Source organism: Erythrolamprus reginae, chromosome 3, assembly GCF_031021105.1.
Source record: "Erythrolamprus reginae isolate rEryReg1 chromosome 3, rEryReg1.hap1, whole genome shotgun sequence".
Taxonomy (NCBI): Eukaryota; Metazoa; Chordata; class Lepidosauria; order Squamata; family Dipsadidae; genus Erythrolamprus; species Erythrolamprus reginae.
The window spans coordinates 184,361,517-184,505,695 of NC_091952.1; the positions used below are offsets into that span (position 1 = coordinate 184,361,517).

General features: G+C 39.7%; 4 protein-coding genes across 10 annotated transcripts; 2 read left to right on the plus strand and 2 right to left on the minus strand.

The window, feature by feature from the left end:
• Nucleotides 1-619: 619 nt before the first annotated feature.
• On the plus strand, nt 620-25,601 carry MRS2 (magnesium transporter MRS2). 3 transcript variants are annotated; one of them, XM_070747366.1, is made up of 11 exons: nt 620-1,063; nt 8,914-9,020; nt 11,060-11,096; nt 11,338-11,450; nt 13,114-13,287; nt 16,233-16,363; nt 17,280-17,396; nt 20,101-20,253; nt 23,026-23,143; nt 23,710-23,823; nt 24,945-25,601. In XM_070747366.1, exons 1-11 carry the CDS (start codon nt 847-849, stop codon nt 25,053-25,055), a joined length of 1,392 nt encoding a protein of 463 aa, XP_070603467.1. In that variant the 5' UTR covers nt 620-846; the 3' UTR covers nt 25,056-25,601. The 3 variants fall into 3 exon arrangements, with proteins under 3 accessions (XP_070603467.1, XP_070603468.1, XP_070603469.1); XM_070747367.1 differs by having other exon boundaries at nt 778-1,063; nt 8,947-9,020; XM_070747368.1 differs by lacking the exon at nt 620-1,063 and adding an exon at nt 8,363-8,543 and having other exon boundaries at nt 8,947-9,020.
• Nucleotides 25,602-28,581: 2,980 nt separating this feature from the next.
• GPLD1 (glycosylphosphatidylinositol specific phospholipase D1) lies at nt 28,582-76,974 on the minus strand. Of its 5 annotated transcripts, XM_070747370.1 has the most exons (27): nt 76,928-76,974; nt 69,266-69,404; nt 67,970-68,131; nt 65,100-65,155; nt 62,792-62,870; nt 61,481-61,578; nt 59,954-60,064; nt 58,780-58,828; nt 57,970-58,024; nt 55,952-56,059; nt 53,256-53,283; nt 53,026-53,165; nt 52,546-52,611; nt 51,343-51,463; nt 49,264-49,403; nt 47,721-47,907; nt 46,608-46,718; nt 44,478-44,552; nt 42,831-42,987; nt 41,224-41,365; nt 38,235-38,337; nt 37,191-37,284; nt 34,626-34,802; nt 32,911-33,071; nt 32,311-32,337; nt 30,185-30,235; nt 28,582-29,205 (listed from the first exon to the last, which is right to left on the minus strand). In XM_070747370.1, the coding sequence occupies exons 3-27, from the start codon at nt 68,061-68,063 to the stop codon at nt 29,128-29,130; spliced, it is 2,508 nt and encodes an 835-aa protein (XP_070603471.1). In that variant the 5' UTR covers nt 68,064-68,131; nt 69,266-69,404; nt 76,928-76,974; the 3' UTR covers nt 28,582-29,127. The 5 variants fall into 5 exon arrangements, with proteins under 5 accessions (XP_070603471.1, XP_070603470.1, XP_070603475.1 ...); XM_070747369.1 differs by lacking the exons at nt 67,970-68,131; nt 69,266-69,404; nt 76,928-76,974 and having other exon boundaries at nt 65,100-65,303; XM_070747374.1 differs by lacking the exons at nt 34,626-34,802; nt 67,970-68,131; nt 69,266-69,404; nt 76,928-76,974 and having other exon boundaries at nt 65,100-65,305.
• On the plus strand, nt 75,280-97,258 carry ALDH5A1 (aldehyde dehydrogenase 5 family member A1). The gene is made up of 10 exons (XM_070747375.1): nt 75,280-75,726; nt 77,792-77,875; nt 83,506-83,676; nt 85,579-85,695; nt 86,416-86,559; nt 89,840-89,983; nt 93,259-93,417; nt 93,551-93,720; nt 94,421-94,479; nt 96,083-97,258. Exons 1-10 carry the CDS (start codon nt 75,376-75,378, stop codon nt 96,289-96,291), a joined length of 1,608 nt encoding a protein of 535 aa, XP_070603476.1. The 5' UTR covers nt 75,280-75,375; the 3' UTR covers nt 96,292-97,258.
• A 3,381-nt stretch (nt 97,259-100,639) lies between these two features.
• On the minus strand, nt 100,640-138,117 carry KIAA0319 (KIAA0319 ortholog). Its single transcript, XM_070749123.1, has 19 exons — nt 138,063-138,117; nt 134,564-135,300; nt 130,752-130,944; nt 127,507-127,604; nt 124,612-124,699; nt 121,006-121,098; nt 118,851-118,983; nt 116,419-116,647; nt 112,773-112,896; nt 111,691-111,823; nt 109,521-109,669; nt 109,048-109,199; nt 107,792-107,930; nt 106,940-107,099; nt 105,235-105,377; nt 104,985-105,107; nt 104,509-104,599; nt 103,434-103,525; nt 100,640-101,210 (listed from the first exon to the last, which is right to left on the minus strand). Exons 1-19 carry the CDS (start codon nt 138,115-138,117, stop codon nt 101,032-101,034), a joined length of 3,111 nt encoding a protein of 1,036 aa, XP_070605224.1. The 3' UTR covers nt 100,640-101,031.
• Nucleotides 138,118-144,179: the final 6,062 nt, after the last annotated feature.

Consider the following 144,179-nt stretch of genomic DNA (forward strand, 5'->3'; position numbering starts at 1 on the left):
CACCATTGTTGCAGCATTTGCAGCTCTGTCTTTGCAGAGTGCTTGCTTCGCTTCTGTTATGAATGTTGTTCTGGCCTCAGATGTCTTGACGGATCTGCTCAAGAGAAGGGAACACTTAAACAACACAATATAACTCCAAGTGAATCAAACTTCTGTGAAATTAAACTGTCCACTTAGGAAGCAACACTGATTGACAATTTCAATTTGTTGTCAGCACATTTAACCTTGTACAGAACAATGTACACAGTATTCAATGAGCATATTTCATTCATTCAGAACTAGGATGTGTTGAGTGTGCCCTTTATTTTTTTGAGCAGTATATAATTTATTCAAGGTTTCAAAATTACGCATGTTATGTTTTTACATAACGTATATAAAAATACTATCAATTATAATATTTATAAATAAAATATAAATAAAAATATTTTATTTATTTAAAAATTTAAAAAAAACTTTTAATAAAAAAAAGAAATGTTGAGATACCCAGTTTGGGTAGGTTAATAATTAGCAATCGGCAAGTCCACGGGGAGGGGGACCTTTTTTCTTTTTTCCGTTTATTCTTAACGCGTCCCACCACCACCCCAAAAAATTATTCCGCTCAGCCTTAAATGACGATGTATTCAACATCCGGCCGTGCCTCAACTTTTATTTACATGCTCAAAGCGCTGCGTTTATCTCGCGTTTGCGGTATTCCCGGTTTCTCATTGTCTCCAGCCGCCGCAGGCCGAAGCGGACGGGCTCCTCCTCCGGAGTGGAGCGGAGCTGCAACTCCGCCCCGTCTACGTCGGTCGGTGGCGGAAGCTGCGCGTTTTGGAGGCGCAAAAGGCCTCGGAGCGGGCGGCAGCCATGGAATGCGTCCGCCTTTTGAGGCACCGGCTGCGGCCTGGCGTGCACTGTTTCTTTGGCAGGCGGCTTTGCTGCAGCTGCAGCCGCCGCCGCTACGGTCCGTTCCTGGGAGGGAGCTCGTGGGGCTTGCCAAACGCCGCGGGTGGGGCGCCGCTGGGGTGCGGATCCGAAAAATGCCGGCGGCGCAGAAGTGGCGGACAGACCTTACTTTACGCATGTAAGTCGCGCGCCCGCGGGCGTCATTGTGTTCGTCTGCGCGGCCTTTGTGGGAATAAATCACAACGGGTTTATTGGCCAGAGGAGAGGCACAGTGGCCCGGCCTAGGTCCTGTACACTCCAGCAGAAATCTCTGCACCCGGGTAGGAATAACGATTTGAACCGTTGGAGATCCTCAAAGTGGTACAAAGTTCCCCAGCGAGGATTTAAAAAAAAAAAAAAAGTTCTACAACTTTGAACGTAAGAAGAGCCATGCTGAATCAGGCCGAAGCCCATGGAGTCCAGCATTCTGTGTCACACAAGTGGCCCACCAATTGTCCATGGGGATCTTGAGTAGAAAGAGAAGGCAAAACCCTCCCTTTCCCTTGACCCCCAATACATTTATTTATTATTGATTTATTGATTTTGTCCAATACACAATGAGGGTTTTAGTGGGTATACACATAGTAAAATACATGTTGAAGGTTATAGAGGAGATATCTAAGAAAGAATAGAAGAGAAGTTATAGGAATAGAACATATCAATGAAATAATAGAAGAAGAGATATACGGTAGGAATAGAAGAAAGGTATAGGAGATATAGGAGAGCAATAGGACAGGGGACGGAAGGCACTCTAGTGCAGAGGTCCCCAACCTTTTTTGCACCAGGGACCGGCTTTAAGCTAGACCAGTTTTCCATGGCCCGGTGGGGGGGGGGGGGGGGAGCTAGCTGTCAGCGGCGCCGTAAAAGGGGCGATCAAGAGAGGAATGGGTGAATGAATGGACGGTGGGAAGGAAGGAAAGAGGGAAGGGACAGGAACAGAAGAAGGGTGCAAAGGAAGCAAGGAAAGGTGTGAAAGGGGAGAGTAAGAGAGGAAGGAGTGAAAGAAGGGAATGAGGGAGGAAAGAAGGGAGGAAGGAAAAGGAAAGCAAGAAATGGAGGGAGGAAAGGAAGGAAGGAAAGAAAGAAAGAAGGGGGAAGGGACAGGAACAGAGGAAGGAAGCAAGGAAACTTATGAAAGGGGAGAGTAAGGGAAGAAGGTAGGAAGGAGAAAGAAAAGAAGAAATAGAGGAAGGGAAGGTAAAAGAGAGAAAGAAAAAGCAAGAAAGAAAGCAAGAAAGAGAAAGAAAGAAAGAAAGGCAACTTCAAAGAAAGGCTCACTGAGCATCTCTCACTCTCTCTCTCTTTCTATCCCTCTTTCTTTCTTTCTCTTCCTTTCTCTCTCTCCTCTTCCTTTATCTCCTCTCTCTCTCCCTCTCTCTTTCTCTCCCCCCTCTCTCCCCTTTCCCTCTCTCTTTCTCTCTCTCCCTCTCTTGCTATCTCTCCCCCCTTTCCCTCTCTCTTTCTCTCTCTCCCTCTCTTGCTATCTCTCCCCCCTCTCCCTCTCTCTTTCTCCCTCTCCCTCTCTTTCTCTCTCTCTCCCCCTCTTTCTCTCTCTTCTTCTCACTTTCTCTCTCTTGTTTTATTTCTGTCTCTTTTGCTTTCTCTCTCTCTCACTCTTTCTTGTTTTCTTTCTCACACTCTTTCTCTCTCTTGTTCTCTCTCTTGCTATCCCTTTCTCCCCCCTTTCTCTCACTCTCTCTTTCTCACTTTCTCTCTATCTTGCTGTCTGTTGCTATCACTCACTCTCGTTCTCCGTTCTTCTCAGCGGTGACGCGCGCACGCCCTGCCCGCCTCACCTTTGCGAGAGCACTTTCGCCCCGGGCTCTCAGCAAGGGGGTTTGCAGGAGAGGTGGGGCCGGCGAAGGTGATATTCAATGTCGGGGGCGCACAGGCAGTTGCACGCGCTCCCTATCTCCCTGCTAGCCCACTCGGAATATTCAAAATAAGAAAAGCCTTCGCCGGCAAAGGTTTTTCTTATTTTGAATACTCTGAGTGGGCTAGCAGGGAGATAGGGAGCGCGTGCAACCGCCCGTGCGCCCCCGACATTGAAGACCTCCGCTGAGAAAAGCCTTTGCCGGCATTTCCTCTCGGCGTCAAGGAGGCGCAGCGGCGGGCGGAGAGAGGGAAGGGGGGGCAGCGGCGTCCCTCCTGGACTTGGCGGGCCGCCCGACCCTCCCCACCTCCTGCAAACGCGGCGGGCGGCGGGGGGAGAGCGAGGAGCCGGTTCCGGCGGGGCGCGGGGCTTGGCTGGCTGGCAGGGGGAGCGCCGCTGGTGGTGCGGAAAGGCCAAGGGGGCCCTGGCGCCGCGGACCGGCTGAAAACCCCCAACGGCCCGGTGCCGGTCCACGGACCGGCGGTTGGGGATCTCTGCTCTAGTGCACTTGTACTCGCCTCTTGCTGACCTCTTAGGAATCTGGATTGGTCAACCGTGGATAATCCAAGGGTAAAGTGTTGGGGGTTTGGGGATGACACTGGAGTCCAGTAATGAGTTCCATGCTTCCACAACTCGGTTACTGAAGTCATATTTTTTACAGTCAAGTTTGGAGCGGTTAATATTAAGTTTAAATCTGTTGTGTGCTCTTGTGTTGTTGTGGTGGAGCTGAAGTAGTCGCCGACAGGCAGGACATTGCAGCATATGATCTTGTGGGCAATACTTAGATCTTGTTTAAGGCGTCTTAATTCTGGTACTCAAGAGAATCCTGCCTGCCTCAAGCAGCATAGAGGTGGCACATGGACATCCGTTTCAATAACCACCGATACACTTGGCATCCATGAATCTGTCTAATCCTGCCTTGAAGCTATCAGGGCTGACAGCTGTCACGACCTCTTCTGGAAGTGAATTCCATAAACCGACGACCCTCTGGGTGAAGAAATATTTCCCTTTATTTGTCCTTACTTTCTTACCTAAGAGCTTTAGGGAGTGCCCCCTGGTCCTAGTATTGTGTAATAGGGAAAATAATTTTTCTCTATCCACCTTTTCTATCCCATGCATGATTTTATACACTTCGATCAAGTCACCCCTTAAACGCCGTCCTTCAAGGCTGAGGAGAGCAAGGCATTGCAACCTGGTTTCATAAGGGAGGTGCTCTTCATTCCCTTCATACTTGTTGCCCTTTTTTGCACCTTTTCCAGTTCCATTATATCCTTAAGGTGAGGTGACCAGAACTGTACACAGTACTCCAATAAATTGCATCTTTGAGGCGTTGGATTCCCCCACACACAGAGAGAGAGAGAGAGATTTACCAACCCTGAAACTTCCTTCTACTCAGGAAAAAGAAAAGGTTTACTGAGTATTGTACAGGTAGTGTTCAATTTAAAACCACAATTGAACCAAAAATGTATGTTGTTAAGTGATACATTTGTTAAGCGAGTTTTGCCCCATTTTACAACCTTTCTTTGCCAGGTTTGTTAAGTGAATCACTGAAGGTGATCAGTTAGTAACCTGGTTGTGAAGTGAATCTGGCTTCTCTGTTGACTTTGCTTGCCAAAAGGTTGTTTGTTTGTTTGTTTGTTTGTTTGTTTGTTTGTTTGTTTGTTTGTTTGTTTGGATTTATATGCCGCCCAACTCCGGAAGGACTCTGGACGATTCACATCCAAATACAAATAAAATGCACTGTTCAAAAAAATAAAGGGAACACTTAAACAACACAATATAACTCCAAGTGAATCAAACTTCTGTGAAATCAAACTGTCCACGTAGGAAGCAACACTGATTGACAATCAGTTTCACATGCTGTTGTGCACATTCAACTTTGTACAGAACAAAGTATTCAATGAGCATATTTCATTCATTCAGATCTAGGATGTGTTATTTGAGTGTTTCCTTTATTTTTTTGAGCAGTATATAACATAAAAACTCCTAAAAACAGTTTGAAACAGTCTAAAACCAACAGTCAAGCAATTAAAATAGTTAAGAAAAACCATGCATACTCCAGGCCTGCCGGAAAAGCCAGGTCTATATGGCTTTTCAAAGGCCAGTAGGGTGGGGATAGTCCGGATCTCAGGAGATAGCTGGTTCCAAAGAGCCAGAGCAGGCACAGAGAAGGCCCTCCCCAGTGGGCCCACCAGCTGACACTGTTTAGCTGACAGGACCTGGAGAAGACTGACCCTGTGGGCCCTGATCGGTTGCTGGGAAGTATGAGTAGGAGCTGGTCTCGAATATAGTGATCATATGACCTTGAGACATAGCAATAGTCATAAATAGGAACCAGTTGTCAGGCATCTGAATTTTGATAAGGTGATCATGGGACTGCTACAAAGGTTGTAACTGAAAAACTCAGTTCCGTTATAACTTTGAATGGTCACTAAATGAATTATTGTAAACTGCAGTGCGTATTTTGAGCAGCTGAATGGATTGTCAGTCCTTTCAGATTTAGAGTTTGGATCAATTTGAGTCCCTAATAGTTCTTGAGTGATGGTGTGGCATAATGTGATGAATGAAACTTAAACAATGGGGGTTTTCAACCATTGCTAAGCTAAGTATGTTGAAAGTATACAACAGTTCATTTAGTGACCAAAGTTGCAATGGCAGTGAAAAAAGACCTATGACCATTTTTTCAGTTATGATCATTGAAGCATCCCCGTGGTCATGTGATTGAAATTTGGATGCTTTGGAACTGCTTCATTTATAACAGTTGCAGTGTCTCAAGGTCATGTGATCTTCTTTTACAACCTTCTGATAAGCAAAGTCTCCGGAGAGGGGGGTCATACAAATCCAATAAATAAAGTCAATGGGCAAACCAAATTCACTTAACAACTGTCTTACTAACTTATCAACTGAGTGATTTACTTAACTGATTCAAGAAAGATCGTAAAATGGGGCAAAACTCTTAACAAAAGTCTCAACCACAAAAGTGTTGGGCTCAATTGTGGTCATATGTCAAGGACTACCTGTACGTATTTGGCTTAATTTATAATGTAATGATAAACATTTTCCTGGTTGCAAAGTGTGGGCTGATATGGAGCTAATCCCAAGTACATCTGCAACTAATATCTGGATGATTTTTATTAATGAGAACAGAAAGCACCAGGAACAGCTTGTTTTAACTTGACACATGAAGTGGCCTTCAAGTCTCATAATTCAAGCTCTTCCAATTATTATTTTTTAACTACCTAAGGAAATTCCATTGAGTGTGCATCATTTTCAAGATATGTCCAGTGCCTTTTTTTTTTTTTTTTTTTGCAATGTTGTTATTGGCCCTGGAGGAGGCATGGAAGATAAAGAAACTTGTGTTTTTCCATTGCAGAGTTCATAACAGCCTGGATACAGAAAAACCAAAAAGATCATTTCTACCTAATGCTGCTATTCTACTCAGAATCTAACAAGAAAATGCATGTTGTATGTGTATCCAGCTGTTTCGAACTGAGACGTTTCGGATTAATTGTGTCTTATATACTTTATGTGAAAGTACTTCTTTGGAATGCCTTTCTTATCCTGTCTAAATATTTTCCAAGAGATATATTGGATTGTCTTTTTTCACTTGTTGTGAGCCGCCCCGAGTTTTCGGAGAGGGGCGGCATACAAATCCAAATAATAAATAAATAATAAAAATAAATATTGTTATTTTACTTTTAGTACCAGTCATATTTTGAGCATGCAGAACAAATTGTGTAATTTTTAGGAATTTATGATACTCCTATAATATAACTACAACCCATTTGCTTTACAAAACCAAATAAATTAAGCAAGAATGGATGGTTACCAACAACATTCAAAGTAAATAGTTAAACATCCCAATAGAAGAGATTAGATGTTACTCTGGGTCTATGAAGATTCTCAGTCAAACCAGTTGTGGTTATCCTAAAAGTGTTTTACACTCTATTCAGACCTCAATTACCTCCTGAAAAAACACCTTTTGGATGTTACTCAGGCTTGAACTGTGGGTGCCATGGTGCTCTCTGAGTTTGGTAATGTACAGATGATGGTATGTAGTTGTGTAATGAATCATTTGCAAGCAAACAGCTAAACTCAGAGAGCCATGTATTGTTCTAATGTTAATTTAAAAGTCAGGTTGAATCCCTTAGCACATAAATATTACTGTAATAACATACTAAATTTATATACCACCTGCTTCCCAGCAACTCTAGATAGTTTACGGTTAAAAACATATAAGAACAAAAATCAACACACAAAAACAACACAAAGCAAAAGAACAATGACAAAGAAAACAAATCAAGAGAGGTATACAAAAAAATTGATGACAGAGACATTAATCAGCCTAGCCAAAGACCTGGGCAAAGAGCCAGGTCTTTGGTGGTCTTTGAAATAACAGTAGAGAGCCATTTGGGGTGGAATTTCATTCCAGAGTGCAAGTGCTACTACAGAAATGTTTCCAGAATCTAGACAGATGGCATTGTTTAATCGGTGGAATGCAGAGTGCCCCAATCCTAACAGATCAAGCAAGCTGTACAAAACCAGTGGGATATTCTATAACTCGCACTGTTTCTTTACTTCTTTACTTCCGATTAAGTCCAGAGAACTTAGAACTAAGGAGAAATTTCCTGACAGTTAGAACAATTGATCAGTGGAACAGCTTTGCCTCTAGAAGTTGTGAATGCTCCAACACTGGACGTTTTTGAGAAGATGTTGGACAACCATTTGTCTGAAGTAATGTAGGGTTTCCTGCCTAAGCAGGGGGTTGGACTAGAAGACCTCCAAGGTCCCTTCCAACTCTGTTGTTTGTTCTTGTTGTTATTATTTAAATGCAACCAAATGGAGGCTCTAATTTGACCTTAAAATGAGTATCAGGATAAAAGGTGGCAAGCAAAATACCATTTCTCTCTTCCTCCCTTCTGAGATGACATTTTGAATTAAAATTGCCACCACAGGCTGAATATTACTGCAAACATTTTTCAGCATGCTATATCATCAAAATAATCCATGTTGTACAGAAAATGCAAATGAAAAAGAGCCCAATTGTAGCTAGCCAGAGGCCAATCATGTCTTTTTGGGAACAGAAGGGGCTCAGTTCCCATCATCTCATTGCTAACCGAAGACCGAAACAGGTTTGAGTCATGGACATAATTTAGCGTCCCACACCCCAAATACACACCTTGTTTCGGCATTATCTTAAGAAAAACTAACATGTAAAATCTGGAGTTTATCAGACATTACCTTGGAAAGAAGGAAGTGTTTACAGTGATTAGAACAGGACAGTAGAGTCAAGATTCAGATTGAACACACCAGTTCATTTTAATGCTGACTTAAGGATGAGTAAACTCTTCAGCTTTTAATGCAGAAAGACCTATCATCCATGTTCAGTAGAAATTATGTGTCTGTATATAAATTATTACGATTTCTCAAAGCATTCCTTTGGCTTAAAGCATTACAAATTTGCTGTAATATCGGGAGCTCATTTTCTTAACTTTGTCTCAATCTCTGGACAGTTTGAGGGCAATTTTGAAGATGAATACCTTGAAGAGAATGAGATTTTTGCACTCTCGAATTAATTTGTTTATTTATTGGATTTATATGCCGCCCCTCTCCGAGGACAATTATTTCTTGTCTTCCGCTGTCTCCTGGAAGAATTCATTAGAAATCACCAAACTTTTGCTTTCTGAGAGCATCTTAATCTACTTTGTCAACAAGACCTTTGGAAGTTTTGATCACTAATAGATTTGTAAGTTAAAGTGCTAATACTATACAATTGCTGATTGTGCCAAAAATAGATTATCTGTATTCTGTGACATAGCCTGCCTGGGTTTGGGGAGCTAAGTAGGGTGGGTCTGGTTAGTGCTTGGATGGGAGATATTCAGGGATTATCATGGATGTAGCCTAAAGTTAGAATTTGAACAACATCTAAGAAGACCAAGTCCACCACTTCTATCTTGTTGCCAATAAAACTAGTGTACTTTATTCCTCTTGTCTATAAGGAATTGAGCTGGGGGAAGATTACATTTTATTCTCTGACATTTTTCCCCAAGGTGGATGGTATTTATTGCTGAAAAACTGTCCTGCTGATTCTTCAAGTAGCTACTCATTATTATTAGTGTTTCTCCTCTGCTTCTCTCTATTCACTTTAGATGCTCCTTCTCAGCACTACAATACAGAGGTGGCTCAGGCTACTTTAGCCAGTGTGGCACCAGTGTTTTCAGTGGTAAGTATTCCTCTGCAAGACCATGATGTAGAAAGCCCAGATGAAGGACGACTTACGCTATATAGAGGCAGGGTGGGGGATGCTGTAGGAATAGAGATGGAAAGTGACCGATGAAATGCAGGGTTCGTTTACAACATTGGGTTGCAGGCAGGATAGAAAAAGAAAATATTGCAAAAGTTGGAAGGGCTAAAATAATAAATCTGGCATTGGGGCAGAGAGGAGAAAGTATGTGCCTGTATTTATCAATTGTCAATAAATGAATTAAGAGACAGATCTAAACACAATTTATTTCCTAGTCATGAAATTTGGGGTAATCTCTGCTGGCTACGGATAATGGGAGCTGAAGTCCAATCCCTTGAGTAGTTTCATTTTTAGAATTAAATATCAGGCCGAAGTCATCATTTTGCGTTAGAGGCTTTGGCCTGCCACAAGTAGAATAGTACTGTAGGAATTGGGGATGGGGTGGTTGCATGAGAGGGAAAAATTCTAGCCACAACAAATTGTGGCTAGTATATGTGAGACGCCCCAAGTCCTCGGAGAGGGGCAGCATACAAATCCAATTAATAAATAAATAATAAATAAATTATTCCCAGAGATTCAAGGTCATCCTTTGTTCAGCACCGGCCAGAAGTACAGGAGAGGATCGTAGACATTGAGAGAATCGGGGTGGTTCATGTGATGAACTTTTGGGTGTGGGGACGAGTGGTAGATAACTGTAGGAAAAGTTAGTATTGGGTTGATTACAGTTCATAACCAACATGGCTCTGTTAATAAATTAGAACTTGATAGAAGGCCAAGGTTTGGACTCTGGTTTATTTCTCGGATGCTAATTGGAACGCTGGCACTAAGCTGCAATAAAACTTTCACACAATTGACTTATTCTCATACTGTTAACCATTATGCTAGTTTTGGTTTGGACGTCTTAGTTTATAAAATAATGTCCACATTTACCATTCTAACCCATAGCAGAAAACTGTATTTTTCAAACATTCTTCATTACATGAATTGTAAAATTCATTTTATTTATTCATTTTACAATTATTGCTCTATTTCTGAATACAGTGGTACCTCGGTTCTCAAACGCCTCGGTTTTCATACATTTCGGATTTCAAACAAAATTTTCTGCAAAAATTTGCTTTGGTATCCAAACAAAAATTCGGATACTAACAGAAAATTTTGTTTACTATCCGAAATGTAAGATCTGAGGGGACGAGGTCAGAGGGAATGGGAGTCAGAATCCCGACACACCCCTCCTGGCCGCCCTCTTAACAGCCTCCCAGTCTCTACCTTGTAACTGCTCCAAGCTGCAGGAAGGGTAGGGCTGGCTGCAATACCGGCAGCTTCGGGGGGCTCCTTTCCTCAGCGGTTCAGTTCAGTACCTCCAGGCAGCTGCACCAACTTTTTCCTTCCCGGCGGTGGCGGCTCCGGCGGCTTCCCTACGAGGAGGAGCAGCGTCAGGAACGTCATGTGATGAAGGTAAGCCGCCGGAGCCGTCGCTGCCGGGAAGGAAAAAGTTGGTGCAGCTGCCTGGAGGTACCGAACTGAACCGCTGAGGAAAGGAGCCCCCCAAAACTGCCGGTATTGCAGCCAGCCCTACCCTTCCTGCAGCTTGGAGCAGTTACAAGGTAGAGACTAGGAGGCTGTTAAGAGGGCGGCCAGGAGGGGCGTGTCGGGATTCCGACTCCCATTCCCTCTCACCCCGTCCCCTCAGATCCTTATCCCATAGGAAATAGAGGAAATACTGTAGATTTAATTGGTTCCCAGCAAGTCAATGGGCTGGGAACCAATTAAATCCATTTCCATTATTTCCTATGGGATAAATTAATTCGGTTCTCAACCAAATCGGTTCTCAACCACACTTCTGGAACGGATTGTGGTCGAGAACCGAGGTACCACTGTATATAAAATTAAATAGAAATCTATCTTAATTATATGTGATACTTATGAATAGTGGAAATACTACCCATATTAGATAGGTCAAATTTTATTTAATTTCAGAAAGTGCTATTGTTTAAAAATTTCCCGTTTCTTCCTTTTAGATGAAATTTGATAAAGAAGGCAATGTTACCTCCTATGGTATGTACAGTTATTTTTTACTTATAAATTCAAGAATAATATTTTATAGCCATGTTAAAAATTTTAAATAGATAATTGCAGCATTAATAGTTTTTGGCAGTTTATCATCAATTGTTAATACTTTCTGTTAAACTTCAGATGATTATTGTATTTGTTGAAGTGAATACTTTGAGAAATTATCTGCTTGTCTCAAGTGGTCTACATTTTCATTTCATATTTCTCTACTTTCTTTTTGGGGCAGAAAGAAAGAAAACAGAATTATTTCAAGAACTAAGCCTTCAAGCACGAGATCTACGGTTTCAACATCAAGTAAATATAACACCCAGGAACAACAAAATTATTATGAGAATGGAGGTAAGAAAAATATATGAAAACAGCTTTTAGTTATTTGGAAAACTTCTGAAATTTTTACGCATGGCAAATAGAAGTAACGTATTTATTTTCCTTTATATTTACTGATAAGTAAAACATTGCTTACTTGTGTTTGTGTGTTTATGTTTATTAGATTTGTATGCCACCCCTCTCCGTAGACTCGGGGCGGCTCACAACACAATAAAAACAGTTTATAACAAATCTAATAATTTACAATTTAAGATATTTTAAAAACCCCATTATTAAACAGACATACATACAAGCATACCATACATAAATTGTATAGGCCCAGGGGAGATATTTCAGTTCCCCCATGCCTGACGACAAAGGTGGGTTTTAAGGAGTTTACGAAAGGCAAGGAGGGTAGGGGCAGTTCTAATATCTGGGGGGAGCTGGTTCCAGAGAGTCGGGGCCGCCACAGAGAAGGCTCTTCCCCTGGGGCCCGCCAACCGACATTGTTTAGTTGATGGGACCCGGAAAAGGCCCATTCTGTGGGACCTAATCGGTCGCTGGGATTCGTGCGGCAGGAGGCGGTCTCGGAGATATTCTGGTCCAATGCCATGAAGGGCTTTAAAGGTCATAACCAACACTTTGAATTGTGACTGGAAATTGATCGGCAACCAATGCAGACTGCTGAGTGTTGGAGTAACATGGGCATACCTAGGGAAGCCCATGACTGCTCTCGCAGCTGCATTCTGCACGATCTTCCTTCTCCCCAAAGTCTTCCAAAACACCTTGCATATAATCAGTAACAGGAGTTTTTGCCTTTTAGTTTGTGCAGTGCAAGTGTTTAAGAAAAGATTGGATTGGGACTGGGGTAGGCAAAGTTGGCTCTTCCATGACATGTGGACTTCAACTCCCAGAATTCCTGAGCTAGCATGATTAGCTCAGGAATTCTGGGAGCTGAAGTCCACAAGTCATAGAAGATCCAACTTTGCCTACCCCTGGATTGGGAGATGAGATGAGATGAAGCAAACTCAGGAGCCAATTCTTAAAGTTGAATTGTACCACTTAAAATGGCAAAACGTGATGGGAGAGGAAGAGCGCAGTAGAGATGAGCCGATAGATCGTTTCAAAGAAACTGAGGCTCATAATTTTATTTTATCAAGGAGCCTGGTAGAAAATCTTGAGACAGTCTTTTTTTGCTTAATCTACTTCAGAGAGTATGTGATGGGGAGAACTCCGGAGGGGGGGAGATGGAATCGGTACAATAAAAAATAGTAACTAAAGTTGAATGAGCAAAACTCACAAAAAGTAGAAACAAAATAAAAATAGGAGATAGCTTGAAGTTCAGGACCGTGGCAATAAAGAAAAAAACACACAAGTCATATAAAGCACCACCACTGAAACAGCCCAGAATGACACCTATTTGCTTTGGAGGAAACCCTTTCGAAATCTGGGGAGTCTGAGTAATCAATCACACATAGCCGAGAACAACCTAAGTCTGCGGAGAGGGGCGACATACAAATCTAATAAATTATTATTATTATTATTTATTATTATTATTATTATTATTATTATTATTATTATTATTATTTATTATATGTTAGACAAGTCTGTTCGGGAATGTAGTTAGACAGTATTAGTGTAACAACTGAAGAAAGTATTGAGTGTTGGCTAATTCTCTTCTCTTGATTTTTTTTAGTTTTTGAAGGCCGTGGTCACACCAGAGTATCTTCTAATCCTAGACTATCGCAATACAAACCTGGAAAAATGGCTGTTCCAAGAACTGGCATCTCAGCTAGCTGGAGAAGGTCAACTAGTTACATATTCTTTGCCTTTTGAATTCAGAGCTATAGAAGCCATGCTGCAGTATTGGGTGAGCATGCTTATGCTGTGCAGAGAGTGATTGTTGCGACCTTTCCCAGCTGGAGCCTCTCTAGACATGGTAAACTCCAAATTCCCAAGAGATCCGAGACTTTTAAGTCCAACATATATGGAGTACATTGAGTTGAGAACATTATAATCAGTGAAGGGCCGCTCTTCTTACCTGTTATCGGAGCTCCTTCAGAGGCCATGGCAGGCGCGTGCACACCCAACAGTTGCAAACGCGCCCATCAGCGCAAGATTCGGCTTCTGTGCAAAATTTCAGCTATTTTTGCCTATATTTTTGCTTCCGCGCATGCGCAGAAGCAACAAATTGGCGAAAATAGCCCAAATCTCACTCTCTCTCGTGTCCTCGCATGAGATTTGGCTGGCTGCTCATGCGCAGAAGCCAAATCTCACGCTGATGGGCGTGTGTGCAACCGATGGGTGTGACGCGCCTGCGTCGAGGGGGTGCATCGGGGGAATGCAGCTGCGCACACATCCGGGATTTTCCTACCGGAGCTGTGTACCTGGAAGCATCGGCTGCTACCCGTCAGTGATTATAATCATTTGTTTACATTAAAGTTTTTTGTTTTTATTACCATACATCATCTCATTTCTCATTTCATTCTTTTACAAAATCTTTACAAATATATTCTGTATTTATCTTATTGCTTTATTAGTTCAAGTTTGCTTTTTCGCCATCTTTCTATTTCATACAGTCCTGCCTTCTTTCTTCCCTTTCCTCTTTCTAAACCTACTTCTCCCTCTCTCCTTCTCTTTCCTACTTCTCTCCCTACCTTCTCTCCTAACTCTCTTCTCTCTTGTCTTTCCTCCTCTCTCTTTCTTCTAACTCCTCTCATCATTTGTTGAAGGAGGCAGATAAATATAGATGGTCCTTGACTTACGACCACAAAACCCCCCAAAGTTTCCATTGCTAAGTGAGACAGTTAAGTGAATTTTGCCCCATTTTTTGACCTTTCTATACACAATTGTTAAATGAATCACTGCAGTTGCTTAAGTTAGGAACACGATTTGTATGCCGCCCCGAGTCTTCGGAGAGGGACGACATACAAATCTAATAAATATGATATATATAAAGTGAATCTGGCTTCCCCATTGATTCGGCTTGTCAGAAAGTTATAAAAAGTGATCACACAAGCAACCATCATACAAGTCAGTTGCTAAGCATCCAAATTTTGATTTTGTGATCACAGGGATGCTGCAATGATCTTAAGTGTGAAAAACAGTTGTCAGTCACTTTTTTCAGCACTGTCATATTTTCAAATGGTCACTAAATGAATAGTTATAACTTGAGGACTACTTGTATGAGATGCTAAAAGGCAGTCCTTTTCTATAAGTTACTTCAAATGGCCATCCTTATTCTTCTTTGTGTGTGTGTATGAGCCACCATGGTGCAGTGGTTACCATGCAGTACTGTAGGCTACTCCTGCTGATTGCCAGTTGCCTGCAATTTGTCAGTTCAGATCTCACCAGCTCAAGGTTGACTCAGCCTTCCGTCCTTCCGAGGTAGGTAAAATGAGGACCCAGATTGTTGCGGCTAATATGTTGGCTCTATAAACACCTTAGAAAGGGCTGTAACAAAGCACTGTAAAGCGGTATGTAAGTCTAAGCGCTATTGCTATTGCTATTGCTACTTAAAATTGTGTTTCTGAGCTAGTTTCATGAAAACATCTGTAATTAATGTAAAGAAATACACTATACACACACTGCTCAAAAAAATAAATAAAGGGAACACTCAGATAACACATCCTAGATCTGAATGAATGAAATATTATGTTCTGTACAAAGTTGAATGTGCACAACAGCATGTGAAATTGATTGTCAATCAGTGATGCTTCCTAAGTGGGCAGTTTGATTTCACAGAAGTTTGATTTATTTGGAGTTATATTGTGTTCCCCCTTGCATTCCTGGACATAAGCTGTTTCAACTCCTACCCTCAAAAAGTCGCTATAGAGCACTGCACACCAAGACAACTAGACACAAGAATAGTTTTTCCTCAAACGCCATCACTCCGCTAAACAAATAATTCCATCAACACTGTCTATACCAGTGTTTCCCAAGCTTGGCAACTTGAAGATATTTGGACTTCAAGTCCCAGAATTCTCCAGCCAGCAAATGCTGGCTGGGGAATTCTGGAAGTTGAAGTCCAAATATCTTCGAGTTGCCAAGGTTGGGGAAACACTGATCTATACTACTATTATTACTAGTTTTTTCTCATAATTCCTAGCACCCATTTCCTCTCACTAATGACTGTATGACTCTAACTTGTAGCTTGTATCCTTAAGATTTTTATTAATATTGATTGTTTCCTGATTGCTTATTTAATCCCTGTGACAGTCATTAAGTGTTGTATCTCATGATTCTTGACAAATGTATATTTTCTTTTATGTAGACTGAGAACATATGCACCAAAGACAAATTTCTTGTGTGTGCAATCACACTTGACCGATAAAGAATCTATTCTAAATTGTGATTTCCCTGCAAGGAAAGTGAAAAGGGCTGACTGAGTCTTCGGAGAGGGGTGGCATACAAATTAATTAATTAATTAATTAATTAATATAAACAAATTAATGAATGAATGAATGAAGATATTCTAGATTTTTTTTAAAATCCCTTATTTTATGCAGTGTAAATTTGATATATACCACAGTTATTACATACATATCCAATACAATGTCATAATAACATTAAACATTATTTAAATCAGTAGTAATGAGGAATAATAAAAGACCTCACCCTGCATCACCATATAATGATAAGGTTGGTATAGGTTTATTTCTAGTGGAAGGGTATTCTGCATATATTTCCGCTTGCATTGACAACTTTTGTTATGAATTCAAGATTATGTGTCTGTTTTGCTGGACTCAAGGACTTTTTAGAAGGCATTCTAAAAGAATTATTTTAATTCTTATGAAGGATCATGTTGTTATCTAGATCGGCTACCTGAATGGCAAATTTAGCCATCTGCAGCCTCAGATTCTTGAAACTCTGAATGCTTTAGTGGATCCTAAGCTTTTGTCCCTGGATAGGAGTAAAGTCCATATCTTACTGCAAAATGGAAAAAGGTAAGCAACTCTACCTTCACTCTCTTCAATTACCTTGTTTTTGTAAGTTGCAGTAAGCCAGTTTCTTGAATTATATAACAACTACACTACTTATTACAACAAATTGCTTAAATCAAATATTAGGCAGGGGGTAAAAGCACTGCAGATTGTTATCTTGAATGCTGAATTGATTTGTTCAGTTCTACTTGATGCAGTTAATATCTTTTTTGATTTAACAGTTTGACATCCCATGGTTGTGGGAATAAGACAGTGTAAATTATTACTGAAACAGATGAGTTGTTTGAGCTTAGTCTAAAAATAAACTACCCAAATTTCTGTTTTAATTTTTATATTACTAATCTATAAGCATGACCAAGAGAAATGTTTTGCTGCCTTTAAAAACTAAAAATTAACAATAGCAGACAATCAGATAATAGTCATTTTTAAAATTAAATAGAGCAATTTGATTAAGTGCTGCATTAATGTAATTTTAAAAATATTAATCTAATAGTTGTATAGCTATCGTAGCTATTATCGCATAGCCTTTTCTGTTACATTAGAGAGGTGACCAGATTCTTACAAATCCCAACTGACCTATAAAGACAAAGATAAAGTAGCAATTTCATTACCTATTAAATGAAATATATTTTTGTATCTGTTAAACCAGGTGACATATTCTTATTTCAATGGCTTCATATAACACGAAGCTGCTGTAAATGTTTATGGATAGTGAACATTTCTTTAAGCATAAATGATCCACATTATTGCTCAGCTGTGAAGAGATTTCAAGAATGACTTGTACTTTGGATTTTGACTTGACCCAGAAATAAGTCTTAACAGCAGGCTCATGTGTACAAACAGATCTTCAGAGAAATATTTGTTAATTTGAGAAATATGGCATGTTTTGCTATAGGTTTCTTACGCTTTTATTTTTCAGTTTGTCCGAATTAGAAACTGACCTTAAAGTTTTCAAAGAGGTGATATTGGAAATCCTAGATGACAAAGAAGTCATGGAAGAACTATGTCTGACTAAATGGACAGATCCAGAAGTATTGTAAGTATGTTGTTTTGGATGGTCCATATTTCATTTCAAACATTTGATCAAGTTTCCAAATACCTTATTTTCCACTGCACAAACAACTGCAGATTAAACGCTGTTTTATCAGAAACCAATTGACAATTGCCTGACAATTACTTTGCTACTATTTAATGACTTGTGACCTTGAAAATAATGTGGTTTCTGTAAAATATGAAGGCTGACAAATGCATTTCATTGGGCTCGTCAAAATCTGTTTGATTAACTATAGTACTTAGCAATAGAATTCTGTCACATGGTGTATTAGGTTTGGTTGCATTATTTTAAAAAAACATTTAACTGATTTTCTTGAGTACAAATGGAATATTAAAAAAACGTAAGACCCTGAATACCATTCAGATAATTCATCCCAGACTCTGTAATTAAAAAGGCTGAATGCTGTAAAACTAGCAAGTCATAAAACAAAAAAGGTTCAAGAAAAATGAAGTAAAAAATTAAAAGATGAGAAAATATAAGGGCAATAAAATCAAATAATATAGTAGTGACAAATACTCAACCTTTCGTAACTCTAATAGACATCCATATATCTTACAGTTGCAAAACTGCAATAAATAAAAATGAAAGGTCCAGCAATTAATGAAAGTATAAAATAATATTAACCAGAATATAGCCAAATTAAGATGGAATCAAAGTCAGATTAGTTTTAAAGGATAGGAGCCAACTGGAGATGCACCTGAAGCCATTCGAAAGAACTGATGCAGCTTCAGAAAAGCAGTTCTGTTGAGTTTTGCCCCCCACAGTTTGCTAAAGTAAGAGAACTGCTAATAAATTCTCCCAATGAGATCAAAATGGCTGGGCCACTTCCATTGGGAAAAAATGAGATCCAGCAGATAACCCGCAACTGAGGAAACCTCTAGGGCATTGATGGCTAACCTTTTTCTTGCATGCTGAAATTATGTCCCGTCCGTCCGTCCCCCCCCCGAGCTCCCCTGCGCATTTTTGTGTGACCACCGCACTCCCCCATAAATGAGCACATGACTACCCCCCTCCCCATTTTGGGCCTAGCAGGCCTTCCTGCAGCCTCCTGGGATCAAAAATGGGCTGCGGTAGGGACACTGCACCCCTCCATACCCTGTTTTTGGCCGAGCAAGCCTCCCTACAGCGTTCTGGGATCAAAAACAGGCTGCGCGGGGGCACCACACACATCCTGCACTCTTCCTGTGCATGTGCATACGACCTCCCCTTCTCCCCGTGTATATGCATGCCTTATACATGTGCCCTGTTTGCGGCAGATACCTGAAAATCAGCTGGCCAGCAGGAGGCACGTACAAGCACGATGGAGCTGAGCTGGGCAACGGCTCACATGCCCTCCGAGAGAACTCTGTGTGCCATCTGTAGTACACGTGCTGTAGATTCGCCATCATGGTTCTAGGGCTGGGAGGTTAATTCCAGGACTTTAAACCCTGCACCAAGAAGCCTGTTAGAAACCAGTGCAGAGCCAACAGTACTGGTGTAACAAGCTCCCACCAATGAATATCAGTGAGGACATGAATTGCTGTGCTCAGGATGAGCTGCAGACTTCAAACAAACTTCAAAGGTAGTCCCATGCAGAACGAGTTGTAGAAGTCTAAGTCGGGTTGATAAGGATATGAGTCATTGTAACAAAACATAATGCTTTTATTGCCATTAAAACCACCATTTTCATATAAAAACCAGAGTTTTACAGAAAAATCCTGGGTGTTTTACCATCCATTAAAAATTATCATTCACATCAATTTGTTCAAAACACATAAATGGAATAAATACAACAAATGCTTCTTCCTTTTTGTATTTATCCCTGATTTGTAAGCCGTCCTGAGTCTATGGAGAAGGGCAGCCTAGAAATCGAAATAATAAATAAAATAATAAATAAATAAATACTTGGAAAATGTGTTCAAGCCATAAAGCTATATTCATTTTACACATTCTTCTCCATCATCTCATAGGGTATTTTCAACCTTTTCTTAATATCCTCTTTTATTTGAGCTGTACAATAGGAGATAATCATTCGTACATAACAGGATTTTCTCAATATCAAAGTAAGAAAGAAGTCGGAGTTTTGTTTTGCCTGATTAGCTACTTTCTCACCACTACACAGGATATTAGATTTATTCCAATGTAGTACTGTTATCCATAATGTTTACCACATAATTGTACCATTTCAATGCTTCTTATTAAAGATATGTTGATCCATTTGTTTTCTGAGTAAAGATAATGTATAATCCTTAAAAAGGCCCACGGTAAATTTGATTACAGGCCTGTATTCCACATGGATTATTGATAAGGCCAGTTTGAAAATGCCACTTTAAAAATATTTTGACATATAAAACCCACAGAATATGATCCGTTGGGTAAACAAGTTAATCAGGAGTTTGTTAGATTTTGCTACAATAAATCTGTAGTGTTTCATTGCCTGGATAGAAAAATATTTTTTCTGCCATAAGTGGAAGCCTCAATTTGAATATGCTTAGAGGCAGATGAATGACAGTGTTGCAGATCCAATGTATGATTCATCCTAATTGCAAAATATTCTAAATATTACATTCACAGTAGATGTCATTCAAGTGACAGTGATTTTAAACAGTTAAAAAGCACTAAATAGAATGTGAATTTTCATTTACTATTTTATTGCCTTGTACTATCTCAATGGCTTTGCAATGGGTCTTATGGTTATTGTTCACAGTGAAGCAAGTCTGTCTGGAATTGACCATGTGGAGGAGATGGAACTGCTATTGGAAAATTACTACAGGCAGGCAGAAAATCTTATGAATGAAACCCGGGAACTTAAAATACTGATTGATGATTCTGAAAGTATTATCTTTATCAACCTAGGCAGGTTAGTTGTGTGGAACAATTTAACATATACTATTTAAAACTCATTTGATATTTCAATTAAAAATAGTTTTGTTTATAAAGCTTTATCTCAGATGAAATGAATAAATTCATTTTGCACTTCCGTAAATTATTTGGTTATTTTAATAAATTATATTGCTATGCACATTTCATTGTTAGTGCTAACTTAACAAAGCCTGTTTTGGTTTTCATGAATTAACTTTTTGATTTAAACTGATGGTTCTAGAGATAGACTGGTGGATTTCTGTCAGTAATGAAATCCACCTAATTGTAAGCTATTCTGGCTACTTCAACTAACCTTTGTAACTGTAGAAAACTTTGTAAGCAAGTTAACCAGCATGTATGTCAGTTTGTCATTAACATTGTGCCCATCTGCCATTTTTGTACGTGTTCAAAAAAGTCAGCATCCAAATTTCCACAAAGTTAGGCTTGTGTTAGTCAGGTCTTCACATATACAGTATCTTTAATTAGTTGCATAGCCGTTCCATTAATTCAGTGGCATTGAAGGAATGGTAGTTATGGCTGAGCCTCACATCCAGCCTTACACCTATTGCATGTGATCACCCCTGTGATCACATGATCACAATTTGGGTGCCTGGCAACCTACTTACATTTTTAACTACAGGCTATGCCACCCACCCTCCATCTCTGCCCTTTTGGATACTCTGCACTCTGGCCACTCCTGCCCCCTTCTCCATCTTCTTTCTCTTGCCACAAAGTGCTTGCTGTGGCAGCTGCTGACCTTTTTGTAGGCCTCTCGGGTTTCAGGGGAGTGTCAGGGAGGAACAACGGCTTTTTGGCTAGACTCACCTCTTCAGCAGAGGTGAAGGTCAGCTGGAGACAACAGGGACAGCGGGGTGGCCAAAAGGGCAAGCTAGGGCCTTCTGGGACAGTGTTTTTCAAATCTAGCAAAGATGTATGGACTGAGGACTTCTGGGAGTTGAAGTCTTAAAGGTGCGAAGCTTGAAAAACTCTGTTCTAGAGCCTTCTGCCGCACGAATCCCACAGAGGGATCCCACAGAGTTGGTCTCCTCCAGGTCCCGTCAACTAAACAATGTCGTTTGGCAGGACCCAGAGGAAGAGCCTTCTCTGTGGCGGCTCCGATCCTCTGGAATCAGCTCCCTCCAGAGATTAAAACTGCCCCCACCCTCCTTGCCTTTCGTAAACGCCTTAAAACCCATCTCTGTCGTCAGGCGTGGGGGAACTGAAACATCTCCCCCTGCCTATGTAGTTCTTTGTGTATGATATGCTTTTGTTCTATATATTTTGAGGTTTCTTGTTTTTTAGACGTTTTAAATGTATTATTGTTATTTTAGATTCTAACTATTAGATTTGTCGTTATATATTGTCTTTATCATTGCTGTAAGCCGCCCTGAGTCTACGGAGAGGGGTGGCATACAAATCTAATAAATAATAATAAATAATAACAGTAGCATGAAATAGCATGGTATCCTTGGTGGGTTCCTACCGATGCGGTCCTGATTTTTTTCTGGTGTCTCCTGAGGAGGAGATTCTCAGCTATGCTTCAGATGAAGAATAAAGGTTGGCATTAAGACGAGGGAGGGCAGGAGGGCTCCTTCTGACACTGAGACACCGGGGGGGGGGGATCACCAAAAATTGCATCATCAGTGGGTTCCTACAGATGTGAGACTCTGGACCACACTGGTAGGAACCCACCACTGGATGGTATCATAGGTTGGGCTAAAGCAGTGTTTTTCAACCAGTGTGCCGCAGCACACTAGTGTGCCGTGAGACATGGGCAGGTGTGCCGTGGGGAAATTAAACATGGGTCCTCAAACTACGGCCCATAGAGGCCATTTATCCGGCCCGCCGCCAGCCGCCTCCATCCGAACATAAACATTCCCCTCACAATCCCTCCAGCTATTAGCGACAGGAAGAGGGGAGGCACAGGGAACGCTCACTGACCAATCACTTTCTAGGATTCATCCCAACCACTAGCGATGAACCAATAGCAGGCCGCCTCTCATCCACACCCAGGAGGTCCCCGCTTGGGCTGTCGCACACTTGTCATTGTGTGGCCGCGGCGAGTAGTTGAAGCTGCTACTCTTTCCCATGGTCCCGATTTCTAATCCTGGTCAGGACTGGAGGTAAATGTTATTTTGGTTAGTGGTGTGCCCCAGGATTTTGTAAATGTAAAAAAGGTGCCATGGCTCAAAAAAGGTTGAAAATCACTGGGCTAAAGTATGTACAGTTGGGGGGGGGGGGGGGGGGAGTATTTAGTCAGACACCAATTGTGCAAGTTCTCCCACTGAAAAATATGAGAGAGGCCTGTAATTGACATCATAGGTAGACCTCAACCATGAGAGACAACATGAGAAAACACATCCAGGAAATCACATTGTCTGATTTTTAACGAATTTCTTTGCAAATTATGGTGGAAAATAAGTATTTGGTCACCTACAAACAAGCAAGATTTCTGGCTCTCATAGACCTGTAACCTCTTCTTTAATTTGGAAATAAATTCATTAAAAATCAGACAATGTGATTTTCTGGATGTATTTTCTCATGGTCTTGCACAATTGGTGTCTGACTAAATACTCCCCCCCCCCCACTGTAACTGATGGTGGCTAGTGGTGTTTTTTTTTAAAAAAAAAAACTGGCTATAGACTGGATTGCTACTCCTAGAAGCAAGTAAGAAAGAGCATCTTCTCTAAACTTGTTTGCATCTATAAAGCAAATATTAACGTCCACATTGAATCCTTCAATTTAGCAGAGTTATATTTTATCTTTTTAGCCACCGTAACGTTATGATGAGATTGAACTTGCAGCTGACGATGGGTACTTTTTCAATCTCGCTTTTTGGATTGATAGGAGTAGCCTTTGGTATGAATTTGGAATCGTCATTTGAAGAGGTGAGAAACAATACTGAAAACAACATTGCTAGATATTTTAGTAAAATATTCCAGTGAAGCCAAAAAGGCTGCTTTTAATTGCATTGACTGGTTATTAGAACTTGACAATAGAATAATCATGAGAGCATTGTTTCAGACTATTTATTCTCAAGTATTTTTTTCTTTATGAGATGAATAGCAGCCATACTTGTTTTAGTCAGGTTACATCAAAAGGCTGCCAATTCAACTTGGTGAAAGCTGCACTAGTGATCGTAACCATATCTGAACAAAAGCTGTCTTCTTTAGCCAATCCTCTTTAAAGGGCAGAAAAAGTTTCTGCAAGGTCCAGTGGAGTAAATGAAGAAAAAAGAGTAAGCTTAAATCCCTTGTCTTTGTTTAATAAACCCCAATGGGGAGAAAAGGATCCATTTTATGTTCACTTTCCATGTCATTCCTATGGGACTGATGTTTAATTGCTACTTCTGGGTAAATAAATATGATATCCTCAGTTAAGGGTCACTTTAAAAATTGCAGCTAATGAATGGTCTGAGGTGGGAATTACTCATTGTATGCTCTTACCATCATAGAACCATGGAATGTTTTGGCTGGTGACAGGAATTATGTTCCTAGGCAGTGGCTTAATTTGGCGGCGCCTGCTTACATTTCTTGGACGGCATCTTGAACCATCAATGTTTCCACCAGTAAGTATGCTTTCACTATTACTACATCAAGCTACCTCATTCCTCCCCAACATTTTAGCTTAATTCTCATATACAGGTAGATCGGGACTAAAGCCGTCAACAAAACTCTGTTTGAATCATGAGTATCGTATAATATTTTTCTAATATTTGATCAGATTCTGCATTCTGAGATTATAGAGGACAATTGTAATCTGATTTTTTTTGTGTTGGCCTGGGAAGAGAACCATTCTCCTGTATCTGTTGTATGTAAAAGGCTTAATTTGCCATGTAACTTGCTGGAGAATTTGATTTTTAAGTACATGAGATCCAATTTTTGTAATGGCTAAGATATTGGATTAGTGCCAAGGAGACCCAGATTCAAATCCACCTTTAGCATAAAAGCCTATTGGGTGATTTTGGCCTGGTCACTCTCTGTCACAGGCAGGGATGAAAATAATAATAATAATTTATTAGATTTGTATGCCGCCCCACTCCGAAGACTCGGGGCGGCTCACAACAACGATAAAAACAATATTATACTGGCACAAATCTAATATTAAAAAAACCTAAAAACCCTATCATAATTAAAAACCAAACAGCACATACATACCAAACATAAATTATAATAAGCCTGGGGGAAAGGTGTCTCAGTTCCCCCATGCCTGGCAGTATAGGTGGGTCTTAAGTAGTTTACGGAAGACAAGGAGGGTGGCAGCAGTTCTAATCTCCGGGGGGAGTTGATTCCAGAGGGCCAGGGCCACCACAGAGAAGGCTCTTCCCCTGGGGCCCGCCAGATGACATTGTTTAGTCGACGGGACCTGGAGAAGGTCAACTCTGTGGGACCTTATCGGCCGCTGGGATTCATGCGGTAGCAAGCGGTTCCGGAGGTACAGGGATGAAAATGCTCCCAGTTCGCTCGTCTTTGTCGGTCTTCAGAGAACTGGTCGTGAAGGGAGTGCGAGGCTCCACCCACACACTGCCATTTGGATTCGTTTATCCTCTGTGCATGCACAGAATGCTTTGCAAATGCACAGAGGGTTAAAGAACCCAAATGGCGGCATTCCTTTTGCTTACTTAAACACAACGCTAATTTCCCCACCAGTTTTCACAATCCTTAATTCTGTTATCTTTTCCTTCTTTAGATGCCGTCTTTATTGAAAAAAACACAGCCAGCCAATGGAAAAGTAGAGTTTAAGAATGTTTTCAAAACAGAATCTTTTGAGTCAAGCAGAAGTACAATGACCAGCCAATGACATGAATACTCTAGGATAACTTGAATTTGAGACTCCCATCCTGGATTTACTTTTTCCAAAAAAAAATCGTAGCAGCCTTTTACCATTTGACTGTGTTATATCCCAAAAATACAAAGTTAAAAATCTTCAGTTATGGAGAGAAGACTTCAGAGTTTTGAATACAACGATAGAAAATTTAAATCATGTAAATGTTAAAACCATCTCTTTTTTTCCTCTAACTGATGCCTTTTGTGGGGATTCTGATAAAATTTAACCTTTTGCCTATATAAGAAAACCGTGTGTACCCTAATAATAGCATCACACATATTCCTTCATAGGTATAGTTCATAAAAGGCAAACGTGTTATTTAAATTATTTCTAAAGAGTGAGATATATTTATGTAAAAATAGTGTTATCTCTGATAACGAATTCTTTTTTTGAAAATAATATACCATAATATTAATTTCATGTTCTAGAGTTTAGATTTGGTATTTTGTAAAGATACTGTTTTCATTGCTATGTTTTCAGTTATTGGATTATGAAAGGTAAAAAGCTTATTTTAATCGATTTTATATTCCTGTCATGATTACCAAAAATAGAGTTACTACTACTGTTTTAGGAGAAAGGTCCCCCTTTTTAAGGAGGCTTCGTTGATTTGTGGAGCCTCCTTATAAAGGAGCTCATGAGAGAAAAACTACTTCCTTGTAGAAGGTTACCAGGAGGCAGGAAGCCTCTGTCAGAAAACAGATTCACATTGCCTCACATCAGTTGGGCTCTTCTGCAAAAACTGAAAGTTAATTTGGGTGCTTACTGAGCACTGGAGCTGGGAGAAGAGCAGGCCAAGTCCTGCAAGCTCCTTGGGTCACAGGAAGGGAAGTGTAGGCCTGGGCTGCAATTTCCCTAGGCTGCAATTTCCCTGTGTGCCAATCACATCTACAGACCATCTTCAGGCTCCTTCGCATTGCTGAATAGCCACTTGGAAGCAGCCCAAGGCCTAGAGAAATTCCAAGGGACAGGCCTTGAAAATAGGCTTCTGTCTAGAGCAGTGGTTCTCAACTTGAGGGTCAGAACCCCTTTGGGGGTCGAACAGCCATTTCACTATGGGAAAAGACAAATTCCCCATGGTGTTAGGAACTAAAGTTTCTATTCTGGTGCCTTGGAACATATTTTTACAATCCGACCAATCAGGCGTTTACAGTGGGGGTGTCCCTCAGACCTTCCTGCCAATCAGCTTAAAACTCTGTTGGGAGAATTGGCGCTAGACTTATGGTTGGGGGACACAGCATTATTAAGGGGTTGCGGCATTATAAAGGTTGAGAACCCCTGACCTAGAGTAAGGGTGAACAATTAATTTTCCCAAAGGACCACATGAGAAATGGACACTTGTGGAGGGGTGCTGCCGAACCCATCACAGTCCCATCGCTACCACTTCCCTGACACCATTGCCACACTGACACCGTTTCCCCTATGTGGTTGTAAAATGCCCATGACTCGCCTGTAACTACTTGGGTGTGCCAATCACTTCTGCTGACCAGCATTAGGCTCCCTTGCATGGCTGAATAAGCCAGCTTGGAAACATTGTAATATCCTATGGTAATATTGAGGGGCAGGGATCAGAGCACCAAATGGCTCGGGGATGAGGGAGGCCCTGGTAGGCCTGTGGCAAGTGGCCTTGGGTTTATGTTAGGCCTCACAAGTGTTTCCCGGATCCCTGAGGCACTCCATGCTCCTCTTAATCTGCCCATTCATTTAATGATTGCATTGGGGAGGGTTTCTGAAGTGAGACACGCAGTGGCTGTCATGACATACCACCATGATGGGCAGGTTCTGTTATGGTCAGTCTAGAGTTACTTTTATCTCAGGGCAGCCTCAGTCTCATGACAACAACTGTAATATGAAGTTAGAGCCATGACTTTATTCAGAGTGGTTCCAAAATGCTAGTCAGTCAGAAAAACAGTACTTACTGCTTACACCAGTGTTTCCCAACCTTGGCAACTTGAAGATATTTGGACTTCAACTCCCAGAATTCCCCAGCCAGTGAATGCTGCCTGGGGAATTCTGGGAGTTGAAGTCCAGATATCTCCAAGTTGCCAAGGTTGGGAAACACTGGCTTAAACTGCATCAAAGGCATACTAATAATCCTGTCATTATCCAGCTCATTTAACTTAAGATTGTACATTAATAATCCTAAATAGTATCAAAATTAGATTCACGGTAGGGAAAATTGGGAATGAGTTAGAGCAGTGATGGCGAACCCATGGCACGGGTCCCACAGATGGCACACGGAGCCATATCTGCTGGCACGCGAGCTGTTGCCCTAGCTCAGCTCCACCATGCATCTGTGTGCCTGCCAGTTGATTTTTTGCTCACACAGAGGCTCTGGGAGGGCGTTTTTGACTGCCAGAGAGCCTCGGGGGGGGGGGATGGATTGGGGAGGGCGTTTTTATCCTCCCCCGGCTCCAGGGAAGCCTTTGGAGCCTGGCGAGGGTGAAACACGAGCCTACTGGGCCCACCAGAAGTTGGGAAAGAGGCCATTTCCGGCTTCCAGAGGGCCTCCAGGGTATGGGGGAAGCTATTTTGCCCCCCCCAAGCATTGAGTTTTGGGTGTCAGCACTCACACGTGTGATAATGCATGCCCACACTCTTTTGGCACCCAGGGGAAAAAAAGGTTCACCATCACTTAGTTGAGTATAAGAAGCTGTAATTATATTAGCTCAGGGGATCCAATCTGGGTTGGTCACCAGGACTTGAAGTTTAATCTTCCAAGCTTTTGGGTTCATGCTGAACCCTTTCCTCAGGGAACTTCTCCTCATCAGAATGTGTGAATAGGGTCCAGAATGAGTTCAAAGGCTGGGGAAACTAAGCCTCTAGTCCTGGTGACCGACCCAAATTGGATCCTACAACATTGTCCTAGGACACGTAATTTGTCTTCACTTTTTGTCCGTAGTGACTAACAGCAACTCTGAATTTTGAATAGTTTTCTTCTATTGCCATCTGTTAGTTTTCTTCTATAGCTGTCTGTTACTTGATCATTTTAACTAGAATAGCTAGGGATCAAACCTAGGCCTTTCCATACTTGAGCTATACAAATTATTTAATGGCGTAGTTGGAATATTGAGCCAGCTTCTTAAATTTACTGAATTTATCAAATATTGGTTCTCTAATGCAGTGTTTCCCAACCCTGGCAACTTGAAAATATTTGGACTTCAATTCCCAGAATTCCCCAGCCAGGGAATGCTGGCTGGGGAATTCTGGGAGTTGAAGTCCAGATATCTTCAAGTTGCCAAGGTTGGGAAACACTGCTCTAATGTTAGAAAGGTCGATGCATTGCATAGAGAATAAACTCTTATTACTGAACAATTAGTTTGGACTGGAAATATACTAAGTACCGGTAATTATTTGTTCTGAAGGAAAAACATTTTAATACCTTGCATTGTCTTCATTTCATCCTGTCAATATGCTGGGCTATGAATCTTGTCTAGGATCCAGTTGTCAACAACTCAGCAGGATAGCAAACTTAAGTTTGATGCAATGAAAGTCAAATGAATTATCAGTAATAAAAATATTGATTTATTTAAATAGCTGTTACCTTGAGACAGATTCTCTTAAAGGTCACAAAGGTCTGGAACCGCAAGTATTGTTCTTTATAGAAATATTCTTATGGTATTTAATAATGTATAAAGTTATAATAATAGAGATAAAGAGAAAATCTATTTTATTGATGCTGGTTTTGTATAATTCACATTTTCAATTCTTCCTGGCTTTGTTCTCCAATATATTAAATTCGAGTCTGTTGGAATTTTTTTTAAAAGAAACATAACACTATGTCTCTTGTCATGCAACTGTTAAATCGCTAATGGCCAAAAGCCGCAAAAGATTTAGAAAAACTTTCCCTCATTATTCCATTCAACATGAACATCTTTAAAAAATACACTAATTTTAAGAGGCACGATTAACTTCTTAAAAGGTTTAGTATTGTTCATATACTAAGTCAGGAGCAGGTTTTTTTATGCTGTTCTGCTTTCAGGAATTACTGGTGCACAAATCTTGGAATTACTGCATTGAAGAGATTCTTTGAAATACAGAACAATAATCAGAAGGTGTAAAGGAAAAGCCTTCCACTGCGTCGGGCTTTAGTTGAACTGCTTTCAGCAGCTACGACAACTTCACTCTGTCAAGGCAGAAAACAGCTATTAATACAGTGTTCCCTCGATTTTCGTGGGGGATGCGTTCCGAGACCGCCCGCGAAAGTCGAATTTCCGCAAAGTAGAGATGCGGAAGTAAATACACTATTTTGGGATATGAACAGTATCCCAAGCCTTCCCTTAACACTTTAAACCCCTAAATTACAATTTCCCATTCCCTTAGCAACCATTTAGATTATCACTCACCATGTTTATTTATTAAAGTTTATTTTAAAAAATGTTTTTTAAAGGCAGACAAAAGTTTGGCAATGACATATGACGTCATCGGGCGAGAAAAACCGTAGTATAGGGGGGGGGAACCACGAAGTATTTTTTAATTAATATTTTTTAAAAACCGTGGTATAGATGTTCCGCGAAGTTCGAACCCGCAAAAATCGAGGGAACATTGTACTGCATCCTAGGGGGAAAAGTGTATCCTGACATTTTTGTGACAGGGTTATTTTGTCAACTGGAAAATGACAGCCAGAATTTTCAGCTGACACGGTCTTCATCTGGAATTGGAGAAATTATACTTCCCATATATCTACAGGGCACTAAATTACAGTTGAAAAGCCAGTTTGGTCTAGTGATTAAGGCAATGGACTAGAGTTTTAGTCCTGCCTTGGGCATAAAGCCAGCTGAGTGATTTTGGGCCAGTCAGTCTGTCTCAGAGTTAGGAAATGGGTGACCATTTCTGAAAAAACTTGCCAAGAAAACTGCAGGGATTTGTCCAAACGTTCAATGGAATCAGACATTGAACGGGAAACAAAAAAGTCAGATTGGAAAACTGCCATTAAATGCTAAATGATCAGAAGGGAAAAAGATGTAGCAAAGGAGGAGTTTTCCACAAATGAATTTTCTGTGGTTAAAAGTCAATTCAGTATGTTTTCTTTGTATTGTAGCAATAAACAGCAAATGATTTACAATCTGAGCTTGTTTTCCATTGTGAAGAAAAACCTTAATTACCTTTCCCCCAGTTTTTATTGTAAGAAGAGCACTGCCAAATCTTGATTTTTCCTGCAATGAGAATATATAGCCACCAATGACATACTCTGTAATTAAGGGTTTCACTGCTGCTTCTGCCAAGTTGCTATAACAGCAGAACTGGAAATACAATATCTATTGAGCAAACAGCTTCTGGTGACCAAATAGATGAAGATACATGTCATAGCACTGAGGTTGACATCACATAATATTTAAGCAATACCAAATGTTAAACTAATGTTTAAAGCCACCAGAAAGTAGGTAATCTGTTCTCTGGCAAGGATCTTTCTCTTGACAACCTACTAGGCAGATTGAAAGACATGACTTAATAATAATGACAATAGAGTTGGAAGGGACCTTGGAGGTCTTCTAGTCCAATCCCCTGCTTAGGCAGGAAAACCTACAGTACTTCAGAGTTGCAGCCCCCTTGCTGACAGAGGGGGGGGAGAGAAAGTAACTGAGAAAGAGAGAGAGAAAGAAAGGGGGGGAGAGATAGCAAGAGAGAAGAGAAAGAAAGCAAGAGAGATAGAAAGAGAGAGAGAAAGCAATAGAAAGAAAGAAAACGAGAGAAAGAGAACAAGAGGGAGGGAGAGAGAAAGTGAGAAAAAGAGAGCAAGAGTGGGAGAGAGAAAGAGAAAGCAATGACTCTTGATTTAAAGCATATGGTAAAAAGCACCCAAATAATAACACAGGAAAAAAAACCCAGCCGTGTGTGTGTGTGAACTCTTGAACCATTTCCAATAGCTCACCTGTTATTGGAAATGGTTCAAGAGTTCACACACACACACACACAAGGGGGAGGAGACAGGGATGGAAAAAGAGGAGAAGATAGTAATAATAGTAATAGATTTTGGTTTTGTTTTATTATTAATTTCTTTTAATAAAAAAAGAAGGGATTTTTTTCCTTATTTATTTATTTGTTTATTTATTTGTTTATTTATACTTCTATGCCGCCCAGTCCCAAAGGGACTGTCGCTCAGACACTATACTTTTCCGCCTACACCGAAAAAAAATTAGAGGGAACATAGCTTCAGAGAGATGGTTAACCAACATCTGCTTAAAAATTCCCAGTGTTGGGGCATTCACAACTTCTGGAGGCAAGCTGTTCCACTGATCGAGGGAGTCACCACAGAGAAGTGGTTTATTCCCTCTCCATGCACCTAGAGAAAAAAAAACACTCCATTCGCTCTGGGCTGCCAAAGCCTCCTTAAGCACCACTGACTGTCAGGAAATTTCTCCTTAGTTCTAAGTTACTTCTCTCCTTGTTTAGTTTCCACCCATTGCTTCTTGTCCTACCCTCAGGTGCTTTGGAGAATAGGTTGACTCCTTCTTTGTGGCAACTCCTGAGATATTGGAATAATGCTATCATGTCTTCCCTGGTCCTTTTCATTAAACTAGCCATGCCTAGTTCCTGCAACCACTCTTCATATGTTTTAGCCTTTAGTCCCCTAATCATCTTTGTCACTCTTCTTTGTTCTTCTAGAGTCTCAATATCCTTTTTGCATCATGGCGACTAAAACTTATTGAGCTGTTGGCTGTGCCTAGCTTCAATTTTCCAAAAGCCACTGTCCTGAATCAAAATAAGATGAAAATGGTGATCCATAAGCAATTGGAAATGTGATTCTAAACATTTTTGCTTAGCCAAAATGAATAATTGAAATCAATGATTCAGTAACAAACAAGCTCCAAACTTACTAAAAACTGCACTTGTCAAAGGTATCCAATTCAATTCAATTTATTAGATTTGTATGCCTCCCCTCTCCGTAGAGTTTAATTACTATGTCTTATGCTAATTATGACTTATTAAATACCATATATTATTTAATCTATGTTAAATAGGGCCCCAATGTTACATATCCATACTGTTTGAAAACCTTTCTCTACGTGATCGTTTCATGCTTGAGTGAAAAAGGGAGGATTATTTTCCTGATTCTAATGGATTAGTATGTTAGATTAGAAATGGGAAGATATTTATTCTAAACTTGAAACTAAAGAAATTGGATGTTTTAATATTTAATATTTTTAATCAATTAACAGTTAAAACTTAAAAATTCCTTAATGTTCATGTTAAATTAAAATAATCACGTCAAAACGTTTTATTACCATACCTCTGGAGAAATTATAACATACTGTGCCTGGGAAAGGAAAAAAGAGAACAGAATGAAAGACCACCATTATTTTTTAATGGTACAATAGTCAATTACAAGTATTTCTAAATGGTTTCTGAGTTGATGAATATGCCTGATTTCTACTATGGAAACTCATTTTAGTGCAGAAATATAGAAACTTAGTCTATATAATGGTACTGCTGAGCAGAAGCAATACACAATCATACAATTTTTGGTATGCATACATATGTGTAAAAAAGATAAATATTGTTTTACGTTAGTTTAATTAGGTATTTTTCCACCTTTTTCTAAGCCTTATTTTTGTTAAGTTTTGTTTTGTGTTCTTTTTAGCTAGCTTAATATGGCTTTTTTCCCCTTCAGCTTCACAACTTGTATGTAATTAGATATGTTTTTGAAATGATTCAGTTTTTTATAAAACAGTAATAGGGTTACACTATTATATTGCTGCTCAATTTTATGTAATATCAAAATGGTGTTTTAAAAGGAATTTTAATTATAATAGTTTGACATTTAAATAAAAATATAATTTGAAACTAGTTTTCTTAAAACTATTTTAAGTGTAATCAGCAAACAACTTACCCACTCTTCAGGACAAGGGGAAATCCATGATTTGCAGTGGTCTGTCACATGACCTGAAGTGGTCTGGTTTCCACTATATATATAAATATATCCAATTTGTTCTCCAAACAATCCACCCATACCTTTTTGGTTTCGAAGAGGAGATGACACAATCATTTCATCTGTTAACATGTATGGCAAAATATTGACACTATAAATATGACCAAAATTACACAGGTCATATTACATAACCTACAACCACAATTGGGACAAGAACCTCGGTTGTTGAGCAAAATGGTCAAGCAAGGTGCCCATATTCTGGCATCGGACCAGAATATCTCCGAGACCGCCTTCTGCTGCACGAATCCCGGCGACCGATTAGGTCCCACAGAGTGGGCCTTCTCTGGGTCCCGTCGACTAAGCAATGTCGGTTGGCGGGCCCCAGGGAAAGAGCCTTCTCTATGGCAGCCCCAACTCTCTGGAACCAGCTCCCCCCCAGAGATTAGAACTGCCCCTACCCTCCTTGCCTTTCGTAAACTTCTCAAAACCCACCTTTGTCGTCAGGCATGGGGGAACTGAGATATTTCCCCCGGGCCTATATAATTTATGTATGGTATGTTTGTATGTATCTCTTTTTAATAATGGGGTTTTTAAATATTTTAAATTGTAAATTATTAGATTTGTCATGAACTGTTTTATTGTATTGTGAGCCGCCCCGAGTCTACAGAGAGGGGCGGCATACAAATCTAATAAATAAATAAATAAATGAATGAATGAATGAATGAATAAACAAACAAACAAACAAATAAATAAATAAATAAAAATATGACTTCTTTTGGGGTGGTCCTGGAGCAACCCACTCTGCTTGAACATATTGAACAGGAAGAAGCAATTGGAAATAAGCTTCTGGTTAGATAACTCAGGCTCTGTGTCATGAAAGGCTTTATAGGTAACAACCAAAATCTTGAGTTGCATCCAGTATCCAATTAGCAATTATTGCAGCTCACAGAATTGGAAGCAACCAAGAGGTCAAGTGGTTTCTTGAGGCATACAACCCACCTTTTTCATTAGCCAAAGCGGGTGATATACCACATAGATCAGCATTTCCCAACTGGTGTGTCGCGGCACACTAGTGTGCCGCGAGACATGGCCAGGTGTGCCGCCAAGCTCCAGCTGGGCGGGGCGCTGCCGGTACTTCTGTCCTGGGGCTCCCGCTCGCAGCTGTCCCCCAGCTCCTGCTCGATGCCGCGGTTTTTGGCGCTCTCCTGCTGGGCCCCAAAGAAGGAAGGCAGGAAGAAGGAGAGCGCCTTAGCATTAAGTGTTGCATCTTTTCTTTTTATGTACACTGAGAGCCTGTGCACCAAAGACAAATTCTTTGTGTGTCCAATAACCCTTGGCCAATAAAGCATTATCTCTTTCTCAAGCTGGCAGATTGGAGACTTTATTCACTTCCTTTAGTGTTACAGAGTTCAATTCAGTCCAGATAACATCAAAAGATTGTGCATTGAGCAACTCACTTGAATTTGTCTTTGAATTTACGGTATATGAATGATGGCCATAGCTTTTACTTTTTTTTAACCTGTCTTAGATACCCCTGTATTATTTCTACTGCAGTGAGATAGAAAGACAAGCCTCAAATTGCTGCAAGAGGGGATGATGGAATGTTAGAGTCACCTTCAGTAGAATTTACTGTGCAATCTTTGTGATGTTTCACAATAAAAAAATCATAACTATACCCAGTCCATCATTGTTCAGATCCCGTAAGTACACCTCTTCTCCAAAGCGTGAAAATCTCCTATCTCCATTGAATGTGCTGAGTAAGGAAGGCTTGCCATTTCCCATCAGATCATATACCAAAACACTTCCTGCTTGGTGTAGCACTGAGGATATAAATGAAATCCTGGAGACACTGCCTAAGGGAAATCAATCAAGGTGACAGAATTGTGATTGTTATAAAAATAAGTACAGTGGTACCTCTACTTAAGAACTGAATTAGTTCTGTAACCAGTTTCTTGAGTAGAAGCAAATTTTCCCATAGGAATCAATGTAAAAGGAAATAATGCATGTAAACCCATTAGGAAAGAAATAAAAGCTTGGAATTTGGGTGGGAGGAGGAGGATGAAGAAGAGGAGGAGGACAGTCACTGCTGAACGAAGAAGGTGAGGTGCGGCGAATCAAAAAATCCAAAACTTTGAGGCTTAAAAAAGAAGAAGAGGGACTCTGAGGCAGCACCCAGAGAAAGGAAAACGCTCTGTTTGCTCTGGCCTGCCCAGAACGAAGGGAGCGTTTCTTTTCTCTTGGTGCTGGCAGAGGTTTATTCCCTCTCCAAGCGCCCAGAGAAAGGAAAATGCTTTGTTTGCTCCGAAACTGCCAAAGCCTCCTTAAGCGCCACCAAAAGGCTCCTCTGGCAGCCCAGAAAAGCCTCAGATGGCCAGGATTAAAGAGGGAATGCCTGGAAATTGGCCGGATCTTTGTGCCACTCTCAAATTTCCTGGGAAATTTTTCCGGGCTCGAGTTCTTAAGTATAAAATGGTTCTTAAGTAGAGGCAAAAAAATCTTGAACACCCGGTTCTTATCTAGAAAAGTTCTTAAGTAGAGGCATTCTTAAGTAGAGGTACCACTGTATCAAGAAAGCATTGCTGCTTTAAGAATCCACATGTAAATGCAAGAAACACCAGCTCTATTGAATCTGTTTGAAATAATGATCATGTAGTTTATCAACAAATACTTGCTTTTGGACTAATCATGAGCAGAGCTTCCAGTCTTAATGGAAACTGCATTTTAATTTCATCTAGGACATACTATTTCAGCTAAGAAGTTGCATTAAATGGTTACATATTTTCCAAGTCACAAAACTCAAAAAGCTGAAGTGAACAGAATATTAGAGAAGAGAGATGCAAGTTATGAATTAGCTGGATCATTGTTATTAAGCATGGCTTAGTCTAGACCTTTACCTAAAGTAAAACAGGGAAGATATGGCAAAATGTAAAAGCACTAGTTAATAGGAGAAGAAAGGAATGTAATCAGCAATAGGGGAGTATAAGTCCTCGGAGAGGGGCGGCATACAAATCTAATCAGATAGATAGATAGATAGATAGATAGATAGATAGATAGATAGATAGATAGATAGATAGATAGATAGATAGATAGATAGATAGATTAGATAGATAGATAGATTAGATTAGATTAGATAGATAGATAGATAGATAGATAGATAGATAGATAGATAGATAGATTAATTAGATAGATAGATAGATAATTTTATATATATATTTATATATATATATATAGATAGATAGATAGATAGATAGATAGATAGATAGATAATTAGATAGATAGATAGATAGATAGATAGATAGATAGATAGATAGATAGATAGATAGATAGATAGATAGATAGATAGATAAAAAATAAGACTAATATAGTGGGGAAACCCCTATATTACTGCATATGGTCCCATACAGTCCCATTCATCTTCTGCAATAAGGATTGGAAAGTATTTCAGAGTGTCCTCATCTTTGATTTGGAATCCTTTACAAATTAAAATTGAGGTATTTTCCTTTTCAAATAGTAATGCCATTGTAGCCAACATTTTTATTTGCGTCGAAACTTAAATTTGGCTAGACTGAGGAACTGAGAAACATCCCAAACAATTATTTAATAATATTCAATAATAAGTCATGAGGAGCTGATTCAGCTAGAAAGCATCTTCACGTTCCCTCAGAAGTAGACAACCCATATTTCCCAACTTTTATTTTTTCAATTTTCTGGAGGTACCTGAAATCATAGGTCTGAAAATCGAGATCTACTTCCTGATGTAAAAGCCCTAAACAATCCGAAATAGGTCCCCTAAGACAGTGTTTCCCAACCTTGGCAACTTGAAGATATCTGGACTTCAACTCCCAGAATTCCCCAGCCAGTGAACGCTGGCTGGGGAATTCTGGGAGTTGAAGTCCAGATATCTTCAAGTTGCCAAGGTTGGGAAACACTGCCCTAAGAAATCTAATTCAATTATTTGTGCAATATTATGGAAAGTTAAGGACTCAAATAAACCAGCATGTCTGCAAACCAACAATGACAAACTATTACAGCCTCAACATAAAAGCAACATAAATCACAACAGGTCTGAATCATTGCATATAAACAGTGCATGCATATTAAGTTGAATGGATTTCAATGATCTTTTTCTGTATATAACTAAATTTAGATTCTTTGCCTATTGAAATTTCTTTATCATCTGTCTTTTACATTACTAAAATAAAAACGTTGCCAAGTCTTGTTCCAAGTTCAGAATTGCATACCTTGTGTTGGTGCGCCAACTATCAATACTTGCTTGGATATTCCTTCTATGGAAAGGAAACCGGTTGCCAAAGCTGAACCAAACTTCCCATTTTCCTGCATGTTTATAATATAAATATATATATATATATACATATATATAGTTCATCTCATGAAATCAAACATTATCTTGTCCTTGTTTTTTTCTAATCCTACGTAGCTTCTGCTCTGGCAATCTCACACTGCTTACCAGAGCTTACAAAACTTTTGCCAGACCCATCCTCGAATACAGCTCATCTGTTTGGAACCCATATTGCATCTCAGACATTAACACCCTTGAAAATGTCCAAAGATACTTCACCAGAAGAGCCCTTCACTCCTCCACTCGAAACAGAATATCCTACAAGACTAGACTTTCAATCCTGGACCTAGAAAGCTTAGAACTAAGACGCCTTAAACAAGATCTAAGTATTGCCCACAAGATCATATGCTGCAACCTCCTGCTTGTCGGCGCTACTTTAGCTTCAACCACAACAACACAACAGATTTAAACTTAATATTAACCACTCCAAACTTGACTGTAAAAAATATGACTTCAGTAACCGAGTTGTCGAAGCATGGAACTCATTACCAGACTCCATAGTGTCATCCCCAAACCCCCAACACTTTATCCTTAGATTATCTACGGTTGACCTATCCAGATTCCTAAGAGGTCAGTACAAGTGCACTAAAGTGCCTTCCATCCCCTGTCCTATTGTTCTCCTATATCTCCTATTCCTTTCTTCTATTCCTATATCTCTTCTTCTATTCTTTCATTGATATGTTCTATTACTATATCTTCTTTTCTATTCTTTCATAGATATATTTTACTATGAGTAAGTAAGTAAATAAGTAAGTAAGTAAGTAAGTAAGTAAGTAAGTAAGTAAGTAAATAAGTAAATAAGTAAATAAGTAAGTAAGTAAGTAAGCAAGCAAATAAATAAATAAATAAATAAATAAATAAATAAATAAATAAATAAATAAATAAATAAATAAATATTATTTCAAAAGTCACCACAAAGACTTACATCATCCCCACTTAAAGTGAACCAGCTTTTTGTGTATGGTGGGATATAGCCATATACCGTTCCAACAGCTTTCCTGTGGCTTTCAGAAAAATAACACCCTAAGCTAGAATACAAAATGGTTATAGTAAAAAAACAAAAACAAAAACCAGACCCATTAGGGCGAACACTGAACAATACTGGAAAAAAATAGTAATTGCAAAACATACTGTAGAATCATCATCATCAATATCAATTTCATTTCAGAATCTCAATTTTTTTGGCTATTCTGCTATTTATTTCAATGTGTTTAGGTTAATATGGCCAATGATCCCCAGATACATAGACTCCCATTATCCTCCAGATTATTGCTCATATCATTGTGCTGGAAGTGCTACTTTTAATTGTCTGTTTCTTCCAAAGGCAAATGGACGTATATCTCCCTGGAGAGGTTTTGTCCAATTGCACCATTTTCTGGGAGCTCATTATAGTTACTCATGCCTTGTATCTCACACATGGACTGCTGGAACATGGTGATGGTGAACCTGTGGCATGTGTGCTGCAGGTCGCATGCGGAACCATATCGGAGGGCAAGCGAGGCTTTGCCCCATGTCACCTCCAGTGCCTATGTACACTCTAGCCATTGATTTTCAGCCTTGGAAAAGGTTGTTTCACCCTTCAGAGTCCTCCAAAGTGTGAAAAACAGCACAATGGGCAAACCGGAAGTCCTTTTTCCCGAACTTCTGGTTTGCCAATTTTGCCGTTTTTTCACCATCCCAGGCTTCAGTGAGGCCTGTGTGCATGCGTGGGGGCTGGAGAGGGTTGTGTGCATGTGCAAGGGCAACAGGGGATGCATGTATAGGGGAAGGGAATGGGTGTGGGCACCAGCATGCATGCACACGCCCTTTTAGCAGGCAAACCAAAAAAGGTTCACCATCACTGGTCTACATGGTCTGCGATACAGAATGCAGCAATGAAGGCAGTTATGGATGTATCTCACATAACACTTCCATTGCTTAAATGACTTGTATAGTGTTTATCAGTAAGCTTCCAGGTGCAATTGAAAGTGTTGGCTATGACTTATAAAATCTTCCTTGGCATGAAGTCTAAGCATCTAGAACTACTTCTCTTCCATTGACAGAGTGGGCATGCTGCAATTTCAGCCTTTAAAACAGTGACATCCACGTAAAACATTCCTTGTCTGTTATAGTACCCACCTCTGTAATATTTTCCCTTTCCTGGAGATTTGAAGAGCCCCAATCCTCTTGTCCTTTAAACAAGCTTTAAAGATCTGATTTGTTTCAAGTGTTTTCAATATTTAAATGTTTCTTAACCTTAGCATCTTTCAGATGTGTAGATTTCAACTCCAGAATTTGAAAGTGCCATAGTTTCGCCATCACTGCTCTAAGCAGTTTACAGGGTCAGCATATTTAACCCAACAATCTGGGTTCTCATTTTCCTGACTTCAGAGAGATGGGAAACTGAGTCAACCTTGAGCTGATCAGGACTGAACTGCTGGCAGTGAGCAGAATCAGCCTGCAATACTGCATTCTAACCACTGTGCCATCATGGCTCTTAATATATACCAGTTAATAGATTACAGTATATGTAATCTACAATATAAATAATTGTAAAACCTAATTAGGTCAGACACAGCCTCAGGCTTTATGTGGCTAGTCTTGCTTTAAACCAAATGTGGACCATTTTTCTCTTCTAAGAGTTTTACTTAGCCTTTGAAATATTCCTAAAAATCTTGGGCAGAGCCAGGGTAACATTGACACTGGTTTTATTTTATATATGTTTATATTTAATGGAAATATTATTAATCATGCATTTAATAATGTTTCCCTTCTGACACATTAGGTTATAATTTTTAATTTAAAATTGTAATTAGATTGGTGGGCATTGGATTTGTTACTATGTACTGTTTTTATTATTGTTGTGAGCTGCCCCGAGTTTGCGGAGAGGGGCGGCATATAAATCCAATAAATCTAATCTAATCTAATCTAATCTTATAATTTGAAGTCATCTTTTGAAATTTCTAGGAACTGTAGGCAAGACATATAAGTTAACCCTGGGGCCTTGTATTATATGTCTGATTCAGCTGCAGAAAACAAAGTCATACTTGGAAAATGACTATTATTAGAACATTCATGTTTTATGTGCTACAGATCAACATTTAAAGAAAACTGTTGATCTACTGCATACATTTGTGTTGTGGTTAGCTCTGGCCCAGCTCCTGCCCCAAGGACTATGGATGTGGGGGGAGACATCCACATGCTGCAGGCCTGTTTTGCCCCCCCCCCCCGTGGAATCTGCTGATGAAGGCTCCTCTGACCAAGAAGACATGAGTGACAGGGAAGAGGAGAGTGTGGCAGACAGCTCAGAAGGAGATCAATTACCTAGCTCCTCCTTGGATCCAGAACAAGAGTTAATGATACAGCCACGCATGCGGAGAGCGATGCATAGGCAACAACAACTGAGAGATTATTATCAAAGAAAATGAGGCCACCTGTGGTTGGGTGGGGCTGTGGTAATTAGTGAGCCTGCTGTAAATAGCAGCCTGTGGGTTTGGCCATTGTGGAGGATTATCTGATCGTTGTGTTTCGTGACTGCTTTACTGACTTTGACCTTTTGTGTGCTGATTTTTCCCCGCTTTGAAACTAAACCAGAGCAAAGTGTGTTTCATTTTGTGAAAGAAGAAGGACTGTGAATTGCCTCATAGCTGCAAGCTAAGTATCACAGAACTGATAAGGGACTTGTACAAATTACCAGTTTGTTTGGAGACGAGTGCTCTTTGCTATACCAAAAGAGGGCTTAGTTTAAGTGAATTTTCATTATAAAGAACATTGTTTTGAATTTTCAAACGTGTGTGTGTGTCTGAAATTTGTACCTGTGAATTTTTGGGAGGAGTCTGCCAGAGAACCCGACAGAACACATTTGTAGTACAGAAAATAGGTTGTGAAGAAAGTCTAGAAGACAATCACATACATAGGTATTTAAAAATAAATACCTTGTACAATTTCTCCCAAAAGGACTTCCAATAAGCAGCAAGGTTTCATTTAGGAGCTGGACACTGCTGAGTGATGAGCCAAACCAACCATAATCTGTTTCTCCTTTTACCACCCAGTCAGCATCTGAGGCAGACAGCAAGCCTGACAAATAAGGAGAAAATTAGTGCTCATCAGAAAGTTTTTGAAGCAGATTACATGCAAGAAGCATTGCTTTGTTCAACCTTACTGTGTAGCATAAAACCACGACTCTATACACAGGTAGATCAGAGGTCTTCAAACTTGCTGGCTGAATAATTCTGAGAGTTGAAGTCCACAGGTCTTAAAGTTGCCAAGTTTGGAGACCTCTGATGTAGATAAATACAGATGGGAGGATTTCCCACCAGAATGAATACAGACAGTGCTCAACTTAAAGTCACAATTGACCCCAAATTTCTGTTACTAAGCGAGACATTTGTTAAGTGAGTTTTGCCCCATTTTATCACCTTTCTTGTCTGCCAAACTGCTGCCAGTGTGTCATCTGCTGAAGTAGCCTGCAGTACTGCACTCTAACCACTGCACCACCGGGGCTTGCACATAACAGGAGTGTTTTTGCTATTTATTTATTTAATTTATTTATTTATTTGTTTGTTTGTTTGTTTGTTTGTTGATTTGATTGGATTGGATTGGATTGGATTGGATTTGTATGCCGCCCCTCTCCGTAGACTCGGGGCGGCTAACAACAGTAAAAAGACAATATGAACAAATCTAATATTAAAAGTAATGTAAAAAACCCCAATTTAAGAAACCAATCATACATATGGACATACCATGCATAAATTTTATAAGCCCAGGGGGAAGGGAATATCTCAATTCCCCCATGCCTGACGACAGAGGTGGGTTTTAAGGCAAGGAGGGTGGGGGCAACTCTGATATCTGGGGGGAGTTGGTTCCAGAGGGTCAGGGCCGCCACAGAGAAGGCTCTTCCCCTGGGTCCCGCCTAACGACATGATTTTTTCGATGGGACCCAGAGAAGGCCAACTCTGTGAGACCTAACTGGTCGCTGGGATTCGTGAGGCAGAAGACGGTCCCGGAGATATTCTGGTCCGATGCCATGAAGGGCTTTATAGGTCATAACCAACACTTTCAATTGTGACCGGAAACCGATCGGCAACCAATGCAGACTGCGGAGTGTTGGTGTAACATGGGCATATTTGGGGAAGCCCATGATAGCTCTCGCAGCTGTATTCTTCATGATCTGGAGTTTCTGAACACTTTTCAGAGGTAGCCCCATGTAGAGAGCATTACAGTAGTCGAGCTTCGAGGTGATGAGGGCATGAGTGACTGTGAGCAGTGACTCCCAGTCCAAATAGAGCCGCAACTGGTGCACCAGGCGAACCTGGGCAAACGCCCCCCTCGCCACAGCCGAAATATGTTTCTCTAATGTGAAATATCTAAGGTTACATGTACAATAGTGAAGAAACATGAAATACATTGTCTAGGTATCATATGTGCTACTTAAAAACCTGAAGAAGGATTATAGAGGTATTATTCTGGCATATGTTTCAGCAAGAATTTGGAAGTACCAATACACGATAAGGAAACAAAAACATTTCCCATACAAACTTACTTTGTCTGCTTCTGTTAGAGGAGGAATAGAAAGAAATCACAAATCCTCTTTGTATTCCACCAGCAGGTGCATAGGGGGAACTGAGCACAAGGTCATTATCTCCATTCCTGTCAATATCAGCTGTCAGCAGGGACCAGCCTAGATTGCAATATATTTCCTGCAAAAGTTACAGAATAGCAGAGTTGGAAGGTCACCTTGAAAATATTCTAGTCTAACTCCCTCCTCAAGCAGAAGACTCTAAACCAGTGATGGGGAGCCTTTTTTTTTGCTTCAGATGAAGAATAAAGGTTGGCATTAAGGTGAGGGCGGATGGGAGGGCTTCTTCTGACACGCTGGGGAGAAAAAAAATCACTGAAAATTGCATCATCAGTGGGTTCCTACCAGTGAGGCACTCTAGACTGCACCAGTATGAGCCTACCTCTGCTGGTAGGCAAAAGAAAAATGCCCAAATAGGCAAACTGGAAGTTTTTCAGAACTTCCCGTTTGTCCTTTAGGGGGATTTTTTTGCCTCCAGGGCTTCAGGAAAGTTTCCCTGAAGCGTTCAGAAGACTAAACAGCCTTTCCCAAGGGCAAAAATCAGCTGGCGTGCTAGAGCTAAGACATGGAAAAGTCTTGCATGCCCTCCCATATGACTCCACGTGCCACCTGTGCCATAGGTTCTTCATGGCACCAGGCCAGATTATCTCAGGGACCGCCTTCTGCCGCACGAATCCCAATGACCACTTAGGTCCCACATAGTTGGCCTTCTCCGGGTCCCATCAACTAAACAATGTCGGTTGGCAGGGCCCAGGGGAAGAGCCTTCTCTGTGGCGGCCCTGACCCTCTGGAACCAACTCCCCCCAGAGATTAGAATAGCCCCCACCCTCCTTTCCTTTCTTAAGCTCCTCAAAACCCACCTATGCTGTGAGGCATGGGGGAATTAAGATAATTTTTCCCCCTAGGCTTCTACAATTTATGCATGGTATGTTTGTATGTATGATTGATTTTATAACAAGGGTTTTTAGCTGTTGTAGTATTGGATTTTTACATTCTGTTTTTTGTCACTGTTGTTAGCCGCCCCGAGTCCACAGAGAGGGGCAGCATACAAATCCAATAAATGAATGAATGAATGAATGAATGAATGAATGAATGAATGAATAAATAAAATAGGTTCGCCATCACGGCTCTATAACCTTTTCAGACCACTGGTTGCCCAATCTCTTCTTAGAAACCTCTAGTGATGAAGCACCCACAATTTCTATTGTTAATAATTTGGTTTCCACATTAAAAACCCTTACAACTCAATTGCTGAAATACAGCATCTTCAGTAAAATGGGTTTATAGACTAGGTATTATTACTGAATATTGAAGCACAACTATCAGACACATTAGAGTCACAGTTTGTCTTTCTTTAATGAAAAGAATAAAAAGCTCCACCCTGTATTAGCACTATCCACTCCTGAATGGTAAATGTATGTTAAAAATGTATCCATTAAAGAGAAGTGTACACTACATCCATGTTTTGATTGTGTTTAAATAAAGGACACAGAAGAATTATGATTTCATCCTGAATAAAAATTGTGCTGAAATTAATTTTCAAGATGCCTGTGACAAAAAAAGTGGATTAAATCCAGATTCCACACTTTGCCTTTTCATCAGCAAACTTACTTGACAAATTATGGTAATATTTGGAAGACTGTGGAAACCTCCTCCTCTGTTGCCGAGAAATATGTATACAGAACCCTAAATAAGAAAATATAACGTTTTAATAAATTATATACCCAAATTAAAGCATTAGGTTTTAAAGTGTTACAATGGCACGTTTTTTTAACTTCTTTTCATTTTCACATTAAAATGCATTTTGAATAATTAGATGAATTAAAATATAATACAAAGTCAAAATGCAGCAAATCACATAAAGGGTTTGGGCTATAAACAACCACCCAACCTTTGTAATCCAGTAACCAAATCAATTCATCTATAAAATAGGGACAATATAAAATACAGCTAATCCTCATTTAGTAACCACAATTGAGTCCAGCAATTCGATTTTCAAGTGAAACAGTTGCTGAGAGAAACTACAGTATTTATTTGTTTGTTTGTTTGTTTTCTGTCCATCTCACCAAAAAGAAACTCTGGGCAATTTATGCTTTGCAAATACAAGGACTGGTCACAAAGCTTTCTTTTTCTTCACCCTTATAACTGAATGCTTACTAAACAAGGTAGCTGATAAATGAGAACTAAATGTAGATGAATTTTAAGATGGTCAATACATTGTTCCAATCATTTTTTTAAAAAAATTCCGACCATCAAAATAGTAGGCAGCATTAAATGCATCCTAATTAGCAAACTTACTACAGTGGTACCTCATCTTACGAACGCCTCTTCTAACGAACTTTTCAAGATACGAACCCGGTGTTTAAGATTTTTTTGCCTCTTCTTCCGAACTATATTCACCTTACGAACCCAAGCAGCTGCTGCTGAGATGAAGGGGTTTATTTTTTTCCCCTTTTTTGAAGAAAGAAAAGGGAGAGGCTGCTTGGGGGAGGAAAAATTTTGCAGAGAACAACGTGCTTGCAAAGGAACTGAAAGGGTGTCTTTTTAAGAAAGAAAAGGGAGCGGGGAGGGGCAGCTTGGGGGAGGAAAACTTTTGCAGAGAACAACGTGCTTGCAGAGACACTGAAAGAGTGTCTTTTGAAGAAAGAAAAGGGAGGGGCGCCCCCCTTGCCTTTCTTCCTTCCCACTCACCCTTTAGCCTAGCCTTGCTTCTTCCACCCACCCCCTTTAGCTGCTCCTCCCTGCCCTCTGTTCGCCTCCCTTCTAAAGTTTGGGATTTTCCTGAAGGATTTGCACGCATTATTTGCTTTTACATTGATTCCTATGGGAAACATTGTTTCATCTTACGAACTTTTCACCTTACGAACCTCCTCCTGGAACCAATTAAGTTCGTATGATGAGGTACCACTGTATTATTATTTTTATAATCCATCTGTATTTATGCAACCGAAAGCAGCCTGTATAATGCTCCTTCCTCTTATTTCCTCAAAACAAAAAGCGGGGACAGCTTACATGGTAACTGAAGAGCCTCTAACTTTTTATGATCTGTCCAGACTTCAAAGGGGACAGTTCCACTCTCCAGTGGGTGCCGCCATGTCAACAAAGCCCACCAAACTGCAAACTTTCCTTCTCCCAAATGGGCCAATTGTATTCTGTCATCTAACTTTCTTAACGTGTATTCATATGGTTGGAGGTCCCCCTCTTCATTCGCTTGTAGTAGCAATGCACCCATTGCCATTTCACTGGCATCCGCTTGCACTACAAATGGTCTGGATGGGTCCAGGTGCTGTGACATGGGCTCTTTAGTGAATAGGGATTCCAACAGTTCAAAGGCCTGCTGACAATCAGTTGTCCACTGCAGTGGACACCCAGGTCATGGTTTCTCAGGGAGGTGTTGTGCTTTCAGCAGATTAGGAAGTGGAAGCACCACTTGGGCAAATGAAGGTATAAATTGGCAGTAGAAATTAGCAAATCCCAAAAAGTTTTGTAGATGTTTTCTCATTTTGGGGCTTTGCCAATCCAAAACCGCCTTCACCTTAGTGGGATCCATTTCTACTCCCTTTGCCGATATTCAGAACCCAAGATAGTCCAAAGTCGTCTTAGAGAACAGGAAGCAACTGGCTTGAGATCACCCAGCAGGCTTTCATGCCTAAGGGAAGCCTGAAACTCACAGTCTCCTGCTTTCTAGGCCAACTACACCAATTTAACTATATTTTATGTTAGCATTTTACAGTTTCCTACCCTGTAACTAAGATCCTGGGCTCCTACTGATGGGGCTCCTACTGCAAGATCCAATATTCCATCAACATTGAAGTCCAAAACTGCTATGGCAGAACCAAATCTTCCTGAAGGCTAGATAGACGACAGACATATTCATCACACAGATACACAGGCATTTATATGCATGCATATAATTTATATGCATGCACGCACCCACCCACCCACCCACCCACCCACAAGCACGTTATTTTAAAAAGAAGACACATTCAGATAATATATATATTGAGCACTGTTATTTTTTAAATGCAATTTCAGCAATAATACATTATGGCAAATTATTCTTTAACTCATTAAGTAGGGAGCATTAAGAGCTAAAATGAATTTGATTGATGCGATATTAAACCGAACGTCATTTGTTAAATTTTGTTTCTTTAAGTAGAAGCCCTTTTATTCCTTACTACAAATTTAATTTAAATCATCTGTGAACTCTATTCACAATTACCAAGAGAACATTTCAATTGTTTGCCATCTGTACAGAATTTATTTAAACTGTCAGTCCTGACGTGTATGTTCCTAGCACTTCTATTCATTTAGTTATTCTGTTCATTTCTATGAAACAATTTATAAATTTAAAAATAATGCCTGAATAAGCCATGCAAAAGACAAAAACAATGACCAAAAGTAGGATCCTTTGTGAGCCTCATGTAGCTCCCCATATTATTTGATTTTGGTAGCAATTAATATACAGCCTTCCTCAACCTTGTGCCCTTGGTGTATACAGAGGTTGCAGTGGCTGGAAATTCTGGTTGTTGTAGTTTCTACACATCTAGAAGGAAAGGCTTAAATCAGGGGTCCTCAAACTTGGCAACTTTAAGACTTGTGGACTTCAACTCCCAGAATTCTCCAGCCAACATAGCTGGTTGGAGAAATCTGGAAGTTGAAGTCCACAAATATTAAAGTCGCCAAGTTTAAAGACCTCTGGCTTAGACAATAGGGTACTTTCAGTTAGTTACTAGAGAAGCCACATTAATGCAATTACTGAAGAAAATAATACAGTAATGGAACTAGTGATCCAAAATAAAAACAAAATATATTTAGTTATCCACAAGTCAACAATGTGACTTGTTTTGCTACCTTAGTGCCTTCTAGTATTTCATCTCCTTCTTGATCAAGGTCCAAGTTGGAATGAGGCAAACCTGATTCATTACCATAAACGATATAGACACGTCCCAACTGAATGTGTCCAAGCCGGCTGTAACCAGGTGCTCCAACCACTAAGTCATCGTATCCATCCTGATTTAGGTCAGCTGAAGTCATAGCCCTGCATATGAAAGAAGATGTCAATTTGTATGACATTTCCTGTGCAGATTTCAAAAATAATTGGATAGTTTCTAGTTACAGATGTAATTCCATAGAAGACCCGAGGAGAAATCAGGCAGTCCAACGTAAACCCAGAAATGCCAAAATGCTTCAAACACCTTTCTTGATAGTTGCCTAACAGTCTATTACATCGCCAGATTCCACCTCTATCTCTCTTTCTATTTGCTTTTTTATTTAATGTTGCTTTTAGGGGGGTAGGAAATGGAACAATAAAAACACATAAAGGAAGCCCTCAGAATTTCTAACTACCTTAACTGAGCCTTCATCAAACCCACAAAAAGATTCAATAGGAGCACTTTCACAAGAGATAGAAAAGAAGACAACAACAAACCGGAGCAACATTGCCATTCCATATGTTGCAGAAAAGCTTAGGCAGAGAATTAACCTCTAGGCTACAGGATTTCCTCTTTCCAGCTTTGTTCCAGGGCTGTGGCCTAGAGGTTAATTATCTGCCTTACAAGGCAGAGGCTACAGGTTCAAATCCCAGTGAGGGTATGGCTAGCTGATGAGAGGGAACAACCTCGAAATGGATCTATACTAGTCTCCCTTCATTTTCAATTCAGCAAAAATATATTACACATACAGAATATAGTTTGTCAGCTATGAAAAAATTAACTGCCTTGGATATGGCCCTGGGTTGGGCCGAGAGGCAAAAAGTAAGCATCAAGCTCCTCCCATATTTGGGTATGCCAGGGTGATTCAACAGAAAAAATGTGTGTGTGTGTGTGTAGGTCTTGGTGTATTCGGGTCTTTTCCCATGTAAAATTGATAGAATCTTGGCAACGTTTCAATGAGGTGCTATTTGTCATCTTCAGGCTGGTGCTTTTGGCTTCATGCTAGAGCAAACAAAGCATGGTCTGAGCTGCCGTCCCTCTATAAATACTGGTGAGGCTGTGTGGAGTGCTGTTTGGCTGTGTTGTAACATCTTGTAAAACTTGCAGCAGCTGAGCCAGCACTCCACACATTCCCACCAGTATTTATAGAGGGATGGCAGCTCAGACCATGCTTTATGTGTGTGTAACATATTTTGCTGATAATGAAAAAAAAGGGAGACTACTATAGATCTATTTCGGGCTTATTTACCTTTATCAGGTAGCCACACCCTTACTGGGATTTGAATCTGGGGCCATTGTAAGGCAGTGGCCTTAGCCTCTAGGCTACAGGCTCATCTCCTGTATCGTTTGTACCAGGGAAGACTACACACACACACACACACACACACACATACACACTATGTGTATGTGTGGGGGGAGAGAGAGAGAGAGAAGCAGAAACAAATGAATAAATCAGCACTCACGATCCAAGTTTTGCATATGGAGTTTTCAGAAAATATGAAGCACTGGGCTTGGTGATGTATTTCGATGAGCTTTGCTTTGAGACTCCTAGCACATTCATCCAACTCTCTGTTGTGTCACTATTTCGGAGCTGACGATCATTCTGAGATATAATATGTGATCAAAAACACTGTAACTCTTTACCAGATGCTGGAGTAGCAATTTATATTAGACGTCAATGTCCATTTCTCATTTTGTAGAGACATTATTGCAATGCAGAAGCCTGCCATGACATTGAAACGGCTATTTCTGTATTAAGAGTGTTCATTTCACAATATAGAAGATATCAATGCAACACATGTCAATGATTTCTTGTATTGTTTGCTAACTAGAGAAGTTTCCCCTGGGAGAATTTTTTTAAAAAAAAATATATGCTGTCCTTTTTGTCAACAGTAAAGTGCTCATTCATGTTGCAGATACAGTGTCCCTTCGATTTTCGCAGGGGATGCGTTCCGAGACCGCCCGGGAAAGTCGAATTTCCGTGAAGTAGAGATGCAGAAGTAAATACATCATTTTTGGCCATGGACAGTATCACAAACCATCCCTTAACACTTTAAACCCCTAAATTACCATTTCCCATTCCCTTAACACCCATTTACTCACCATTATTACTGGTACTCGCCATTAAATAAGACACTTAGTGATCCTGATATTTATAAACATAATTATTTATTAACAATAATTATATTTTTTATTATTTATTTGCAAAATTTATTAATTTGGCGATGACGTATGATGTCATCGGGCGAGGAAAAACGTGGTTTAGGAAAAAACCCGCAAAGTATTTTTTAATTAATATTTTTTTAAAAACCGTGGTATAGGCTATTCGCGAAGTTCGGACCCGCGAAAATCAAGCGAACACTGTATTCCTATAATTCATAGAGCGATATACAAAGAGGGTAAAAAAAATGAGAAGAGGAAATGGATCTTTTTGGTGCCAATTTTTTCAGCATCCCCCACCCCTCCTGTGAGCCTCCCCACCCCACCCACACAGTTAAGCTATGCCCAGTTAAACTATTCACTGACTTTTAACTAAACTTAGCTTGTCTGGGCAACAATGGGAAACCACTACTTTTGTACTGGAGCAATAAATCACAGGCAGTCTCCCTTCAGGGCAGGCTGATGAACACATCTATTCCTGGCCTCAAGAAACACCAAGTAGGCCATCCTTGAGCAAGACACTGCTTAGCATGTACTCCAGCGATGGGTTGCTACTGGTAGGATACGGTTTTACGAACCAGTAGTGGAGGAGATGGGAGGCTCCGCCCACCCAACTTGGACGCTTCTGCACATGCGCAGAAGCTTTGCTTGCAAGCAAACTGGCAGTGATGGGATTTAGAACTGGTGTACTCCTACTAATGGAAGACAATGTGACTCTATGTATATTACACCTCCTCATATTTTGAGTTTAATTTTGTAGCCAATAGAATTGCTGGGAAAACCACTCAAAAACTGGTGAGGGTTACACAAAGCTACCAATTCTCTCAGCAAGGACAAACCATTTCGCTTTCTGCATGGCTCCTTCCGCATTTCCCCATCATCAACTTTTGTTTTTCTCCCTCTTCTGAATCCATCCAGCAAATCTTGCCCAACTATACTCAAGACTGCAGTTTTAGAGTCAGAACAAATTCTATATTTACTAAAGAATAAAACTTACAACACGATTAAAGCCCAGGCAACTTCTGCATGCATATTAATGCCTCATGTTCATTTATTTATTCATTTTTTTTATGCCGCCCTTCTCCTTAGACTCAGGGTGGCTTACAACATGTTAGCAATAGCACTTTTTAACAGAGCCAGCATCTTGCCCCCACAATCCGGGTCCTCATCAAATGTGAAAGGGTTTGATCATCCTTCTGCAACCACCACTGTGCCTCTTTTGACCTCCCTTGCATATACCACTGAGCTGGGATATTATTGAAAGAAGAACATTTAAAAGAATTAAAGAAAGAAAAGATGTCCAGTCCTGAGAAGCTCCAGCAATTAATCTCTAAATTGCAAGTGGTTCCTTACCACTAATGTTTAGACCCGAAAGAAATTACCTTTGTCCAATGGGGAACTTTTAAATAAACTCCTCTTTCTGTATAATGGATATTCTTTTCAACTGATTTGGCTACTTCAGAAGATATCTTCCTCTGGTGTTGAGGTCTGGATTTTTTAAACCTATTGAAATAAGATACAAAAAGTAGAAAGTTTATATATAGGAGGATAAAAATAGGATAAGTATGGGGCTGGATAAATGCACAGTGCAGACAGCAAAAATAAATGAATGAGTTTAAACAAAATCAAATATTTTAGTTACAAAATAACAAAATGTTTTCCCGCTTTTCTGAATTGAGACTCTGATTGCTCTTAAATAATTCCTCGGAGAGTTCTCGGAGAGGGGTGGCATATAAATGAATGAATGAATGAATGAATGAATGAATGAATGAATGAATGAATGAATAAACAAACAAACAAACAAACAAACAAATAAATAAATCTGAACCAAGTTTAATTTAAATGCTCGTTACCTTGTTGTCTCTGCAGTTCTTCACACTGGGGATTTTAGAACTTTAATGTGTTTTTTTAATGACAGTCCTTCATTATAAAGTTTATACTAACTCTTTATTTAAACCACTTGGAATCACTATGAGTGAATCGTGCAGCCATATAAATTTTCTTAATAAAATAAAAAGAAATTGAAGCTGATATAATAGTTGTCTCTTGCACTCAAAATTGCTGACTGTTGAATCATTGGCATCGATATTAGCTTAATGCAAATTTTAATGAAATGATGAAGTTACATTATGTTTTGTTAACGTATTACTGACACCTTGTGTATTTTTAATATAAAAAAATATTTGTAAGCTACCTAAAGGTCATTTTGGACAGAGGGGGTGAACAAATTCCATAAATAAAATAATATCTCAGCAATATTTATTTTCTGTAATGCACTTACAAGATTGCCTTTAATATATCTTGTTTAATAAATACAACAATTTGAAATAAAACCGTAAGACAGGATTGGCTTAAATGTATTGCATATCCCTAAAGAACAACTGCACTGCAATGGGGATGTTTTGAAAGTAATTCCAAAAATGAACAAAAAAATGTTACTGGGTTTTGCATAGCTATGGGTATTTCTCTCTGTTGCCAAGTCATGGTCAAAAAATAAAACTACATTATTTCCCACATTAAAGAATAATATAAATCTTGGAGTTAATTCTTGCCACTATTTAAATTAGGCTAATTAATATACTCACATCGGAAGATTACTCTGTTCATCTTCACAGCGTATAAACAAAGGATTCTCAGGAATAAAGCAGCCACTGAAAAAAAGCATTAATAGATTGTAAATGTATCTAATATCTTTCAACTTTTACCATGCTCACAACTCCCCCTACATAGATCTCATTTAGGGACTGCTTCACTTAGTGACCATTCCGTTGCAACAGCAATGATGAAATAACTTTATAACCAATCCATGCATTTATGACCTCCACAGATCTGTAAAGCAAGGGGAAGCTGAAGTATTTTTAGCTTATTAATAATACTTTACCAGTTAAAATTAAAAATAAACTCTAACAAGCAGAAATGAAATACGCATTCCATACTGTCCACATTTTGAATCATAATTTGGTTGAATAAATCTTTTGGGGAAAAATGCATTTCTCGATGTAGAAAAAAACCAGTATGTTTTCCCCCCAGGAACAATCATTTGGAATTATTAACCGATACCTCACCTAGACCCATTGTTTAACATCCGACTGGTTAACTGAAAAATATTATTCGATGAGAATGCCATATCATTCACTCCACCAAGGAAATAGTCATAGAACTTGTCCACTAAAAATGGGGACTTATTGGCATAGATGGGGTAAAGCTATGAAGAATAAGATGTAATGTAATTAGTTAAGCAGTCTATTTCAACATTCAATTCCAACAAATTTCTTTTTTAGAAAAATATACTTACATTGGCAGAAGCAATGATCTCGGCATAGCTAAGGAAGCAAATATTTATAATTTACTATCATTATAGAACTTTTCAATGAAGAAAAAATGCTTCTTGAAGACCAAGTTTTGTATATTTCCTTTGACAATACCAAAAAGACGCAATGGATATTTTGAAACTCATAGAATTCATATATCTTTGAAATGGCTGCTAATAACATTTTTATTAAGAATGAGCCAATTCCAATTACAAGTGTTCTGAATGAAGTACAGGTCATTATGAGATAAATTACAAGTGTCATGCTCTAATTTTTCCTACCCCCTTACTTCTCCCTCTTTTCCTTCCCTCGTTCGGATTAACCACAGTTTAATACAGGATTATAAATGTTTACTATGGAAGCAATGATTGCTGACAGACCATCAAAAGTTGAAATACTTTTTCATCATCCTGACACTGATTTCAAAGTTGCACTGGACTTCTCTTAAAATGAAGGTATTTATATAAACATAATCTGCCCTATTTAAAAGGATCAATACACATGGGAAGTTTAAAGCAATACAGTATTCTGTATAGTGGCTATCTTATACGCAGTGAAGGGCTACCAAACTTTTTACTACCACACTTATGCAGGATGCCCTGCATTTTCTTTCAACATCTTTCAGTGCAAAATGAGTGCTCTGCATTCCCCCGTTTGGGCAGCAGCCCACCCCTGCATATACGTATACATATACATATACATATACATATACATATACATATACATATACATATACATATACATATACATATACATATACATATACATATACATATACATATACATATACATATACATATACATATACATATACATATACATCGTATAGGTATACGTATAGGTATACATATACCCTGTTTTCCCCAAAATAAATAACCCCTGATAATAAGCCCAACCTGGCTTTTGAGTGCATGGCAGTAAGGACAACTGATTATTTCAGGGTTCAAAAAATATAAAACAGGATCTTATTTTCAGGGAAATGGTACATCTACATCTACATGTTGACATACACATACAAAAACCATTCATGCTATAATCACAAAATCTCCAGAACCGTAAAGCCTACAAATTTGAAATTTGCCACATATGTTTGTTCTTGTCTTTTAGGTGCTAAATAAGAAAGGATTTTTTGAAACAACCATCAGAGGTTGTGTGCACGTGTGTGTGTGTGTGTGTGTTTATCAATATACCAGGGTGATTCGATAGAAAAAATATATAACACTTCCCTGGTACAAAGCTGAAGGGATTAGATACTGTAGCCTAGAGGTTAATTCTCTGCCTTACAAGGCAAAGGCTGTAAATTCAAATCCCACTGAGAAGCTATGGCTAGCTGATGAGGCCAGAACTAGGCCGAAATAGATCTATCCTAGTCTCCCTTAATTTTCATAAATTCAGCAAAAACAATATATATAATATATATAATATATATACAGTATATATAATACAATATACAATATATTGGGCCGAGAGACAAAAAAGGAACTGTAATGTTCCTTCAATATACCAGGGTGATTCGACACAAAAATATGTAACCCTTCCCTGGTACAGAGCTGAAGAGATTGGATACTGTAGCCTAGAGGTTAATCCTCTGCCTTACAAGGCAAAGGTTGCAGGTTCAAGTCCCAGTGAGGGTATGGCTAGCTGATGAGGCCAAAATAAGGCTGAAATAGATCTCTCCTAGTCTCCCTTAATTTTCAAATTCAGCAAAAACATGTGACATATATATTGTATATTGTTTGCTTTTGACTCCAGTCAATAATAACAGTTGTCTGATTATAACATTATTATTTAGATTAAATAACCAGCAAAAATACTGAAACAATAAAAGCAAGAATACACCTTATTAAGCACCCCAGGAAAGAAATAATGAAAAGATACAATAGCCATTGTCCTAAGGTAATGTATGCATGTTCTTAAAATGAAACAAAAAGTCAAACTATAAAGTGAGATAGATCAGTGTATTTCACTAGAAAGACATTCCTCTTTTGCTTCTTGCCACTTTACTTCATATGTATAGTTTTTATTTCAGTACCAATAATTACCATCCCCAACTTTTGACCATTTATTGAATAAAAATATAATGACACTGAAAAGTCCTCAAAGTTACATATTGACTCTCATGGTCATGTGATCACAATTTGGGCGCTTGCCAACCAGCTCACATTTACCCAGGGTCCCAGTTCACGTAATTGTGATTTGCAACCAGCTGGCTTCCAATAAGCAAAGACAATGGAGGATGTTGGATGCAACTGATTGTCTGACTGCCTTAATAATTGAATGATTTACTTAACAATTGCAGAAAAAATGTTCATAAAATAAGACCCTGGTCATGTGATGACTTCTTTAATGACCACACAATTTACCAACCAAAATTCCAGCCCCAATTGTGGTTAATAAATTGAAGACTCCTGTACATCCTTTATAACTTTATTTAAGCTCTTAGATGTAGTTGGTCAGATAAAATTATCAAACTATTTATCATCCTACTAGTCCATCTTATTGGATACTTGCTCCCAAAATATAAAAATATCCCCTCAATAAGACTTCCCTTTTTTACACTTGATCTTGTCCAACTTTCACTATATACCAGGGTTTCTTCAACCCTTGCTTGACAACCCATCACTAATTAACAAACTCTCCTGATTTGTTTTAAAACATGTTAACTTTGACTTTGACTTACAGATTAAGGAGTTGCATATATGTGCAGTCAATGATAGTATCTTCAGTTATCACCTCCTTTCCATAATAATCTTCATAGATTGATAGTAAATCTTTAACAGGTACATACCTAAAAGTATTAATATACAAATTAATTATCAGAAGCAAAATTCATTGGCATAATAGATTAACTAAATCAATTCTTTCTCTCCTCTTCCAGATAAATATTGGAAATATTATAGAAATCAAATACTAATCAAACAGTACATCAGCAATATGTAACTGGTAGCATGATGCACCTTAGTTATACTGTAGAGCAGGGCAGTGTTCCCTCTAATTTTTTTTTGGGGGGGGGGGGCGGAAAAGTATAGTGTCTGAGCGGCAGTCCCTTCGGGACTGGGCGGCACAGAAATAATAAATAAATAAATAAATAAATAAATAAATAAATAAATAAATAAACAAACAAACAAACAAACAAACAAACAAACAAACAAACAAACAAACAAATAAAAATCCCACCCTGTTTTGCCTCAGAGAATTTCAAAATAAAATACTGTACTGTGTGTCTATAACAGTGAGCTCATAATAGGGCAACTCTATCAATATCAAAATGCCACTTAAATAGTTGAGCTAGTTTCAAACTAGATTTTGATTTTCTTTCTCTCTTCCTTACTCCCATTCTTTTTCTTTTTCTTTTCCTTACTCTCTTTTTTCTATCTGTTTCTCTCTCTTCCTCTCTTCCTCTCTCTCTCCTTCCCTCTCACTCTTTCCCTCTCGGCTTCTGGGCAGGTTTGGAAAACTCTGAGTTGATGATGATTTTTAAGTGAGCGATTGCTCACTGCTCAGCTTAGAGGGAACTATGGAGCAGGGGTGTCAAAATCGCGGGGTGTCACGTGCAGGCCACACCCACTCCAGCTCTGCAAAGGGAAAAAATGTCACGGAATGTCACATGACGGCAATGTAACAGCACAAGTTTGACACCTGTCCTATAGAGCACAGGTTTGTATTCCAAACAGCTTAAGTTAATTTTTCTAGGACTAGGAATTTAAGCTCTTGGAGGAAAGGCTAGAAATCTAACAAACAAAGCTAAATGAAAAAGAACTATTATAGGCAATACTCTGCTCTACAATACAATATTCTGAGTTACAGTAAACTTAAACTATACATCGTAATGCCCAATTTATTAGCTTTATTTTCATAGGTGTAAAACTGTAAATGTTGTATGGTCTGATCTTAGACCATCGAAATTCTTCCCCTGCTCTCCATTTTTAAAAAAATAGAAACATTCAACAACCTATGATTATAGCTTCAAAAATTAATAAAAGTAAAACTGAATTTTAAAAAAGCAATTGGCAAATAATGTAAGATTTCTCAGAAATATAGGTTTCATACTATCTGTGAACCTGGCACAGAATGCATTAAAGTAATCAGAGCAAAATGTAGTCAAGGTAATGGATACCATTACTAGAAATGAAAGTTGTACTAAGTGAACCATGAATACTAGATGCTAATATGACCCATCTAGCATTATGTAAAGCTGTGGACTATGTTCTACTAAACCCTTGATCTTCTTCATTCAGTACCACATGAAACTCTAATTCACAATGGTTCTTTTTTTAAAAAAAATAAGTTTTGTAAACTTATTTAAAATGTAAACAATTGATATATGGATTAGATAAAGCAACAAGGAGATATATAGAGTTTGCTTTTTGATTCATCAGGAATGCAAATAAAATGGAAATGATGTACAATGTAACCATTTTCCTTTCTTTCTCTATTTTCTTTTTAGTCTATCTTTTTTTCTCTCTGCCCATCTTTACATGTTTGCAATAGTCGTTTACTATTCTTTTTGAATTGTATTTGTGAATAAATTCACAATGGTTCTTGAGCACCTGACTGCATGAGAAGAAAAAAATACAGTAATAGATTTCAGTAACTGTTTCTCTCTTGACCTTCCTCAGCAATTTGCAACACTGTGTGAATGCTTGTATCAATGTCCATATGCATCAAACATCAACGATTGCATTTGTGGGCTCTTACCAGCTTGCTTTCAAATAATCAAAATCAAGTTCATATTGGCTTAACACATCTCCCCCTAAAATTAGAATGAAAGGAGTGTATGTCATCGATTTATTAAAGAACAACAAAAGTTGTATCATCATTTTGGAGCTTTATGAATATAATCCCATATGATTTAATCTAACACAATCTTCACAGGACAACAATTCATGTCTGAAAGTATGACATATTGTAAGCATTGAAGTAATATTGGATAAGTCACATGAGGGTTTTTTGTATAAGATTGGCAGCCCTTCTATGCGGATCGTGGTTTTTTCCCTCTCTCTTAGATAGCTAGCAACACATGTTTTATAGCCATAATGAGACAGTATCAAAGGAATTGGTATGCCAATGATAGTTTTTGAAATGTCAGCCCTTGTGCACTAAGGATCAAATGACTTGTGAAAGTCAAAATAAATTTCAAAAATAACTTGTGATACATCATGAGAATCTACAATTTTAGAAAATCTCACTTGTTATATATAGACCTCTGAATAATGTAAAGTTCCATCTTAATGTAAAGTGGAATCGATAATTTATAATTCCATTAAAATATACTGTATCTAATGGGAATATATCAGAAATGGAAAACAACAACTGATATATATTGAATATCAATTTCTTATAGGGACAGGGGAAACCAAAATGGAGAACATCTATGGTACATGTGTACCATAACAACACTCACATGCACATAAACTTTTCAAATACAATTATAGAAGGCCATCTCCTTTGAGACATTCAAAGGAAATTTGGGGGGAGTTTTCAAGGATTCATAAGTACATAAATTACCAAAATCACCAGTAGAATGAGCTTGTGAATATGAGCCATGAAAATCAATCTAAATAAAAAAGAAACAATATTATTTATAATTAATTATCTCTTTAACAACCAAAGAAATGTTAAGTGCTTTTTAAAAAAAGTTCTTTTTTAAAAAACTAATCCAATTTGTACAGATAAAACAATCCCTTGTGGCTTTTTCCCTGCCATGTATATAGGAATTGCCTACCAGTACTAATTTGTTGTCAATCAATTGCAAAAATCCCTCTGTTTCTTGTTTCTCTTCTACCTAGTTTCAGAACTGCCCAAGTGCTTTAAATCAGCTCCAGCATATAAACAGCTTTACAGTTAACAGTTTTAATTCATAAAAAACTAAAAAAGAAGCCCAATAGGCAAATATTTTTGCTATAAGGTATGTATATACTTTAAAAGAGCAACATATGGATATTCAAAGATATGGTTGAAACATTAGTCATTAAATATACATGTATATATAGTTTTTTGTTATGGTTTATAACAGCGTTGCAGACATGCGTCTGGTTTATTTTTTAATATTCTATTGCCATTTGTAAGGATAAGGCAAAACAATAAACAAAGTTGTAAAATAAGAGCACGAGAAAACCCTATACAGTGGTAGCTTTACTTAAGAATTTAATTTGTTCCGTGACCAGGTTCTTAAGTAGAAAAGCTTGAAAGTAGAAACAATTTTTCCCATAGGAATCAATGTAAAAGCAAATAAGGCATGCAAACCCATTAGGAAAGAAATAAAAGCTCGAAATTTGGGTGGGAGGAGGAGGAAGAAGAGGAGGAGGACAGTCACTGCCGAAGGAAGAAGGTGAAGTGAGGGGAATCAAAAACATCCAAAACTTTAAGGCTTAAAAAAAAAAAGAGGGACTCTGAGGCGGCAAGGAGGAGCATGTGCCTTTTATATGCCCGGCACGAGGCTGCCTCCCATACACTGCGCCAGAGAGAGAAATCCAGGTAGAAGGGCAGGAAACTGCCCGGGTCTTTGTGCTGCTCTCAAATTTCCTGGGAATTTTTTCTGGGCTCGGGTTCTTAAGTAGAAAATGGTTCTTAAGAAGAGGCAAAAAAATCTTGAACACCCGGTTCTTATCTAGAAAAGTTCTTAAGTAGAGGCATTCTTAAGTAGAGGTACCACTATACTTAGAATTAGAACACTACTTACAGCTGCCATGGCCCGTAGAAAGCCTTGTTCAATCCCCAAGCTGTGCCAGCTTACATCTGCCACCATGTGCGAGGCAATCCCAAAGAGAAAAGCCACCAGTTTTTCTGTAGCCTATGTACCATTATTTATTTTTTTGAAAAAGAACAACTCCATAGTAACATCATTAAAACCAAGAGGGCAAAAGACAGACAATATGTGATACTTGTGAGCCAGTCTATTTGGTGATGAAAATTGATTGCAATTTCACAAATACAAATATGAATTAGATAGCTTTAGTTTTAATATTTGAAATGATCACACTTCATATGAATAAAAAATGGTTCTAAAGACAAACATAAATGAGAAAAGGGAAGAGGAACAAATATGAATCTACAGACCTATTTGATTTAGATGATTTTCACCACCAAATTAGAGATGAATCAATCACTGTGGTATATATTAACAGTAATCATTTCTTATAAAGATAACCCCTTACTTCAGAAAGTAGTACTTTAACGTACTTTTCAAAAACTCACTTTTAGCCTTTATTTTGTCCTTTTTGTTTTACTGTACAAACGCTACCACTTAACACAAAGTCTTTCCCGTTGTGAAAAAATATGGAAATGCAACTGTCTTTTAAAAGTAAATTTACATTTTATATTTTTCATTATCTAGATATTTTTGTAAACTTTTCTTAGTTTCTTTTGCTCTAGAATTTGCATTTGTAAAACAAAGTTACACATATTAACAATTAAAATGTTTTATTCTTATGGACCTCTTTTAAATTTCCCCCCTTTTCAGGTTTGTCTTTTTTCCCCCCAGAAAAATTTAATCACTGTAATTATAATATATCTGACTAGTGGAGAATCAAGAGAAGAAGAATAAAAGAATCATTTCAAAAGACAATTTGTTTTCCTTATTTGAATGATTCTTGAGTAGCTTTTATTGACTGCTACATTTTCAAATATAGTGAAAACAGTGATGAAATCTACTTCACTTTCCTACCAGTTCGGAAGAGAGCACTTTTTCACTCTCTGTACATGTACATAAATGTTTGTGCATGCACAGTGGGTTAAAAACAAGAAAATGGCAACATCTGGATGGGTGGGTGGAGCCTCATGCTGCTGCTGCTATTGGTCTTCCGAACCACTGGCAGAAACCGCTACCAGTATGCCCGAACTGAGCCGAACAAGTAGCATTTCACACCTGACCACGAATCAGATGGAATGAGAGCAAAATCCAAAGCCCTGTTTTTAGCTAATCAAAACAGCTGTCTAACTCAGGGGTAGGCGAAGTTGGCTTTTCTATGACATGTGGACTTCAACTCCCAGAATTCCTGAGCTAGCATGATTGGCTCAGGAATTCTGGGAGTTGAAGTCCACAAGTCATGGAAGAGCCAACTTTGCCTACCCCTGGTCTAACTGATCACCAATAGAACTGACTTTTTTTTTCTTACCTTCTATTTTTAGGTGTAAAGATGAGCGAGAAATACAGTGGAAAAGAGTATTCGGGGCTTCAAAGGGGACAACAGATGTAAAATGTTATTACCTCTTCCCATGGCTGCGGATAGTTTTTTCTAATGTAATGGATACTTGTGTTGAGAAAAGGTGACCAGTGAGTGTCTTCAGAAACATAATGGAACAACCCTGACATTAAAAAACATAGAAACATAGAAGAACCTCTCATATTTATTCTCCATGTTGCATTTTAGTCATGCAGAAGGTAACATTCAGTAACATTTTAATGGCAAAGTATTACATGAAAATATTTTAATGTATACAGCAAAACATTTAATAAAATCCCAATAATGTGAACAATAAAAACATCCAAGATCCCATGCCAATACAATGTGCATTAATACAATGTGCACTAAAAAATATTTCAGATAATTGCAGTATATTGTTAGCTCTGAAGATGGGGTACTTAGAATGATTTGACTATATGCTGTAAGCCAAAATAATAAAGCTGTTGTAGCCCACCAGTGGCTGTGCAGCTGATAGCAGATCCCATTCAAGAGATCAGCTTTGTGATGCGCCAATAGCCTGTGCAGTTGGCACACAAGTCAGACAGTGAGGAGGCTGGTGTGGACCTGGTGCCAGAGGCAGAATCTCAATCAGGGTCTTCAAAACCTCCACCACCTCTTGGCAGTGATGAGGAGGAAGAGGCTTCTTTTCTTTTTAATGCAAGAGTACACAGTGTTGCCAAGAGGTAGGAGTGGTTACTCCAGAGGAGGTCTCCTCGGGAGTAAGACTTGGGGCTAATTGGCCACTCCCCTAGTCTACTTAAGGACAGCAGAGGAAGCTGAATGGCTGCAGGAAACAACTGTTTAGAATCGTGTATCTGTCATGAGTACCTCGTGTCTAAGAAACTCTCCACTCTGTTTTTCTGCTTTGCTTATAGATAAAGACTTCTAGGCATTTTGCCAAGTCTTTGAAACTTTGTGAGATGATAAGAATTAATTACATTGCTATGATTTAAAACTTTGCTGAATTATGCCAGCTGCTAATGAAGATTAATTAGCAGCTGAGATTTTTTGTAAGAAAAGATTGCTTTTAAATTTGTGTGTGTGGTGTGTGCTCACTACTAAGCTAGTTATTAGTGGTTTATTAATTAAATTAAGTTAATGCAAACTGGGTGTTTGTTACATTTTAAACTGGGGCAGAACAAAACTAAAACTTAAGAAGAGGCATGCCTCATTAGAGCCTAAAGATGACAGGTTGCCCTACATGATTGTAGCGCATCAAGAACATATTCACACTTATTGATGTATTCCAGACAACTTCATTCATAAATGGACTGGCCTATTTTTGCAATAATGTGATCATATTAAAAAATAATATGTGACCTGGGATCTCCTACCGTTTTGGCAGATGACAGAATAAAAAGCATCAGGATATAGACTTCCTGCTTGATATGCATCTTGGTGAGCTAGTATTAACTGCACAATAGAACAAAGAAACAAACATATAAGCATTAAAAGGATTTTATTATAAAGCTTAAAATCGTGTGTTTATTTATCAAAATCATTCCCCTGAAAGATTAGAGGAGATCTGAGAGAGATTTGTCATTAGTATCAAATTATTAGAGAGTTGTTCTAAACAGGCATCTGCCTTGGCTAATACTTATTAGAGGTCATTTCCGCAGTAAGGTAACTAATCTATCTTAAATCCAGATGTGCACCTTTTTTCTGTATAATGCCTTTCAAAATGCTTACAGAAAATTCTGAGAGCTGTCCTCAAAATACTACCCAGACTGGGAAGTCGGTTGCCTAACTCATATTATTCAATAGCAATATACTCTATAGATATTTATAGAGTATGCATATTCTATAATTCATTGTACACATTATTATTTAAATCATTATTTTTCCTTTCACCCAATAACGGCTAAAAACATACCACATTTTTCAGAGTACAGTGGAACCCCGACATAAGAGCTGCTCTACTTAAGAGCAACTCGAGATAAGAGCTGGGAGGGGAGAGATATTTTTGTTCTACTTACAAGCCCAAATTCGAGATACAAGCGCCAAGGAGCTGTCTCCTGAAGCCAAACGCTAACTTCCGCGTTCGGCTTCAGGAGACAGCTGCGAAGCGGCGCGCGTGTTTTAAAAGGTTGCAGCCGGCCTGGGGGGCTCGGGGGGGTGCTTGCAGCTTTCTTTCTTGCTCTTTTTCTTTCTCTCTTTTACCTTCCCTTCCTCTATTTCTTCTTTTCTTTCTCCTTCCCACCTTCTTCCCTCCCTCCCTCCCTTCACTCATTCCTCTCTTACTCTCCCCTTTCATAAGTTTCCTTGCTTCCTTCCTCTGTTCCTGTCCCTTCCCCCTTTCTTTCTTTCTTTCTTTCTTTCTTTCTTTCTTTCTTTCTTTCTTGCTCTTTTTCTTTCTCTCTTTTATCTTCCCTTCCTCTATTTCTTCTTTTCTTTCTCCTTCCCACCTTCTTCCCTCCCTCCCTCCCTTCACTCATTCCTCTCTTACTCTCCCCTTTCATAAGTTTCCTTGCTTCCTTCCTCTGTTCCTGTCCCTTCCCTCTTTCCTTCCTTCCTTCCCACCCTCCGTCCATTCATTCACCCATTCCTCTCTTGATCGCTTAAAGCCGGTCCCTGCTGCAAAAAGGGTTGGGGACCTCTGTCCTACAGGATTGGATGGCAGAGAAGTTGAACATATGTAAATTTAAAAGTTTAAGAAAGTTTACAAGTTAAGTGAAAGAAACTTCATTATTCATTTATATGTACATGTACATTTCTTCATTAAAAACATGTCTTTCTGCATAATTTAGACTAACTTTGTGAGTTTTTTGAGGGCTGGAACCAATTAAAATTATTTACATTAATTCCTATGGGGAAAAGTCGTTCGAGATAAGACTTGCTTGACTTAAGAGCCCAGGTCCGGAACGAATTAAACTCGTATCTCGAGGTACCACTGTATAAGACGCACCTTAGTTTTGGGGGACGAAAGCAAGGGAGGAAAATCTGCCTCTGCCTCCCAGCAAATAGCAAAATTCATACGCTTGGCAACTGATTCACATTTGTGATGGTTGCAATGTTCTGGGATCCTGGGACCACCTTCAGACAAGCAAAGTCAATGGGGAAGCCAGATTCACTTAACAACTGTATTACCACCTTAACCACTGAAGCGATTCACTTAACAACTATGGCAAGTAAGATGAAGCAAAATTCACTTAACAACTGTTTCACAACTCAACAACAAATTTGGAGCTCAATCATAGCCATAACTCGAAGACTATCTATATTGTGCACCACCAGTAATCATTTGAAGTCGAGTGGAAATTTAATTTAATTTAATTTAATTTAATTTAATTTAATTTAATTTAATTTAATTTAATTTAATTTAATTTAATTTAATTTAATTTAATTTAATTTAATTTAATTTAATTTAATTTAATTTAATTTAATTTAATTTAATTTAATTTAATTTAATTTAATTTAATTTAATTTAATTTAATTTAATTTAATTTAATTTAATTTAATTTAATTTAATTTAATTTAATTTAATTTAATTTAATTTAATTTAATTTAATTTAATTTAATTATTTAATTTTTTAGTTTAATTTTTTAGTTTAATTTTTTAGTTTAGTTTAATTTAATTCTCTATCTATAAGCTGGGCAGTATTACAGTACTGATTCATGTTACAAGATTAATGAACCCTCTACCTTACGATAGTCAACTTGTCCGTCTTGCTGGTTGAAAAATTCCAGCCCTCTATGAGCTGCAAAAAAAAATATCACAATATATTTAGCAATGCCCATTTGTAATAGGATCAAGAAACTGGATGAAAGAATCAGGTACAGGTTTTCAACTAATAAATTTCCACATTTATATATGGACTCACACATACTTCCCCAAAGGCTGGGCCTTTACCCACAGTTCAGTTAAAAGATTTTTTTTTTAATTGGCCAAGTGTGCTTGGACACACAAGGAATTTGTCTTGGTGCAAATGCTCTCAGCATACATAAAAGAAAAAGATACATTTGTCAAGAATCATGTGGTACAACATTTAATGATTGTCATAGGGGTCAAATAAGCAATGAAGAAACAATCAATACTAATAAAAATCTTAGGATACAAGCAACAAGTTACAGTCATACAGTCCTAAGTGGGAGGAAAAGGATGATAGGAATGATGAGAAAAACTAGTAGAATAGAAGCGCAGATTTAGTAAAAAGTCTGACAGTGTTGAGGGAATTACAGTATTTGTTTAGTAGAGTGATGGTGTTCAGGAAAAAACTGTTCTTGTGCCTAGTTGCCTTGGTATGCAGTGCTCTGTAGCGACATTTTGAGGGTAGGAGTTGAAACAGTTTATGTCCAGGATGCGAGGGATCAGTAAATATTTTCCCCGCCCTCTTTTTGACTCGTGCAGTATACAGGTCCGAAGTGGAAGGCAGGTTGGAAGCAATTGTTTTTTCTGCATGTTATATCTCTGTAACCCTTTACCTCAGGGTGGAGTTGGGGTGACTGAATGGAGCACAAGTGCTTTCTAGTTGGATGCCCTTCCTGATGCCTAAGGGACGTTCACAACAATTAATCATTGCGCCCAGAGAGAAATATCTGACTCTAGGACAGTGGTGGTAAACCGTATGGCATGGGTGCATGTGTGTGCTGGCCAGCTGATTTTTGGCTCATACTGTGTCTCTGAGAGGCGTTTTTGGCTTCCAGAGAGTCTCCAGGGGGATGGAGGAGGGCATTTTTAACCTTCCTTCAGTTCCAGGGAAGCCTTTGGAGCCTGGGAAGGGCAAAACATGAGCCTACTGGGCCCACCTGAAGTTGGGAAACTGTCTGGGGCAGGGGTAGGCAAAGTTGCCTCTTCGATGACATGTGGACTCCAACTCCCAGAATTCCTGTGGTAGTATGATTGGTTCAGGAATTCTGGGAGTTGAAGTCCACAAATCATAGAAGAGCCAACTTTGCCTACCCCTGGTCTGGGGCCTCCGGGAAGTGGGGGAAGCTGTTTTTGTCCTCCCCAGGCATTGAATTATGGGTGTGAGCACTTGCACATGCACAATAACACGCGTACACACTCTTTAAGCACCTGAGGAAAAAAAGGTTCGCCATCACTGTTCTAGGATCAAGCTCACAAACTCCTGGTTGTCAGATGAGAGCTCCCCCTCTAGGCCACCATGCTACTCGCAGCCAACAAAAATTATACCAGCATGAAATGTTTTGTCTCCATTACAGATCCCTAACTGGCTTCTTGGTCTTCTGATCTGACTTGTATCTTGTGGTTTCATATGTACAGGGCAGGTTAATGTCAACATTTACTATTGTCTCTGATTTCGCTGCTCCCCCACCCCCTAAAATTACATCAACCAGCAGGATTCTATCTGCCAATCATGAATACAGTCAGCTGTCAAAAATCCTCAAAATAGATAATCCAAAGCAGTGGCCTTTATAATAGGAAAGGCTTTTATGTTTTACTAGGCAACCCGGATGATCATCCTGCTGAGCAGGCTTGTTTTCGTACTGCGTTTAGGCTAAGGCAGAACAGGCCACTCTCAATCATGGTTTGACTACTTTCAAGTGGGCTTGTTTTGATGGCAACTTTAGTTCTAAACTTCAATTTCCGAATAACACTTCCCAGCATCTGATCAAAATATCTATGTAAGGAAAGCCCCAGTAATGGGCTGCTGCCCCCATGGAGGAGGGGGCACTGTAGGGGTAGTACGTTTATGCACTATTTGTTGAATACTTAATAGTTTTTTATTGTCCTTCCTTCTCTAGTACCTTAGTATGACCCTTAATTACTTTTGAAATAGGAAATAATTAAATAGTAAGTTTTTACCCATAAACGCTTTAATCATTTTAATCATTATCTAGAACTGAACTTTTATAGCAATTAAAGAAAACTGAGCTACTTGCCTAATCTGTTATCATACTGAACCTTGTGGGTTTAGTACAAAACGTTAAAATGTTACTGTGCTCCTCAACAAATAATGCTGCCTATAATTTGTCCTTTTTGTGGCTATTCAAATAATGTGACTTAATCAACTGAAAAAGAGTCCAAGCACCTATTTGAAAACTTATCTTGGTCGGTAAGCCACTCTCACCCAGTCACATGGCCTTTAAGCCACCCCTGGTCACATGATTGTCAAGCCATTCCCACCTGGTCACATGGCCAGCAAACCACTCCTACATGGTCACATGACTCATGAAACCACACCCACAAAACAAGCCACGCCCACAGCATGGCAGTAAAACATTTGGCAGCTCATCACTGGAAAGCCCCCACCACTCACAGATATACAGCATTAGTTGACCAGTGGCCTTGTTTTGACAAGGGATATCCAAAGAATTGTGTCAGAAATGGTCAACAAGGCATTTGGTCATTATGGCAACCTAGGAAAGCAGAACTGCTTCTGCTCCTCCAATGCTTTTCCAAAGGATTCTAAATAAGCCACTGAATTAGAGACTACACAAGGTAAATGGTTCAATTTTCAGATCTTGATGCTCTGTGGTTTTTCTCCAATTTTTGTCTTCTGTTCTACAATATTATGACTACTACTTACCTACTTTTGCCAACAGCTTACCTATTTCAATATGTGTTGACAGACCACATGGGATAATTCTTTCACAAAAATCGCAAAGTACAGCCAGAAGCAACCAAATCCTGAAAGCTTCCATGCCACTGATAATTTGTTGTATATGCACAATTTTGAAGATGGCTTTCAATAGGATTTGCAACCTTTGAACTATGAAAGTAGAATACATTTCTGAATCAAATAGGACAATGGCACTGATGCAAAGGCCTCATACTTGAAATTCAATTCCCCATTATAGTCAACTAGCTAGATTATCTTATTTTACAGTAAAGATTAGACTAAAAGAAACCTAAATTCCCTTACTCATTGGTAATGAGTCGAATCATGCCTAAAATTGAGAAGATGAACTGTTATTAAAGAGAACATTTAGAAAAATCTCTCTTCTTCTAATTCTTGATTATTTAGGAGTTATCCCCAGATGAATAGCTCTTCTGCTTCAACTAAAAGTCATCGCTTAATGGAGTTTCTGTCATATAAAATAAAGAAGCCAGAGATAAATATAACAGATTGCAAATACAAGATCTTATCTGTCTTAATGATTAGAAGTTGTGTGTTTACAGAATAAAATGCTCATCTGGCAGCCTCCCTTGCCAAATATGGTAGCTGTACCCACCCACCCCAAAATCAGCAAACAATATCCATCTTTTTGAAGAAAGCAAAGTTGAAATCAGTGTGTTTTCCTTCCATTTTTCCACTAATGATGCAGTACTTATTTTACTCTCTATGGAATAAACTGCCCATGAACAGGAGGTTTGCAAGATAGCAGCTTATATATATCTTGATTCATCAGTTTATAAAGGAATAACTACTAAGTGCTGCTAATGAAATTCTGAAATAAATGCAGCAATTGATATTAAACACCAATTCTTTCAAAGTGCTAGAAAAGTCTGGAAAATACTGAAGGAGAGAATCCCAGCCAATAAATCCCTTACTTGGCCCTACCTCTAGCCCTAATCCTTGGCTTTTTTCCGCTACGTGTGGGATGGAATTTGGACCCACAATACTATTTAATTTTTATTAGCAGCTGCCTCTGCCCATTTATTTTGCCTATTTAAAATATGTCTACAACTTTCATCATGTAATACCAGAACTGTTAGTAAGCACAATAATTAATTTAAAAAACAATTAAAGGTACAACAAGTATACAGTAGGCATGATTAAAAGCAGCAATAAACTTTTCAACAACACAATGCTAAAGCCAGAGTGAGAGTTTATATAAATTGAAATGCCTGGATACAGATTCATTTTAACTAGAAGCTGAAAAGATTGTAAAGTAAGCATTACTTGCTGAATTCTTGAGGAAGAAAATGTTCCCAAGCTGAAGTTGTCCCAGAGTGAAGTTCTTTTCTTTAAAATAGCACTTCCTGCATGGGACGGATTTGGAACGATGCCATTAAGTTGCTTCCAAAGTTTTTCCCAAGAGCTAGAAATGAAAGAAATAGCACCTTAAACTGAGAGAAAAGGCAAAATAAGGCAACAATGCAGTTCTTCTCATTGGAATTCTTGTGTGAATGAATTGTACTATACTGAATCCTTGGAGAGGGGCGGCATATACATCCAATAAATAAATGAATAAATAAATTTGAAGGTTCGGTTTATTGGCCTTTATCCAGATTATTACTAAATCTATATACTACTTCAGTACCTGTAGGTAGTCTGTGCTGACCCAGGGAAATAGTGTTATATACCGAGACCAAATGGTTGGTACAATAATTCCAAATTCTTGAAGATTCATATAAACGTTAAAGAGCATAAGAGATATAACGGACCTTGTCCTATTTCTTCCTCCTTGACAACTTAAGCTAATGTGGAGAAGTACAACTCCTTCACCCATTCATCACTCCTCTTTGCAGATTCATATACCAATGTACCCAAGGTCAAGCCATCTTTTGACTAATACATGTAATCATAAACTGGATTTGTACACCAATGTGTTTTGGATGGGGAGGACTCAACACAGAGAAGTTAAGTCTAGTCCCTTCCTTCCTCACTGCAGAGTCATGATCCAACTCAATAATCCAATGTGGCAAATGAGTGGGCAGAAGGAAATGTTAGATCCAATTCTCCAATGGCAACAGAAAACGGCAATTTATAAAAACGAATCATTTAAACATTCTGGGACAATCTCTGGAATTTAAGAGGGCATTCCCAATCAAAGGAAACAGGTTTCAAAATGCAAATTTGTTAAGAGATTTAATTATCCTGTAACAGCAAAATAAAATGTTATTTTTAAAAAACCAGTTCATTGATGCATAAGGGCTGCTATATTTGAAAATAGATTGACCCACTCTTCTTTATGGCAGTCCCACAAACATTGGAATACTGCTGTCATGTCACCCCTAGACCTCCTTCTCACTGGATTAGACATACCCAATTTCTGCAACATTCTTCATGTTTTAGCCTTCAGTCCCCTAATCATTTTTGTTGCTCTTTTCTGAACCCTTTCAAGAGTCTCAACATCTTTTTAATAATATGGTAGCCAAACTGGATGCAGTATTCTAAATGTGGTCTTATTAAGAACTTATAAAGTGGTACTAATACTTTATATGATCTTGATACTATCCCTCTGTTAATGCAACATAGGATTGCGCTGGCTTTTTTGCCTGCTGTCACACACTGCTGGCTCCAGTAATGGGTCCTAAAACCTGTTGCTACCGGTTTGTGCGCTCTCTTGCAATGCTTCTGCGCATGTGCATTAGTTCCCATGCGAGTGGGCAGAGCCCCCCAGCGCTGCTGCTACTGGTTCACAGAACCGGTCCAAACCAGGATCAAACCCCTTCTGGCTGGATCACATTTAAGTGAATGTCTACTAGGACTCCACTAGCCATTCACCTGATCAAGGCGGCATCATTCTCTGAAAGCACATGCCATAAAAATATGTTTTAAAGATGTTTGCATTTGTGCCCCATCGTTTTGCATCCTTTTTCTGACAGCAGAAAATAGCATATGGGAGGGTTTTTTTGTATGCCTGATTGTTTGTATTACACATTTCTTAATTACACACCTCCCACAGAAATTTCCCTTAATATTAGCAGCTTTGCACTGACAATCAATGACAGGTCCAAAGTCACCAGATTAGTATTACTCTTCCGAAGTGGGGATTTCACACAGCACTTTAGCACTTTGCCTTTTCTTAAAATCAGCATTTTGGAGACTCACTTCCACCAAACAAATCCCGGATCACAATCAAAAGTGATTCCTCCTATATTACCAGTACAGGTGGGTGTTGATTAAATTACAACAACATGGCCACTTAGCATAATTAAATCCTATATAAACAATTGGATGGCTGTTAATTGCCAGCTCCAGAGGGAGATTTCATGACAATCACACCACTGGGTGACTTTAAAATTTAAACCATCCCAAGAGCCACCATATAAATGGCATTACTTCTAACAAAGTATGTGTATACCCCATTGAGTCCAGTGGCTCTTATTCCTAGTTGAACGTAGCAAACACTCATGAACTTTCAGGACTCCTCCAGCCTAGAAACTTGTTCTGTCTGGGTGCCCCCAGGCTTCAACACCAACTGAAAAAAGCAGCCAGACACGCTGGTAAAAGCAAAGTCACTTTATATTTTTGAAAACAAACACAGAGAAAAAACTGTTCTTACAAACTGAGATGCTATGAGGCTTCCCAGAAGAGTCACGACGGCCAGACAATACAACAGGCTTCTTGCTGGCACACACACCACTGTAGAGCATAAAACCCACGCCTCCCCCAAGGTTTCAGCCTTCAAGGCCACAAGCCAGAATCAGAGACGCCAAGGATCGCAGCAAGGTCACAGGACTCCCAACAGATAACTCTCCACACTACAGGAAGGGCGGGCCTGCCTTTTCAAGCTTTCTGGGGATAACCACACCCAAACCCAGCTGTTGCCTATTAGGGATGGAAATACCTGGCTAATTGTCCCCTTCGTTGTGCGGCTCTTCTCTGCCTGAGATCGATGATGGCTTGTGCATTCTCATCTAAGGACTCCAGGCTACTCGCTGGGGAGAGCTCCCCCCCGGGGGTCTCAGGCTGTTCTCCCTCTTCCTCGGCCTGACATTCCTCCTCCCCGTCTGCCTGGTCCTCCTCCTCCTCCTCCTGTTCCTCGTCCTCCCCCTCTGAGCATGGAGCCGGCAGAGTTCCAGCCGTTCCCTGAGGAGCCTCAGACTGAATCACAACAGAAACTATACCTTAGAATCGAAATTATAGAGTTCGGAGTAGAGTGCAGTACTGCAGCTCAGCGGTTCAAATCTCATCACCGGCTCAAAGTTGACTCAGATTGTGGGGGCAATATGCTGGCTCTGTTAAAAAGTGCTATTGCTAACATGCTGTTATGCCCTTTGTTAAATAAATGTTTATTATTATTATTATTTGAAGGAACCTCATAATCTATTTATTTTATTTTATTTTGTCAAGTATGTATTGGTAGTATACATAGATGTAGCGCTGTTTATATACATGAAATGGGTACTAATAAGAAGGAAACATTAGGACAAGGATGGTAGGAAAACTGGTGCACTTATGCACGCCCCTTACTGACCTCTTAGGAATCGGGTGAGATCAACAGTGGATAGTCTAAGGGTAAGGTTTTGAGGGTTTGGTGATGAAACGACAAAGTCAGGTAGTGAGTTCCAGGCATAAATCACTCGGTTACTGAGGTTGTATTTTCTACAGTCAAGTTTGGAGCGGTTTACTTCAAGTTTGTACCTGTTGTATGCTCATGTATTGTTGTGGTTGAAGCTGAAGTAGTTGACAGGAAGGATATTGTAGCAGATGATTTTATGAGCTATGTTTAGGTTATACCTAAGGTGACGTAGTCCAATCCCCTACCCAAGCAGGAGACCCTACCTCATTTCTGACAAATGGCAGTCCAATCTCTTATTGAAATCCTCCAGTGATGAAGCTCCCACAACTTCCCTGAAGCAAGTGGTTCCATCGGTTGAGTGTTCTCACTGTTCAAAAATGTCTCCTTATTTCTAGGTTGAATGTCTCCTTGATCAGTTTCTCTCCATTGTTGCTTGTCTGGCAATTGGGTGCTTTGGAAAATAGGTTTGTTAAGGAGTGTGCAGAATTATCTCTGAGTGGTCAAATATACACTTACACAGAGGAAACATGGAGGTCTACCAAATATCCAGCTGATAGGTCAGAAATAGGACTAATAATTCAGTAATACAACCCAGTTACATTTAGTGTATATTATTTACTTTGGCAAATATCGTAACCAAGAACAGTCCTAGTCATACACAGCTAAATCAGTCAATACCTCTCAATACATGTACAATACTATAAGCTTACTTGTCCAGCTTACAAATACATAAGCCATCATTTGAACACACAGTTCTAACTACAGCATGGTCACAAAGACAAAACAGAAATAGCAGAGAATAGCCAAGAGTGAATCATGCTTCTGTCTCCCTCTTACAGCAATCCATAACACTGGTTCTTAGTGGTTCTCAACCTGGGGGTCAGGATCCCTTTGGGGGGGTCGAATGACCATTTCACAGAGGTTGCCTAACACCATGGGAAAAGACAAATTTCCCATGGGGTTAGGAACTAAAGCTTCTGTTCTGGCGCCTTGGAACATATTTTTACAATCCAAACAATCAAATGTTTACAGTGGGGGAGTCCCTCTGACCTTCCTGCCAATCAGCTTAAAGTCCTGTTGGAGAATTGGCGCTAGACTTATGGTTGGGGGTCACTATAACATGAGGAACTGTATTAAGAGATCACAGCATTAGAGAGGTTGAGAACCCGTGACTTAAACAATAGTGTTCTAAAATATGTTAGCATACATTGTTGGTTTATTTTATATATTGCCAAACCCAACTAGTTATGTACGAGGTTCGCCCAGAAAGTAATGCTCCACATTTTTTTCTCAGCCTACAGTAATGATACAAATGCAAAGCTTTAATTATATAGTACATTATTTGAATTGTCAGGAGTGTGTGTGTAAATTTTGTGTTTCTTCAGACAAATAATGTAGCTGCAGCAGTATTTCGAAATGACGTCTGTAAGTGATGTACGTTACAAGCAGTGTGTTGTCATTGAATTTCTCACTGCAGAGAAAGAAACTGTTGGGAACATTCACAAACGTTTGTGTGCAGTTTATGGAGAATCGGCAGTCGACAGAAGTACGGTTAGTCGCTGGGCACAGAGGGTGAGTCCATTAGAGGTGATTCGCATAGTGCAGAAATGGCTTAGTGACCAGAACAAGGAGTGGTACCAACAGGGAATAGATGCCCTTGTCTCGCTGGAGGAAGGTCTTAGAACGGAATGGAGATTACGTGGAAAAATAGGGAGTGTAGAAGAAACATTCTATCTTGTGTGTAAGTTTCATTGTGTTCAATAAATAATGGTTGAAGAAAAAAAATGTGGTGCATTACTTTCTGGGCAACCCTTGCACATAGCACTATTTATTTTATTTTATTTCATTTATTTGTTTTGTCACATATGTATTGGCGGATACAAAAATATAATATTTATATATATGATACTAGTAAAAGAGAAACATTAGGATAGTGGATGGAAGGCACTCTGGTGCATTTATGCACGTCCCTTACTGACCTCTTAAGAATCGGGAGAGGTCAACATTAGATAATCTAAGGGTAAAGTTTTGGGATTTAGGTGATGATACTACAGAGTCTGGTAGTGAGTTCCATGCACCAACTTTTCGGTTACTAAAGTCGTATTTCCTGCAGTTGAGTTTAGAGCAGTTTACATTTGCATCTGTTGTGTGCTCATGTGTTGTTGTGGTTGAAGCTGAAGTAGTCATTGACAGGAAGAACGTTGTAGCAGATCATTTTATGGGCTACGCTTAGGTCCTGTTTAAGGCGATGTAGTTCTACGCTTTCTAAACCTAGGATTGTAAGCCTAACAAGTCTAACCTAGGATTGTTAAGTCTAACAAGGTTGACCCCCACCACCACCACCACAGCTCTCTCTCTCTCTCTCTGACAGCCCCTGAAATATGGGAAGACTGCTATCTTAATTATTTTTATTTATTTGTTTTGTCAAGTATGTGAAGATATAATAATATTTATATACATGATACTAGTAAAAGTCAAAAATTTGGGGGGGAAAGCATTAGAAATGATATTCATATACTACATGCAACTAGTAAAAATAAAGGAACAGTAAGGACAGGGGACGGAAGGCACGCTGGTGCACTTATGCACGCCTATCTCCCCTGGTCCCCCTCTTCACTAGACTAGCCCGTCCTTCTTATGTCTGTGGAGATTCTCCAACCGTTCTTCATAGGGTTTTAAAAGCCTCCAATTGCTAAGCAGCGGAGGCGCCTCAGAAGGGTCGCGGCGCTCCCTCAGGGACGCTCACCGGCCCCCTTTGCGCTCCCGCCACACGCTCCACCCTCAGTCCCGGGGGGGGGGGGGGTTGGAGGAGGGAAAAACGATGGCGGCGAGGGTTGCGTGGCCGCGTTTCCGGGAGCTGCTGGTGGCCCGCCGCTCTTATCGCACCCCCCGCCTCCTCCTCCTGCCCCAGGCCGGGCCGACCATGGCGAGCCCGCGGCCCAACCGGCTGAGCAGCACCGGCCCCAGCCTCTCCACCGGCGCCGCTTCCCTGGCGCGCTCTGGAGGCTTCGTGGGAGGCCGCTGGCTCCAGGCGGCGGCCGCTTTCCCCGTGCGGGACCCGGCCACCGGCACGGAGCTCCTCCAAGTAGCGGACTGCGGCGTCGCCGAAGCCGAAGCCGCCGTGAAATCCGCCTACGAAGCTGGCGCTGCTTGGAGTGCGGCTTCTGCCAAGGTGAGAGCGAAGGAAAGGAAAGCGGCCGGCGGCGTCCCGGTTACTAAAAATAGGTTTTTGCAAGAGGGAGTTGCAGAGATTGAAAAGTCCCGGTAAGCAAGGTGGGGAGAGATAGGGAAAGAAATGCTTCCCAGGGAGCATTGGATCCCAAGGGCCCGGGGATTGTGTCAACGAGTTGGTTTTCTGCACATGTGCAGAGTGCTTGCTTCTACCGAGCCCCGTACTGGCTACTTAATCCAGCCACTTCCTAATAAGCGTGTTTAAATCTGCAGCCTCTCTTATTGCAAACCACAGATTCCCAAAAGTAATGGCGAAGGCATCAGCTCCTGATTATATTTACACAAATGCAGCTGTTATGCTTTATGTCAGAACATCTGAGGGAAGCATGTAGATGTACATGCTGATGTCATGTCATTTCTCCTCATCAACCCTTCAAATACCCATGTATTCAATGTTAATAATATCTGGTACCTAGAGCTATTTTTTTAAAAAAATGTACTGATTGATTGATTGATTGATTGATTGATTGATTGAATTTATATGCAGCCCCTCTCTGAGGACTGGGGCAGCTTACAACATATAAAAGACAATTGTTGCTGTAGTTGTATTCAAAACATAACAAGAGATTAAAGAGACCTTGGAGGTCTTCTAGTCCAACCTCCTTGCTCAAGCAGGAGACACTAATAATAATAACAGAGTTGGAAGGGACCTTGGAGGTCTTCTAGTCCAACCCCCTGTTTAGGCAGGATACCCGACACTACTTCAAACAAATGGTTGTTCAACATATTCTTTAAAATTTCCAGTGTTGGAGCATTCACAACTTCTGGAGGCAAGCTGTACCACTGATTAATTGTTCTAACTGTCAGGAAATTTCTCCTTAGTTCTAAGTTGCTTCTTGATTAGTTTCCACCCATTGCTTCTTGTCCTACCCTCAGGTGCTTTGGACGGAGAATAGCCTGACTCCCTCTTCTTTGTGGCAACCCCATAGATATTGGAACACTGCTATCATGTCTCCCCTGGTCCTTCTTTTCATTAAACTAGACATACCCAATTCCTGCAACCGTTATACTATTTCAGACAAGTGGCTGTCCAATCTCTTTTTTTAAATCTCCAGTGATGGAGCACCTACAACTTCAAATAAACCTATATGGCCTTGTGGTTGGATTATGGATTTTTAAAAAAACAGATATGCAGTACTCACCAGTAGATTAAAATCCACCTTGCAGAATCAGTGAAAGGAATTGCTGTAATGGCAGTTTCTTGGCTTACTTGTTATCTAAATTGACACATGTACTTTGTACAAGATAGAAGGACTGTGTGTATTTATATATTTCCCATATGTAAACAGTGTGAGGATAGCCTGTGGAGGACCATTAGAAAAATACAAGATGTTTCCCTAGTTTTCAGTTTTAATGAATTCTTATTTCTAAAAGATGTATTTATACATTTATATAGTTTTAAATTGTATCCAGTTTCTAAATAAAAAGCTACCTACTCTCCAGAAGTAATAGTAGGATCAAAGACTTTCATCAGCAATGTCAGACCACAATGTTCCACAAGCTTTCTCCTTTCACATACGCATCACTGCACAAATACAAAAGATACAGAGTTGTTAAATACTTTTGTCTATTGTTTTTTATGGGAAGTATCTTTCTACCCCTGATATTGTTTCAGGTCCCACTTGGCCTGCGTTTGTAAGTTCAATAGATCCACTGTAACTAATCAATGACTTTTTAATCAGAAATTGCTTATGATACAAACTCAGCCCATACAATGAGTCATGAAAATTCAATTAGTAGTTAAACTATGCTTAAATTAACTACAGGTGGGATACTGCAAAACATAGCTACTGAATGCTTGATTAATGGGGCTGATGTATTAAAATTTGGTTTTAGTTTTAGGAGTAATATTAAACTAAACTTTGATCTACTTGATGGATTTGTTGGACTAATTGAAATTGAATAAGCTCTTTATAAGTTTCCATTATATTTAGACAAATTTGCTTTTGTTTTCAAATTTATTTTTACCAAGGTCCTTCCATAATACTATTTTATCTTTTATTTAGGATAGATCGGTTTTACTTCGTAAATGGTATGATTTGATGATAGAAAATAAAGATGAGCTTGCAAGGATCATTACAGCTGAAAATGTAAGTATTCAAAAAAAAGGAAATCTTCCACTGAGGCCTGAAACTTAGCTTGCTGCTTAGAAGAAAGATCAAAGCAACCAACAGATAGAATTCAAATATCCTTCCTTGCACTATACAGTGTTCCCTCGATTTTTGTGGGGGATGCGTTCTGAGACTGCCCGCGAAAATTGAATTTCCGCGAAGTAGACATGCGGAAGTAAATACACTATTTTTGGCTATGAACAGTGTCACAAGCCATCCCTTTAACACTTTAAACCCCTAAATTACAATTTCCCATTCCCCTAGCAACCATTTAGATTATTACTCACCATGTTTATTTATTAAAGTTTATTTTTAAAAAAATTATTAAAGGTGGATGAAAGTTTGGCGATGACATATGATGTCATTGGGCAGGAAAAAACGTACTATAGGGGGAAAAAACTGCAAAGTATTTTTTTAGTTAATATTTTTGAAAAACCGTGGTATAGGCTTTTCGTGAAGTTCGAACCCGCGAAAATCGAGGGAACACTGTATTCTAAATTATGTAGCCTGGTTCATAGAATATAGTGGCTATATTCACATAATAAATTAAGCCAAACACCCCCCCACACACACACACACACATTATAGCACAGTATGATGGCTTAGTTCACACAACATATTAAGGCAGTGGCAGTGCTTACCAAACATACTGAATTTTGATTTGGTCTTGAGTGACTCCAGCCCATGTTACTGTTCGGTGCCATCAAAATTGAATTAAGGACAGTGCTAAACTGGAGACAATATTGCTTCTAAGCAGCTAATCATCTAATATTTTGAATACAGTGGTTTTGACTGGTTTTGTTAGCTGAGTGCTACAGTACCAAGGGCTTATTGCTACAGGAGTGCTATGGATTCCAGGTTAATATTTCTTTTTTATTTATTTGTAAAATTGGTTTGTTGCCTTTCTAGGCAATTTATGAAGATGGAACAAGAAGAAAATGAAAGGCATGTAAACAGAAGTAAAATAGAACATAAAATAAACAACAAAAAAGTAACACAAGAATACATCAATATGATAACCAAAAAGATGGATGAGTGGAGAGCAGAGGGGAGGAGGTGGAGTCATTCCCAAATCAACACAGACTGGAAACTTTACACTGGACTTCAAGCATCTTACAGTGTGTGCCTCTCCATTCTTCCTCCATATTTCTTTCCAAATGAGATGCAAAGTTTTCCACAAACTGTGTTGATCTGGGGAGCCAAGTCATCTGCTGGTGTTGGTCCACTGTGCTTCATTAAGTCCAGGGTCAACGCAGCCATCTACCAGAACATTTTGGAGCACTTCATGCTTCCTTTGGCAGAGGAGCTTTATGGGGATGCTGAGTTCATTTTCTAGTAGGACCTGGCACCTGCCCACACTTCCCAAAGTATCAAAACCTGGTTCATTTACCGCGGGATTACTGTATTTGATTGGCCAGCAAATTTGCCTGACCTGAACCCCATAGAGCAGTGTTTCCCAACCTTGGCAACTTGAAGAGACCTGAACTTCAACTCCCAGAATTCCCCAGCCAGCATTTGCTGGCTGGGGAATTCTGGGAGTTGAAGTCCAGATCTCTTCAAGTTGCCAAGGTTGGGAAACACTGCCATAGAGAATCTATGGGGCATTGCCAAGAGAAAAATAAGAGACATGAGACCAAACAATGCAGAAGAGTTGAATGCCGCTATTGAAGCATCCTGGTCTTCCATAACACCTCAGCAATGCCATAGGCTGATAGCTTCCATGCCACGCTGTGTTGAGGCAGTAATTGCTGCAAAGGGCCCCTCAAATCAAGTATTGAGTACATATGCATGCTTATACCTTTCAGAGGTCCAATATTGTTCTATATACAATCCTTGTTTTATTGATTGCGTGTAATATTCTGATTTTCTGAGATGGTGGATTTGGTCTTTTCATGAGCTGTATCCCATAACCATCACAATTATGACAAATCTTGCCTTGCTTGTAATGAGTCTCTCTCATATATTTCACCTTTCAAGTTACATTACTGAAATAAACGAACCTCTGTACAATATTCTAATTTTTTGAGTTTCATATGTATATTGTTTGAATAGGTAGAGGAGAAAATACCGGTAGGAACAGAAGTGTAGTCTGAATAACATATGCAAGAAACGTCCTGGGCTCTCTAGCCAGGAAAACCCAAATGATGTTAAACTATTTAATACCACTGACAATGCTGCTACCCTTCAAAAAGACCTTGACCAGGCAGTAGAATGGTCTAAAACCTGGCAACTTCAAATCTCCACCACTAAATGCTCTGTCTTACACATTGGTAAAAAGAATCAGAATACTAAATATAAACTTGGAGGAATTGAACTTATTGATAACTCTCAATCTGTCAAAGACCTTGGAGTACTCATATCCAATGACCTAAGTCCTTGAGCCCACTGCAACAACATTGCCAAAAAGGCTTTAAGAGTTGTTAACCTAATCCTTTGCAGCTTCTTCTCTGGTAATTTTGAACTGCTAACAAGCGCTTACAAAACATTTGTCAGACCAATCCTAGAATACAGCTCGCCTGTATGGAACCCACATTGCATATCTGACATCAACACAATTGAGAGAGTCCAGAAATATTTCACAAGAAGAGTCCTTCATTCCTCTTCTCACAACAAAATACCTTACTCCACCAGACTTGAAATTCTTGGTTTAGACAACTTACAACTCCGTCGTCTCGGTTTTGATTTAATTATAGTTCATAAAATCATATACCAAAATGTCCTACCTGTTAATGACTACTTCACCTTCAAGCGCAGCAACACACGAGCACGAAATCGATTTAAACTAAATGTCAACCGCTCCAAACTTGACTGCAAAAAGTACAACTTCAGCAACAGAGTAATCAACGTCTGGAATGCACTACCTGATTCTGTGGTTTCTACTCCTAACCCCAAAACCTTTAACCTTAGACTATCTACAATTGACCTCTCCCCCTTTCTAAGAGGTCTGTAAGGGGCGTGCATAAGTGCACCACTGTGCCTACCATCCCTGTCCTATTGTCTTCTTTTGTTACTTTTTATCATTACTTATCTAATGTTTAATTTGTACAAATTATCACCCTATAATTGTTTGACAAATAAATAAAATAAAATAAATAAATAAAATAAAATAAATAAAATAAAATAAATAAACATATAAATATAAATAAATAAATAAATAAATAAATGTGGGAACTGGGAGGTGATAGAAACAGTTGTTACTTATATTATCTGTTTGCTGCGTGAGCTGACAATGGCATGTTGGGAACCAACAGGGTTGAAACTGCTATCTGTGTCATCACTTCCTAAAGTGTGGCCTGGAGCCTGGTACAATCCTTGCAAAAGATAAAATAACAGTCCTTAGAAAATATACAAATAATCACACTTTTTTGTCTCCAGCCAGAGTTTTCCAAATGTGATTCACCCACCCATCCCCCCCCCAAAAAAAAAAATGGTAAAAGGAGAGCTCTAACTATTGGCAATCAGATGACCTAAGCCTTAAAAAAAAGTAGCAAATGAAGTAACAGAATAGACAAAAAGGATCAAAACTATTGATACATGAAACCACAAATAAAAAGGCCACCTATACAGGGTGTTTTTTTTAGGTTAACTAAGAATTAAAAAATGATTTCAGTTTCAATATGGATAAGGACTTGAAGAATGTTATAGGAAATGCAATTGATAAAAACATTCAAAACTCTGCGTGGACTAGTAGAAATGGGAATAAGAAGCTAAAATATATTGATGGGGGTAGTCTGTCACATAGAACTATGAAGCTATAATGTGATTTGGGCCTTGTATGATGTATAAGTCCAATCATTCCAAATTACAAATTATAGTTTTCAGGTTGGTGTATTGTATCAATGCAGCCATTTGAAGTTCATTGATTGGATTTTCACTGAGCAAATTGCTGCTTGCACAATGTATGAACTTGACTTTGGAACCCATGGTACAAAGATCAATGTTTCTAATTTGTGTATCTTGGCAAAAGGTATATCATTTTCCCTGTGGTTTTTCTTTTCCTCCTCTTTTTCTCATTTTTCTCATAGATTTTAGTTTAAAAGCCTGTTTTGTTCAACTTTTAAAATTTATCTTGGCATTTTGTTTATATTTTGCTTCTTTACAAATTAAATATTAAATGCAAAAATTAAAATCTGGCAAAAGTGTAGAATCACAGCTCTTGAGATAATTTTTTTAAAAAAATAAGATGAAATTGGGTATAAGTATGCTTGTTTATTGGTTTTGTGGTTGGACAAATTAATAAGATAATAGCAAAGCAAAATAATGTCCATTTTGCATTCATTATTATTTATTTCAAATTTAAAAAAAACCCTATTTCATACAAGCCTGCATAATTGCTCCAGATATTGGCATCAATATCTTGCAACCTGTTACGGACAAACAACTACTCCAATATAGAGGCGGGGGAAAGAGTGGGGAACCCTCTATTTAATAAGTATGTACCCTATTGATAATATGGAGGACACATCTAAAACATTTAAAAATATATAGAAATTTTAAAATTATAACTTGAAATAAACTACTTTACTTATTATCTTACAATTGATATACAGTGATACCTCGTCTTACAAACGCCTCATCATACAAAATTTTCGAGATACAAACCCGGGGTTTAAGATTTTTTTGCCTCTTCTTACAAACTATTTTCACCTTACAAACCCACCGCTGCTGCTGGGATGCCCCACCTCCGGACTTCCGTTGCCAGCTAAGCACCCGTTTTTGCACTGCTGGGTTTCCCCTGAGGATCCCCTCCATGGGAAACCCCACCTCCGGACTTCTGTGTTTTTGCGATGCTTCAGGGGAATCCCAGCAGGGGAATCCCAGCAGGGGAATCCCAGCATCGCAAAAACAGGCGCTTGGCTGGCAATGGAAGTCGTCCCCTCGCTGGGAAATCCCACCTCCGGACTTCCGTTCCCAGCGAAGCACTCATTTTTGTGATGCTGGGATTCCCCTGCAGTATCGCAAAAACACAGAAGTCCGGAGGTGGGTTTTCCTATGGAGGGGAGCCTCAGGGGAATCCCAGCAGAGCAAAAATGGGTGCTTCGGCTGGCAAAAGGGGTGAATTTTGGGCTTGCACGCATTAATCACTTTTCCATTGATTCCTATGGGAAACATTGCTTCGTCTTACAAACTTTTCACCTTAAGAACCTCATCCTGGAACCAATTAAGTTTGTAAGACAAGGTATCACTGTATTCAAGTATTTTAAAATTAATGATAAAGTTAGTTTTTTTTCCTTTTTTGCTTATGTATGTATATTTTATTTTATGTACGTTGAGAGCATATGCACCAAGACAAATTCCTTGTGTGTCCAATCACACTTGGCCAATAAAAAATTCTATTCTATTCTATTATTAAAAATATAAAGATGACTTCTGCTTTGAGAGGAGTGATTGTTGCTCTACTAAATGTTACATGTAATGTATGTTTTGTCTGTCTTTGTGATTTAATAAAAAATATTATTTAAAAATAATAATAATTTAAAAAAAGATAATATGGAGGACAACAATAAAAATGAAAGGGAACAAAATGAAGGGAACAAAGGAATGAAAAGTATTAATACTTATTATTTTTAAGAAGAGAGATTTTACTGTGTTCGTTTATTTGTTCACAGGGAAAACCACTGAAGGAAGCAGAAGGGGAAATCTTGTATTCGGCTTCTTTCTTGGAATGGTTTGCTGAAGAAGCCCGGCGTATTTATGGTGATATTATTCCACCTTCAGCAAAAAACAGGAGAGTTCTTGTGTTGAAGCAGCCCGTGGGGGTCGCTGCCATCATTACACCAGTGAGTTGGCTGCATTATTGAAATCAGATTGGGGGTCCACTTAAAAAAGAGGAAGGGGTTCCAGAAACATGGTGTTTATACAGAAAAACCCTTAGTTTTTGCACTTTAGAAACAAATGTTTACTGGCGGAGAGAATGACCATCAAAACTTAAGAGTCTCTGGCAACTCTCAGGTTGTCTCATTCCAGGTATTCAGGGTTTAAATAACAGGCTGTGCAAATAATCAGAAGATATGAATCAACGAATTCAAGTAAAGCTTGATTCAATTTGCATTGATTTCTATTCAGTTCAGAACAGCAGAGGGTTACTCCTGGTTCTGTGAACCGGTAGCAGTGGCGGCAAGAGGCTCCGCCCAACCTCCTGGGACACCCACACGAATTGGTAGTGACAGGCAGGTGGGGGTTCCAACTTACCGCTGATACCAGTGTTGATGCACACGCAGCTCTGGGTGACCGTCAGGCACGCATGTGCATCCAGTGGGCGGGGAGGTACCTCCAGCGCATGCATGCATTGGAGTGACATTTGGCTTTTGCGCATGCGCAGTAAGAAAATTTGCAAGAAGATGCATGGGCGTGTGAGATTTTTGCAATTTTTTTGTTTCTGCACATGCGCAGAAGCAGAAAATTGATGCAATCTCATGCAATCTCGTGAGATTTCACTTCCTGAGCATGTGCAGAAGCCAAATCTCTCTCCAACATGTGCACCCGTGCACTGGTCACCCAGAGCTCCATTTCCGCTACCTGTGCAGTGTCACCCACTGTTCTGGTAGCAACCCGATATTGGTGATGGGGTTTAAAACCCACTACTGATGGTATTTACAAGAAAGGTTAAAAGGTTCCTTGGGGATATTCCAAAACACTTAAAGAGCAGATGATGAAGGAAGGAAAAATAATATGTTCACTTCAAAGGGTTGGACTACAGTTCAAGTATATGTTATATTTTGTATGTTTGCAGAAGTATATGAATATTTCTGATGAAAGGAATTCTTCATAAGGACGTATGGAACTATATAATTTCTTATGAATCCAATGACCTGGAAATCAAAAATGATTTATTATATAACTGTGTAATTATGGTTTTGACACTTTGTCATGTTTTATTGTTGTTTGTAACATAAAATTTGAAAAAAGAAAACCCCACTACTGGTTCAGAACTTTGTATTTCCCACGTAAATGTAAGTAGTCCTTGACTTACAAACGTTCCTTTAGTGAATGTGCAATGTTGCGACAGCACTGGTATATAAAAAAAGGGACTTATCAGATTTTATACTCTGCAGCATCCCCATGGTTACATGATCAACATTTGGCCGCTTGGCAACTGGCATGTATTTATGACAGTTGCATTGTCCCGGGGTCATGTGATTGTAACTTTCCCAGACAGCTTCTGACAAACAAAATCAATGGGAAAAGTTAGACTCACTTAATGACCATAGGATTCATTTAACAACTGTCATGATGCACTAAGCAACAGTGGCCAAAAAATAAAATGGATCAAAGCTCACTTGACTGCCTTGCTTAACAACAGAAATGTTCAACTCAGTTGTGGTTGTAAGTCAAGGACTACCTATAAACTTCAAAGATAGTTTAGAATCAGATTCTGTGGGGCCTCTTTTAAAATGTACATAACACGCCACTCCCACAAATATCTGACTTTTTCAAACAGGTCCACTTGGAGATATTTTGGAATCTACTGTCATTAATAAATGTAAAAAGTGGGAGTTACTATGCAGGACAAGATAGCCAATGATTTCCAGAATATTATTACTTCCATTAGAAGCAGGAGTAAATGTATAATCTTGTTCTAGATACTATTTTTGGTTAGAAATTTCAGGATTTGCCAGTTATTTTAGTGTGACTCTCCCAATTATGTTGATATTAAACTTGTGTGTATCTTTTTACTATAGTGGAATTTTCCAAGTGCTATGATTACCCGAAAAGTAGGTGCTGCTTTGGCAGCTGGCTGTACAGTTGTGGTGAAGCCAGCTGAAGACACACCTTTATCTGCCTTAGCACTTGCCGAGGTAAGATTTTTGTATATGTATGTATGTATGTATGTATGTATGTATGTATGTATGTATGTATGTATGTATGAATGAATGAATGAATAAATAAATTTATATGACTGCCTGACTTGCTCTCAGTGACTGTAGGCTGCTTATAAGGATCTAATACAAATACAGTGGTACCGCTACCTAAGAACGCCTCTACTTACGAACTTTTCTAGATAAGAACCAGATGTTCAAGGTTTTTTTGCCTCTTCTTAAGAACCATTTTCCACTTACAAAACCGAACCTCTGAAACTGTAACCGGAAAAGGCAGGGAAAAGCCTCTGTGGGGCCTCTCTAGGAATCTCTTGGGAGGAAACGGCTGGAAAAGGCGGGGAGAAGCCTCTGTGGGGCCTCTCTAGGAATCTCCTGGAAGAAAACAGGGCCTCCACCCTCCCTGTGGTTTCCCCAATCGCACGCATTCTTTGCTTTTACATTGATTCCTATGGGAAAAATTGCTTCTTCTTACAAACTTTTCTACTTAAGAACCTGGTCACGGAACGAATTAAGTTCATAAGTAGAGGTACCACTGTATAATAAAAGAGCAATAATCTGATATGCCAGAGATATTTTTAGCATAAAATTCTTGAATATGAATTGTTAGATGAGGCTGTGACAATATTTTAATACAGGATACATTATTTTATGCAAGTATCCAGTTCCATCACTCTTCCCACCGATTATTTCTCACCGCAGCTTGCAAATCAGGCTGGGATTCCTGCGGGAGTATATAATGTTGTTCCATGTTCCAGACAACAGGCAGCAGCAGTTGGAGAGGTGCTCTGCACTCATCCCTTGGTAGCCAAAATCTCATTTACTGGCTCAACAGCTACAGGAAAGGTATGCATATTCATGCATTTGTAGTTTCATACTCTAGGTTTTTAAAAGAATCTTCACAAAGTTGTGGCTAAAGCGTCTTTGGAATAACGTTGATATTTGTTTAAATAAATTTTAACAATTTCCATAGTTCAGCTGTCTTGGGAAAGTTTGTAGACTCTGTTCCTTCTTCAAGGATTGCTATCCTTTCTATATGCCCTGGCCCACTTGTTGTTCTCAGCTTGCTGGTCTCCAGAAGCAATGGGTGTCTTGCCACATCTTTGACTAGTACAGCATAGATATTCACAGGTAGCCGTGATGGTGCCCAGATGATGAAGCATACATTGCGACATCAGAGCATATGCTATTAATAATTGTGTCTCAAGTCTGCCCGCAAGAATATAAAAAGTGTATATTTTATTGCAAATGCCCATTTCCTTCACCTTCCCCCTCTTCCAGACTGCAAAGCCATAGAGATTTGGAGTTCTACAGATATGAAAAACATCAAGTCATGGAAATCTGCTCTAGGCCATCAAGCTTTCTTCACGTGAAAAATTTGGGAGGAAAAGTGCCAAGGGGATAATTTTAAATTTGGGAATATTAATAACAAGTCTTCTATGGCTTTTTAAATCTTATTTCAGGGAAAGTCTAATTTATGCAAATGTTATTTAGTCATATCGATTCTAATTAAGATTTCCTACTGAAGTAGGAAATTTATTCTTGTCTTGTTTTTCTTCCTTTCAACCCAACAGTAAGTTGGGAAAAATATGTAAATGAAAGTATGTATGTTGAAATAGGCTAAATGCATGACCCGAGGTGGCGCAGTGGGTAGAGTGCAGTACTGCAGGCCACTAAAGCTGACTGCTAGATCTGCAGGTCAGTGGTTCAAATCTCATCACCGGCTCAAGGTTGACTCAGCCTTCCATCCTTCCGAGGTGGGTAAAATGAGGACCCGGATTGTGGGGACAATAGGCTGGCTCTGTTAAAAAGAGCTATTGCTAACATGTTGTAAGTCTCCCTAAGTCTAAGGAGAAGGGCGGCATAAAAAATTGAATGAATGAATGTATACTTCAATGTCACAGGATGTTGTTGTCCCAAAACTGAAAGACTGAGATCAAATTTGATTGGAGGAGAGAATGGAGAAATCCAGGAAAAAATAATATTAAATTCAAAAATTATTCACATCCAACTGGAGGCTGTAGGGTAATCTTGTCTGAAAAGATTCCTACAATGCAGTTGGGTAGCAGCTTAGAATTCTGAGTCCCTCCTTCTAGGTCACATGATCTAGATCAGTGTTCTTCAATTTCAACAACTTTTAAGTATGTGTACTTCGAATCCCCGAGTACTGGATGGAGAATTCTGGGAGCTGAAGTTTAGATATCTTTAGATATCTTTAGTTTAGATATCTTAAAAATTGCTGGGGTTGAGAAACACTGGATTATGTATAATCCATTTGCATCTGTACAGCACATGCCCCCTGTTATTTGTCATGCATGCCCTGACACAGCATGAGTGGAAAGCAGAAATACACACATGCACAGAGGAAGTATAGATGCCTCCTAAAGCCACAGCTAGAGAAGAGGGTGGAGAAAATTCATGACTTTGTTTAACTGGATACGCAGCCTTGAAACATTTTCAGAATCCATGCATTCAGACTCATTTCTTCAAATTCAGACTAAAAAACATAATCATTGTTGATTGACTGAAATTGAGGTTTTCCAAAAAAAATTGATCCGAAACTTGTTATTAAAAAAAACCAACTAGAACTTCCCTGACTAAGAGGCAAAGCTTTAGTGACAGAACTTTTGGCTGTCTTCAAATTCTTTCTTTCTTTCTTTCTTTCTTTCTTTCTTTCTTTCTTTCTTTCTTTCTTTCTTTCTTTCTTTCATTAATTAATTAATTAATTCGATTTCTATGCTGCCCTTCTCTGCAGACTCAGGACGCCTCACAACAGAGGAAAATACAAAGCACATAAGAAATCTAATATTAAAATTATTATTATTATTATTAATTGGATTTGTATGCCAAATATGCTCTAAAATCCTAATGCTTAAAACCATTCATCCACATTTCATTTCATTTCATCTTATCTTGTCATACATTATGCATTCACTCGTCAGCGGGGGTTGGATGTTAAAAGTTCAGCGGCCCCAGGCCTGTTGGCAAAGGTAAATTTTTAAAATATTGAGAAAGGCAAGAACAATGAACTTCTATTTTTTGGTCTCACATACAACCCCAATGAGCTTTTGGAGGACCCTAAAGTTCCATGTAACAGTTTGCAAAACTTTGATCTAGACCACTTTCCCCATCCTGAATAGTCCTCAAACTACACAATCTAGAATTTTCAGTAGTTCAGGATCCTGGGAGCTATAAACTCAGCTCATCTGGAGGATTTTAGGTTCTGGATGGGTAAATCTTATTTGAGAGCAATGAATGAAGCCTTTCTAATCAAATAGGATTGGCGCAGTTATGGAATCGAAGAATACACAAGCATAGTACAGTATATGAACTATAAACTAAAACTAACCCTGGTGTATCCAAGGTTTAAATCAGAGGTGAAATGCTGGCAGTTCTGACCGAGTCTCCAAAACTGATGGTGGAAATTATGACTAGTTCCCCAAACCAGAAAATATCACCTCTGGCTGACCTGCCCCCACCCACCCCGCCTCTTCCAGGAGTCCCTGCGTGGCCCGTTTTTGCTTCCAGGTGAATTCAGGGAGGCTTCCCAGAAGCCTGCTAGGCCAAAAAGGGGGGCTGCGGGGTGCTAAGGAAAGGAGGGAGGGAGGGGAGAAAGAAAGGGAGGAAAGCGAGAAAGAAAGAATGAGGGAGGGAGGGAGGAAAGGGAAAAAGAAAGGGGGGAAGAGAGGAAAGGAAGGAAAGAGAGAGAAAGAGAAAGAAAGAAAGAAAGAAAGAAAGAAAGAGGGGAAAAGGGAGAAAGAGAAAAAGGAGAGGTAGGAAGGACCACAAACCTGGCACTAGATGCAGCGTCAGAAGATACCTTGAAGCAGTACAGCAATCCAGGGCTGGAAGGGATCTGGAAGTCATCTAGTCTAATTCCCTGCTCCAGCAGGACATTGTTAAAGTGAGTTTCTATCTTTTGACCCTCCCCACAGCGGTCACATGATTACATAGCCATGCCCACCCAGTCACATGACCTCACCAAGCCGCACCCACAGATCCAGTAGGAACTGGTTTAAATGGATGTTTATTTAAGAAACTGTTTGTTCCCCCCTGTACGGTTTAACATTAGCTTTAGGAAAATATTCTCCTTAGTGTAATTAGCTTTCTGTCTCTGCTGTTACAGATATTGTTACGCCATGCTGCTGGCACAGTGAAGCGGGTTTCCATGGAGCTCGGAGGACATGCGCCATTCATAGTCTTTGACAGTGCGGATGTAGATAAAGCAGTTGCTGGAGCTTTAATATCTAAATACAGAAATTCAGGGCAGGTGAGCTTGTTTACTCTTATGGAACTCCCCCCCCCTGCCCTGCATGTGGCTATAAAAAAACATTGTTAAGTTTTGATAGCATCTTATATTTGAGGAAAATACAATCAATAATGGCAATGAATAAAATTCTTTCACTAGGACCTTAATGGTACAGGTATAATAGACATCTATACTCTTGAAGAGTATTCGGAAGCTATAATTAGTGCAGAATGTGGCAGTGTGGGCAGTTCCTGGAGGCCTTAGGGTAATATGTTTGTGAGTGACATAGGGGAAGGTTTGGTAGGGAACGTTTGCCTATTTGCCGATGACTCAAAAGTGTGCAATAGGGTTGATATTCCTGGAGGGGTCTGTAATATGGTAAATGATTTAGCTTTACTAGATAAATGGTCAAAGCAATGGAAACTGCAGTTTAATGTTTCCAAATGTAAAATAATGCACTTGGGGAAAAGGAATCCTCAATCTGAGTATTGTATTGGCAGTTCTGTGTTAGCAAAAACTTCAGAAGAGAAGGATTTAGGGGTAGTGATTTCTGACAGTCTCAAAATGGGTGAGCAGTGTAGTCGGGCAGTAGGAAAAGCAAGTAGGATGCTTGGCTGCATAGCTAGAGGTATAACAAGCAGGAAGAGGGAGATTGTGATCCCCTTATATAGAGCGCTGGTGAGACCACATTTGGAATACTGTGTTCAGTTCTGGAGACCGCACCTACAAAAAGATATTGACAAGATTGAACGGGTCCAAAGACGGGCTACAAGAATGGTCTTAAGCATAAAACGTATCAGGAAAGACTTAATGAATCCAATCTGTATAGTCTGGAGGACAGAAGGGAAAGGGGGGACATGATCGAAACATTTAAATATGTTAAAGGGCTAAATAAGGTTCAGGAGGGAGAAGTGTTTTTAATAGGAAAGTGAACACAAGAACAAGGGGACACAATCTGAAGTTAGTTGGGGGAAAGATCAAAAGCAACATGAGAAAATATTATTTTACTGAAAGAGTAGTAGATCCTTGGAACAAACTTCCAGCAGACGTGGTTGATAAATCCACAGTAACTGAATTTAAAAGGGCCTGGGATAAACATATGTCCATCCTAAGATAAAATACAGAAAATAGTATAAGGGCAGACTAGATGGACCATGAGGTCTTTTTCTGCCGTCAGTCTTCTATGTTTCTATGTTAGGGTGGTCTAAGGGCATTGCTGTTCCACGAACTGCCTTAATTGCTGGTCTGCTTCTGAGTGCGATTCAAGGTATCGTTAATCACCTTTAAAGCCCTTCCTGTCATGGATCCAGGCTACTTGAGGAACTCTCTCATCCCACTGGGATTGGCCTTTTCCACCCATGCTGGCAGGGGAGGGTATGTTGTGGACCATATCAGTAAGAGCATTCCAGCAAGTGGGGTCCAGGAGAAGAGCCTTCTCTACCTAATATCTTTGCCCCCGCCCCCAAGACTGATTTTATTGATTATTATTTATTTATTATTTGGATTTCTATGCCGCCCTTCTCCAGGGGACTCAGGGCGGCTTAAAGCATTAAAAAAAATACAAAATCAACAATATAACATCCTACACTAAAACTGACATTTAAGAATCCAAATAATTAAAACCTACCCTTAAAAATCCAAAACATTTAAACCATTCAATCAACATTCATCTCATCAAAATTATACTATTTGGCCAGAGAAGGTATCAACGCTCAACCCTAGGCCTGCTGGCAAAGATGTGTGGGGTTTTTTTTAATAAAATTTTTTATTATACAAATAATACAAAATACAACATAGTATACAAAACATGAAATAAAGGTCATAACAATAGAGAGCAGTCAAATAACATATCAATTAACAAAGTACAAACTTAAAAGCTAGAAAGAGGGAGGGAAAGAAGTAGGTAGGGAAGGGGTAGAGAGGAGGAGGGAAAAAGATAGAAAGGACGGAGAACGTAAAAAGAATAGAAAGGATAAAAGATTGGCGAATGTCCGGGGGAGCTGTACTGAAAACGAGAACTGATTCCTACTTCATTAGCTCGTTACCATGGTTCGGTTTGTTTATCTAGATTGGTAGATGCAAGTGTTGAGTTACTCAAGTTATAGAGATTTTAGGGAGTAGTAGTAAGGATACTATCAGTATATATATAAAGTCTCTTAATACTATCTAAAATATAAAATGGCTATATACCAGATTTGTAACTGGTCGTGTTTATTTCCAACGTATCAATCTTATGACGTGTTATTCTCACTCTTTTTTCCTAACCAGTTGTAGAAAGGGTCCCAACAGTTATTGAATGTAGCCATAGTTTCGTTTCTTACTAATATAGTTAAGATGTGTTTTTTAAAGTGCCACGAAAGGCCAGGAGGATGGGGGCAGTACAAATCTCTGGAAAGAGTTGTTTCCAAAGGACCGGAGCTGCCACAGAGAAGGCCCTTCCCCTAGGCCCAGCCAGGTAACATTGTTTGGCTGACGGGACCTGGAGAAGGCCGACTCTGTGGGATCTGACTAGCCGCTGGGATTCATGAGGCAGGAGACGGTCCCATAGGTAATCTGGTCCTAAGACTACCTACGAAATGTCGGCTCCAATCCTCCTGACCTTCCGTAAAAGTCTAAAGGCCTGGGTTTGTCAGTTAGCTTGGGGCTAACCGTATTTTATTATTTTAATAAAACTGTGTTTTATTATTTTAATATGTGCTAGTTTTAATATTTATTAATATTTACAAGCACCCAGAGTCGTCTCTGACAAGATGGGTGGCAAATCTAAATAAAATGAAATTATAAATGAAATAAAATAAATAAATACAATGTAAAATAAGGCTGATCTGTACTGCTATTGAAGCTAAAATATAAGATAAATATACTACTTTAAATTTTTAAATTGTAAATTATTAGATTTGTTATGAATTGTTTTATTATGTTGTGAGCCACCCCGAGTCTACGGAAAGGGGCGGCATACAAACAAACAAACAAACAAATAAATAAATACTGAAATAGCACCTTTTGTATAAGCAGATGAAACTTCATCAAAACGTATAAATTACTATCTGCAGGCTTCACTTTCCCAAGTTGCTTATACTTACAACCCATAATAATTATATGGGTTCCATATTATAATTAATTAATTAATTAATTAATAATAATAATTAATAATAATTAAATGTGTTCCATATTTCGGACAGAAGATGAACAATCTAACAGATGCACCAAGGCTGAATGGGGGAAGAGATGTATAATTCTAACTTCTAGATATTTCAGCTGTTGTTCACAGAGTCTCAATTTTGTTTGCCTTCCAGACCTGTGTATGCGCAAACCGCTTTTTAGTTCAGAAAGGGATCCATGATGAATTTGTCAAGAAGTTTGCCCAAGCCATTCAGAAGGAACTACGTATTGGCCATGGATTCGATGAAGGGACTACCCAAGGCCCATTAATTAATGAAAGAGCTGTGGAAAAAGTAAGAATGGTTTATAAAAAAGAAACAATGGTCAAAATGCACCCAAAAAGTCATCTTTGTTCTACAGCAAATATTTACTGCAGCATTTTACTTTGGCTTATAGGAGTTTGTCCTATGTTTGATGTGTTCTTAGGTTGAAAGTCACATTGATGATGCTGTGTCCCAAGGAGCATCCATAGTTACTGGAGGAAAAAGGCACAGCTTTGGGAAAAATTTCTTTGAGCCAACTCTACTTTGCAATGTATCAACGAGTATGTTATGTACCCAAGAGGAGACTTTTGGTCCTTTGGCTCCAGTTATCAAGTAAGTCATTAAGTATTTCAAAAGATGACTATGTAATCATTTCATAAGAACATAAGAGCCATGCTGAATTGGACCAAAGCCCATCGAGTCCAACATTCTGTGTTACACAGTGGCCCACCAATTGTCCATGGGGATCTTGAGCAGAAAGAGAAGGCAAAACCCTCCCTTTCCCTTGACCCCCAACAAATGGTACTCAAGGGAATCCTGCCTGCCTCAACCAACATAGAGGCGGCACTTGGACATCCGTTTCAATAACCACCTTTCAATGCTCTCAGATCATTAAACTGCTATTGAAAATCTTCTTTTATGAATAACAGTATGTTATTAGATTTCCATTCTGCCTGACTAACAAGAATGAAAGTTTTTGTAATAAAATCAATGAAGCATTACACATTATTTTGCCACAAAACATACTAGAAGGAAAACTGGGTTGTTATTGTCCCATTTTGTGTGTGTACATGGATGTGTGTTTTTGTGAGTTTTCTTTCAGTTTTTTTCAGTTCTTTCAGTCACTTGTTGGCATACTATTTCTTCAGATCTTTTCCAAAATAATCTGCGCTTTTCCAAATTATCCTCTGCAGAATTGTGGAAGTTTCTATTATGCAAGGGTATAAGAACATCACAATGTGCTTATTTGTGTTTAGGACAAATTATTGTCCTAAATTATTACCCCAATGATGTCATATTTCCACTTTTGCAGATTTGATACGGAAGAAGAAGCACTCGCCATTGCAAATTCAGCCAATGTGGGCTTAGCAGGTATGTGCTTTTAAATAGTTAGTGGGGTAGAAAAAAAATGTTACATTTTCATGCACACTTTGACTGCCATCTCAGAAGTTGTAGCTAACTTGGATTCCCAAACATGAGAAAATACAGAATACTAACAGAGCTGGTGTGAAATAAAGATAGTCTTTGACATACTGGCAGCTCAGTGGTTAAGACACTGGGTTGTTGACTGGAAAGCCAGCAGCTCAGGTTCGAAAGCAACCAAATGTAAGTACAGTGGTACCTCTACCTACAAACGCCTCTATTTACAAACTTTTCTAGATAAGAACCGGATATTCAAGATTTTTTTGCCTCTTGTCAAGAACCATCAGAACAAAACCATCAAATCTGAGTCATAAATACCTTTCGTGGGGTACGGGGGGGTATTTTAGCTTTGAATGTTCACCGTGAATGATCCCAACCTATAATTCTGCTGTATTGCAAATCATTGGACTTTTCTTTTTCTTGAGGAAGAGCAGCAATGGTATTTTAGTTTTTCTATTCTTCATCAGGAGCTTGGAACAGATCAGTCTTCCTGGTTGTCACTAAGGTTCATTTGATCTTTCTCTGTGTGTTTTCAATACAGCTTTCGAATGTATTGGGCATCATAGTTACAGGCAGTTCTCCATTTACAACAGTTGAGTTAGTGATTATTCGAAGTTACAACGGCACTGAAAAAAACACACTTATGGCTATTTTTCACACTTATGACACTCTTTCATGCTTTTTTAGTTCCTTTTAAGTTTTAAGTTTTCTTCTTTATCGTTAAGTCGGCCAAACACTCACCCAGCTCAGTTCTTCTTCACCTGTCTCCAGCACAAATGCTTAGATCTTGTCACCCAGGCAATGCACAATCTCTCCAGTCAATCAATCCAATTGTGCCTGGCCCAGCTATGGCGACAGAGTCGTTCGTTCAGCTGTTGGCTGAGACCTCTGACTGGTGCCTCTCTTCTCCACTGCCCCTCCAGGGCAGATCTGACCAAGTTCTGGTTTGGTTCCATGTCTCCTAAAAGCTGGGGTTTGGAGTTCTCTGCAGAGCTTGGGTGGCGCAGCAGGTACAGAGGTGTACTGCAGGCCACTGTAGCTGACTGTAGATCTATAGGTCAGCAGTTCAAATCTCATCACCGGCTCAAGGTGTGCTCAGCCTTCCATCCTTCCAAGGTGGGTAAAATGAGGACCCGGATTGTGGGGGCAATATGCTGGCTCTATTGCTAACATGTTGTAAGCTGCGATAAAAATCTAATAAATAAATTTAAATAAATAAATAGAGCGTAGGAGACGCCCGTATCGCTAGAACATTGGCCATGCTTCCTTGGACTCACATTTATGACAGTTGTATCCCGTGGTCATGTGATCCTCTTTTGTGACTTTTTGACAAGCAAAATGGGGAAGCCAGAATCAGGTAACAACTGGCTTACTAATTTAACAACTGCAATGATTCACTTAACAAATGTGGCCAAAAACCAAAAAGAAATGTCATAAAATGGGGCAAAACTCACTTAACAAATTTCTCACTTAGCAACATAACTTTTGGGCTCAATTGTGATTGCAAGTTGAGGACTACATGTACTTAACTGTTCTTTAATCCCACTTGCAGGTTATTTTTATTCTCAAGATCCAGCCCAGATTTGGAGAGTCGCTGAAAAGCTGGAAGTTGGAATGGTTGGTGTTAATGAAGGGATTTTATCTTCCGTGGAGTGTCCCTTTGGTGGAGTCAAACAATCAGGGCTAGGAAGGGAAGGTTCTAAATACGGTATTGATGAATACTTAGAAATTAAATATGTTTGTTTGGGAGGTTTACAATAGCCCTTGTTACAACCGTAGCCAAAATAGAACTATGGTTTTGGCCTTTCGCAGTCTTTCTTTAGCAAGTTAATTTGGATATTTTGTCCATTTAACTCTGATCAAGTTTACATGTAGAGATGTCTATAGTTGAAATCATGTCAATAGATATAAAATAGTTCTTCATAATTACATTGCGATTACAAGTGTTAATATTATCTATCTTGGTCCTAACGTGGAAGCAACGCATATGTGCTGTTTACATTTGGAAGAATTTTGAAAACTTTATTAATATTTTTGGAACATATAGAGCAGCATCTCTACTCATTTTTTCCTAACGTGGAGGGTTATAAAATGATGGAATATTAAATATTTGTGCCAAATTTTGAATTTCACTCTTTTTTCTAATACTTCATTTTTAAAATTATTTGGGCAGAAATTGTGTTTCAAAAGCTGTTTTTCAGCTGCCATCTGAAATATAGGCGTCCTTGTAGATATATATATTCATTTCTAATATCCCATTGGTCAATAGGACTAGACTTACTTAAGAAGAGATTTGCAATATGTAAACTTTAAACTTTGCAGTAGCACAGATTAATGGGCAATAATAATTCCTGCCAAACCATAAAGTACACAGTCTTCAGAGACTCTTGATTTGTAAAGGAAATTATAGATTTTATGAGACAAGTTATAACAAATATTAATATACATAATAAATTCATCAGATCTGCTGGGGACCAATAACTACATAAGTAGTTAGATTTCATTGACATATGTTCATAAGCTCTTTAAAAAAAAACAATCAGTGGGACTGCTATAGGAAACTTATCAGGACTCTATGGATAAATCATTTGGTTCCTGCAGAATTAACGTGTGTTATTATTCTTTTTTTGTAATAAATAAATGTATTTATTTTTAAATGAAGTGGGAAAATTAGGATGGAACTGACCCAGTGCTGCATTAAACTGAACGTGTACTTTATATGTCCAAATTGCATTGAAATGTTGTATTTCGTCTTTGTTCCATGTTTTTTGGTGAGGCAGTTAAAAGTGCTTCTCCTTGGACCTTAAATCCCTCTGCCAGGGGTGGGTTCCTCCTGGTTGGGACCAGATCGTCTGAATTGTTGGCAGGTGATGTGATGATGACATCACGGATCCACTTCAGTCGGTACCGGTCCATGGGTGCTGCCATCTTTTGGGGGGAATTTTTAGTGAATTTTTCCATGTTTGGATGGCTTCTCCTCTTCTGCTGGTTGAAAAAGAGCCTTCCCGCCTACCCCCAGGTTAATACTGATCTTTATTTCTTCGCCCAAAGCACAGCTGATCAGCTCCTGTGTTTCAGGCTGAATTCTGCTACTGAGCATGAGCAGAAGCAAAATTGAACGAGGGGATGCACAAGAGCAGAGCGAGTGTACGCACGCAAAACATCATGATCAGGCAAGGGTTCTCCATCGCCACTGCTACCGGTGTGGTTGTGTGTACAGCTCCATGTGAGATTTGGTTTCTGGGCATGCGCAGGAAGCCAACTCTCATGCTAGGATGCTTGCGTGTGCCAGATTTTGCTGATTTTCGGCAGTTCCTTTGCTTTCGCGCATGCGAACACCAACACCAAAAATCGGTGAAATCTCATGCAGGCGGGCATCGTTGTGCGAGATATGGCTTCCTTGCACAGAAGCCAAATCTTGCACGGGCGCACCCACCCGTACACACACTAGTCACACAGAACTGCACATGCAGCTCCATTTTCGCTAGCGCGCTATAGAGTGGCCCGTATTGCTAAGAACCCCATACTGATCACGATGCGAACCGGTGGTGAAGGTAATTGGAACCCACCCCTGCCCACTGCCATAGAACAACTGCTTCTGAGAGTCAACATTAGGTTTCAGAAGTGGCCTCCTGAAAAGCACAGACTTTGATTATTACAGAGTGCTTCTTTTATATCAACTTTCACACTACTGTGTGTTATTTTTTTCTTAACACTAGAACTAGAAAAATTCAGATTGTGGCAGTTCCCAAAAGTAACATTCTTACTCTTTCCTTAAAAAAAAAGAGTAGAAGCCAAGTATGTTTGATGCATACCTTAGCACAGTGTTTCCCAACCTTGGCAACTTGAAGATATCTGGACTTCAACTCCCAGAATTCCCCAGCCAGCATTTGCTGGCTGGGGAATTCTGGGAGTTGAAGTCCAAATATCTTCAAGTTGCCAAGGTTGGGAAACACTGCCTTAGCAAACAGAATACCTCACTAATAAAATATTGTGCCATTTAGGGGTAGGAGAGACATTTCAAACTGTTTGATTATAGCACAAGTAAATATTATAATGATCTATTATATATTTTAATTTCAATGCAATGACTCAAATGTTGGATGAGTTAGATAGTTATCTAATTTTTGCTTTTAAATTTATCATTAAAAATGCTATAGATGTTTACATTCATATAAGGGAACACTTGAGTTAAGGGATTTTTTAAATCAACTTTTGTTTCCTATATTTTTGTTTGCCAGATATGGAGGTTAACAAAGAATTGGTAATGTTAATAAAAAGTTGGACATTTACATTTATTGTCAAATGCTATTTTTTTCTTTGTTACTATATGTTTTCATAAACCATAGAGAAAAGAATGGGAGGGGGGAAACATACTTTTATTAGAACAGACGCTGATGACAAAATTGCTTCTCTAAACCTTCCAGTTACAAAGTTTAGTTGATCCAGTCTGGAAGTTCCTATAACTCATCTCAATTTTGAGGAAATTGAGACTACATATAATACCTGTGATCACTTAATGTGAAGAATAGCTCAGTCTCCTTTTTTTTGCTTGAGATGTGTGCTTTTATTGGCCAATGGGTGCATTTAAGATACTCTTCCATTCATCATAATTCATTATGGCATGTAATCTTGTTTATGTAGAGAATGTACATGCATATAAATCCATTATTAGCTTCATGTATAATCATCTACACTATTTGTGTAGGTAATTTCATAATACTTTACATGATACAATCCCTAAGAAATTTTTCAACAGCTAATTCAAAGCTTTAAAAAGTTAGACCATTTTTATGGTAAGTGTTTAAGGAAAAGACCAGATTATTATTCCAGATTATATTTTACTAAGCATCTAGCGTTTAGACTTATATATTGCTTTCCAGTGCTTTACAGCCCTCTCTAAGTGATTTACTGAGAATAAGCCTATTGCCCCCAACAATCTGGGTCCTCATTTTACTGACTTTGGAAGAATGGAAGGCTGAGTCAACCTTAGACCTATTGCGATTCGATCTGCCAAACTGCTGGCAGCTGGTGATCAGCAGAAGTAGCTTGCAGTACTGCACTCTAACCACTACACCACCAAGGTTCTTAGTTAGTCTAGGACAGTGATGGTGAACCTATGGCATGGGTGCCACAGGTGGCACACGAAGCCATATCTGCTGGCACACAAGCTGTTCCCCTAGCTCAGCTCCAACATGCTTGTGTGCCAGCCAGCTGATTTTTGGCTCACACAGAGGCTCGGGGGGGGGGGGGGCAATTTTGGCTTCCAGAGACCTCCGGGGGAAAGGGGGAGGGCGTTTTCACCTTCCCCAGTTTTAGGGAAGCCTTTGGAGCCTGGGAAGGGTGAAACACAAGTCTACTGGGCCCACCAGAAGTTGGGAAACAGGCCATTTCTGGGCTCCAGTGGGCCTCCAGGAGGTGGGGGGAGTAGTTTTCACCCTCCCCAGGCATTGAATTATGGGTGTGGGCACTCACGCATGTGCAATAGCATATGTGTACGCTCTTTGCACACCCGAGGAAAAGAAGGTTCACCATCACTGGTCTAGAAGAAAATACCAACAGTGATCCAAGAAAATTATGCCACAAAAGGATAGTTTGACACTATAGTTTTCCAATTGTTGCTTTCAACGGGGAATAAAACAAGCCTTGTGCTCACTCTCGCACAGGTTGACAAGAAGCAAGGTTTTTATTCCCTCCAAAACATATTCGTATCTGAATATATAGCTGCTGTGGCCTAGAGCTCTTGCTTCACAATCGGGATTATGAATTCAATCCTAGGTAGAGGCAGATGTAGGGTCTCCTGCTTGGGCAGGAGGGGTTGACTAGATGACCTGCAAGGTCCCTTCCAACTTTAATCTGTAATTCATCTTATTTTGCACTATTTACTGCTAATCAGTATTTGTATGTTTTATTTAGCAACTATTTTACTTTCTTAAAGTCGGGCAAGGCAGGGCCAGTTCTCATCCTATCATAAATCTAAACACGATTTATGTTTAACAGCACGATATTCTCAAAGCAAAGTTCAGCAGATATGTAACTTGATATCTATTCATCCCCCCGCACTCATTACCCTCTCATTTATTTAGCAAAGAAAAGTTAAGAGAAATAGTTTGTCTACATGTCAGTTTTAATAACTCTGATAAACTTCCGTTATTAACAGAAGTGGCTTCTTATACAGACGGAGTCACTCTAAGAAGACTAATATAATGTTTTCCTCTATGATCTTGTAACATAATTGCCTTGGCTAAGATTTTAATTGTAAACTTTTAGATGTCCATGAGACATATGTAAATACCATCGTTACTAAACAGGCTTGAAAAATGCTGGCAAGTTCAAAGCTACTGCTCGAAGAACAGAGCAAGACATCCATGGTATTCCTCTTCCTGCCACGCTGGAAATTTATGAGTCTTGTCTTCCCATTTTAGACTTTAGGAAAATAGAGCATTGTCCAGTCTTCAGTGCACTAAAGTACCCTTTTTATAACAAAGCAGTGCATCCATTTTATCTATCCTTTGAGCTGTAGCTGAAGGAGACTCCATTTTTCATGTCACTATTCATGAGGTTTCTGGAGTTTTCTCTTTCAACCTTTTCTCTGCTAAATATGGTATCCTGGTCACTCTCAAACTCAGATTCTGAAACCATCAAACTGGAATTGTGTTCAGTACTTCTGTGTTTTATACCTGTGTGGAAAGAAGGCATGAGGATTAGGATTACAGTTGCATTGTAGTCTTATTAGGACATCTTTCTAACTACATGAGGTTGAACTAATCCCTAAGTCATGTTTTGTTTTAGTCATAATTAGTTGGATGAATGCATGAACTGGCCCAAAATAAAACCATTGCATTTGTGACTGAATGCAGTCTGTACACCAAGCCACTATCTCCACTGAAATAATAATTTAAGTACAACATGATATATAAATTAATGCCAACATTAATTAACTACAGTCAAAAGGATCACCCTTACCCTGTTTCCCCGAAAATAAGATGTACCCCGAAAGTAAGGCATGTCAGAGGTTTTGCAGAATTTGCTAATACAGTGATCCCTCGAGTTTCGCGATCTCGATCTCCGCGAAACGCTATATCGCGATTTTTTAAAAAATATTAATTTTAAAAAAAACAACACTTCCGCGTTTGGCTTCAGGAGTCAGCTGGGAAGCGGCGCGGCTGTTTTAAAAGGTCGCAGCCGGCCTGGGGGGCTTCCCAGCACCCCCCCCGAACCTCCAACCCAGGTTCGGGGGCGTGCTGGGAAGCCCCCCAGGCCGGCTGCGACCTTTTAAAACAGCCACGCCGCTTCCCAGCTGAGTCCTGAAGCCAAACGCCAAAGGCGAACTTCCGCGTTTGGCTTCAGGACTCAGCTGGGAAGCGGCGCGGCTGTTTTAAAAGGTCGCAGCCGGCCTGGGGGGCTTCCTAGCACCCGCCCGAACCCCCAACCCGGGTTCGGGGGCGTGCTGGGAAGCCCCCCAGGCCGGCTGCGACCTTTTAAAACAGCCACGCCGCTTCCCAGCTGAGTCCTGAAGCCAAACGCCAAAGGCGAACTTCCGCGTTTGGCTTCAGGACTCAGCTGGGAAGCGGCGCGGCTGTTTTAAAAGGTCGCCGCCGGCCTGGGGGGCTTCCTAGCACCCGCCCGAACCCCCAACCCGGGTTTGGGGGGGTGCTGGGAAGCCCCCCAGGCCGGCTGCGACCTTTTAAAACAGCCGCGCCGCTTCCCAGCTGAGTCCTGAAGCCAAACGCCAAAGGCGAACTTCCGCGTTTGGCTTCAGGACTCAGCTGGGAAGCGGCGCGGCTGTTTTAAAAGGTCGCAGCCGGCCTGGGGGGCTTCCCAGCACCCCCCCGAACCCGGGTGGCCGGGCGAGCAGCGAGCGAACGGCGGGTGGCCGGGCGAAGGGAGGGCGAGCGGCGAAGGGCGGGCGAGCGGCGAAGGGCGGGCGAGCGGGTGCTGGGGGGGCGGGGGCAGCCGACATTCAAAGCAATCTGTCGGCTTCCGCACTTTCGTCGCTCCCCACCTCCACCATCTGCGCATGCGCGGCCATGAAAAAAAGGGCGCGCATGCGCAGATGGTGTTTTTACTTCCGCAACCCTACATTGCGAAAAATCGATTATCGCGAGGGGTCTTGGAACGGAACCCTCGCGATAATCGAGGGATCACTGTATAAGGCACCCCCTGAAAATAAGGCATAGTCGTTTACATACGGTATGGTGGAAAAACGTATGGTACCATTCAAAGCTGTTCATAGCAGTACCGTAATAATGTGGCGTCCCCTGCTGGCCCCTTCCATCGCTTTGTACTGTCCAGTACAGCAGACACAGTCTGCTGCTGTCTCACCGCCATTACAGTCTCCACTGCAGTGTGTAGACTGTAGTTCCTCTGGTGGCCGGAAGCTGCAATAGCGGGAGTATACTGTTGTACCATATAAGTGCCGTCGTTTGTGTGTGTGGGTGCCATACTAACAGGTACCGTACCGTAATCAGTGAATCGTATGGTACATTTTCTTTGGGGGGTGTCAGCTTTTCTGCCCGTGAATTTGTCTTATTTGAGAAATATAAGGCAACCCCCGAAAATAACACGTAGCACAATTTTTGGAGCAAAAATTAATATAAGACAGTGTCTTATTTTCAGGGAAACACGGTAGGAACAGTTAAAGTATAAGTAAGGAACATTACTTATATTTTAGTGCAGGCAGATTCAAAGTGATTGAAATAAATTTATAAAGTCAATGTTGTTGTTTTCCCACAGTGGTTATCCATGAAAAAAAGCAAAAGATCTTTATGGTTTTATAATATTACTAAATTGTTATGGCATGAACTTTTATTACCAGCTTGCTCCATCAAATCTCCCCTCAATGGTAAAATAATAATCCTCCTTTATTTTAGAATGAAAGAAACAATAAAGAAATGCAATACCATATTTGGGTCTGAGCTCCATTCTTTCCTGATCATCTATGTTGTCCAAAATCGTATATTTCATTTTCTTTCTTATTTTGGTCCTCTTTTGGCTAGGAATTAAGGAGAAATTAATTAGGTTCTGGGAAACCAAATTCCTAATGATGCAAACATTTGCTCATTAGCCTCATTCATAAACTGCTATTTATGCCCTTTGGCAAAAGCAGCTGCCCTACAGATGTGACCATACCCATCTTAATTCTGTGCCCATTTATATATAACCAAGTCTATATCGGTGCCTTGAGTGTGGTTAAAGCCTCTGGATGGTTAGGATTGGGTTCACCCTGTTTACAGACATAAAACTGGTTTAATTGACTGTGGCTATTTGTGGAAGCAGGCAATGTATTTTTTTAAACATTGTTAATAATGGGGTTTTGCATTTAAAAGCCACAGCAAATCATACTATAGCTTCATGTGATATGTGATCCAGCTAGGTAGCTTATTGCACATTTTGTCCATTCTACCGTATTATGAGTGATCACAAATATAGGTAGGGGAGAGATAATTTTTAAATTCTCATCACATTTTCAAGAGTTGCTGAAAGTGATGTGCCTCACTTGTAATAACTTTAGTAACTTTACACATTCGTATAATTATTAAAGAGCACATAGTCATGTCCTTTCAAAACATATTTTTGATTAAATATGTCTTGTTGAATGTGTGTTAGTGAAACCAAAGATGGGCTGCCTACAACCCAAATTTTCAATTGGGGAAAGGAAAGTGCCCTCAAAGCCTGCCATAATTACATTATTACAAACCAGGAGCAAATTGTCAAACATTTTCACTGTTATTTTCATTGTTAATTTCAAATTGAAAATGACAGATTTAGTGCTACTTGTGCTAATAAAGACAAATTCCTTGTGTGTCCAATCACACTTGGCCAATAAAAATTCTATTCTATTCTAAAAAAAAACCTTGAGAAAATCAGGATTACCATTTGCACAACATGATTTTATCACACTGCCAGCTAATAATGTTTTTTTTAAATGCTTTGACTTCCTTTATTCCTGTCTTAAACTGAACAGAGGAGTATTACCTTTTGCAACAGCAGATGCAAAGCCAAATTAACCCTACCACCAATGTAATTCCAATGAAAGCAGATGCTGATACATAGAGTATACTCCATTCTAGAAGACAAAATTGGAATATTTGAACTTAGAATCAAAAGACCCATTTGGATACCTACAAGGAGGGATAGGGCACGTACGAAATGCATTCCATTTATTAAATTCATCTGCTAAAAAGAACGCCACATTTTGTCACTATGAGGCAAACCCCATCCCTTTCATCTAACGTTGGGATGTAAATATGAAAAAATAGGGTTGGGAGGGTTGAGGTCATTTAGTTCAACGGCAGGAATCCTCATTACCACCCTTGACAAATTCTTGCTTTAATAGACTTCAATGCCACAGCACATCTACTTCCTGCGACAATGCACTATCAATATTAAAATAACACCTTAACCAACATAGGCTATTCCTGGGAAACATCATTGAGTTCTTCCCAACTCACCACAATTGCTCTCCCCACCGCTTAGGTATCGCTGTATCAAATTTTCCATCCACATTTGATAGCAAATACAGTGCTTTGTGATGGGATCACAGCTTCCGTGTCCAGAACATTTTAAGAGGCAAGCTGGAAATCACAAGGCAACTGAAATTATTTACGTACTTAAAATTAACTGTGGGCAACTTTTAAGAGTGAAAACTACCCCTATTATATATATTATCTATTTGTTTATTTCTGCCATTCAAATACCTACCAGCTGTGTCAATACGAAGCACTTTAAAAAGTAGAAAATCTGGCTTTTCCTTCAAGAGCTGCAGACGCAGCACTTGGGCAACATCTGAAGCCTTTATGATTTTGTAAGGGTGCCCATTCTGAACATAGAAGACAACAGCAGTGCTGGAGGGAAGATGCATAGATTAAATATCAATAGATTTATTACTGCAATCAGAAGTCTAAATTTGGGATTAATGCCATCTACCCCAATTATGATTCTTTTTTGCTAGAATAGTGATGGCAAACCTTTTTTTCTTGGGTGCCAAAACAGCATGGGCACGCACTATTGTGCATGCACAAGTACCCACAGCCAGAATTCAATGCCTCGGGAGGGCGAAAACAGCTTCCTCTATCCACCCGGAGGCCCTCTGGAGGCTGGAAATGGCCTGTTTCTCACCTGATTGGCCCAGTAGGCTCGTGTTTCACCCTCCACAGCTCCAAAGGCTTCCCTCTCTCACACACACAGAAACCAAAAATGCCCTCTCAGAGCCTCTGTGCAAGCCAAAAATCAGCTGGCCGGCACGTGCATGAATTTTGGAGTTGAGCTAGGGCAATGGCTCACGTGCCAGCAGATATGGCTCCGCATACCACCTGTGGCACCCAATGCCATAGGTTCGCCATCACTGTCCTAGAATAACCCTGTAAATAAATAGTTTATATTCACCCTGTAAATATATATTGGCTGCCAAATGCCAGGGAAATCAGGAGGTCTAGGCAATTCAAATGGGTATAAAGATTTATTGCAAGCTTAAGCTCTCTACAAGACAAAGTTTAAGATTGGACTCAGATCTCTTCTGGGCACGAAGGGACTCATGACTAATAACACGTTTGTCCCAAAGATTGGTTCCTCCCGGTTCGGACCAGTTTTTTAGAACTTGTACCGGGAGTTTCCCCCACTTGCCAAACTAGGAGCAATGACCAGCTGGCCACGCCCATAAACTGGTTCTCTCAATGGCGCCATAGGCGGCATCGTCTTGTTTTTCACTTCTATGCATGTACAGAAGCTGATTTTTGTGTTTGCGTATGTGCAGAAGCTGAGTTTTGGGCGCTGTGCATGTGTGCATGTCCACGCAGCCCAGTAAGAAGCAAACCAGCAATAAGGTAAGTTAGAACCCACTATGGTTTGACATCTCCCTCGGGTTCAACCTGGTGATCTATATCGGCTGCTGGTAAAGTTGCTAAGTTTCTGTTCCATGAAATAAAATATGGAAAACTAGACATTGCAAAGCATAAAGCTTCAGAAGCATAGGATTTTATTCATTATATAATATTATACATATATGATGGTGCTTTGACATGGTTTAACTCAATACTCACTTATGCCGCCAGGCATGGGGGAGTTAAGATATTCCTTCCCCCTAGGCCATTACTAGTTATGTATGGTATGTTTGTGTGTATGTTTGGTTTTATAATAAGGGTTTTTAGTTGTTTTATTAATTGGATTGTTACATGCTGTTTTTATCATTGTTGTTAGCCGCCCCGAGTCTGCGGAGAGGGGCGGCATACAAATCCAATAAATAAATAAATAAAATAAATAAATAATGCCCATTCTTACACATCTACTCTGAATAATAATGAGACTAAAATCCAAGTAAATGTGTACAAAACAACAATAATTATCCCCCCTCCCACGTGGGTGTGGGTGGGTGGGTGCAAAACCCCATATTTCTCTCATCTGCTTGTACCTGATATCAGAATAAGCATGTATCTTCTGTATATTAATGTCTGTATGTAAGACATCCAGGAGTACTGCTAGCTGTTGTAAAAGGGTTTCTTTCTGTTGTTCAGTCAGTTGACCAACTTCAACTTGCAAGATCAATTCCACAAGCCCATTTTTCTTTGGGTCTGTAAATGAAAAAAAATAGTAATGCCTTTCATGTCATATACTACATGGTAGTTACATTTGGAGGTAACTCTTAGCTAACCTTCGTTGGGTACTTAAATGAGAAAATGCCAGGAAATTCCAAGATTTCAAGCTAAGAAATAATAAAATAGTGGAAGACAGCAAGCACTTCTATACTATTGCAAAGAAAAGCACATGAGAATGCCCATAAGATAACAAAAGCTCAAAGTATCTGATTGAATGATGCTTCTGATCTGGTTTAAGCGCTTGCTACGGACTGCAATGAAAAGTTTGGAAAGCTATCCTAAATAGCTTTTGCATCTTGACCCCCAAGACTTGATCATCTGAATTGGGAAGATCTTCAACCATTTTGCCAATGGAAAGGGATTTGGGAACAATGCAAGAAAATAGCTTAGGCCAGGATTGTTAAACTTCCACTCTGCAGGCTGGATATGTCAGGCACTGGCCATACCCATTCCCGGTTTAGCAATGGGGGGGAAAGTCTACGGAGAGGGGCGGTATACAAATCTAATTAATAAGTAAGTAAGTAAGTAAGTAAGTAAGTAAGTAAGTAAGTAAGTAAGTAAGTAAATAAATAAATAAATAAGTTGTGATACGTCACATGACAACCACAATCATCGTGAGTTTGACACTCCTGGCTTAGGCTATATAAATGTCTTAGAAAACAGCTTACCGGGCCATACTTCCACAACAGCTGTATCGATGTCTGAATTTCCCTTGGCATCAGTGACTTTCAAATGAAACATGTAGTTTCCCTCTACAAGATTGGTTAGCTGTAAGACAGCCTCACGGTTGGAGCCAAGAATCACATCCTGCAAAAGCAAAGAAATTGCCACTCAGAAGACGACTTCCAAATGCATGCTTCTCTGAAGCCAATTATTTGATGTACCATATTTTTTGGAGTATAAGATGCACCAGAGTATAAGACACACCTTAGTTTTGGGGGAAGAAAACAAGGGGGGGGGGATCTGCTTCTGTCTCCCAGCAATTTGCCTCCCAGCAAACAGCAACAGCAAACAATACAGATGATGTACACTGTTTACTGGGCATTTTGGTGCATGTGTGCCTGACCCATAGAAATAGCAAAGAATTGGAGTCATGTACATTATGGCAGTATATTAATGCCAGAAAGTTTTCTTAAATGTAGTCACACTAATTCCTCCCAATTATTTAAACAGAACACTCCAAACATGACATAAGTCAGAGTTTAATTCAGTTGCCTTATTTTAATACTAAACAGGACACTGTTACATTTCAGATTATACTTGTACAGATGCTGTTAAAATTGATGTGGCTTGCTTCAAGTATACAGGTGGCACACAGAGCCATATCTACTGGCACACGAGCCATTGCCCTAGCTCAGCTTCAACATGCATGTGTGTGCCAGCTAGCTGATTTTTGGCTCACATAGAGGTTCTGGGAGGGCATTTTTGGCTTCCAGGGAGTCTCCTGAGGATGGAGAGGGCATTTTTACCCTCCCTCGGCTCCAGGGAAGCCTTTGGAGCGTGGGGAGGGCAAAACACGAGCCTACTGGGCCCACCAGAAGTTGGTAAACAGGCCATTTCCAGCCTCCAGAAGACCTCCGGGGGGTTGGGGAAGCTGTTTTCGCCCACCCTAGGCATCGAATGATGGGTGTGGGCACTCGCACATGCGCAATAGTGCACAAACATACTCTTTCGGCACTCAAAGGAAAAAAGGTTCACCATCATTGATATAGAGCCTCAAAACCATGAATCTTTTCTTTACTCCTATTTTCAAAACAGAAGCATATCCAGCTGATTTGCCTGAAGCTGTTCCATCCAAATCTAGTTAAACTCTCAATTTGATGGATCATGTTAGCTTCCATAAGCAGTAAACAGATAGCCAGATAAAAAACATAAACTCAGAAAATTTTTCAATTTGGCCCAATTGGATACTTTAAACACTTACTCCAGCTGCTGGGCTCTGCCCATCCCGGATCCAAAGATAAGACACAATGCTCTGGTCATCAACAGAAAGAGATCCATCCAAAGCAATGGAGTTATTGGGGAGAACAAGGATATGTTTTCCCCCTGCAAGGGCCTTTGGTGCGGAGTTGCTGCCTAAACGCAACAAAGGCAGAGATTTTTTAAAACAAGAAAAGCGAACGATAATGCAGACGTAGCCCAAATGTAAAGCTTGTAGTAAGAAGGTTCTCAAAATGCAAGATAATTAAATTTAAATGCTATCATGATTAATCAAAACAATCCCCGCCCTGAACCATTTAGTAAACTCCAAATTGTTTATCCCTGATTAGACAATTGGATCAGGACTGGAAAGATTAAACTGGAAGCCCCAAATATCTAAAACATAGGAGAGGAATAAAAACACAGGACATTTATTCAGGAAAGCTCTTCAAAAAAATGAGGAACAGAAAACTTTACCCTCCTGAACAATCACAGCAAGTGTGGCGGTGCTCCTCAGCCCTTGATCATCTTCTACGGTCAGTCTGAAACGATAGGTTCCAATCTGTAGCTCTGAGACAGTCGCCACGGCACAATCAGCATTCTCCATACGCAAAGAACTTGGCCCACTGTGGCAAAACAAAGTGACCCATAACGCTGGATTCAATTTCAGCTCAAAATATAAAAGTATGAAATTCAAATAAGGAAATCAACCCTCAGGGGTGATTTCCTGAGGGTTGAAACCAGCGGTGGGCTGCTAGCCGGAAGGCTTAATTAGGGCTTGCCTCCGCAGCTCTGGAGATACCATGAGTTCGAGTGGAATTATGCTTCTGCACCTGTGCAGGTTGCAAAATCACGCACACAGAGGCAGGTGTGCCTGGCGGTGAGGTTTTTTGCTTCCGCGCATGCAGAACAACAAACTAATCTAAGGCTTGAACAGCTAGTAACAAACAATACTAGAGTCAGCAATTGTCTTGGTATCATCTTCTGGAACTGTTTACACTTAATTTATGGACTACAAATAATAGAACCCTTTTCCAACAGTGACCATAGCGTGATTTACTTTTGTCTCAATATACGTCCTTACAAAAAAAAAAACTCAATAAAAGTAGAGTGGTACCTCTACTTAAGAACTTAATTCGTTCCATGACCAGGTTCTTAAGTAGAAATGTTCTTAAGTAGAAGCAATTTTTCCCATAGGAATCAATGTAAATCCCATTAGGCAAGAAATAAAAGCTCGGAATTTGGGTGGGAAGAGGAGGAAGAAGAAGAGGAGGAGGAGGAGGACAGTCGCTGCCGAAGGAGAAAGGTGAGGTGAGGGGAATAAAAAAAAATCCAAAACGTTAAGACTAAAAAAAAAAAGGAGGGAGTCTGAGGTGGTGAGGAGGAGCATGCGCCTCCTATACACCTGACGCAAGTCTGCCTCCCATACACTGCACCAGAGAGAGAAACCCTGGCAGGCAAGGGGGAGAGAACCCAGAGCAAAGGGAGTGTTTCTTTTCTCTGGGCGCTGGCAGAGATTTATTTCCTCTCCAAGTGCCCAGTGAAAGGAAAATGCTTTGTCTGCTCTGGACTGCCAAAGCCTCCTTAAGAGCCACCAAAAGGCTCCTCTGGCAGCCCAGAAAAGCCCAAGATGGTTGGGATTAAAGGGGGAATGGCAGAGAGCGGGTCTTCGTGCCACTCTCAAATTTCCTGGGAAATTTTTCCGGGCTCAGAAAATAGAAAATGGTTCTTAAGAAGAGGCAAAAAAAACCCCAGTTCTTATCTAGAAGAGTTCTTAAGTAGAGGCGTTCTTAGGTAGAGGTATCACTGTACTGTATAAGCAACTACAACTTTGAAAAAGCCAACTATAATATCATAGATGCTGACGTCTCATCTCTTGATTGGCAAACATTATTCTCTGACTGTAATATTGCTGAAGACTACTACAATATCTTTTTGCTCGAAATGCAAATATGTACCACTAATTATCACCAAAGTCAAGAAAAACAAATTACTCATAAAAATAAGGAAGTTCCAATCCAAAAAAAGATCCCTTTGGCAGAAAAACAAAATTGGCTACATTGCTAACTTTAAAAACTGCTACAAAAATCTATGCCACCAGTTAAAGACCAAATGTATCAATTATCACATCAATCAAGAAGAAAACCTTCTGCACAGGATTCCACACACACTTTCTACCACTTTGTAAACAACAAACTCAAAGACTCGAGAGCCGTCTCACCCCTTAAAAGACCAAATGGTAAAGAATATAATATAATGATGAGCCACTAAAGCCAACCTCCTTAACACATTCTTCAGCTCCATCTTTGTAAACAGCAATGGCTCATGCCCAATATTTTCTAGTCGTACCCCAAACAATGGCAATGATCTAACACAAATCAATTTTACAGAAGATAATGTTGGGAAAGCATTTTGCAACCTAAAACAATCTCTATCCATTCGACCTGACAGTCTATGTGCATATTTCTTTTAAAAGCTCTCCACAACCATAGCTGAACCTCTAAGCATTATATTTTAAAAATCCTTCAGGACTAGCCTCTTACCCAATTTATGGTCACTTGCTACAGTCAAACTTTTTCAGTCCATAGCATCCCCAAGCCTAATGTCACCCATGCCTTGATGTGCATCTTCCCTTCATACAAAATACCTGATGTTCTCCCAGTGATAGTAAACAATCCTGAAGTCATCTGTGCTCATGCTGCCATCAAGATTTGTGCTCTGGATGGGAAAGGTCAACACTTTATCAGGGCCAGTTATGGCTGATGGAGGCTTGTTTTGCCCTGTAATAAAGTAAAAAACAATCCAATTTGATTGTTATTTCTACATACAGAGCATGTATTAGTGAGATCTATTTCCTCCTCTTTTCAGAACCTTAAGATCAGTAAAGAGACCAGAAAAGGGTTAGAGATGGTTAGGCTTAAAGTTTGGGGTTAAGACTGTGGTTGGGATTAGAGTTGCGGTTAGATTTAGAGTCAAGGCTAGGATTGGAGTTGGGATTAAAATTGGGGTTAGGTTTAGGATCAAGGTTAGGATTGGGGTTGGGATTAGAGTTGTGTTTAGTCTTAGGTTTAGGGTCAATGCTAGGATTGGAGTTGGGATTAGAGTTGGGGTTAGGGTCAGGGCTAGAATTGGGGTTGGGATTAAGGTCTAGGCTAGAAATTGACATTAGAGTTGAGTTAGAATTTGGGTCAAGACTAGGATTGGGGTTAGGATTAGGGTTGAGGTTAAAGCCAAGGCTAGGATTGGGGGTTGGGATTAGAGTTGGGGTTAGGAGTCAAGGCTAGAATTGGAGTTGGGGTTGGGGTTAGAGTAAAGACAAGGACTGGAGTTGGGATTGGGGTTGGCATTAGTCTTAAGCCTAAAATTGGGGTTGGAGTTAGGGTTAGGGAAGATTAGTGAGGTTCTTTATTTTATTTCCTTATTGTATTCTTCTACAAAATTCATTAACTACTTCTACAATTCCAATGGAGGGCTCTGCCCTACAAATTCAAGGGTCTTGTGCATGATTTTTTAGGGTTTCTCCCACAAGGTAGTTGTATAGCTTCTATATAGAGGAGACCTGCTAGATGCATTCAATTGTCAGAGTCCAATTTCTCTTCACTACAGGTACCTATAATGGAAACAGCAAAGCAGGCCACTATTCTCTCCTATTTTTTAACATCAAATTTAGATGCACCAGCTCATAAGCCCACATGTTCTACTATGTCAAGCAGCTATATGATGCCCTACCAGGCCAGACTGTTACTGTAACTTCAGCTGTTGACTTTTGATCTGCAGAATCCATTACTGTCAGCTGGAATATATATTCTCCCTCTTGCATTGCAGACAGTTGAAGATATGGACTCCTTACACCCTAAAAATCACACAGAGAACATAAATCAGAGATGATGAAAAAGTGCCATATAATGCTGTGTGCTCTTCTATGTGAAGAGCACAATTTGTTGTTGATTTCCTTGTACGTACATGTTACAGTAACCATCATATCTGGCTTAGAATACTGTTAAGGATAGTCATTGTGTTTTGTAAACTATGATTTGGACAGTTGTGTGAATGCAGCAAATTATGGCTTAGTACACATGAAACCAAACACACACTTACAGATTTTAACATGGTTACCTTTCAAATAAATTAAAATTGGCATCAAAACTAAAAGCAAAAGAAAGAATTATGGTATATATCATATGGGAGAAACTATATATGGCTTGAAAAAAAGGAAAAAATTATAAACCTACGAACATTAAAACTGTGATGAGAAATACAGTGGTACCTCATCTTACGAACGCCTCTTCTAATGAACTTTTCAAGATACGAACCTGGTGTTTAAGATTTTTTTGCCTCTTCTTCCGAACTATTTTCACCTTACGAACCCAAGCAGGGGTTTCTTTTTTCCCCCTTTTTTGAACAAAGAAAATGGAGGGGCGGCTTGGAGGAGGAAAGATTTTGCATGCTTGCAAAGGCACTGAAACGGTGTCTTTTTAAGAAAGAAAAGGGAGGGGAAGCTTGGAGGAGTAAAGATTTTGCATCCTTGCAAAGGCACTGAAACGGTGTCTTTTGAAGAAAGAAAAGGGAGGGGCGCCCCCCTTGCCTTTCTTCCTTCCCACTCACCCTTTAGCCTAGCCTTGCTTCTTCCACCCGCCCCCTTTAGCTGCTCCTCCCTGCCCTCTGTTCGCCTCCCTTCTAAAGTTTGGGATTTTCCTGAAGGATTTGCACGCATTATTTGCTTTTACATTGATTCCTATGGGAAACATTGTTTCATCTTACAAACTTTTCACCTTACAAACCTCCTCCTGGAACCAATTAAGTTTGTATGATGAGGTACCACTGTATATGTATTTACTTTATGCAATTTGTATATTTATATAAATAAAAAACCTACTAAGAACATTACACTGATGACAAGGGTTATTATTAGTCAAATGTTATTAATAATGTTATATGGGTTTTTTTCCCTTCAAAAAACAAAGCATAACATGTTTCACATATAATAATCAAACAAATTTTAGAGTGCTCTGTGCAACTGAGTCCGCGGAGAGGGGCGGCATACAAATCTAAATAATAAAATAAAATAAATAAATAAATAAATTTCCGGCTTAATACTTGCCTGGCAACTTTTAGATAAGGCATGTCCATTAGTCTTACTCTAGCAGAAGTTCCACTGAGTTGTAACATTCACTGGCCTTTTAATGCAACTTAACCTTTTGTGGTTGGTAATGCACTTATAAGTCATATAATGCCACTCAGGAACTAATACCCAGAGCATGTATTTGCAGGCCTACCCAAAGAAATGGGAACTACAGGCAAGTTTAATTATAGCCTTATTTCTTTTACAGAATTAGTTCATCTATATGCTATATTTATTCTACAGAATGCAGAGTATTCTATATTTCTTATTGTTGTGGGTCTCAAGGCAATATGTATGGATTTTCCAGTGAAGTTTTTATCCAAACATCATTCAAACCCAAATCAGCTTCAGCTGATGGTTCTAGGTTTTCAGGTGATGCCCTGTTTTTAATTCACATTCTCACATAACAAGGGTGGCTCCCTTCAAATATGCTCTCACTGTACATTTTTGTTCTTGGTTCTATCTATCTCCTTATTTTCCAACCATAGCAAATGGCCTGCAAGTTGTTTTCATATGCTTCAAGTTCTAAAAATCAGAAGGAATCTCCTTTGCAGAACTTAAAAATCACAGGGCCTTCTCTGTGGTGGCCCCAGCCTTCTGGGATCCACTCCTCTTGGAGATTCGCACTCCCCCAACCTCCTGACCTTTTGAAAGGCTTTAAAAACACGATTTTCTCGACAGGCCTGGGGCCATTGAGCAACAACACCTTGCTCCGGCCAGTAGTAGTGTGTTGGTGGATGGATGTGTGATGGATGAATACCTTTGAATATTTTGGGGATTTATATTGTATCTTGTTTTATCTTTGTATGCCACCCTGAGTCCATTGGAGAAGGGGGGGTCTATAAATTCAAAATAATAAATAATAAAATCAGGGGTGGAATGCTACCAGTTTGCTTGTACCTGTTAGTCGTCAGAGAGCTGACTGACAGGCTCCGCCCACCCACCCAAACACTGCCATTTGGGTTATTTTACCATTTGCTCATGCACAAAATACTTTGCATGTGCACATAGGGTAAAGAAACCCAAATGGCGGTGTCCAGGCAGGTGGGCGGAGCCTCACGCTCCCTTTCCTGACCAGCTCTCTGACGACTGACAGGCACGAGCGAATGGGAGCATTTCATCCCTGGTTAAAATGTATTTAGATAGTCAACAAAGGACCAGGCACTAGCATAAACATCTCAACTAACTTCAGTGTTTTTGCCTGTTTTCAGAAGCACTACAAATTCCTTTTCTTAGACTTAGAATAACTTTGTCTCTTTGAATATTTACTGAAGTGCCAATAAAGTTATTATTTTTTTAAAAAAAATATTTTTATTAAATTGCAAAGACAGACAAAACATACATTACATGTAACATTTAGTGGAGCAACAATCGCTCCTCTCAAAGTAGAAGTCATCTTTATATTTATAATAAGTAAAAAAAATAAATAAATAAACTAACTTTATCATTATTTATAAAATACATAGATATATCAATTGTAAGATAATAAGTAAAAACACATCTAAAACATTTAAAAATATATAGAAATTTTTAAATTATGGCTTGAAATGAACTATGAAGAAAAAAAGAAGAAATGGTAGAAGAGGAAAGAAGGAGTTTATCTTTATATTGTTAATAATCACTGTCTAGTACAATATAACTACTAGGTACAAATATATTTTAAAAAGTGTAAAAATAAGGTTATCTCTCTTTCTTTGTATCCCACCAGATATATACCTTTTGCCAAACCTCATAAAGTTCTGATTCCTCTTGATTTTTCAACCTTCTCGTCATCATATCAAGTTCAGCGCATTCTAAGACTTTCTTAAATACAGTAGTACCTCTAGATATAAGCTGCTCCACATGTGAGTATTCCAAGTTACGAGCTGATACGCCAGCAAAATTTCTGTTCGACACCCAAGCTCAAATTCAGGATATGAGCCGAGCGTCCACTAGGTGGCGCAAGAATTCCATTTTTTTCCAATTATCTCGGCGCAAAAAGCCAAATCTAAATGCATTCGTTCGAGATACGAATTGATCGACATACGAGCTCGGCTCAGGCACAAATTAAACTCGTATGTCGAGGTACCACTGTATATCAGTTTCTTTTGTGGTCTCAAAGTCTTTCCATTTTTGAGCAAAAGCTATCCTAGCTGCTACTAAAATGTGGATTATTAAATAAAGTTATTCTAAGTCTTTAAAAAATTCCTTTTCAAAACTAGTTTCAGATATAACACAAATGGTATGGCATAAAGCAAGATGCCCTTCAATTACCTGCATGGCTACCACTGTACTTTTACTTTTGGGACTCAGGGACCACTCGTAGCTGGCAATTTCATGATCATCTTTACTCTGGTTTCCATTTAAAGTGACTGAATTTTGAGGCAAACTAATTTCCTGATCTGGTCCAGCAATGGCAACAGGAGGAGAATCCAATAGTTTGTTGACTCTCAAGGAAGCGATCGTGGAGTTAACTGCTCCATCAGAATCGGTGACAATTAGCCTGGACAACAAAAATAACAAAAATAATAAGTGGAGAGTTCATATAGCAAAATGTGTACCCTTATCCTAATCACATCACCTAGCTATGTATTCAATTAAAATTCATAATTATGCTTTTGTGTTTGTTAGTACATGGTACTCACCAGTATTTGGGGTTGCCATGTATGTAAACTACCAATTGTAGTTTGATGCAATATACCTTTAAGGACTTTGGCTGGTTCGCCATAAGAGGGCGCCAGCACTCTCTCCTGATGATGATGCTGGATAGCTCATTCATTCTTTGCCTTTGCTTATGGAGGGAGTATACTGTATTCTGCTTCGTGTCACTATGTGCGGTTTGTTGTTTATTTCTGCTTTGTGCTTGTAAATATGTATATATGTAAATAATACTTGCTTAGCATACTAAGTCTGTGTCATTACTGGCTGTATTACACATCCACACTCTTACCAAAAACTCTGCTCTGCGTATGTCGAAGGACTCGCAGCCTAGCTGCTCCGAGACATACTAACAGTGTTGATTTTAATGTAGGATCTCCGACACATTTAAGAACGTAAGAACATCAGAAGAGCCATGCTGAATCAGGCCAAAGCCCATCGAGTCCAGCATTCTGTGTCACACAGTGACCCACCAATTTTCCTTAGGGATCTTGAGCAGAAAGAGAAGGCAAGACCCTCCCTTTCCCTTGACCCCCAACAAGTGGTACTCAAGGAAATCCTGCCTGCCTCAACCAACATAGAGGCGGCACATGGACATCCGTTTCAATAACCACCGATACTCTTGGCATCCATGAATCTGTCTAATCCTGCCTTGAAGCTATCCAGGTTGACAGCTGTCATGACCTCTTCTGGAAGTGAATTCCATAAACCAACGACCCTCTGGGTGAAGAAATATTTCCCTTGATTTGTCCTCACTTTCTTACCTATCAGCTTTAGGGAGTGCCCCCTTGTCCTAGTATTGTGTGATAGAGAAAAGAATTTTTCTCTATCCACCTTTTCTATCCCATGCATGATTTTATTTATCTTTTCTCTATCACACAATACTAGGACAAGGGGGCATACAAGAATTTTTCTCTATCCACCTTTTCTATCCCATGCATGATTTTATACACTTCGATCAAGTCACCCCTTAAACACCGTCTTTCAAGGCTCAAGAGACCAAGGGACCATTTGAGAGAATGCTAGTTCTCTCAACCTGCCTCTGAAGCCACAAAGCCCGATGTTCAAACTATACACAAATTGAATGAGGCTAAGGAAGTGATCTGTCTTACTCAATCTGTTTATTCCGAAGAATTTCTTCTAGAGCAGTCTGAGAGGAGAATGAAAAATCAAAACATTTCTCCATTATTCCAGTGATGGTGAACCTTTTTTGGCTCGCATGCCAAAAGGGTGTGTGCATGCGCTAGTGTGTGAATGTGTGCCCACACACAATGCATGCACACAATCCCCCACACTGCCCCCCTCCCGCGTTGTGAGGCCTGTACCTCCTACTTGAGTACAGTAGTACCTCTAGATACGAGCTGCTCCACATGCGAATATTCCAAGTTACGAGCCGAGATGCAAGCAAAATTTCTGTTCGACACCCGAGCTCAAATTCAGGATACGAGCTGAGCTTCCATTAGGTGGCGCAAGAATTCCTTGTTTCCAGTTATCTCGGCGCGAAAAACAAAGTCTAAAGGCATTCGTTCGAGATGCGAGTTGATCGACATACAAGCTCGGGTCTGGAACGAATTAGACTCGTATGTCGAGGTACCACTGTACAGGCCTCACAACGGACTCCTGAAGTCTGGGGATGGCAAAAAACCAGCCCAAAGGGCCAACCAGAAGATCATTTCTGAAGTTCCGGTTGGCCCATTTTTCACCATCTCCAGGCTTCAGGAGGCTTCCCTGAAGCCTGGAGAAGAGCGAAAATGGCCCCAAAGGCAGAAAATCAGCTGGCCAGTGTGCGCATGTACACTGAAGCTGACATAGGGCAACATCGCATGTGCCCTCTGATATGGCTCCGTGTGCCACCTGTGACACACGTCATGGTTCACCATCCTGGTTCTATTCAATCCTATTGCTTTTCATGAGTAGAAGGAACGCTTTCATTTGTGTAAAGACCAATATGGATCTAACCCTAAATATAAAGACTCGAGACGTTTCTCTAAATGCAGAAACAGGAATTTTGTGTTTTGTTGAGAAAGCAATAATTTAGAATCACCCACCTGAAAGTGTAATTGCCTGGAATAAGATTAGAGAGGTATAACACAGGTGTATCGGCTGATGCTTTCTTTTCCTGCAAGGGACCCTCAATTTCTTCCCAGTGGTAACTCACAATTTTAGTATCGTCTACACTTTCTGTGTTTGAGGGAAACATGACAGTCATAGGTCAATAAGCAAGCAACTCTGTAAGTACAGTGGTACCTCTACTTAAGAACTTAATTCGCTCCATGACCAGGTTCTTAAATAAAAAAGTTTGTAAGTAGAAGCAATTTTTCCCATAGGAATCAATGTAAAAGCAAATAATGTGTGTAAACCCATTAGGAAAGAAATAAAAGCTCAGAATTTGGGTGGGAGGAGGAGGAAGAAGAAGAGGAGGAAGACAGTCGCTGCTTAAGGAAGAAGGTGAGGTGAGGGGAATAAAAAAAAATCCAAAACTTTAAGGCTTAAAAAAAAAATAGGGACTCTCAGGTGACAAGGAGGAACACGCACCTCCCATACACCCGGCGCAAAGCTGCCTACCATACACTGCGCCAGAAAGAGAAACCCAGGGGGAATGGCAGGAAACTGGCCAGGCCTTTGTGCCGCTCTCAAATTTCCTGGGAAATTTTTTCGGGCTTGGGTTCTTAAGTAGAAAATGGTTCTTGAGAAGAGGCAAAAAAATCTTGAACACCCAGTTCTTATTTAGAAAAGTTCTTAAGTAGAAGCGTTCTTAGGTAGAGGTACCACTGTATTTATAATTATAGTAACGGCATTTCTTATCAAGAAAATGTGTGTGATTTTATTGATTGATTGATTGATTGATTGATTGATTGATTGGACTTATATGCCGCCCTTCTCCGAAGACTCAGGGTGGCTCACAACATATAAAAGCAATACAAAAAACAATTCTAAAGCCCAATTATAAAACTAATCAAAAAACCCAAGTAATAAGACCCTATAACAGGGGTGGGCTACTAGGTGGAACGGGGGGAACGCCATTCCATTGATGGAAATGGAGCGCGTAGGCTCACTCCATTGCCGTCCAGCATGCATGCGCTGTGCACGCGCACCGGCGCTATTCCGGTAAAAATTACTGGCTTTTTTGCTTCCGTAAAAGAGATTTCGGCTGCTGCACATGTGCAGCAGCCGAATTTCACTGCCACACCTAGAGCAGCAGTTGGGGCCAGCAGTAAAAGTGGCCTGTCCCAGCTCCGGCCACGTGACCTGCTCTTTGATATCCTAGGCCACAGGAGAGATGCTGCAGCGCGGGAGAGCACAGAACAGGTCGTGTGGCCAGAATTGGGGCCACCTGACCTGCTCCCTGTGCCATGGCCCCTGAAGGAGGTGACCCAAGTAAGCAGGGGCAAGGGGCGCGGTGGGGGGAGCAAGGGTGAGGGGCGTGGCGGGGGGAGCAAGGGGAAGCTGTGCAGTGGGGGCTGGCAGTTCTTACCTTGTTTTGCCAGTCGTGAGCAAAACAAGGTAAGAGCTGCCAGTCCCCACTGCACCACAAAACGCGACATTCTAGTAGGGCTGCGATTGGTAGCCCGCCCCTGCCCTATAACCACACTCATTCACATCACAATCATGCTAACAGCCGGAGCAAAGTGTTAGAGCTCCTCGGCCCCAGATCTGCTGGCAATGGTGAGTTTTTAAAGCCTTCCGGAAGGCCAAAAGACTAGGGGCTGTATTTTCTTTATCTATTCATAAAAAGCATTTTCTTCCCAATTTTTATTCATAACAACAACAACTTTATGAAGTAGTTTGAGTTAAAAATAGCACCTGGTCCAAAGCCATCCAGAGCGAAATTTTTATTAGTTTCCATCCCCTAAAATTAATTATATTAATTCTCCACCAAAACTGTTTTCCACATCATTGAGATGCCTACTTTGCCAATAGCTCATGACAGACTGTTTATATAAACAGGATAGAGTTAAGAAAATTACTATATATTTAAAAGGAAATTGGAAAAAGTATTAGAAGTTGAGTGTCTTTGTGAAGAAAGAAGAAACATGCAATATGGGATCAATCCATTTATCTATCTAAGTGTTGAAAAAGGTTTATAATGGCTAATTATAATGGAAAGGAATGGAATACTCCATGCCATAATGGCTCAGATTTGGGCTAATTTCCACTTCCCTAAATTATAATGCAAAACAACGGTTGCAACTTGGTACTTACGATTTCCATCAATGAAGGTCGAAGTAATAGGATAAGAAATCTCCTGTACTTTGGGAGAGGCAATAGCAACAGGAGGTTGATTTATTCGGATTGCTGGATAAAGATAAGAACCAGAATACTTTATATAATTAAATAAATCCACTGCACGCATTCCAAACCCATGTTTATTAAACAACCAGAAACCACCTCCTGACCATTGAAAGTATTAAATTCCTAACATGAGAAATAAAATATAAATATATGGGAAATACCGTATTTTTCAGAGTATAAGATAAACCTTTTTCCTCCCTAAAAGAGGCTGAAAATTTGGGTGCGTTTTATACTCTGAATGTAGCTTTTTCTCCCCAGCCCTAACTAGCTGCTAACAATCTTCCCAGCTTTTACCTTGCAGGCTGTTTCATTGTTTCTCTCTGCGAATAATGTTTTCCAAGCCCTAAGTCTTTGCAGGGTTTTTTCCATTGCTCTAACTTGCTCCGAATAAGTTTCTTTCCAGCCCTAACCAGGTGCTAACAATGTTCCCAACTTTTACCAGCTTGCAAGCTCTTTCATTGTTACTCTCTGCAAAGAATATTTTCCAAGACCTAAGTCTTTGCAGGGTTTTTTCCATTGCTCTAACTTGCTCCGAATAAGTTTCTTTCCAGCCCTAACCGGGTGCTAACAATGTTCCCAGCTGTTACCAGCTTGCAAGCTCTTTCATTGTTAATCTCTGCAAAGAATATTTTCCAAGACCTAAGTCTTTGCAGGGTTTTTTCCATTGCTCTAACTTGCTCTGAATAAGTTTCTTTTCAGGTGCTAATGATGTTCCCAGCTCTTACTGGCTTGCAAGCTCTTTCATTGTTATTCTCTCCAAATAAAGTTTTTAAAAAACCCTAACCAGGGGATAAAATAATGTGCTGAAGCTGACCAGGCTAAGGACGCTAGCCAGATGAATGCCTGATTCTTCTCCCTATTTTCCTCCTCAAAAATTAAACTGTGTATTATACTCTGGTGCATCTTATACTCTGAAAAATATGGTAGATATTATTACCAATTCAAACAAATTGGCTATGTATGGTGTTTTATTTAGGCTGCAAAGTTGTAGGTAGACCACAACTTCCAACTATTCATTTAGTGAGCAAAGTTAAAACAACACCAGAAAAAGTGATTTATGATCATTTCACACAATTTCAAGCATTGAAACTTCCCCATGATCATACAACCAAAATTTGGACGCTTGGCAACTGACATGTAATTATGACAGTAGCAAATTCCCAAGGACATGAGATCACTTTTTGTGAATTTGATGGCAAGCAAAACCAAAAGGGAAGCCAGATTCCCTTAATCACATTACTAACTTAACAACTGCAGTGATTCACTTAACAGTAGCAAGAAACATCATAACATTGGGAAAAACTCACTTACAATATTTTTTCGGACTATAAGACACACCGGTGTATAAGACGTGCCAAGATTTCAAAGAAATAAGTAAGGAAAAAAAGTTTTGTTCTCCCTGGCCCACAGAAGTACTCTGCAAGCCTTGCAAACCCTCTGCATATCCTGTTTTTCACAAAAAGAAGGGCGTTTTTGCCTTCTCCAGTCCCCAGAAGCACTCTGCAGGCCTTCCAAACACTCTGCACACCCCATCTTTGTAAAAAAAATGGGCCCATTTTGCAAAAATGGATAGCAGGGGCGGAGCTTCATGAGGTCAAAAATAGCTATATTCGGTGTATAAGATGCACCAACATTTCAACCAGGGGAGGATTCCACTTATGGCCGCTACTGGTGCACTTCCCGTGGAACTCTGCAACCACCGCGCTTGCCAGCGCACACCGAAGTGAGATTTTGCTTTCTGAGCATGCACAGAAAGCAAAATCTCATGCGGGGACATGCGCACGAGTGTGATTTCTGTGGGTTTTTTTGCTTCCACGCATACGCACCAAGATCACCGGAATCTCGCTTGCACGTGTGGTTTCTTCCAATATTTTGCTACCATGGAATTTTGCTCAAGTGCGTGCATGCACGCAGCAAAAAAAGAGCTGCACGCACTATTTATTTATTTATTTATTTATTTATTATTTAGATTTGTATGCCGCCCCTCTCCGAAGACTCGGGGCGGCTCACAACAAGATAGAACAAATCATAAATAATCCAAATAACTTTAAAATATTTAAAGATTTAAAAGAACCCCATGTACTAACAGACACACATACAAGCATACCATGTATAAAATTGAACATGCCCGGGGGAGGTGTTTCAATTCCCCCATGCCTGACGGCAAAGGTGGGTTTTAAGGAGTTTACGGAAGGCAGGAAGAGTAGGGGCAGTTCTAATCTCTGGGGGGAGTTGGTTCCAGAGAGCCGGTGCCGCCACAGAGAAGGCTCTTCCCCTGGGGCCCGCCAACCGACATTGTTTAGTTGACGGGACCTGGAGAAGGCCCACTCTGTGGGACCTAATCGGTCGCTGGGATTCGTGTGGCAGGAGGCGGTCTCGGAGATATTCTGGTCCAGTGCCATGAAGGGCTTTACAGGTCATAACCATCACTTTGAATTGTGACCGGAAATTGATCGGCAGCCAATGCAGACTGCGGAGTGATGGTGAAACATGGGCATATTTAGAAAAGCCCATGATTGCTCTCGCAGCTGCATTCTGCACGATCTGAAGTTTCCGAACACTCTTCAAAGGTAGCCCCATGTAGAGAGCATTACAGTAGTCGAAACTCGAGGTGATGAGGGCATGAGTGACTGTGAGCAATGAGTCCCGGTCCAGATAGGGCTGCAACTGGTCCATTTTCCCTGTCAGAGCTACAGCATGACCCGTACCGGCAGGAACCCAATACTGATTTTTACCCTCTTTTAGGGGGGGGAAAGGCATGTGTTATACTCCAAAAAATACAGTAGTTTATTTATTTATTTATTTATTAGATTTGTATGCCGCCCCTTTCCGTAGACTCGGGGCGTCTCACAACACAATAAAACAATTCATGACAAATCTAATCATTTACAATTTAAAATTTAAAATAGTTAAAAAACCCAATTTTTAAGCAGACATACATACAAACATACCATACATAAATTATATAGGCCCGGGGGAAATATCTCAGTTCCCCCATGCCTGACGACAAAGGTGGGTTTTGAGGTCGCTGGGATTCGTGCAGCAGAAGGCGGTCTCGGAGATATTCTGGTCCGATGCCATGAAGGGCTTTATAGGTCATAACCAACAGTCTTGCTCAGGAATGGAAATTTTTTGCCACAGTTGTGGTCATAAGTTGAGGACTAGATGTATTTACATTCAGCAAGAAATAAATTTTATGCTTGGCAACTTGATTTTTTCCCCTCCTTTAGGTTCAAAATTAGGAAGGACTATAGAGCACAGGGAGAACATTTAAAGCGGGCAAAATTCATTTAGGCGATCAATGGAGAATTGTCTTCCATTTTATAACAACAAATGACAAAAATGAATTCACAAGAAAACCTTAAAAAGAAACAAGAAAAAGGACGGGATGGGATGGGAACTTTTCAGTGTTATTCCTTATTTGATAACATTTGGGAATGATAAAGTATCAACAGTGACCTTAATTGAGATCCACCAAAGTAGAAATTAATTGAACGGTCTGGAAAGCAGATTTACCTGGTTGAACAGAAATATTTACAAATCCTTCTCCAAATGCATTTTCAGCAGAAACAGTCACTCTGAAGACATAGGCACCTTCTGGCAGCTGATAGAGAAACAGTGTGTTGGTAATGTGAAATAGAGGTAGGGCATCTTAAAGGCATAGTTAAAATCACTCCAAGAACGGTGAGTCTACTCATATCAAATTCAGAACATTGTCTCTCCTATATCTCCTATATCTTTTCTTCTATTCCTATATCCTTTCTCTATTCTTTCATTGATATATTTTATCCCTATATCTTATTCCTATATCCTATACTGTATCTTTATTCCTATATTTTATTCCTGTATCTCTTCTATTTTTTTCTCTGATATACTTTACTACAAGTATATACTCTATAACCTTCCTTGTGTACTGGACAAAATAAATAAATAAATAATAAAATAATAAATATACCTAGCACAACCTTGCTTGCCCAATTGTTTCCAGAAATGTGGAGGAGGTCACAATTCCCAATCAGTATTGATGGAGAAGACTGCTCTAGACCAGGAATATTACCAGAATGGTCAGCAAATTATTTAGGAAGAAAACAGTTTAAGAAAGTATAGGCAGATCTGCCAAAGCTGTATTTAGAACAAAAATATAATCTGTTTACAAATCTACGAACACCATGCCAAGATTTAGAAGTAGTTTTGATATGACAAATTTTAACTTTCTCAATACAAGGTTCCCCTAAGACAATTGGCTTGTCATAATCATAAATAGAAAACTAACTGAAGTTGGCTTCCCAGTAAATATGGCTGATTGACCAATCTGAGCAGCTCTTTCTAGAAAGAAGCTTTTTAAATTTACAAACAGGGAAAGGAATTCCCTACATCCGTATGATTTTCCTGGGTTAGGGTGAGTCCAAGAATCATCCCAAAAAGTCCTCCATACAGCAGAGGATTTTTTGTTAATATGGACGCTGATCGTTTAGAACAGTGTTTTGCAACCTTGGCAACTTGAAGATATTTGGACTTCAACTCCCAGAATTCCCCAGCCAGCAAATGCTGGCTGGGGAATTCTGGGAGTTGAAGTCCAAATATCTTCAAGTTGCCAAGGTTGCGAAACACTGGTTTAGAAAAATTAATAAATGCAAATAGAACTACGTATGATTTACCACAACCAGGGGGAGGGGGATGGAAATTTAATTTAATTTAATTTAATTTAATTTAATTTAATTTAATTTAATTTAATTTAATTTAATTTAATTTAATTTAATTTAATTTAATTTAATTTAATTTAATTTAATTTAATTTAATTTAATTTAATTTAATTTAATTTAATTTAATTTAATTTAATTTAATTTAATTTAATTTAATTTAATTTAATTTAATTATTTAATTATTTAATTTAATTTAATTTAATTTAATTAATTTAATTTAATTAAGCCCAACCCCTAAGATAAAAGCATTCATTACTTCTAGGCCAGCTTTTCACGGCTTTCCGGAAGGCCATGATAGGTTTATGATAGCAATGTAAACTGGTTTTACGAAGAGATTTTATTTGGTCTTGTTCCTTTTGGATATTGCTTTCTGGTTTTCTAGCCTTGAAGTAGAAAAGAAAATGAAATTTCGAATTTAATTTGAAGATATAATAATTGTGTAGTTATGGAGCTGGCTTAAACTAAATATAGGTAATGTAAAAAGTTGAGGTCATAAATGTGTTAGTATTTTATTGTGTTGAAAAGGATCAGAATCAACACCTTTTCACTTCTTTTTTTGAAATCCTGAATCCTCTCCCCTTTTTAATATTTGTTTTCATTGTATTTTATGCTATAATGAAACGTAATAAAACTTCCATTAAAAAAACATTAAGCTAGTTAAGAAAACTTGATTTTTTTTTCCAACTTAGCAATTACTACATTTTAGAAGATCCATGGCAATGAATGCTGAACTTAATGGCCTGATTCAGAAGGAATCTTCTTATGTTATTGGCTAATGTTTGGTACATTTAGAATCTGAAAAATAACAGGATGGATGCTCATTACCACACATTAATTTCTTATCTAAAGTCAGACAAAAAATATTTCCCACTATTTGAGCATCTCATACATCATGGTTCCATATGATTGGAAGCCATGGTTGGTTGTGTTGGCACTCACATCCATTGATCAGGAATCTTATATGAATAGCAACTTTATCAAGAGATACAGTGAATCCCAGCAGCACAAAAATGGGTGCTTCGGTTGGCAAAAGGAGTGAATTTTGGGCTTGCACGCATTAATTGCTTTTCCATTGATTCCTATGGGAAACATTGTTTCATCTTACAAACTTTTCACCTTAAGAACCTCGTCCCGGAACCAATTAAGTTTGTAAGACAAGGTATCACTGTATTTTTTCAAGTGGCAAATATCATTGGGGGTTTTGGGTGGGGGGCTTAAAAACAATTGGGGGAGGATTACCCATATCAGAAAATGTAAACACTTCCAGTTCAGTGGTACCTCTACTTACGAACTTAATTCGTTCCGTGACCAGGTTCTTAAGTAGAAAAATTTGTAAGAAGAAGCAATTTTTCCCATAGGAATCAATGTAAAAGCAAATAATGCATGCGATTGGGAAACCACAGGAAGGGTGGAGGCCCTGTTTCCCCCCAGGAGATTCCTAGAGAGGCCCCATGGAGGCTTCTCCCCACCTTTTCCGGCCCTGTCTCCTCCCAGGAGATTCCTAGAGAGGCCCCACAGTGTCTTCTCCCTGCCCTTTCCGGTTACAGTTTCGGAGGCTCGGGTTTGTAAGTGGAAAATGGTTCTTGAGAACAGCCAAATAAATCTTGAACACCTGGTTCTTATCTAGAAAAGTTCGTAAGTAGAGGCGTTCTTAGGTAGAGGTACCACTGTACTTTATACAAGTTTGAGTGGGCGAGGGCTTACTCACTTGAGAAAGTTTTGGAGTTGGTGTGTGCTTATCCTTCATTTCACCATCGTAGCTGTCAGGATAACTGATCAAGCTCCATTCGTAAATATAGTCAGATTCTAAACAAAAAAGAAAATGTAGCACAAATAATTATGGCTGCTATTACGCAAGCTCCAGTCATAGGGTAGAGCAGTGCTTCTCAACCTGGGGGGTCAAACGACCATTTCACAGGGGTCACCTAAGACCATGGGAAAAGACAAATTTGCCATGGTGTTAGGAACTAAAACTTCTATTCTGGCGCCTTGGAACATATTTTTACAATCCGACCAATCAGGCATTTACAGTGGGGATGTCCTTCTGACCTTCCTGCCAATCAGCTTAAAGCTTTATTGGGAGAATTGGCGCTAGACTTATTTATTTATTTATTTATTCAATTATTATGCCGCCCGTCTCCTTAGACTCAGGGCGGCTTACAACATGTTAGCAATCACACTTTTTAACAGAGCCAGCATATTGCCCCCACAATCCGGGTCCTTATGGTTGGGGGACACCACAACATGACGAACTGTATTAAGGAGTTGTGGCAATAGAAAGGTTGAGAACCACTGTAGAGGAATTGTAACTCTCCCCTTGTACAGTTACTGCTACCATGCAAGACATTCTTGCCAGACCTGGTCTCTCAGCACTGATAATGTTACCTAGTTTAGTAATGACACATCTGCAAGAAAACCACCAAGCTCAGAGAACTCCAAAGATCTCACATGGTATCTCTTGACCGCTGTCTTGGAATTCTAGGATCTGGAGACCCAGATCATACTGAGAAAAATAATAATATAAACTGGGAGCTAAGCTATTTTAGGGATATTCATTCTAGCAGTTCAGAGGTGGACTGCCATTACCGTCACTATCGGTGTACGGCACATGCAGCTTTGGTTCTCTTGCATGCGCATATCCCAGGATGTTTTTGCTTCTGTGCATGCGCAGAACACAAAAACACGCTGAAATGTCACAAGGGGACGTCTGCAAGAGAGAGATTTTGGTGATTTTTTTTGCTTCTGCACATGCAGGCTGTTCCACTGGCTAATTGTTCTCACTGTTAGGAAATTTCGCCTTAGTTTTAGGTTGCTTCTCTCCTTGATTAGTTTCCCCCCATTGCTTCTTCTCTTGCCTTCTGGTGCTTTGAAAAAATTATTTATTTATTTATTGGATTTGTATGCCGCCCCTTTCCGGAGGCTCGGGGCGGTTAACAGCAATAATAAAACAGCATATAATAATAATCCAATACTAAAAACAGTTAAAAACTCATTATTATAAAAACCAAACATATATAGACATACCATACATAAAATTGTAAAGGCCTAGGGGGAAAGAGTATCTCAATTCCCCCATGCCTGGCGGCAGAGGTGGGTTTTAAGCAGCTTATGAAAGGCAAGGAGGGTGGGGGCAATTCTAATCTCTGGGGGGAGTTGGTTCCAGAGGGCTGGGACCGCCACAGAGAAGGCTCTTCCCCTGGGTCCCGCCAAGCAACATTGTTTAGTTGGCGGGACCCGGAGAAGACCCACTCTGTGGGACCTAAGTGGTCACTGGGATTCGTGCAGCAGAAGGCGGTCCCTGAGATAATCTGGTCCAGTGCCATGAAGGGCTTTATAGGTCATAACCAACACTTTGAATTGTGCCCAGAAACTGATCGGCAACCAATGCAGACTGTGGAGTGTTGGTGTAACATGGGCATATTTGGGAAAGCCCATGATTGCTCTCGCAGCTGCATTCTGCATGATCTGAAGTTTCTGAACACTTTTCAAAGGTAGCCCCATGTAGAGAGCGTTACAGTAGTCGAGCCTCGAGGTGATGAGGGCAGGAGTGACTGTGAGCAGTGACTCCCGGTCCAAATAGGGTCGCAACTGGTGCACCAGGCGAACCTGGGCGAAAGCCCCCCTCGGCACAGCTGAAAGATGTTTCTCAAAATGTGAGCTGTGGATCGAGGAGGATGTCCAAGTTGCGAACCCTCTCTGAGGGAGTCAATGATTCTTCCCCCCAGGGTAATGGACGGACAGATGGAATTGTCCTTGGGAGGCAAGACCCACAGCCACTCCGTCTTGTCTGGGTTGAGTTTGAGTTTGTTGACACCCATCCAGGCCCCAACAGCCTCCAGGCACCGGCACATCACTTCCATTGCTTCGTTGACTGAAATAGGTTGACCCCACTCTTCTTTGTGACAGGGCCTCAATTATTGGAACCCCTGCTATCATGTCAACCCCGAATCCCTCTTTTCACTAGACTAAACATATCCAATTCCTGCAACCCCTCTTCATATGTTTTAGCCTCCAGCCCTCTGAAAAAGTGTTTTTAAAAGATCTCCAAAAATGTTTTTAAAATATCCCCATCCACCCCAGCAACAACAGCAAGAAAACACAAATCTCCTGGAAACAGAATAAAGCAAACCAATAAAACAGGATAGGTTACATCCCTTCTTCTTTATGGGCTCATTTTAATTTTTAAAAAAGATATAGGGAAACATGAAATTCAGAGTCAAACCAAAGAAAGAACCCAGGTTATTTCATTTGGCTGAATGTTTAAACAAAGTTTTCTGTCTGTTTGCTCAAAGCCAATCCTTTTATCTTCTTTTAATTATTTAGAAATAATTTCCATTAAAATGTAACAAGTGCCAACAAGAATAACGGAATGGCTGTCCATAGTAAAACTAAAGATTAAAAGTGATTACAACATTATAAAAATATATCAGATGTTGAGATTTGGGGAAATCTGGGGGAAAATAGGTTTTGGCCTATTAAAGCCATTTAAAGTGTCTCAAAGCAAGAGCATCTCAAAAGAAAAGTATCACACAATGCTCATGGTAATGATCTGCTTCGATAGCAGCCGTACCTGGAGAAGAACCTCTGGGAAAATCTGTTTTTGGCAATATCCAATCAGTGGTGGGGTTCAATTTTTTTTAACTACCAGTTTTGTAGGCGTGGCTTGGTGGGCGTAGCAGGGGAAAGATACTGCGAGATCCCCCTTTCTTCCCAATCAGCTGGGACTCGGGAGACAAGTGGGGGGGGGGGACAGTCAGAGATGGTATTTACTGGTTCTCTGAACTACTCAAAATTTCTACTAGTGGTTCTCCAGATCTGGTCAGAATCCCAACTCTGAATTCAGCTGAGATATACCATAATTCATAATTCAATTTGAAGACTATCTGAACAAATGAAGAGATCTGGATTGTGAATATGCTCTCAAAAATCTCTGTCATAATGAAATCATGTTACCTGTTTTTGGGATCGTTGTGGAAAATGTAACATCACCAGTAGCACAACATGCAGTGCTATGAGGACTGGTGGGAAACGTTGTAGGTTCAGTTTGTATGAAATTATCTGTGTTTAACACTTCAGTTTGTGCTGGGATAGTGGAGAGAAATTCCAGAATTGCTGAAGAAGGAGGATTAGGGGGAGATGTTACAACCTACAAGACAAATTGCAGAAATATATCATTATTGTAAAAAACAAAATTCACATTGTTACACAACGTTGAAAAATAAGAATATATTGAAAGAGCTAGATTCAAAATTCTAGTTTTGCTAGAATCAACAATATATCAGCAAAGTCTGGAAAAATAGTACATGTTCCCAAATTCCCAAGAATTGCACAAATGCATAATTTGTGGGATACTTCCAATTGTGTTACATAACGTGGACTGAAACAGGGTGATATCCCTGGCAATGTGCAATAACTTGCAAACTCTAAAGAAAAAAAAACCCCTTCCATCTGAGCAAGAAAAAACAAAGAAAAAAAGCACCAAGAAGATATTTATGGGTTTTAAAATTATATGAATAATCCAGAAATTTAAAATGCCTTTGATCTGATAAGATGCTTACATAGGAGATGGACACAGTACTACTATATTTTCTTTGTATGAGTTGCTCTCAAAAAAAAAAATCAAAATAATAAGTAAGAAATAGAATGTATAAACAAAGCACCATCGTATAAATGTTCCAACTTTCATAAAGTACACTTTTTGTGCTTAACTCTAAACCTAAAAAGTTGACCATTACATCACTACAATTAAACCATCAAAGAAAGACTACAAAACCCGACTGCCTTATTACATTAGGCTAAAACCCCATTACTGAAATAGGTTTAGATTTACATATAATTAGCAATTTTATCCCAGTGTAATGTTAATGACATTCTTGCAAAAAAACATAGTTGCTGTTTTACTTCCTTAAGTTTGTTAAGAACTCCCTTTTAAAATTTCCTTTCATCTGCTACATTCCACAAAAGAGAAGATATGGCAGCATTAAAGCCGCATTTACTGCAGATCTTAGCAGAACCTTATTTATTTTCTAAAGCTATTTTTTGTTTCTTATTATTTGTAATTAGGCAATTCAAATTAAATAATATCACAAGTTTCTTTTTCATGCCACTGGAGCCTCCAAAGACCTTTAGCTCCCATATCTGGGAGCAAACCCATGCACAGAACTGGCATATTATTTTACTGAAAGAGTAGTAGATCCTTGGAACAAACTTCCAGCAGACGTGGTAGATAAATCCACAATAACTGAATTTAAACATGCCTGGGATAAACATTTATTTATTTTATTTATTGTTTGGATTTGTATACCGCCCCTCTCCGAAGATATATAAACATATATCCATCCTAAGATAAAATACAGAAAATAGTATAAGGGCAGACTAGATGGACCATGAGGTCTTTTTCTGCCGTCAGACTTCTATGTTTCTATGTTTCTATATCAGAGAACTAAAACCTGAGTGTAAATACCCACATTTCTTCTGTAATATCACTACACCATCATAGTCGTCATCTGCCTGGACTCAGATATTTTCTGTTTGTTATTTATGGCACATCTGAACTGCTCCAACTGGACTCTTTCCATCAGAAAAAATAGCCACAAGGAAGCATCAAGTCCCTTTAAACCTAGACTTATATACACAGATTTATTCCTCCTTTTTTCATTCTTCAGTAATTAGAAAAAACTGAAGATTCAAGCAGCAGTTCCAGTGATTTATCAATAGCAATAACACCTAGAATTACATACCATTTCATAGTGCATTATAGCCGACTCTAAGCAATTTACAGAGTGAGCATATTGCCTCAAACAATCTGGGTCCTCATTTTATCGAACTCAGAAAGATGGAAGACTAAGTCAACTTTTACTTGTCAGGATCGAACTGCTGGCAGTCAGTAGAATTAGTCTGCAGTACTGCATTCTAACCACTGCATCACCATAACTGTCTAACAAAATTTCTTTTTGTTTTAATGCAACCTCTTAATAGAACAATCAAAACTGAATACAGTGTTCCCTCGATTTCCGTGGGGATGCGTTCTGAGACCGCCCGCGAAAGTTGAATTTCCGCGAAGTAGAGATGCGGAAGTAAATACACCATTTTTGGCTATGGACAGTATCACAAGCCTTCCCTTAACACTTTAAACCCCTAAATTACCATTTCCCATTCCCTTAACAACTATTTACTCACCATTATTACTAGTACTCACCATTGAATAAGACACTTAGTGATCCTGATATTTCTAAACATAATTATTTATTAACAATAATTATTTTTTTTGTTATTTATTTGCAAAAATTATTAGTTTGGTGATGACATATGACGTCATTGGGTGGGAAAAACCGTGGTATAGAAAAAAACCCGTGAAGTATTTTTTAATTAATATTTTTTGAAAAACCGTGGTATAGGCTATTCACGAAGTTCAAACCCGCGAAAATCGAGGGAACACTGTAATTACATTTGGCTTCATTTAGGTTAATATATCTAGTGGCAGAGAGCTTCAGTATACAAGCCAGGAAGCGACTGGGTCTTTTTCCTATCACACATGCACACTTACTTCTTCAGTCATAAAAGGATGTTTAAAGAAATCTGCTTTCCCTTTTTTGGGTCCCCTGCTCAGAATTTCATCACTATTTAAAGTTATCCATTTGGGTGAGGAATTTGTGGTCCTCTGGATGCCGACTAGCATCAAATAATATTACAAGGGACCTGCAATACTCACTCAATCCTGATCATTGGGACACATGCGACATCCTAAAAGGTAGTGTCAGGACAGACAAGAGAAAATACTTCTTCTCATGCCATGCTTTCTGAAAGTTTATGGAAGATATAATTAACATGACAATTGAATTAATAGCCAATGGCTATATGTCACATTGTATGTCAGCCTTCCAAATTGGCTAGGGCAGGGGTAGGCAAAGTTGGCTCTTCTAGGACATGTGGACTTCAACTCCCAGAATTCCTGAGCTAGCATGATTGGCTCAGGAATTCTGGGAGATGAAGTCCACAAATCATAGAAGAGCCAACTTTGCCTATCCCTGGCTTAGGGGATCCATACTACAATTATTTTGTAGTACGTTTTATATTCCAACTACTATCATTCTCTTGGCCTAAGATATATATAGAGAGCAGGGGAGACTGTTACAGTTCCAAGTTCTATCTTTGTGTGCTTGTTCACCTTCCAACAGCATTTTGTTGATCACTGTCAACATTACTGATTTAGATACCCAATGGGAATGTGTACATATTCACATTATTTGTGAATAAAAGCTAAAAGCTAAAGGTTCCTCTTGCACATATTCTCGACTCTAGGGGGCAGGGCTCATATACATTTCAAAACCGAAGAGCCAGTGCTGTCCGAAGAAGTCTCCATGGCCATGTGGCTAAATACCAAAGGCGGATGGATCCCTATTTTTCTATTTTCATTTTTTACGTGCTTTTGAAGTGCTAGGTTGGTAGAAGCTGGGACAAGTAACGGGAACTCACTCTATTACGCGGCACTAGGGATTCAAACTCCTAAATAGCCGACCTTTCGATCGACAAGCTCAGCGTCTTAGCCACTGAGCCACCACATCCCTCTTTTAAAAAAAAAAAATTTAAATACATTCCATAAAAGTATATGTACATACATTGTCTTTTTTATTGTTGTTAGCCGCCCCGAGTCTTCGGAGAGGGGCGGCATACAAATCAAATCAAATCAAATCAAATCAACAAACAACCAAACAAACATAGGATGCACCAATGATAATGATGTGTGTGTGTGTGTAAACACATACCTCCTCCTCCCAGCTTCTGTTCACTTCATTTTTAGTTGGATGAAAATCAAAATCATTTGCAGATTTATCCAGCAAGCCCAAAGCATCTGTCAACCTTTCAGGATCTTCAGTGGTAGGAATACTTTCAGATGTATTTACATTTGAAGAGCTTCCCAAATGAACTTCCTCATTTTGAGGCACCTCTTCCTGTTTGTCTCCATTACTGAGTCCTGAGGAATTGAAGCCATTTTCGTTGGTCGTTACCCAATCTGCATAGTTAATAGCCTCCTTCTCCTCAGGCTTGAGGCCAAGTTGAAAAGGGTTCTGATCCATCTCACCATATTCGTTGGCATAGTCCTCCACACTGTGCTCTTTGCTGAGGAAGGAGAGCTCCTTTAGGCTACCCATTTCCTCAGAGGGGTCACTTGCCAAAGCCATGGAGTGGATCACATTGGATGGCACCTGCCCGTACCCTAGCAAGGTGGCTGGTCTCTGGGGAGCTCTGACCACGAAGGTCATATAGGACTTCACCTTCTCCATTTTCTTGGGCTCACAATTTCCTTTCGGTTGGCAACTGACCACGTAGCAATGCCGCTCAAACATCCAGGCCAAGTCGCAATCCGAAAGATCACAACAGGCTGCCAGGCAATCCGACATGGACGCAGCACGCGGGACCCGCATAATTTTAGTTGTTTCTAAATTTGGAAGTATTGCGTCTGTGTACTTGATGCCTTCTGTGCACTGCTGGCAGGAACATCCTGAAAAATAGATTTTGATATCAGTAAAGCCTAAAAAATTTTTTTGGGGGGGGGGAATTTATCATTTCTTATTTACATTTTATATACTGTGTTTCTCCAAATATAAAACCAGGTCTTTTATTAATTTTTACTCCAAAAGATGCAGTAGGGCTTATTTTCCAGTTGGGGCTTATTTCCAGGGACAATTCCGGTAGCAAAATTTGGAGCTCCACCCCAGAGCACCCAATTTGCACTGAAAGATGTTGAAACAAAATGCATAAGCCACGCCCACAGTGTGGTAGTAAAAATATTGGTAGCCCATCACTGGATATACAGTAGTATAATATAACTCAGTGAATGTTCCTTTAAATTTTCCATAGCTCTTTTTACAATTATTGCAATATTTACATGATTAACCATTCGTAGCTGACAAGGTTATCCAAGCCTCAGACAGAAAGGATTCATAGTTTAGATCTTTTTCAATGGTTCTGTCATTATTTTCTTTCCTTTCTCTTTCACCTTTGGGAATAAAAACGTTAGAAAATGTGGAGAGAGACCAAAACCAATTCAAGAGAGTTATAAAATAAAACCAGAAGACCAACCAGCTCTGGCTTAGCAAATGACACTTATCTCTAATTAAAACCCAAAGAACAGAAATTCAACTCCCTCTTTTATTGTTGTTGTTATTTTTAAAATCAAATTTCATATACCGTATTTTTCAGAATATAAGATGCACCTTAGTTTTTTGGGTGGAGGAAAACAAGGAAAAAAGGCCTCTGCCTCCCAGAAATATGTCAAACAGCAAACAGCACAAATAATATACATTGTTTACTGTGTATTTCTGTGCATGTGTGCCTGACCCAAAGAAATAGCAAAGAATTGGAGAAATGGACATTATGGCAGTATATTAATGCCAGAAAGTTTTTTTTAATGTAATCACACTAACTCCTCCCAATTATTTAAATAGATATACTCCAGACACGACTAAGTCAGGATTTAACTCAGCTGCTCTATCTTAATACTAAACAGGACACTGACTATACTTGAACAGAGCTGTTAAAATTGATATGGCTTTCTGGAAGTATACATTATTCTCTATTATTGAAAAAAAAGATACAATAGCACTGAGGCCTCTTCAGATCAAGCATTTATTTTAAAAAGCTTCTTGATTTTGTTAAGTTGTCTGGAACAAGAATAAAGCAGTCTTTAAAAAATAAGTCTAATAATTTGAACATTCTAGATATTTATAGTTATTGACTTACCTCCTTGCATCCAGATGCAGCAACTTGCACAAGAAAATTTGCACAAGATAATAAAATTCTGCCTACTTGCAACTAGTTTCAGTTTAGCACTGGCTGGCCTGACTGTAGCTTCAAACCACCTGAGAGTCGGGAACCTAATACAGTAATCCCTCATTTTTCGCAGGGGATGCATTCCATGACCACCCATGAAATACAAATTTCTGTGCAGTAGAGGAAAGATATTTTTTTATGTATTTAACGAGTATTTGGACTTTTAAAACCCACCCTTTGCATTAAATAGTCATTCTCTAATATTTCTCAGCTGGAACTACATGTGATATCCTAGCAGTTTCTTTAATAGAGTACTGTAGAAGAATTTTATGAATTTTTAATGGATTTAATGGATTTAATCCCCCTTTGAAAACCCGTGAAGTAGCAAATCCGCAAGAGATTAACCGTGAAGTAGCGAAGGATTATTTTAATGAGTTCCTTGGCTTAACAGAATCTTTTGGGGGGTAAAAAGGTGCATTTTATATTCTGAAAAATACAGTATATTTTTAAGTTGCCACAGAAATCTAGAGTAGAAACATAGAAACGTAGACTGACGGCAGAAAAAGACCTCATGATCCATCTAGTCTGCCCTTATACTATTTCTTGTATTTTATCTTAGGATGGATATATGTTTATCCCAGGCATGTTTAAATTCAGTTACTGTGGATTTACCAACCACGTCTGCTGGAAGTTTGTTCCAAGGATCTACTACTCTTTCAGTAAAATAATATTTTCTCATTTTGCTTTGGATGTTTCCCCCAACTAACTTCAGATTGTGTCCCCTTGTTCTTGTGTTCACTTTCCTATTAAAAACACTTCCCTCCTGAACCTTATTTAACCCTTTGACATATTTAAATGTTTCGATCATGTCCCCCCTTTTCCTTCTGTCCTCCAGACTATACAGATTGAGTTCATTAAGTCTTTCCTGATACGTTTTATGCTTAAGACCTTCCACCATTCTTGTAGCCCGTCTTTGGACCCGTTCAATTTTGTCAATATCTTTTTGTAGGTGAGGTCTCCAGAACTGAACACAATATTCCAAGTGTGGTCTCGCCAGCGCTCTATACAGCAGGGTCACAATCTCCCTCTTTCTGCTTGTTATAGGTAGGACCTTTAGCTAAATTGATATGGTCTTCTTGTTGGGCAGCAGCAATTTTCTCCATGAGAAACCTTCATGCTACTTCTGACCAAGGAGTGTTCTATTCAGAGCTGCTTCTGTGACAAATGCCTACTCAAGGACCTGCTATTATTATTATTAATATCCACTGTTATTTACAAATGCCCAGGCTACATGGAGGCAGAAAGTGGGAAGTCAGAATGGAAAGATGGAAAGGTTTGATGAAGGACCACCTCTCCTACCATAACAGCTTTGTCAGCTTCTATGCACAGTGGGCAATTTTAACTAAGTACATCCTTACTTTTCTCATACAATTTCAGAAGGAATTAACCTGCGTTACCTTAACAACAGGAATAGTAGGAGTGAGGGCTTACCTATTAAAACCACCAAGAGTAAACAGAAGATTCTCAGACCTGGCAGAAGAAACATCCTTTCGCAAAGTGCAAGTATCAAATCCTGGTCAGATTGCAGGATGGAAGTTCTACAAGTTTTATATTACACAGCTTGATTTCAAGAGGGGGACTCTGCAATGCTGGCAAAAAAAAAAGTTAAAATAAAGCCATGGATATCAGTTGAAAAACTAAACAACAACAACAACAACAACAACAACAACAACAATAATAATTTATTAGATTTGTATGCCGCCCCTTTCCAAAGACTCGGGGCGGCTCACAACAACAAAAATAACAATATTACAATGTAAACAAATCTAATACTAAAAAACATCTAAAAACCCCATCATTTAAAAACCATGCAACACACGCATACCATGCATAAAACTATAAAAGCCTGTGGGAGATGTCTCAATTCCCCCATGCCTGGTGATACAGGTGGGTCTTAAGTAATTTGCGAAAGACAAGGAGGGTGGGGGCAATTCTAATCTCTGGAGGGAGTTGTTTCTAGAGGGCTGGGACCGCCACAGAGAAGGCTCTTCCTCTGGGGCCCGCCAAACGACATTGTTTAGTCGACAGGACCCGGAGAAGGCCAACTCTGTGGGACCTTATCGGCCGCTGGGATTCGTGTGGCAGAAGACGGTTCCAGAGGTATTCTGGTCCGATGCCATGTTCTAGCATCACATTCTGCACAATCTGAAGTTTCCGAACACTTTTCAAAGGTAGCCCCATATAGAGTGCATTGCAATAATCAAGATGGGAGGTGATGAGGGCCTGAATGACTGTGCGTAGAGCCTCCTGGTCCAGATAGGGCCGTAACTGGTAAACCAGGCGAATCTGAGCAAAAGTCCCCCTGGCCACAGCCGAGAGATGGTGGTCAAGGCTCAGCTGTGGATCCAGGAGGACACCTAAGTTGCGGAACCTATCTGAGGGGGTTAGTGTTTCCCACCGCCACCACAGAACAATGGACGGACAGACCAAGGAGTCCTTGGGAGGAAATGCCCACAGCCACTTATTTATTTATTTATTTATTTATTTATTTATTTATTTATTATTTAGATTTGTATGCCGCCCCTCTCTGAAGACTCGGGGCGGCTCATAACAAGATATGACAAATCATAAATAATTCAGATAGCTTTAAAATATTTAAAGATTTAAAAGAACCCCATATACTAACAGACACACACACAAGCATACCATGCATAAAATTGAGCAAGCCCGGGGGAGGTGTTTCAATTCCCCCATGCCTGACGGCAAAGGTGGGTTTTAAGGAGTTTACGGAAGGCAGGAAGAGTAGGGCCAGTTCTAATCTCTGGGGGAGTTGGTTCCAGAGGGCCGGTGCCACCACAGAGAAGGCTCTTCCCCTGGGGCCCGCCAACCGACATTGTTTAGTTGACGGGACCCGGAGAAGGCCCACTCTGTGGGACCTAATCGGTCGCTGGGATTCGTGCGGCAGGAGGCGGTCCCGGAGATATTCTGGTCCAGTGCCATGAAGGGCTTTAAAGGGCTTTGGTCTTGTCTGGGTTGAGTTTGAGTCTGTTGGCCCCCATCCAGATCCTTACAGCTTCCAGGTACCAGCACTTCACATCCACTGCTTCACTGAATTGGCATGGGGTGGAGATGTATAACTGGGTATCATCAGTGTGATTTATCCATCATTTGCTCAAAATAATTTTAATCAGGTAAATAATCCTTAAGGGCATTCTCCACAGACCATGATACCTACATTAAGTGAAACTTAGCGGTTGTAACTGCCTCCTTTTAACAGTTGCAAGAGAAACGTGCTCTGATGCCCAAGCAGAGAAGCAATGATTTGTTTTTAGAAAAGGCAACTTTTAAAACTTTGCACCTAGCCTTTAGCCCTCCTCTCCCTTGTCCCTTCCCTTTCAGCAGCTGATCCAAGATGACTTGCTTTTCCCGAAATCCACGCAGTGATGGCAGGTGAGAAATGTGAGTGAGATTCCCTCTGGTTCTGTGCGTCATATCTTTGGAGACAGAGATCTAAATGCAAAACTAGGCTGCACGATAAACCATTTTCCTATAAACCGGGACTGGCAAACCAGGATCAAAACAACCTAGATGTTAAAGCTCTTTCAATCACCATTTTTCTATTTTTAAATGTCGTGAAAGTTATACCAGTGTTGACGACACAAAATTTAATATCTTTAAATTTTGCTCTGGGATTTACCATGCAGTAATATTCTTATAGCAGCTTTTTGTAAAAACTATCAACTTCTGTCTCAGATAAAATCAATGCTACTCCTGTCTCAAATGTTATCAAACCTATAGAGAACATTTGTAGCTATGTATGTATGTATGTATGTATGTATGTATGTATGTATGTATGTATTTATTTATTTATTTATTTATTTAAATTTAATTTATATGCCGCTCACTCTAAAAGGACTCTGAGCAGCTAGAATTGAACTGTAGGGTCCTTGGTTGCTTGGTTGCTTTCTTGCTGATGTTCCATTACCAAATGAGGAAACGTCATCAGTACTAGAAGGGAGTGGACTTTGTTCTCATATTATATACTAATGCCGTGATGGCGAACTTATGGCACATGTGCACTTGCCAAAACCCAGAAGGGCAGCCACCCAGGGTGCATGCATGCTCCGTGAAGATGACCTGATTTCCAACATGCACATTCAAGATAGTCTTTTCACGTGTGCATGCATACCGGAAACCAGAAGACCAGGAGGTTTGCGTGAATGCATGTGGCAGAAACTATAAGAGAAACCCACTCGGCATGCACATGCGCACTGGGTGGCTGATCTTCCAGTTTCAGGTACTCTTTCATGCGTGAAGATCAGCTGGCTAGCACACCAGAACCTGGAAGAGCAACAGGCGACGGCTCGCATGGCTGTGCATGCCATTTCCGGCACACGTGCCATAGTTTCACCATCATGGGTATATACCAAAGGCAACTTAACAGACTTAAAAATAGTAGAATCATCTGATCCATATCTCTAAATAATACAAATGGAACACTTGCCAATTGAATGGAGTCTTTTTATTATTGCAGGAATGGAAAACCTCCATTGAGATAAATGGGGAAAACCTTCCGTGTAGAGAAACTCCAGATTACCCGGGCACCACTCCATAACAGGGTTACAGTCCTGATTAGGTTTTAATACATTCTTTGCCTAGAGACATAGCATTAGTTTGGATGAAAGATGCTTTGAGATAAGGAAAAGAACTGAAATCAAAAATATTCTATCTAGCATAAATTCTGCAACTGTCTCTTCTTGAGCAAGTTCTACTGTTGGGTTGTACTTTTTTCCTCCTCATTGCACAGCAGTTATATAAAATGCAGCACTAAATGTTTTCAAGAAAGAGCACACCGCTTGTAACCTGTCTCTGCTCAGAATACTCGCCATTAACAATAACTCTCTGATGTCTACGCTTCAGCCAGCTTGAAATCCACTGAACTATCCAGGGATTAAGTCCAATCTTCACTAATTTATCTATCAGCTCTTTATGTAGAACCATATCAAAGGCTTTGCTGAAGTCCAGATAGGCAATATCCACTGCACCACCTTGATCCAACACCTTTGTGACATAGTCAAAGAAATCAATGAGATTAGTCTGACATGATTTGCCTTCAGTAAAGCCATGCTGATTTGGGTCCAATAAGTTATTGTTTTTTAGGTGCTGATTTATCCTCTTTTTGAGTAGAGTCTCCATCATCCTCAAACCCACACAGCTTCAACCTTAAACTGTCTACCGTGGACCTCAACCCATTCCTAAGAGGTCTGTCCAGAAAGAGGGGTGTGCATAAGTGCACCAGCGTGTCTATCGTCCCTGTCCCAATATCCCCATTTATTTTTATTTGTTTCCTTTGTTCATGTCCATGTTCATATTTATACCTGCTATCTTGCACATAGAACCGGAGTGGCGCAGTGGGTAAAGTTTAGCACTGCAGGCTACTTCAGCTAACTGCTAGTTCAGCAGTTCAAATCTCACCACCGGCTCAAGGTTGACTTCCATCCTTCTGGGGTGGGTAAAATGTGGACTCAGATTATCGGGAGGGGGGCAATATGCTGACTCTGTAAACTGGGCTGTAGGCTGTAAGCACTACGAAAAGTACTAAATGCTATTGCTATTCCTATGATTGACAAACAAACAAATACACTCATAGTAAGCAAGCAAGCAAGCAAACAAACAAACAAGCAAACAAACAAACAAACAAACAAACAAATAAATCTCTCCTTGTGTCAATTTTAAAGGGAGAACCCCAGTCCCCGAAATTCTCATTGCATCCATGCCTCCCATAAACATTGCCCCGAGTCCTCGGAGAGGGGCGGCATAAAAGTCCAATTAATAAAGAAAATACATTGCGAACTATTAAATATGTGACATATTAAATCATTTCCTACCAGCAAGCAATGGTATCCTTTGCCTTCAGCTTTTATTGGCCAGCTGTGCCCGTTACCATGGCATGCATGGGTTTCACTGTTTTATTTTAACTCGGTTTTTAAAGATTGTTTTATAGGCTTTTAGTATACAGTACATTGGATGTCCTATATTTTGGTTGTAAGCCGCCCAGAGAGTCCCTAGGGAGTTGGGCGGCATTAAAAAATGAATAAATAAATAAAATACTGTAAAATAAAATGAAATAAATACCAAAAGCCACATCTTATCATCTGGCAAAACCAAATCAATTAAACGTGCCCCCCGCCCATTCTTTCCAATCAACCTAGTCATATATATTTGTTATTCTTCAACTTCAGTCAGGTTGGGAGGGCGGGGTGGGGCTTCTTCTGATAGCCGCCTTAGGCGGGTCTGTATGGATTGTCTTTTGTCGCCCCTGCGAGAGAAATGCGACCTGCCATGTTTTAAGGGATACCAATGGGGGGTGGGGAGAAAGAAAGGTGAGGGGCGGGGGGGAAACCTCAAAGCAGCATCAGCAGCTCCCGAGATGAGGCGGATCTGCCCTGAGAGGAAAGGGAGGCGTTTACCTGGAATCGGCGGGGCTTGTCGCATTTCCCTCCCGGGGGTGGGGTGGTAAATCATTCCCTCCCGGGGGCAAAACTCTCCGCTTGGGAATAAAAGCAGCTTAGGATCTTCCTCAGAAACGCCCCCCCCCCCCGCCGCCGCCGGCCGGCACGATCCAGGGCAAACCCAACCCCGGGCTCACGCCTGCTGCACTCACCGCAGCCGGAGGCAGGCGGGGTGGGGGGCAGCTCCGCTTCGCCTTACCTGGCGACGGGCGGCGGCAATCGGGCGCCTCCATCCGCTTCTGTGGCCCAGGACTTGGCTGGACTCAGTTCAGTGCGCGGTGCAGGGGGGGGGAGTGGGTGTGGACACTCGGGGGGGGGGATACCAAAGTAACGGAGGATGCTCTGGGCCGGGAAGACGCCGAGGTTTGCCGGGAAGGCTGGAGGGAGGCGGCTCTGGGCGTGCGCGTGGGGTGGGTGGGTGGGGAGGACGGCGGCGCCCTCCTCGCTTCGCTTGCCGGCCCTGTCGACCCTCCGATCCCAACCTCACGTTGACCCTCCCCTCGGTTCTCTCATGGGTCGGTATAAGGATTCCTCCCTCACTCCACCCGCTGAAGCCTTGGAGCGCGCTAAGGATCGGGGCGGTGTGTATGTGTCTGTGTGCGGGGGGGGGGGGGGGGGGTGGTGTGTCGTCTGTAGACCAGGAGAGCTAAAGGACAAACGCAGGCAGCAGCCGGGTGATTTTTTTTATACCGGATTTTATTTTATTTATTTATTTTGTCCAATACACAGAGGGTTTTAGTGGGTACAGTATATATCTATATACACATAGTAAAATACATGATGGTTATAGAGGAGATACTCATAGTAAAATATATCTAAGAAATAATAGAAAAGAAGGTATAGTAATAGAACATATCAATGAAAGAATAGAAGAAGAGATATAGGAATAGAAGAAAGGAATAGGAGATATAGGAGAGCAATAGTCTACGGAGAGGGGCGGAATACAAATCTAATAATACAATATAGTAACCTAAAAATACCTAGGTACGCCTGTTACTCAGTGATGGGGTACCAAAATGTTTACTACCACACTGTGGGCGTGGTTTATGCATTTTCTTTCAACCTCTTTCAGTGCAAATTGGGTGTTCTGGGGTGG

What these genes read in the sequence shown, in the direction of transcription:
- GPLD1 (XM_070747369.1), bottom strand. Translation starts at nt 65,282, where the DNA reads ATGTGTGAGTCCATATATAAATGTGGAAATTTATTAGTTGAAAACCTG. An exon ending in TCATTCTACTGGTGATTTTG is followed by an intron (nt 58,025 to 58,779) that starts GTAATTTATGTA and finishes TTCTAATTTTAG; the next exon opens with GGGGAGATGTGTTAAGCCAA. An exon ending in GAACAGAGTAATCTTCCGAT is followed by an intron (nt 51,464 to 52,545) that starts GTGAGTATATTA and finishes TTATTTCAATAG; the next exon opens with GTTTAAAAAATCCAGACCTC.
- ALDH5A1 (XM_070747375.1), top strand. Translation starts at nt 75,376, where the DNA reads ATGGCGGCGAGGGTTGCGTGGCCGCGTTTCCGGGAGCTGCTGGTGGCC. An exon ending in GCTCAACAGCTACAGGAAAG is followed by an intron (nt 86,560 to 89,839) that starts GTATGCATATTC and finishes CTGCTGTTACAG; the next exon opens with ATATTGTTACGCCATGCTGC. An exon ending in AGCCAATGTGGGCTTAGCAG is followed by an intron (nt 94,480 to 96,082) that starts GTATGTGCTTTT and finishes TCCCACTTGCAG; the next exon opens with GTTATTTTTATTCTCAAGAT.
- MRS2 (XM_070747366.1), top strand. Translation starts at nt 847, where the DNA reads ATGGAATGCGTCCGCCTTTTGAGGCACCGGCTGCGGCCTGGCGTGCAC. An exon ending in AGGCAATGTTACCTCCTATG is followed by an intron (nt 11,097 to 11,337) that starts GTATGTACAGTT and finishes TTTTTGGGGCAG; the next exon opens with AAAGAAAGAAAACAGAATTA. An exon ending in AACCATCAATGTTTCCACCA is followed by an intron (nt 23,824 to 24,944) that starts GTAAGTATGCTT and finishes TTCCTTCTTTAG; the next exon opens with ATGCCGTCTTTATTGAAAAA.
- KIAA0319 (XM_070749123.1), bottom strand. Translation starts at nt 138,117, where the DNA reads ATGTTTCTTCTGCCAGGTCTGAGAATCTTCTGTTTACTCTTGGTGGTT. An exon ending in TATCACTGGGAGAACATCAG is followed by an intron (nt 109,670 to 111,690) that starts GTATTTTGTATG and finishes GTTTTGCCACAG; the next exon opens with TGGGCCAAGTTCTTTGCGTA. An exon ending in CGGTGGGGAGAGCAATTGTG is followed by an intron (nt 104,600 to 104,984) that starts GTGAGTTGGGAA and finishes TTTGTCTTCTAG; the next exon opens with AATGGAGTATACTCTATGTA.